The following is a 144,179-nucleotide window of genomic DNA, read 5'->3' on the forward strand; positions in this document are numbered from 1 at the left end:
TAGAAAGTATCCTGACTGGTTGCATCATGGCCTGGTTTGGCAGTTACAAGATACAGGAAAACACAACAAGCGGCCGCAGAGACTGGTGGACTCGGCTCAATCCAGCCACAAGAGGACAGCATGCATCATTACGGATCCCTACAATGCCCACTTTTACATGCTGCCATCGGGCAGGAGGTACTGAAGCCTGATGTCCCACACCAGCAGGTTCAGGATATCCTATCTACATCTATCCAACATCAATGAGGTTCTTCAACTGACTGCATATCCTTAATCCCACCTCATGCTGGCCCTTTAGACAATAGACAATAGACAACAGGTGCAGGAGTAGGCCACATTCGGCCCTTCGAGGCAGCACCGCCATTCAATGTGATCGTGGCTGATCATCCCCAACCAGTATCCCGTCCCTGCGTTCTCCCCGTATTCCCTGACTCCGCTATCTTTAAGAGCCCTATCTAGCTCTCTCCTGAAAGTATCCAGAGAACCGGCCTCCACCGCCCTCTGAGGCAGAGAATTCCACAGACTCACAACTCTCTGTGTGAAAAAGTGTCTCCTAATCTCCGTTCTAAATGGATTACCCCTCATTCTTAAACTGTGGCCCCTGGTTCTGGACTTCCCCCAACATCGGGAACATGTTTCCTGCCTCTAGTGTGTCCAAACCCTTAATAATCATATATGTTTCAATAAGATTCCCTCTCATCCTTCTAAATTCCAGAGTATACAACCCCAGCCGCTCCATTCTCTCAGCATATGACAGTCCCGCCATCCTGGCAATTAACCTTGTAAACCTACGCTGCATTCCTTCAATAGCAAGAATGTCGTTCCTCAAATTAGGGGACCAAAACTGCACACAATACTCCAGGTGTGGCCTCACTAGGGCCCTGTACAACTGCAGAAGGACCTCTTTGCTCCTATTCTCAACTCCTCTTGTTATGAAGGCCAACATGCCATTTGCTTTCTTCACTGCCTGCTGTACCTGCATGCTTACTTTCATTGACTGATGAACAAGGACCCCCATATCTCGTTGTACTTCCCCTTTTCCCAACTTGACACCATTTAGATAATAATCTGCCTTCCTGTTTTTGCTACCAAAATGGATAACCTCACATTTATCCACATTAAACTGCATCTGCTCACTCACCCAACCTGTCCAAGTCACCCTGCATTCTCATAGCATCCTCCTCACAGTTCACACTGCCACCCAGCTGCGTGTCATCTGCAAATTTGCTAATGTTACTTTGAATCCCTTCATCTAAATCATTGATGTATATTGTAAATACTTTCTAAAGCTGATTCCTATGTCACAGCATCGGGGTGAGTTGTCACTAATAACCATGACAATGTAGATAGCGCAGTAAATGTTTCTAATTACTTCATGTATGGATGTGTGGATTCACAGAACTCATCTAAGCTTATGAACGTTTAGGTATCAACTTTATTCAGCCTTCTTTTTGGATTTTCATTTTGCTCAAGAGAGTTAGTGTTGCCCAACAAGTATTGAGAGACGGGTGTTGGCTGCAGCCAAGTTACTGTTTGTTGAAATGCTTGGACGACATGATTCTATGTTAACTAATTAAAGTGGTGCAGAAAATGAGACATTGAATGTGTAGGTCAATACCTGATATGAATAAGTGTAATTGGCTAGCATTTAAAAATATGTCTTTCAAATCGGTTTCTGAAAGGTATGTTGTTCCAAATTAATGTGTGGACTGATTACATGATTGGGGGTAATTAAAAAAAAATGATACCAACATTTCAGTTGCATACACCAATCTATTGCTGTAAATGGATCTTTCTGTTAACAAGAGAAACCAAGTGGTATGCCATAGGGATTAGTGCTTGGGCCTGACCAATTTACAATTTACATTCATGATGGATGAAGGCAGTAAAGATAAGTTTGAAGAATTTGCTTTTATGAAAAGATAAGTAGAACAGTAACTTGTGAAAGGGACAAAAGTTTACCGGATAAGGATGTAGACAGCTTGATGAGGAAAAAATTGGAAATATAATACAGGTATAGGCAACAACTATCAAGTGTGTCACTTGAGAATATAGCCGGCGTAGGAGATTACTGAGGAAAGTTACTAGGACAGCAAAAAGAGGCTGTGAAATATACTTGCCAGGTAAGATTAGGAGATTCATAAATCATTCTATAAGTATGTTAGGAGTAAGAAGGTAACTAGGGAGAGACCGATCCCCTTAATCTATGTTAGGTGTCAGGGAATGTGGGCAAGGTTCCAAAATAATATTACATTTGTATTCACCAAGGAGAAGGACACGGAGGACCGTGAAGTCAGGGAGCGGCATGTTGAAAGTCTGGAACATGTAAGTATTAAGAAGTAGCAGGAAATCTTGGAAAACATAAAGGTGGATGAAATCTCAAGGACGGATGATATCTATTGTAGAATTCTCTGAAAACTAAAGGGAGAGAATGTCGGGGTCCTAAAAGATTTCTGCATCTGCATGGAAACAGGCCCTTTGGTCCATGCAAGCCAAGTGGGCATTTTGTGGGCTAGTTGTATTTAGTCCATATCCCTCAAAATCTTTCCTAACCATTGTCGGGGGTGGGGGATTTGATTGTGTGCGTGTGCGTGTGTGTGTGTGTGTGTGTGTGTGTGTGTGTGTGTGTGTGTGTGTGTGTGTGTGTGTGTGTGTGTGTGTGTGTGTGTGTGTGGGTGGGGGTCGTGGCTAATTTTCTTTTTTTTTGACGGGGAGAATCCCACACATTCTGTGGGATACAATTCTAACACTGGCCTCATCAACCACCTCTGATCCTACAAAATGGCAGAGGAAGGAAGTTATCTTTGATTTGACCCCAAGTGGCTGTCTGAGAAGATCATTCTTCACAATAGAATTAAAATCAGACATATTTTAGGTCAACAGTAAATCAGAGACTCAATTAACAATATTTTCACTAATACATGGTATTATTTAAAATGTTGATATTGCAGAGATATTGTGAATTTTACATTGGTATATTTTTCGCTACCTATGCATGTTTATGTTCTCAGGTCAAAACGTGAATTATTTAATTTTCATAATGTAGGTAGTGGCATATCGAGTGGGTTGAAACAAATACACAGTGGGTCAGACAGCATCTGTGGAGGAAATACACAATGCTTTGGGTCAAGATGCTTCTTCAGACAGGTACATGGATCGGAAAAGTTTAGAAGAATACGGTCTAGGTATGTACAAATGGAAAGAGCTTGGAGTGGGCATCTTGGTCGGCATGGACGAATTGAGCTGAAGCTCTGCTTCCTCGCAGTTTCACCCACTCAGTTCTATATTTTCATGTTTTACTAGCATGGAAGAAGCTGTTTCTGAATCTGGTGGTGCGGGCTTTCAAGCCTTTGTAACCTCTACCCTAATGGAGAAAAGAGAACAGAGAATGGACTGAGTTACAAGTGGTCTTTAATCATGTTGGCTGCTTTCCAGAGGCTGTGTAACGTGTAGATGGAATCAATTGGGGGTGTGGGGGGGAAGTTAGTTTGCTGTTGAACTGGCCTGTGTTCATAACTCTCTGCAATGTCTTGCGGCCTTGGACGAAATAGTCGCCAATTCAAACTGTCATGCATCCCAATCGGATGCTTCAATATCTGCAGTCATTGGTAAGAGTCATTGGAGACAAGCCAAATTTCCTGAGTCTTTTGACGAAGTAGAGGTGTCGTTGTGCTTTCTTGGCCATAGCATCAATGTGGTTGGACCAGGGCTAATTGTTGGTGATATATACACTTCACATCTTGAAGCTCTTGACTATCTCAAGGAAGCATGGTTGATCCCCTGCTCTATAATCTCTACATCATGGCTCCGTAGCCAAACACAGCTCCAAATGCGTCAATGTTACCAGCTTTGTTGGATGATTAGAAGCGGGTAATGTTAAATCAGAGTACATCAAAAATCAGGTTGAAGGTTGCCAGAACACCAATCTTGCAAAATTAAAGAGTTGATTGTTAACTTCAGGAAGGGAAGGTTGGGGATCCATGAATGTGTGTTCATTGGCAAGAATCAGTGGAGAGACTCAACAGCTTCAAGTTCCTGGGAGTGAACATCTCTGATGACCTGTCCTGGCCCCAGCACATTGATGCAGTCACAAAGAAAGGAAACTGCTCCAGTAGACCGAGTGTGCGGGCGGACCAGACTTTGGAAATGGCACCAAAACATGGCGGCGCCTGCATGTGTAAATATGCAAAAAGAATTTCACTGTGCAGGTACACATGTGAGAAATAAGCTCAATTTAACCATTGAAAGAAAGATCATCAATGCCTCTAATTCCTCAGACATTTGGGGAGAATCGGCAAGCCACTGAATGGTCTTCAAATTTCGACAGGTGGAAATGATAGTAACTGGTTGCATCATGGCCTGGTGTGGAAAATTAAATGCCCAACAACAAAAGGGAGTTGTAGAAAGAGATGGACATTGCCCGGTCCATCACAGGTACCGACTTCCTCACCAATTAAGGGATCTACAGGAAACACTGGCTCAAGAAGACTACTAAAAACATCAAAGATCCACACTGAAGAAGGGTTTCGGCCCGAAACGTCGCCTATTTCCTTCGCTCCATAGATGCTGCTGCACCCGCTGAGTTCCTCCAGCAATTTTGTGTACCTTCGATATTCCAGCATCTGCAGTTCCCTTTTGAACAAAGATCCACACTGCCTTGGCTATGCTGTAATTTAACTGCAATGATTGGGAAGCAGGTACAGGTCTCAAAACTGTTATCTCCAAGTTCAGGAACACCTCCTTCTCATCTACCATCAGGCTCTTGAAACACACTGCACAATCCTAACTACAACCCTATCTCAGTACCAAACTACTGTGACTTTAGAAAAGGTTGCACTAGGCACTTTGGCTTGCATTATCATAGCATGGTTATCTAATATAACTAATAATTTATTGCATTATTGTTTTATTGTATATTTATTTGTTGTGTTGCTGCGTTAATACATCAGTAAAGCTGCAGCAAGTAAGAATTGCACTGTTCCATTCATTGTGCATATGACAATTAAACACTCTTGACTCTCGAAGTTATTGTTTTGTTTCAGTTATTGACTTGTTTAAGCTAGTATTTAACTCATCGGGTTAATTCAGCATCTCTGGAAACACGGATAGGTGATATTTTGGGTTGGGACCCTTTAAAGGGTTATTAAGCATCTCTGGAGGACATGGATAGACAGGTTCAGACCCTGAAGAAGAGTCCAGACCTGAAACGTCGTCTATCCATGACCTCCAGAGATGCTGCCTGACTCTCCGAGTTACTCCAGCACTTTGTGTTTTTTTTGTAAACCGTCATCTGCAGCTCCTTGCATCTGTTATTGTTTAAGTGCCTGGATATTGTTGCTGGTTGATTATGAGAGTGCAGAGAAGATGTACGAAGATGATACCAGGACTTGAGGATCTGAGCTTTAGGAAGAAATTAGGCAAGCTAGGACTTTATTCCTTGGAGCCCAGGAGGCTAAGGGTAATCTTCTAAAGGTGTATAAAATCATGAGGGGAATTGAAAGGGTGAATGCGCAGTCTTTTACCCAGGGCAGGGGAATCAAGTACCGGAGGACATCGGTTTAAGGTGAGAGAGGAAAGATCTAATAGGAACCTGAGGGCAACTTTTTCACCCAGAGGGTGGTGGGTATGAAATGAGCTATCGGAGTGGTAGTTGAGACAGGTACAACAATAGCATTTCAAATTCGGTTTAACTTGCAGTTTCTTCGTACAGCATTTAAAAGAACACTTGGACAGGTACGTGAATGGGAAAGCTTTCGATGGATATGGGCCAAATGGGACTGGCTTGGTATGTTGCAAAACCTACCTTAAGTGTCGCTGCAGATCTGTCCAAGCCCGTGTGTGCGATTTTGGCGCCGTTGAGAAGTGGGCGGGTTTAAAACGCGATTTTCCCTAGGCTATTCAAATCGAGGCTGTTTCAAACTTAGTTGTTGACGAAAAATCGCTGCGAGATTCTTTCGCTGGAGCTATTTTAAAATTTAATTGGTTAATTTAATTGTTATAGTAGGTTAAAAATTATCCTCTAAACCCGCGACCGCCGACAACGGGACGGATCTCATACAGGGGACAACGGAAGGTAGGTTGTTTATTTTTACATTAAAAAGGGCTTCTTAAGATCCCTTTATACAAAGTTTTATGTTGCGAGTAGCCACATTAAATCCCGCAGTATTTTTCTGGGCATTTGGGGTACAAATTCACCGCAATGGGAACGTTCTAAACCAGTGCATTCCGCAGAGTTCCACAGGATCCCACTCGAAAGCTGATTTAAATGGCCAATTAATTTACAGCAATTGAACACTAAATTCCTTCCATTTGGCCTATAAATTAATGTAAATGAGAATTAAAAATCATGTTTTATTGTGAATTCTTTGTGAATGTTATTTGGACACTTAGGCTATTTAAAAATGTTAATCTTTTCTTAAGAAATGGATAGATGTTTAGATCTAGTAATCTACAATTGGGTAACTAACTAATTATATGCTTTAATTTCAGGTCATCCAAGTAAGATTGTTTCATATTTGTTTCAGAATGCTTCAATCTATAATAACTGAACATTTCTTTCAGTTCTCTTAATTTTTAAGAAAGTTATGGCCATTTCACTGTCCTCAATCACAGCTTTTGTGTTAATGGAAAATCAATAGGGAACAAGATGCTAATTTCCGAGTATGAAAATGGCCATAACTTTTTTAATACTGAAGATATGAAAGTGAATTAGGTGTCAAATTAAACTTATTTTTGTGCTTTATCTGATGGGATAAATTGCAGACTTGATTTTTAAAATCTCAAAATGTTGTAACATTGCTACCAAATGGGACTGACTTTGATGGGACATAGTGGTTGGCATGGACAAGTTGGGCCGAGAGGTCTGATTTCGTGCTACATGACTATAATTGTGCACATTACCTCCACAGTGTCCATGTAGCGAGGGTGACTTGCATCAAAAGCACATTGTTTTGGTGATAGCGCCACAAGCAGCTGGTGCTTGACATGGCAGCAAATCCCTGGCAGGGGCGCATGCTCAGGCCTCCGCACGTCATGGTGCGGGAGAGAAGGAATGCTCCGTTGCCTGGTAACAGACCCAGCCCTGACCTGTCGCCATGGTTACGGCCGCCCTTCGCGCGGTTGCCATCGTTGCCACCTCGCCTGACGCATGCGCCCTTTGAACCGAGCAAATCCTCGACCTCACCAAGATGGCGGCCGCCCGGTAACCAGGGAGCCGCGTTGGCGCCTTAGTAACGCGGGCCGCGGCTCGCACCATGAAGCCGAGCAAGGTAAGAGAAGCGTGAGGGAAGGAACTGCAGATGCTGGTTTACACCGAAGATAGACACAAAATGCTGAAGTCTCGATCCGTAACGTCACCCATTCTTTCTCTCCAGAGATGCTGCATGACCCGCTGCGCTACTCCAGTATTTTGTGTCTATCTTCAAGGTAAGAAGAGGCAGATCTGAAAGTGGGAAAGTCCGCTGGCCAATCTGAACGGTGGCAGCGAAGGTCGGGATTGAGGAAGAGGTTGTGGCGGGAGGCAGACCGGAGCGATCCTCGGCTGGCGGCCTGACTTTTTATAAACCAGCATCTGGCGTTTCTTGCATCTGAATCTGACTCTAATCTCCCTTCCTAAATAAATGTCCGGCAGCAACCATCATGAGGCCAGGCTCGTTCCCTCTCTCTCTCTCTCTCTGCAAGACTGGTCTCGATCAACCCAATCGATCCAATTTGTGATCTCAGCTACAAAGACAGATGTATACAGCAAATCGTTCTTCCCCCGCACAATTAATGCATGGATAATCTCCACCCTACTATAGTTACCCAACCAGATGCAACTAAATTTAAAGTAGCTTTTTCTTCCCAATAACCCTTTCTGGCTTAAGCCCTCCCTTAACCACCTCCAGTTTAAATTCCATTTGGAATATTTTGGAGGACCAAGAAACCAAGAACCCAACGACATAATGAGTTACAGAAACATAGAAAATAGGTGCAGGAGTAGGCCATTCAGCCCTTCGAGCCTGCACTGCCATTCAATATGATCATGGCTGATCATCCAAATCAATATCCCATCCCTGCCTTCTCTCCATACCCCCTGGTCCCTTTAGCCACAAGGGCCACATTTAACTCCCTCTTAAATATAGCCAATGAACTGGCCTCAACTACCTTCTGTGGCAGAGAGTTCCACAGATTCATCACTCTGTGTAAAAAATGATTTTCTCATCTCGGTCCTAAAAGACTTCCCTCTTATCCTTAAACTGTGTCCCCTTGTTCTGGACTTCCCCAACATCGGGAATAATCTTCCTGTATCTAGCCTGTCCAACCCCTTAAGAATTTTGTAAGTTTCTATAAGATCCCCCCTCAATCTTCTACATTCTAGCGTGTACAAGCCGAGTCTATCCAGTCTTTCTTCATATGAAAGTCCTGCCATCCCAGGAATCAGTCTGGTGAACCTTCTCTGTATTCCCTCTATGGCAAGAATGTCTTTCCTCAGATTAGGAGACCAAAACTGTACGCAATACTCCAGGTGTGGTCTCACCAAGACCCTGTACAACTGCAGTAGAACCTCCATGCTCTTATACTCAAATCCTTTTGCTATGAATGCTAACATACCATTCGCTTTCTTCACTGCCTGCTGCACCTGCATGCCTACTTTCAATGACTGGTGTACCATGACACCCAGGTCTCGTTGCATCTCCCCTTTTCCTAATCGGCCACCATTCAGATAATAGTCTACTTTCCTGTTTTTGCCACCAAAGTGGATAACCTCACATTTATCCACATTATACTGCATCTGCCATACATTTGCCCACTCACCCAACCTATCCAAGTCACCTTGCAGCCTCCTAGCATCCTCCTCATAGCTAACACTGCCCCTCAGCTTCGTGTCATCCGCAAACTTGGAGATGTTGCACTCAATTCCCTCATCCAGATCATTAATATATATTGTAAATAGCTGGGGTCCCAGCACTGAGCCTTGCGGTACCCCACTAGTCACTGCCTGCCATTCTGAAAAGGACCTGTTTACTCCTACTCTTTGCTTCCTGTCTCTATCCACATCAATACTGAACCCCCAATACCGTGTGCTTTAAGTTTGCATACTAATCTCTTATGTGGGACCTTGTCGAAAGCCTTCTGAAAGTCCAGATATAACACATCCACTGGTTCTCCCTTATCCACTCTACTAGTTACATCCTCGAAAAATTCTATAAGATTCGTCAGACATGATTTACCTTTCATAAATCCATGCTGACTTTGTCCAATGAATTCACCACTTTCCAAATGTGCTGCTATCCCATCTTTAATAACTGACTCCAGCATTTTCCCCACTACCGATGTTAGACTAACTGGTCTGTAATTCCCCTTTTTCTCTCTCCCTCCCTTTTTAAAAAGTGGGGTTACATTAGCTACCCTCCATTCCTCAGGAACTACTCCAGAATCTAAAGAGTTTTGAAAAATTATCACTAATGCAGCCACTATTTCTGCGGCTACTTGCTTCAGTACTCTGGGATGCAGCTTATCTGGCCCTGGGGATTTATCGGCCTTTAATCCATTCAATTTACCTAACACCACTTCCCAGCTAACCTGGTTATTGCACAGCCCCGTCGAGTGAGTGCGTCTCGCAATGTCAACACCCACAAGGACCAGTCTCTTTAGAAACATAGAAAATAGGTGCAGTAGTAGGCCATTCGGCCCTTTGAGCTAGCACCGCCATTCAATATGATCATGGCTGATCATCTAAAATCAGTACCCCGTTCCTGCTTTTTCCTCATACCCCTTGATTCCTTTAGCCCTTAGAGCTAAATCTAACTCTCTCTTGAAACAATGCAATGAATTGGCCTCCACTGCCTTCCATGGCAAAGAATTCCACAGATTCACAACTCTCTGGGTGAAAAGGTTTTTTTCCACTTCTCAGTCCTAAAAGGCATACCCCTTATTCTTAAACTGTGACTCCTGATTCTGGACTCCTCCAACATTGGGAACAATTTTCCCTGCATCTAGCCAGTCCAATCCCTTAAGAATTGTATATGTTTCTATAAGATGCCCTCTCATCCTTCTAAATTCCAGTGAATATAAGTCCAGTTGATCCATTCTTTAATCAAATGTCAGTCCCGCCATCTTGGAAATTAACCTGGTGAACCTACGCTGCTCTCCCTCAATAGTAAGAATGTCCTTCCTCAAATTAGGAGACCAAAACTGCACACAATGCTCCAGGTGTGGTCTCACCAGGGCCTTGTACAACTGCAATAGGACCTCCTTGCTCCTATACTCAAATCCTCTCGCTATGAAGGCCAACATGCCAATTGCTTTCTTCACTGCCTGCTGTACCTGCATGCTTACTTTCAGTGACTGATGTACAAGGACACCCAGGTCTTGTTGCACCTCCCCTTTTCCTAATCTGTCACCATTCAGATAGACACAAAAAGCTGGCGCATCTCAGCGGGACAGGCAGCATCTCTGGAGAGAAGGAATGGGTGACATTTCAGGTCGAGACTCTTCTTTTTCAGAAGGGTCTCGACCTGAAATGTCACCATTCCTTCCCTCCAGAGATGCTGCTTGTCCCACTGAGTTACTCCAGCTTTTTGTGCCTATCTTCGGGTTAAACCAGCATCTGCAGTTTCTTCTTACACCATTCAGATAATAATCTGCCTTCTTGTTCTTGCCACCAAAGTGGATAACCTCACATTTTACCACATTATACTACATCTACCCACTCACCCAACCTATTCAAGTCACCCTGCAGCCTCATAGCATCCTCCTCACAGCTCACACTGCCACCCAGCTTTGTGTCATTCAAGTATAGATTACCGACCAAGGTGTCCCACCTGCCTATTTAGGCCATATTCAGTTGCCCAGCTGTTATCAGGCAAGTGAACCTTCCTATCATAACTAGAGAGCAGTCCTGAACTACGATCTACCTCACTGGTGACCCATGGACTATCTTTGATTGGACTTTACTGGTATTATCTTGCATTAAACGTTATTTCCTTATCATGTATCTGTAACTGTGAATGGCTCGATTGTAAACATGTTTTGTCTTTCCGCTGACTGGTTAGCATGCAACTAAAGCTTTTCACTATAACTCGGTGACAATAAACTAAACCGATATTCTTCTAAACCTTTCCTGTCCAAACTCTTTTAAATGTTGTTATAGTACCTGCCTATGGCAGCTCATTCCATATACCCATCAGCCACCCTTTGTGTGAAAAGGTTGCTCCTCAGATTCCTATTAAATCCTTCCCGTCTCACCATAGGTTTATGGCCTTTGGTTCTTGATTTCCATACTCTGGATAAAACGACTCTGTGCATCTACCATATCTCTTCCTCTCATTACCTTGTACACCTCTATAAGATCACCCCTCATCCTCCTGCACTCCAAGAAATAAAGTCCTAGTCTGCCAAACCTCTCCATGCTGCTCTGGTCCTCAAGTCCTGGCAACATCCTCCTAAATCGTCTCTGCACTCTTTTCAGGTTAACAACATCTTTTCCATAAGGTTGATAATGTTCCAGATGTGGATGCTGGTGTCCGAAATGAAATACTGGCAATGCTGGAATAATATAGAATTAACTACACAAGTAATTACTTTCATTAGAAATTGGGAATGCAGGTGGGTTGTTGGAATAAGTGCCAGTGACCATAATTCTTTTAGATTTAGCATGTTTGCAGAAATGGACAAAAATAACATTTCTAAATTAGCGGCAGGTCAACTTTACTGGACTGAGAAATCATAGTTATCTGGAAGTAGCTGGTTATAGCAATGGAACATATTCAATGGGTTCATTGTAACCCACAAAGGAAAAGAATAGGCCTGCCAAATCACAACTCCAGGTTGTCACGTGTATCTCCTCTGGATCGTCGATGATCGAAAAAAAACATCATGTTCAGCACAGGCATTGTGGGCTGAAGGACCTGTACTATATTCTAAAAGCTGCCCAAGCAGAATATGAAGTTCCGCTTCATAATAGCCACAATAAGCATAATTTCTGGAGCTTCTTTAATTATCTTGGTTAGATGGGAGCAATTTTCCACTTTCTTTTGCTTGCTTCATTGTTTAGGAAAACTACCAATTGGATTTTAAAAGATTCCAGTTTAAAAAAAAGGGATTAAAAATAAAACAGTCTTGCAGAGCGAGGGAAGTTTAGTGTACACCAAGGTGAGTTTTGGTATGTGGCAAGGAATGATTTGTCACAACTAAGACTGAATTGTTGCATTAAACATTAACCAAAAGCAGAGTGATATTTTTGTAGTAATTACCACATGCAGAGCAAAACATAATGATTGCCAAATCCATTCTGGTGGTTTGTTCCCCTGCTAAGTCTATACAACGTTTGGTTGTGTTGCCTTAGCAAAAATAATAAAACATCTATTTACTGTGAGTTGCCTGGAGTGCCATCCATTCTCTAATTTGAGAGAATATTTGAAGAATGTGGCAAAAAACAAATCTCTGAGTTGATGATCTGAAGAAAGGTGCTGACCCAAAACATTGTCTGTCCATTCCCTCCATAGACCCTGCCTTGCCCGCTGCTTACTATAGATTTTGATCTGATTTTCAAATTGGTCTGTTCTGCATTCAAATATCAGTAACACTCAACAGACATAAGTTAAGTGAAGTAATTTTCAAGAAATATCTAGATATAATGTAAAATTGAATAGAGAAATGCCTTAACAATACATATGCGTATACAGTGGGAGTTTGTGTAAATAATAAAATTAATTTGGTCAGTTTTTAGTTTTATGTTTTTGGAATCTTGAATGTTTTATTATCTCGTTACTTAAACATGTTCAATTTTATTTTCATTTTAGGGGAAAACCAAAGAAGATACCTGGAAAACAGAGGAATTGCTCAAGCATATTAAAGTAATTACTTTTATTTTCAATATAAAGTGAAAAAAAGTCTAGTAACAATAGCATAACTTACTGTACTTTAGCCAGTTTCACAAGGCAATCCAAACAAATAGATATACATATATATTGCGTCTCCTGGCTCAACACTAGATACGAATGGCGCATCAACTCAGTAGAATTGAGCTCGACTGCCACAGTGAGAGTTCAAGTGCTTTGGCATTTAACTTCCAGCAATTTCCTAACTTCTGCCTTACAGTAAGAATGTGTGTAAATTAGAATTGCTGTGACCAATACAGTGTAGTTAGCCAGCACATCTCTACTGAATGACTGTGGGTCATCAGCAAGATCTGGTCTATAAATCTCACACTGCGTTCAGTGGAAGCCCGTTGCATGCATATAAACCAGTAATTTTCCTCTACTACAATACCGACTACACTTCAAAAGTTTCTGAATTCTTGTAAAGAACTTTGGGATATTTTGAATGGAACGTGGAAGATGTTATATAAATGCAAGTTTTAAAATTCTTATTTCTAGCAGATATTTAATTTCTCAGTAAATTGTGCATCCAATACAGTACAGCCAGTTTGAATCTCGTGTTCTCGTGGTCATCCCGCTGTCTGCCTTTAAATATGGCGGCACAATGGCGCAGCTGGTACAGCTACTACTCACAGTGCCAGAGACCCGCGTTCAATCCTGACCTTGGGTGCCGTCTGTATGGCGTTTGCACATTCTCCCTGTGACCCATGGGTTCCTCCAGATGCTCCGGTTTCCTCCCAAATCCCGAAGATGTGTGGGGTTGTAGGTTAATTGGCCTCTCTGACTTTCCCCTAATGTTTAGGGATTCAAAAATGGGATGACAAAACGGGAGATCGATGGTTGGGAAATCGATGGTTGGTGTGGATTTGGTGTACTGAAGGGCCTGTTTCCAAGTTGTCTCTCTAAACTAAACTAAACTAAACTATACTACAGTCTATTTTTGAACAACATTCTGCGGGGCTTTACAAACACCCTTTTCATCAACAACTCCCATTTTTCATTTCTCGCTTTTCTTCAGGCTGCCCATGGAGATCATCCAGATGACAGTGAGAAAAAGAGCAAAGCAAAGAAAAAACATAAGGAGGAGGAAGAGTCTGAAGAGCGTTTACATAGGCAACGGGACCGAGATAGACAAAGGGATAGTGATAGACAAAGAGATCGAGATAATGACAAAGTGAGAAGCAAAGCAAAGGAGAGTGATGGAGACCGTAATAAAGACCTGGAACATGAAAAAGTGCACAAAAAAGTTAAGAATGAAGAAAGAGATAAAGACCGAGGAAAGAAAAAAGAAAAAGAAAGTGAGAAACGGAAAGTCAGGGATAGAGACAAAGAGTCAGGCCACAAAGTTCGTGATGAAGTTGGATGTGATTTTAACCTAGAGAGTTCTGCAAAGCGGGGACATGAATCTGAGAAGCACAGAGATAAAGAAAGAGATAGGAGAAAAGAACAAGAAAAACACCGAGAATTTGGGAAAGAAATTGATGGGATTGGTGACCAGCGACTGAGCCATCGGCAGAAGAAGGAGAAAGGTAGATGCATGTTTAATACTTTTCATTTAAAAAACAATCTGCATTTTTCACCTTGTTCCAACATGATAATATCCTGCCTCACTTTTGGTTCAACCAACTATTGATGGAGATCATTCTGATTTTCTCAGGTAGTTTGGCTGGAAGGATCCTCAGGTTGCCCATTGCTGCGTTATTTCAGTTCGTGACAGAGTTGTATCTTCCATCACTGTGCTAAACCAATCCAAGTGATCAATAATCTGGAAAAAGTCTGAAAAAGGGTCTCGACCCAAAACGTCGCCTATTTCCTTTGCTCCATAGATGCTGCCTCACCCGCTGAGTTTCTCCAGCGTTTTTGTCTACCTTCGATTTTCTAGCATCTGCAGTTCCTTTTTGAACAATAATCTGGAAAGACTATCTTCTCAATATTAGCCTGATGGTCATGTGATAAGAGTAGAATGAGGCCCATCAAGTCTACTCCAGCATTCAATCATAGCTGGTCTATCTCCCTCCTATCAGCATATCTGAAGAAAGGTGTCGATCCGAAATGTCACCTATCCATGTTCACCAGAGATGCAACTTGACCTGCTGAGTTTTCCAAGACTTTCTGTCCTTGAGCATACCCCTCCCTGATTTCACTACCATAAATGGATATTGTGCTTAACGATGTAAAATTTAGTTAAATCTCCTGATCAAATGAGCTTAAAAAAAATTACTGTGCTTATTTTTCGTGATAGCTGTTATATGCCATATGATTTTAGTCTATGCTATCTCACTCTCAGGATTTTTTAGTGCCATTTGCATCTTGAGGCATTGTTACTTCAGTGTTGAGGTAACTCTATCCCCTATTTAATGTATTAACTAAAATAATACTGTTCAGTTGCATGAAAAAGTTGGAATTATAGTGTCCATTTGTGTTTCAGGGAGTTTGGAATTGTCGAAAGATGAAGAAAAGGAAAGAAAACACCGTGAACGAAAAGAAAAGGAAGGGAAAAACACTGAAGTGAGCATGTGCTTTTTGTCTCATTTTTTAATAATTTATTTTTAACTTTGTTCTGTTATTCTCTCCGAGGAGTATTAGCCATTCCTTGATAACCAGATTATTTTTTAGATTAGATTAGATTCGTTTATTGTCATTCAGACCTTTCGGTCTGAACGAAATGTTGTTTCCCTGCAGTCATACATATAATTAAAAAAATGACAAAAACACACAATCAACACAAATTTAACATCCACCACAGTGAGTTCACCAAACACCTCCTCACTGTGGTGGAAGGCAAAATCTTAAAGTCTCTGTCTCTTCCCTCTTTGTTCTCCCTCTGCGCCGAGGCGACGGTTCAAACTCCACGGGTGGTCGCTGCAGCCGCCACAGCTCCGAGGCCGAGTCGGGTCTCCGCTGCCGCTGCCTCCGCCACAGCTCCGAGGCCGAGTCGGGTCTCCGCTGCCGCTACCTCCGCCACAGCTCCGAGGCCGAGTCGGGTCTCCGCTGCCGCTACCTCCGCCACAGCTTCGGGGCCGAGTCGGGTCTCCGCTACCGCTGCTGCCGCCACAGCTCCAGGGCCGAGTCGGGTCTCCGCTGCCGCTACCTCCGCCACAGCTTCGGGGCCGAGTCGGGTCTCCGCTACCGCTGCTGCTGCCGCTGCTGCCGCCACAGCTCCAGGGCCGAGTCGGGTCTCCGCTGCCGCTGCTGCTGCCGCCGCCGCCACAGCTTCGGGGCCGAGTCGGGTCTCCGCCGCTGCTGCCGCTGCTACAGCTCCAATGCCGCCAGCTCCGCCATTAGGCCTCGGCGCAGACGGAGACGGGGACGGGGAATACGACCGAAGAAAAAGTTGCATCCCCCAAAGGAAGAGACCAAAGCATGTTTCTCCCACCCCACCCACACACATACACAACTTAATAAAACAAAATTAACTAAAACATGACAAGGACCAAAAAGAAAGAAAAAAAAAACAGACGGACTGCAGCTGTTAAGCCAGCGCCGCCATCTTATTTTCAACCCTTGCTAAAGTTATCATGTTAGAGGGAAAAAAATGATAAAGCCTTGGTGGTGAAGATAAGATAGGTGCTACCTTGTGTGAGCTACCTTGTCTTCAGTTGGACTTGTGTGCCATGTCCCCCTTGTACAAGTTCACTGTTATTGCTCTTGCCTTTTGTAGCTGTTGTGTCATTGAGGCCTTGTGCAGTAAGGCCTCTTGAAGGCCTTCAAATTGCTTGTGCTGCACAAAGGCTTTTTCCACTGCCTTTAAATGTTTCTGATGATCAGTGACATTGAGACAATGAAGATACATTTAAAGGAATAAAAAAATGTTAGCCACATTAGGATACTAAGATAAATTAATTGAAATTATAGTTATTGTTAAATTTCTTTGAAATCTAAAGAAAAATTCATACGGATTTTCTTAGCTTTTTAATGGTTAGTGATCTTGTTGAAACAAACTGTGCCCTGATAGATGCATCAAATGTAAAACTGAAGGGTCAGATGCAATGTGTGACTGGTTCCTCAGCTTAGTAAAATGTTATGGACGCAATGCTAAAATAAGGGAAGAATAGCAGGTCATATCTGCCTGGATCTGATTGCTAGTACATTCCGTACGCAGTCACACAAGTCCAGAATGTGATGACCCATCCAATGCAAATAGGTGTTCAAAAGGGAACTGCAGATGCTGGAATATCGAAGGTACACAAAATTGCTGGAGGAACTCAGCGGGTGCAGCAGCATCTATGGAGCGAAGGAAATAGGCGACGTTTCGGGTCTGAAGAAGGGTTTCGGCCCGAAACGTCGCCTATTTCCTTCGCTCCATAGATGCTGCTGCACCCGCTGAGTTCCTCCAGCAATTTTGTGTACCAATGCAAATAGGTAATGTTCTGTCCGGAACCACGAGTTTTCCTTCAACAGAGTTTCAATAACTTTTCCACTACTGATGTAAGGCTTGCCCGACTGTGCTTCCTGGCTTATCCCTGCAACCCTTTTTAAATAAAGGCACAAGATTAACGATTCTCTGTAACTCACTTGTGGCTAACACATCTCTACCAGGATCCTATAAATCTCCTCCTTTGATTCCGATAACATTTGAGATACACCTGGCGAAGCTCTTGGAATTTATCCATCTAAATGCGTTTCGAGATCTCCCATCTCCTCCTTCTTCATCGTGTTGACATGCTCCAGGAACTTACTGAACTCACTCACTTTCATGTTCTTCCCCACAGTAAATACAGACCATAAGTATTCATGAAAGACCTCACCCCTTCCCATTCCTTCGCATATAGATTGACTCGTAAGGGAACCGACTTGTAAATGCAAGTTTTTGAATTCTTATTTCGAACAGACATTTAATTTCTCAGCAAATTGTACATCCAGTACAGTACAACCAGTTCGAATCTCATACTCTCGAGGTCACCCTGCTGTATGCCTTGAAAGAAGGTAGCACAATGGCGCAATTGGTACAGATACAACCCACAGTGCCAGAGATCCGTGTTCAATCCTGACCTTACTGACTCATAAGGGGACCTACTCTCCCTAGGAACCTTTTTATTTTTATACAAATGTAATCTTTTAGGATTTTTAAATATATTATGTGCCAGGGACATTGCAAGACTTCACCCTCCTAATTCCGTTCTTGCATACTCCTCCATTTCTTATATTCCTCAAGGGATTCATTTGATCCTGCTGCCCCTATAGACCTACTCTTTTTTCTTGACCAGATCCTCAGTGTCCCTGGTCAACTAAGCTTCCATAATGTTGTCAGGCTTCCCTTCATTCCAATATAAACGTGCTAGCCTCAACTCTTCCAATCTCATTTTTAAATGCCTCCCACTTGCCAGACATCCATTTACCTGCAGGTAGCCTCTCCTAATCAACTTTTAGGAGTTTCTGTCTGATATAATGAAATTTATCTTTCCCCAAATTTCAGACTTCAACGAGGACCAATCCTATCCTTTTCCATGACTGTCTCGAAATTAACAGAATTAAGATCACTGGCCCCAAACATCAACCACTTGCTCAGCCTCATTTTCTAAAAGGAGGTCGGGCATAGACCCTTCTCATATGCCATCTACATATTACTTCGAAAACTTTCCTGGATACACTTCACAAATTCTGCCCCATCGGAACCCTTAGAACTTTTGCAATCCTAGTCAATATTAGACAATTTAATATCTCCATTATCCTGTATACCTTCCTAACCATAGGTAGACACAAATCCTGGAGTAACTCAGTAGGTCAGGCAGCATCTCTGGAGAAAAGGAATAGGTGACGTTTCGGGTCAGAACCCTACGTCAGACTAAAATATAGAGATCCCATCAATCCCCTCCCTTGATTCCCAAAATATTTGAAGATACACCGGGCGATGCTCTCAGGATTTATCAACCTAAATCTCCACCTCCTTCAGGATCATTCATGGTTCTAGCCTCATATGTCCCCAAACTGCATCACCTCACATTTGTTTGGATTAAACTCCATCATCCATTAATCAGGCTATCTCACCAAATATATTGATATCTCTCTGCAACCTAAATCTACCTTCCACACTATCAACAACTCTGCCAATCTTCGTGCCTTCTGCAAACTAACTGAACATGCCTCCCACGACAATATCTAAGTCATTTGTGTATATTACAATTCGTCAGGTCATTCACATATATTGCAAATTATTGGGTCATTCACCTGTTTTACAAACCATCAAGTCATTCACATATTCCCATTCCTTCTCTCCAGAAATGCTGCCTGTCCCGCTGAGTTACTCCAGCATTTTGTGTCTACCTTCAAGTCATTCACATATATTACAAACCTATGACATGTATATCACAAACTATCAAATGATCTATCATATCATATATCATATAATATATAAAACTCTCGCCCCAGATTCCAAAACGGAACTCCGTCCGTCCGGCACCCTGGCCCACTCCCTTTGCTGGCGCGCTCCCTGTGATTCTCCGCAACTCCGAAACCGGACGCAGTACCGCCCGCGTCTTTTCGACTTCGGAAGAGATTTCGCTTTTCTTTCTAAGTATGCGCTTCTCATTCCATTCCGTCGTGTTTAAGCGCACGTTTTAAATCAAAACCTTACCCACCCCCCCCCCCCCCCCCCCCCCAAAAATCTCAAAACTAAACTGGCTTCTCACCAACACAAGCCTCGCCAGCACCAGCCCCTGCTGAACATTCCATCGTGTGATGTCACAATGCCCAATGCTCACAGATGCCCAATCGGAATGGAGCCATTTACATATGCCAAAACAGGAGCCCCAGCCAATGGTGAACGTTCCATCGTGTGATGTCACAATGCCCAGTGCTCATAGACATCGTTGCCATAGTGACAGTACAGAGAGTCAGATGAGGGCCGAGGAGCCTTCAAAACAACATGAGATGTTCCCATATTGTGTGTGTGAAAATATTTTCACCCCTGAACCTCGATAAGAACACCACCTGCACATCTTAATTAAATTAGAGAAAAACGGAAAAGATGTCGGGCATTTACACTTTTAAGGCTCTGTGTGTGTCGAAGCTTCGTGTGTGTGATGCCGCACCGCAAACCCCCCCACCACCCCCCCCACGCGTTGCCGAGACGGACCCGACTTCGACGACTTCAAGATACACTATTTTAAGACGGCAGGGACCAGACTTCAACGACCAAATCTCCCCTGGGGGCTACAGGTAGGGAACGGTCTTTATGCACTTTTCCAACTCTGTGTGTGGGGGTGGTTAGTGTGTGTGAGGCCCCCCCCCCCCCCCCATTGGGGGCTATTGGGGGCCGCAGGACCGCCCACGTCTTTTCCACTTCGTCAGAGATTTCGCTTTTCTTTCTAAGTATGCGCTTCTCATTTCATTCCGTCGTGTTTAAGCGCACGTTTTTAATGGATAACATACCCCCCCCCCCCCCCAATACTTCAAAACTAAACTGGCTTATCACCCACACAAGCCCCGATGCTCAAAGACATCGTTGCCATAGTTACCGTACAGAGAATAGCCTGTGAGCCGAGGAGCTTTCAAAACAACATGATATGTTCACATATTGTGTAAAAATATTAACGTGTTTCAAACCCCTAAAACTCGATATGAACAACACATGCACAACTTAATTAAATTAGAGAAGAACGAACAATATGTCGAGATTTTAATATTCCAATCAATGCACGTTTGACATTGAGTTGTCTGCCAGTTGGCCAATCACGCGCTTTGTTTCAGGCCAGCACACAAAATGGCTGAGAGGGCTTCACAGATGCCTGTTTTACTGGAGATTCAAATGTGTTGTTCTGTGGAATAAATGTAATGGAAACTTGCAGCAGCTTCATTGTATTTAGTGCAAAAAACATTAAAAAAGACAGAAGAAAGTGCTGCGAAGTGGATAAAAATGCAAGAGAACAAGGTCCATGCTGATGTGCTGGAACACAAATGAACCCATGAATCACCTACCTGAAAGGAAAGACTAAAGGCCGGAATTTATGAACATCAAACTGTATGGACTTTAATTAATCTAATTGCACCCTTTATAACGTTAATAGATTCATTCATTCATTCATTCATTCCTTATTCATTCACTCACTCACTCACTTACTCAGACGTTCATTCATGAAATTGAGGGCCTGAACTATAACGCGGTGAATTGAACATTGTCACTAATGCCAGCCTGTTGTACAGTTATTAGTCTATAACAGATAATCTCGGAGCTTCATGCGAAAACATGCAGGGACAAAATGCTCCGATCGCGTAACTTACGAACTCGCGGCAAATAGCAATCAATTTCACTCCCTTTTTCTCCCGTTATCATGGTCCGAAAACGAGCAAACTAAAAATACTGACGACCACCCCCCCCCCCCCCCCCCCCCCCTGCCCGGCCACAGATATGATCCTCGCCTCCACGATCGCCAATCGGCCGCTTATTAATTGAGACCGCTTCTTCACTTTACCGCGAGTACCGGTAGGTTTTCACAGGAAGGACCGAGCTTATTTCTTAACGACTAATTACTCTACAACACGCTGGCATTAGTGACACTGTTTACTTTACTGCAATAGCTTAGACCCCCACACCCCTCTCCACCTCCGATCCAACACCACCCCTCCCTCCACACTCTTCCCCCTCTCCCTCCTCATCTTTGTGTGTGACGACAAACGCACCACCCCTCCCCCTCTCCCGCCTCATCGTTGTGTGTGACGACAAACGCACCACCCCCCCCCCCCCCCCCCTTTGGTGCAGGAGGCGCGCGCACAGCATCTTGAACGCTCAGCAAATGTTTGAATTCTTCACTAACCGTCATTCTGACTTTGCTTGTGAAGACAGGAGTCGTGGATTGCATTTGTCTGACAATAATAATCAGCTTTATTTTTATTGGATAGAATTTATTTGTTTCACATCAACCTGATCATTATATAAATCTTAAAAAGTCAATTTAATTTACAGGCTTATTTTAAAAAAAAAAAGATTTTATTGCATTTCATTGTTATTTTCTTAATTTTTATCAATTTGAATTTACTAATTTAACTGTTCATTATAAATCTTCAGGAGTGCATTTCATTTTTAACATTAACATTTTATTGTTAAATTCAATATTTGTATTTCATTGAATTGATTTATTTCTCACTTAACATTACTTTTAAAGACTAATAATTTCAACACCCCTCCCTCCCCCTCACCCCTCTCCACCTCCGATCCCACACCCCCCCTCCCTCCACACTTTTCCCCCTCTCCCTCCTCATCTTTGTGTGTGACGACAAACGCACCACCCCCCCCCCCCCCCCCCCCTTTGGTGCAGGAGGCGCGCACACATCATCTTGAACGCTCAGCGATTGTTTGAATTCTTCACTAACCGTCATTCTTACTTTGCTTGTGAAGACAGGAGTCGTGGATTGCATTTGTCTGACGATAAAAATCAGCTTTATTTTTATTGGATTGAATTTATTTGTATCACATCAACCTGCTCATTATATAAATCTTAAAAATTCCATTTAATTTACAAGCTTATTTTTTAAAGAATAACATTTTATTGCATTTCATTGTAATTTTCTTTATTTTTATCAATTTGAATTTACTAATTTAACTGTTCATTATAAATCTGTGTGTGGGGGTGGTTAGTGTGTGTGATGCCGCCCCCCCCCCCCCAGTGGGGGCTACGGGTAGGGTACGGCTGCGTTGGGGGATCAGACCCAACGGGTTTGCCATTGGTCGTCGTGTTTAAGTACACGTTTTTAATCAAATCCTTCACCCACCCCCCCAATATTTCAATAATAAACTGGCTTCTCACCCATAGAAGCATCACCAGCCCCAGCCCTTGGTGAACGTTCCATCGTGTGATGTCACAATGCCCGATGCTCACAGATGTCCAATCGGAATGGATTCATTTACATATGCCTTTGCAGGAGCACAAGCACTTGGTGAACGTTCCATTGTGTGATGTCACAATGCCCAATGTTCAAATACATTGTTGCCATAGAGGGAGTACAGAGAAGGTTCACCAGACTGATTTCTGGGATGTCAGGACTTTCATATGACGAAAGACTGGATAGACTCGGCTTGTACATGCAAGAATTTAGAAGATTGAGGGGGTATCTTATAGAAACTTACAAAATTCTTAAGGGGTTCAACAGGCTAGATGCAGGAAGATTGTTCCAGATGTTGGGGAAGTCCAGAACAAGGGGTCACAGTTTAAGGATAAGGGGTAAATCTTTTAGGCCCGAGATGATAAAAACATTTTTCACACAGAGAGTGGTGAATCTCTGGAATTCACTGGCACAGAAGGTAGTTGAGGCCTGTTCATTGGCTGTATTTAAGAGGGAGTTAGATGTGGTCCTTGTGACTAAAGGGATCAGGGGGTATGGAGAGAAGGCAGGTACAGGATACTGAGTTGGATGATCAGCCACGATCATATTGAATGGTGGTGCAGGCTCGAAGGGCCGAATGGCCTACTCCTGCACTTAATTTCAATGGTTCTATGTTTCCCTCTCCGCACCCCTCTCCCACCCATCCCTCTCTCCCCCACCCCCCTTCCCTCTCTACGCCACCCCCTTCCTCCTACCCCTCTGTCCCTCTTCCATCACTCCCCCTACCCCTCTCCACCTCCCTCCCCACTCTTCCACCTCTCCCCCTTCCCCCTCCACTCTCCCTCCCCACTCTTTCCCCTCTCTCCCCCACCCCTCTCCCCCTCCCTCCCTCCTCCCCTACCTCCACATCCTCCCCCTCCCCCACATATCTCTTCCCATCCCCCTCTCTCACCCCCTACCCCGCTCTCCTTTCCCTCCCAAATCTGTCCCATTTCCTCCACCTCCTCTCCCCTCCCTCCCCTCTTCACCTCCCCCCCCCCCCCCCCCCCCCACCTGTGTGTTTGGGGGTTGGTTAATATGAGTTTGATGCCGCAGCCCCCCCTCCCCCCCCCTGCAAAACGCCGTTGGGGAAACAGACCCAACGGGTCTGCACTTGGTCTAGTAATATATAAAACTCTCGCCCCAGATTCCAAAACGGAACTCCGTCCGTCCGGCACCCTGGCCCACTCCCTTTGCTGGCGCGCTCCCTGTGATTCTCCGCAACTCCGAAACCGGACGCAGGACCGCCCGCGTCTTTTCGACTTCGGAAGAGATTTCGCTTTTCTTTCTAAGTATGCGCTTCTCATTCCATTCCGTCGTGTTTAAGCGCACGTTTTAAATCAAAACCTTACCCACCCCCCCCCCCCCCCCCCCCCCAAAAATCTCAAAACTAAACTGGCTTCTCACCCACACAAGCCTCACCAGCACCAGCCCCTGCTGAACATTCCATCGTGTGATGTCACAATGCCCGATGCTCACAGATGACCAATCGGAATGGACCCATTTACATATGCCTATGCAGGAGCCCCAGCCAATGGTGAACGTTCCATCGTGTGATGTCACAATGCCCAGTGCTCATAGACATCGTTGCCATAGTGACAGTACAGAGAGTCAGATGAGGGCCGAGGAGCCTTCAAGACAACATGAGATGTTCCCATATTGTGTGAAAATATTTACGTCATTCACCCCTGAACCACGATAAGAACACCACCTGCACATCTTAATTAAATTAGAGAAAAACGGAAAAGAGGTCGGGCATTTACACTTTTAAGGCTCTGTGTGTGTCGAAGCTTCGTGTGTGTGATGCCGCACCGCAAACCCCCCCACCCCCCCCCCCACGCGTTGCCGAGACGGACCCGACTTCGACGACTTCAAGATACGCTATTTTAAGACGGCAGGGACCCGACTTCGACGACCAAATCTCCCCTGGGGGCTACAGGTAGGGAACGGTCTTTATGCACTTTTCCAACTCTGTGTGTGGGGGTGGTTAGTGTGTGTGAGGCCCCCCCCCCCCCCATTGGGGGCTATTGGGGGCCGCAGGACCGCCCACGTCTTTTCCACTTCGTCAGAGATTTCGCTTTTCTTTCTAAGTATGCGCTTCTCATTTCATTCCGTCGTGTTTAAGCGCACGTTTTTAATGGATAACATACCCCCCCCCCCCCCCAATACTTCAAAACTAAACTGTCTTCACACCCACAGAAGCTTCACCAGCCCCAGCCCCTGCTGAACGTTCCAACGTGTGATGTCACAATGCCCAATGCACACATACGCAAAAGTGTAATGCCTTCTCCCCCCCCCCCCAGTTTTTCAAATACAAACTGGCTTCTCCCCCATACAAGCAGACATTTCGGAAGACATTTCACTTTCCCTTCCAGCTATCCACTCCTCATTACATTTCGTTATGTTTATGTCCATTTTTTTCATTAAAACCATCTCCTCCCCCCCCCCCCCCTCACTCATTTTGTCGCCTCCTGCTGGCCAGCGACCATAACGGCTGCTGGCGCCCGTAGCACAACCTCAAGCGACGCCATTTAAAAACGGCCTTTCGGGGACGGCACTACTTCGAGGACCACGTCTCCCGTGAGGGCTGCGGGTAGGCAACTGCTGCGTTGGGGCATTACACTTTTAAGGCTCTGTGTGTGGGCATGCTTCGTGTGTGTGATGCCGCCCCGCCACACCCCCCCCCCCCCCCCCCCCCGCGTTGCCGAGACGGACCCGACTTCGACGACTTCAAGATACGCCATTTTAAGACGGCCGGAACCCGACTTCGACGACCACGTCTCCCCTGGGGGCTACAGGTATAGAACGGTCTTTATACACTTTTCCAACTCTGTGTGTGGGGGTGGTTAGTGTGTGTGATGCCGCCCCCCACCCCCCCCCAGTGGGGGCTACGGGTAGGGAACGGCTGCGTTGGGGGATCAGACCCAACGGGTTTGCCATTGGTCGTCGTGTTTAAGTGCACGTTTTTAATCAAATCCTAACCCACCCCCCCCCCAATATTTCAAAAATAAACTGGCTTCTCACCCATAGAAGCAGCACCAGCCCCAGCCCATGGTGAACGTTCCATCGTGTTATGTCACAATGCCCAATGTTCAAATACATCGTTGCCATAGAGGGAGTACAGAGAATTTACAAGCTTATTTTTAAAAAAAAAACATTTTATTGCATTTCATTGTTATTTTCTTTATTTTTATCAATTTGAATTTACTAATTTAACTGTTCATTATAAATCTTCAGGAGTGCATTTCATTTTTAACATTAACATTTTATTGTTAAATTCAATATTTGTATTTCATTGAATTGATTTATTTCTCACTTAACATTACTTTTAAAGACTAATAATTTCAACACCGCTCCCTCCCCCTCACCCCTCTCCACCTCCGATCCCACACCACCCCTCCCTCCACACTTTTCCCCCTCTCCCTCCTCATCTTTGTGTGTGACGACAAACGCACCACCCCCCCCCCCCCTTTGGTGCAGGAGGCGCGCACACATCATCTTGAACGCTCAGCGATTGTTTGAATTCTTCACTAACCGTCATTCTTACTTTGCTTGTGAAGACAGGAGTCGTGGATTGCATTTGTCTGACGATAAAAATCAGCTTTATTTTTATTGGATTGAATTTATTTGTATCACATCAACCTGCTCATTATATAAATCTTAAAAATTCCATTTAATTTACAAGCTTATTTTTTAAAGAATAACATTTTATTGCATTTCATTGTAATTTTCTTTATTTTTATCAATTTGAATTTACTAATTTAACTGTTCATTATAAATCTGTGTGTGGGGGTGGTTAGTGTGTGTGATGCCGCCCCCCCCCCCCCCAGTGGGGGCTACGGGTAGGGTACGGCTGCGTTGGGGGATCAGACCCAACGGGTTTGCCATTGGTCGTCGTGTTTAAGTACACGTTTTTAATCAAATCCTTCACCCCCCCCCCCAATATTTCAATAATAAACTGGCTTCTCACCCATAGAAGCATCACCAGCCCCAGCCCCTGGTGAACGTTCCATCGTGTGATGTCACAATGCCCGATGCTCACAGATGTCCAATCGGAATGGATTCATTTACATATGCCTTTGCAGGAGCACAAGCACTTGGTGAACGTTCCATTGTGTGATGTCACAATGCCCAATGTTCAAATACATTGTTGCCATAGAGGGAGTACAGAGAAGGTTCACCAGACTGATTTCTGGGATGTCAGGACTTTCATATGACGAAAGACTGGATAGACTCGGCTTGTACATGCAAGAATTTAGAAGATTGAGGGGGTATCTTATAGAAACTTACAAAATTCTTAAGGGGTTCAACAGGCTAGATGCAGGAAGATTGTTCCAGATGTTGGGGAAGTCCAGAACAAGGGGTCACAGTTTAAGGATAAGGGGTAAATCTTTTAGGCCCGAGATGAGAAAAACATTTTTCACACAGAGAGTGGTGAATCTCTGGAATTCACTGGCACAGAAGGTGGTTGAGGCCTGTTCATTGGCTGTATTGTGGTCCTTGTGGCTAAAGGGATCAGGGGGTATGGAGAGAAGGCAGGTACAGGATACTGAGTTGGATGATCAGCCACGATCATATTGAATGGTGGTGCAGGCTCGAAGGGCCGAATGGCCTACTCCTGCACTTAATTTCAATGGTTCTATGTTTCCCTCTCCGCACCCCTCTCCCACCCATCCCTCTCTCCCCCACCCCCCTTCCCTCTCTACGCCACCCCCGTCCTCCTCCCCCTCTGTCCCTCTTCCATCCCTCCCCCTACCCCTCTCCACCTCCCTCCCCACTCTTTCCCCTCTCTCCCCCACCCCTCTCCCCCTCCCTCCCTCCTTCCCTACCTCCCCATCCTCCCCCTCCACCACATCTATCTCCCCATCCCCCTCTCTCACCCCCTACCCCGCTCTCCTTTCCCTCCCAAATCTGTCCCATTTCCTCCACCTCCTCTCCCCTCCCTCCCCTCTTCACATCCCCCCTCCCTCCCCCCACCTGTGTGTTTGGGGGTTGGTTAATATGAGTTTGATGCAGCAGCCCCCCCTCCCCCCCCCCCCCCTGCAAAACGCCGTTGGGTAAACAGACCCAACGGGTCTGCACTTGGTCTAGTATATTATTAAAACTCTCATCTTGTGTGTTTGTTTGTATGGATGCGTGTGTGTGATATTTCAAAACCCCGCCAAAACGATACACGGTAGCATTACAATTTTTGGCCCACATTACTCACCATTGTCCTGGGATGTAAAAGAAACACGTTTCGTTCGGATTGATGTTATCTTTTACATTATTGACATTTTAATCTTTACAAAAATCACTTTGCAAACCACTTTTCCACTTGCTCTGCCCGCCAGCCGCATTCGACGTCACAATGGGATCCCGAATCTCATTTACATTAAAAAACACGATTTAAAAACAAAATCCATTTAAATCAAATTCTTCAGTTTTCATTCACAATTACGTCACAATGCGATCTCATTTTCATTAAAAAACTGCAATTTTCAAAAAAACTCAGTTTTAATCAAATTCTTCTGTTTTCATTAACAGCTAACATTGTGTTTAGGTTAGTTTTAAGAAAAATTGTGATTTTCATTGTGGGGGGGTGGGATTGGGGGGAGGTTACATTAAAAAAAACATCGCAATTTTCATTGTGGTGGTGTGGGATAGGGGGGAGGTGAAGAGTGGGAGAGCAGGGGGATAGAGGGAGAGGAGGGGGTAGGGTGAGGAGAGGGAGGAGAAAGTGGGGAGGTGAGGAGGGGGGAGTGGGGGAGGTAGGGAATGGGCGATAGAGGGAGAGGAGAGCAGTGTTGGGAGATGAGGAGGGAGAGTGGGGGAATGGGATGTGGGGGGGTGAGGAGTGGGGGAGCAGGGAGAGAGGGAGAATAGGGAGGGGAGAGGGGTTATGGAGGGAGGGAGGGAGTGACTGAGGGTAGAGGAAAGGAGAGGGAGGGAGAGGTAAGGGAGGGAGGAGGAGGCAAGGGGAGGAGGAGAGGGGAAAGAATATCGAGGGTGAAGAGGAGGGTGAAGAGGAGTGCTGGGGGATGAGGGGGAACGGAGGAGGATGATGAGGTGCAATTGGGGGAGGGTTGCCGTAGGACTCGCATCACAACGGGGATCTCTTGCGTCACAACGGGAACCACTCAGCCACGCCTGCGCATTTGGGGGCAATGGGTCAGTGGTGGAATATTTTTTTGGGGGACGGGGCCCAGCGGGTCCACACTTGGTCTAGTTCACATATATTACAGACTGTTGGGTCATTCATGCATTTTACAAACAATCGAGTCATTCACGTATATTACAAACTGTCAAGACATTCATGTATATTACAAACCGACCTTTGTTTAATAGCAGATCTTTATTATATTAAAGATTGATCTTTCTACTGACAGTAAATATTGTTCTGCAAATTTCTTTGTTTTGTAATTAGTTTTTAATGAAGTTTGCAGTAAATTTTAAATTATCTGTTTACTCCATTTGATTATTATCAAAGATCTATTGTAACAATGTTGCTGACCGGGGTAACAGTCATTGCACCAAAACAAGAGATGAAAGTGCAATGAAAAACACTGTGTATTAACTAAAATTTGTGTAGCAACTTTAATACTCCCTTGGGTTTGCAAAAGTGATGAATGTTTATTTTAATAAATGGAAACAGTTGTTCAGTTTTCAGACTAATTAAAGTGAACAGTGCGCTATTAAAAACATGCTTATATACTGACAGAGTAATGAAGAAGGCAAAGAGAAGAAAAGAAGATCTTCTGATTTAAAAGATGATGATTCCGAGTGCCGACACAAGGAGCGTAAGGAGCATGGACTTCGTGATATACATCGTGAAAAGAAGCATAGGGACAAACATGAGTCTGGTCTGGAGGCCAAGGGTGAGGACGTGGAAAGGAAACAGAGAGAGAGAAAAGTCAAAGAATCCAAAGAAGATAAGAGAAAGCATCAAAATAAAGATTTTAAAGATCCTGTTAGGGAGCGGGAACACAAGGAGAAAGAAAAAAAAGATTTGGAAAGAAGGGAAGATCGAGAGCGAAAATACAAACATAAGAAGGGGAGGGAAGAGCACGGAAAACAAGGAGAAACTAATAAGGTTAGTCTTTTTTTAATTATTCATATTCTTTTCTAAAATTAATTATTTGAATTATAGAATTAGGGTTGTCTGAATTTGTGGTATTTTACATAGAATTACTAAATACATCAAACTTATGATTTATGCAGATGGCAATATTTGGAAATCTCATTTGGATGGAGACCAAACGTAAATTGAGCACATTTCCATTTTATCATTCTTAATTTAATTGTCTTTTTAAATTAGGTTTTCAATAAGGGCCATATCCAAATTTTTACTTTAGGGTCAACTCGGAAGTTAAGAAAGAAAGAGTGAGCCCTCATGAAAGTATCAAATATTGTGAGCAACATTTGTAAGCTCAGGCCTTATCTAACTAATTGAATTTTTGGAGAGGCCTATGGGTGATAATAATAATAATAATAATAACAATAATAAACTTTATTACGGACTCAAGGTCCAGACAAGGGGCAACATTACATTAAAAATGCATTGCATATCAAATATCATAAATATATATAAAATCATGGTATATCACATAAAAACATCATAATTTATATATTTTTTAAACCCACAATACTTAAGTTAAAAATCCAGATTAAAAGATGATCAATGTCCTACAACGAGACAACGATACCAGTGTCTCCACCACTGGGATTCGTAGCGTGTAGTGCTAACCCTTATGTTTGTCAAGGCCACAATAAGCACATTTTTAGAGTCATTTATCCTGCAAATGAATTTATACATGTGGTGTCTTAGGATAGCTTCTAAATTACTGACTCCTGCAGCCACAAACATATTACTGGCACTACACCATCTAGGTTGCCTTAGCAGTGTTCTCATGGCATCGTTATATGCCACCTTTAGTCTCTGCATACTTGTCTTCAAATAGTTCGACCACAGGTGTAGAGGGGTGTGCAGTATGCTCTAAATAGCGACATCTTCACCACATCTGCACACGCACCAAATTTACGCAAGAGGATATTTGCCTGTACATACAGCATGCGTCGTTGCCTATAAATATCCTCATCATCTGTCATTTGTTCTGTAATAATATGCCCTAGATATTTTATCTTATTACAGACACTAAGATTGTTGTCAGACAATTTAAAAACAGGATATTTTAGGCATTTATCATCTTTGGTTCTACAGACCATAACAGCACTCTTACTAGCATTATATTTAATGTCATGTTCCACACCATACACGGAACATATAGTAAGGAGCTGCTGGAGACCAGCGCTAGATGGACTAAAGACCACAAGATCATCTGCATACATAATATGGTTCACTAAAATATTACCAATCATGCACCCAGTGTTACAGGCTTTCAATTGTTTAGACAGATCATCAATATATAGATAATTAGGGATGTGATCAGAATGCATTTGTTGATTTATCTCGCGAGATTATTCTAACATTGAATGGGCATGACACTGGAGGTGACCTTTAGACATGGATGTAATTCAGTCAGGAGATAGAAAATGGAGTAGTTAAATAGAGATTTATCCGATTGTTGAATATTACAAGTAATGCAAAGATTTGTAGCTTTGTGGCGCCTTCATGCCCACGTTGTTTATGCACACAGCCAGTCACCGCTGGCGACTCACCAGCATGGTAGAAGAGGATGGTTTATTTTGTGTCACGAATGGTGCATCTTCCAATTTTAGGGCTGTATGCGTAATGGATAAGTTCAGGGTCAGTATGCTGCGCGCGAGCCATGGCATAAAAATCGATGAGTGTGGCCGCATTCAGAACATCCACCTCCAGTCTTGATAGGGTGTCGGCAACCGGATTTGCTTTTCCATGGCTGGTCTGCTTACATATCTGATCACTTGTGAAGACCGGTTCACAAGATGGCAAGATGCTATCCCAGTCATCGACATTTCAGCGGAAACAATAGCCCGTGCTTTTGTTGACCGATGGATTTCGATCTTTGGGGTCCCAAGTACGATCACAACAGACCGAGAACCGCAATTCGAGTCTGCACTGTTTTAAACACTAACCGACCTCTTGGGCACGAACCGGATTCGAACGACTGCGCATCATCCACAAGTGACCAGCCTGATTGAACGGTTCCATCGCCAGTTGAAAGCCGTTCTGGCACCAGGAGGAGACGCGTCAAACTGGAGTGAACGGTTGCCTCTGGTTCTGCTTGGCATTCGTACGGCGGTGAAAGCAGACCTAGGATGTTCGTCGGCGGAAATGGTTTACGGCACAACTCTGAAGCTGCTGGCGAGTCGCCAACGGTGACAGGCTGTATGCAAAACCAACGTGGGCGTGAAGGCGCCACAGCATTTTAACCAAATATATTAATGACCTGGATGAAGGTTTGGAGAGTTGTCTGCAAATTTCTAGGTGACATCATTAGATGACAGTTGAACAGGCAATCAGATGGACAGGGCAGAGAAGGATATGGAGTGGATGCAAATGGGATTAGAGGGATTAGAGTAGATGGGCCAAATGGTCAACATGGACATAGTGGGTCAAATGGCCTGTTTCTGTGAAGTCAATTAATGACTATAATAGGAATCCCATCCTTAAGACATCTAGGGCCCCATACCTGACAATTTTTAGGCTCCAATCCCAAGCCATTGATCTGGCCGATGCTAGGTGGTAAAGTTCTCAAAACTCCCTGGCATTATGTGTAGGAAAGAACTGCAAATGCTGGTTTAAATCAAAGTTTGACACAAAATGCTGGAGTAACTCAGCGGGACAGAGGGCATCTCTGGAGAGAATGAATGAGTGACGTTTTGGGTCGAGACGTCTTCCTGGCATTATGTTCAGCAGGCTAAACTGTGTTACCAGCATTTTGGTGTTTCCCAGCTGCTAACCACACGTTCTTTTCCCACCGTCACATAAATGTTTGCACCCAGGGTGCTTCTTGATTTCTTCCATGCAAGGTTTTAATTTTAGTTTTTTAGTTTGGAGAAACAGCGTGGAAACAGGCCCTTTGGCCTGCCGAGTCTACACTGACCATAGATCACCTATTGACACTAGTTTATGTTATCCCATTACTGACAAACTCAGGGAATTTACAGATGCCAATTAACCTACAAACATGCATGTCTTTGGGATGTGAGAAAGTGCAAACACCACACAGGCAGAACCCGATGTCAGGATTAAACCTGGGTCTTCAACGGTTGTTGGTTGCAGATGTCATTCTTTGCCTCTTGGCTAATTATATTATTGACTGAGACTCATGGTTATTTTCATTTACAGGAACAGTCTGGCAGGAAGAAAAGGGAACAGAGGCATCTGCCTGAATTTACAGATGAAAGCAAATTAAAAGGGTAAATTTCCACAGTTTTAATCCTGTCAATAACGTGACTTCTTTTTCTTCAATTTTGTGACAAGGCTTATGTTTATTGCTTTCCCTAACTGTCCTTGAGTAAGTGATGGTGAGACTTCTTGAAATGCTGTCACTGATCGTATGAAGGGACACCCGTAATGCTGTTGTTTAAAGAATTCCGGGATTCGGACTAATGTAAGAATAATGATGTATTTCCAAGTCAGATGGTATGCCACATGGAGAGGGCCTGCAGGTGATGGTGTTCCCACGAACCTACTCCCCTTGTCCTTCTCATCTTCCTTGATGATAGAGGTCACAGGTTTGATTATCAAATGGAAACTATATTGGTTCTATGTCAACTCTGTGATTGGGAACATCAGTTCTGTTAGTGTTCCAGTTTGGACTTTCATGGTGTAAAGTGCTGTATGTCCATTTGAGTAATCCTTGAAATGATTGAGAAAACTAGCAGAAATGCTTTTCAGCAAAATGTTTTTGATAAACATGAAGAAATGAATAAAACATACGTTAAACATGTGTAACAAATGCAGGTCTGGTTAAAACAAAATTAATGCTTCAGATGATTTATCTTCCATTGGAAGGAAAATTCAAGGGCAGGAGGAAGATAGGTAAGAAGCAACCTAAGAGGAGCAAATAAAAAGAATAGTCCTGTGGAATGAAATAGTCAATTTCTGAGTTTTATCTTAGAGATGCAGTGTGGTAACAGGCCCTTCGGCCCACAGACTCCACACTGGCCAGCAATCACCCATACATTAGTTCTATCCGACACACTAGAAACAATTTACAGAAGCCAATTAACCTACATCTTTGGAATGTGGTTCGAAACCGGAGCACCCGGAGAAAACCCAGATGGTCACAGAGGGAATGTACAAACTCCTTACAGACAGCACCCGCAGTCAGAATCGAACCTAGATCTCTGACGCTGTAAGGCAGCAAATGTACTGCTGCATCACTGTGCCGCCCCTTTAGCTACAAAAGTGTTTGAGCCAGTGCCCTGACCCAGAGCTATTTGAACATTTTATATTTCTTCGTTTGTAATAGGACAATTACATAGTTTTAGCTATCTAGAGACTCTTCACATTGTGAATTTCATATTTTACAAAATTTGTACCATGAAATGTCATCTTCTTGAAGTTCGAAAAAACTTTGTGTTTGCTGTGGAATTATGCTGACTGAAGAATTATTGCAGAATCAGGTTTAAAGGATCAAGTCCGAAGAGTTGTGATTACTCAGTTTGCGGATTAGTTGGTTAATACATTATGCAGCTGAGTCAACCAGATCAGCGTGGATCCATACTCGGTGGTAAATTAGCTCACGTCTGAAGCAATGTAAAAATAACTCAGTGGCTGTTGGGTTAGGAAGGAAACATTTGGGTTTTTCTATCCAATGACCACTGTTGGAATTGTGAAAAGAATATTGAGCTCAAGAGTTATGCTAAATTTCCATTCCTATATGGACAAAGAATGATGATTCGAGCCAGTACAATTTGCGTACTGTCACAACAGGTCAATGTAGGATACAATCTCACTGGCTCTCCACTCTGCACTGGACCACTTGGACATTAAATCACATACGTCAAGCTGTTGTTTATAGACTACAGCTCGGCATTCAATACAATCATCCCCACTAAGCTGATTACAAAGCTCACAGAACTGGGTCTCTGCACATCCCTCTGTAACTGGATCCTCAACTTTCACATCAACAGACCACAATCTGTACGAATTGGCAGCAACACTTCTTCCTCGATAACCATCAGTACGGGAGCACCTCAAGGCTGTGTACTCAGACCCCTGCTCTACTCATTGTGTAGAAACATAGAAAATAGGTACAGGAGTAGGCCATTCGGCCCTTCGAGCCTGCACCGCCATTCAATATGATCATGGCTGATCATCCAACTCAGTATCCTGTACCTGCTTTCTCTCTATACCCCCTGATCCCTTTAGCCACAAGGGCCACATCTAACTCCCTCTCTAATATAGCCAATGAACTGGCCTCAACTCCATTCTGTGGCAGAGAATTCCAGAGATTCACCACTCTCTGTGTAAAAAATGTTTTTCTCATCTCAGTCCTAAAAGATTTCCCCTTTATCCTTAAACTGTGACCCGTTGTTCTGGACTTCCCCAACATCGGGAACGATCTTCCTGCAACTAGCCTGTCCAACCCCTTAAGAATGTTGTAAGTTTCTATAAGATCCCCCCTCAATCTTCTAAATTATAGCGAGTACAAGCCGAGTCTATCCAGTTTTTCTTCATATGAAAGTCCTGACATCCCAGGAATCAGTCTGGTGAACCTTCTCTGTACTCCCTCTATGGCAAGAATGTCCTTACTCAGATTAGGAGATCAAAACTGTACGCAATACAGGGTCTCACCAAGACCCTGTACAACTGCAGTAGAACCTCCCTGCTCTTATACTCAAATCCTTTTGCTATGAATCCTAACATACCATTCGCTTTGTTCACTGCCTGCTGCACCTGCATGCCTACTTTCAATGACTGGTGTACCATGACACCAGCTATCTTGTTGCATCTCCGCTTTTCCTAATTGGCCACCATTCAGATAGTAATCTACTTTCCTGTTTTTGCAACCAAAGTGGATAACCTCACATTTATCCACTCACGACTATATACCTGGACACAGTGCGAACATCTTCAAGTTCGCCGACGACATCACCGTTGTTGGATGAATTACAGATGATGATAAGTCAGAGTATAGAAGGAAGATTGACCGATTGACCAGTTAAAGATGAGTATGATTGCCCTCCGGGTGGGCCGTTCCCTCCATATGCATGGCATGGGATGGCGGGACTCATATGCTGAGAGAATGGAGCGCCTGGGCTTGTACACCCTGGAATTTAGAAGGATGAGAGGGAATCTTATTGAAACATATAAGATCCTTAAGGGTTTGGACACGCTAGCGGCAGGACTTGTGTTCCCGATGTTGGGGGAGTCCAGAACCAGGGGCCACAGTTTAAGAATGGGACGACAGATGGCACAATGGGCTAAGTGTTCGGCTGGCAACCGGAAGGTAGCCGGTTCGAATCCCGCTTGGAATGCATACTGTCGTTGTGTCCTTGGGCAAGACACTTCACCCACCTTTGCCTGTGTGTGAATGTGTGTGAATGTGTGTGAGTGATTGGTGGTGGTCGGAGGGGCCGTAGGCGCAGAATGGCAGCCACGCTTCCGTCAGTCTGCCCCAGGGCAGCTGTGGCTACAGAAGTAGCTTACCACCACCGAGTGTGACTGAGGAGTGAATGAATAATGCGATGTAAAGCGCCTTGAGTATTAGTGTATTAGAAAGGCGCTATATAAATCCCATCCATTATTATTATTATAAGAATAAGAGGTAAGCCATTTAGAACGGAGACGAGGAAACACTTTTTCTCACAGAGAGTTGTGAGTCTGTGGAATTCTCTGCCTCAGAGGGCGGTGGAGGCTGGTTCTCTGGATACTTTCAAAAGAGAGCTAGATAAGGCTCTTAAAGATAGCTGAGTCAGGGGATATGGGGAGAAGGCAGGAACGGGGTACTCATTGGGGATGATCAGCCATGATCACATTGAATGGCGGTGCTGGCTCGAAGGGCCGAATGACCTACTCCTGCACCTATTGTCTATTGTCTATCTTTTGAAGTGGGCTGACTGCTGCACGGACCACCACTATATTGTCCTTGACAGAGACAGATGTGGGTACAATGGCATGAACATGACGGTAGGGAGTCTCTCCTTGTTGCAGCCTTCTTCTGCCTTTTCAGCCGTAGTGGTGCTCCACTTGCTGACCAGTCGCTATCCTCCGCCTATTTCATCACAGGTCTTTTACTTGGGCCATGCTTTGTACCTCTCCTTCAACCTACCCACCGTGGGTGACCCAGTAGCATAGCTTGAGACAGTTTAGCCCTCAGGATCTTATGCACACGCAAGCTTCTTCCCACCACAACAAGGTGGTGACCTTCGGAGAAGTTTGGAAAATAAATCCATCCCCAAACAGGATTAGAGAAAATGGCAGCAGCATCAGGAAAATAAATACTGCAATCTGGTTTGTTGTGCCTATTTTATTATTCTTACCACAATCAATGTTGATGCTTTTAATGTAATGGAGCTACGTGTAACTTATCCAGGTTTACAAACAGTATATGGTGAGAGGGAAGAGAGTTGCAAGGACAATATGACGAGTCTGCAAAGGGTTCCAGAAAGGATACAGTAAATGACAAAGTGGCAAATGGAGCATAATGTGGCGAGATTGCAAGATTATTCATTTTGGTAGTAAGAATAGAAACACTGAATATTTTATAAATGGTATGTGTAAATCTAGTAAATGTTCAAGTTCAAAGATTTCTTGGGATTTTCGTTCATGAAACTCATGAAATTGACGTGCAGCAAAAGTAATTAGGAAGGCTGATTGTATGGGCCCTATAGTCTCTGACATCACTTCATCATGCATGTGATGGAAGCTGCTGTCTCCGTCTCTCTTGGTTTGGTTGCACATTTCTCCACATTGGGGAAGTTTCCCTCCTGAAAGAGTGGCAGTCTTCAGCAAAAGGAGATTATAAAAGAAACATAGGACCTGGGCTGTCAGAATCAGTCAACGTGAGAGTTGTGCAGCACAGAAACAAGGCCTTCTGCCCAACTCGTCCTTTCTGACCAAAATGCCAACCCAAACTAGTCCCATTTTCCTGCATCTGGTCCATAATCCTCTGAACCATTCCTATCCATGTGCTTGTTCAGATGCCTTTTAATCTTTGTAATGTCTGTCAGCACAAGGGGCAGCCACAGTCATTTGTTAGCAATACCCTTGCTCATTATGCCAGCCAGGATGCAACCCTGAGCTGCATATTTTGTAACTGATTGACTGCATTATTTGCCTCAGCTTCCTCCCAACATCTGCTCTCACTGCGTAATGCCTCAGTTTGTCATTCTACACAAAGTTTTGGGGCATTGAGAACATCATCTTATTGGTACTTGAGCTCCGCTGGGCAGGGGCGGGCATTGGGTTCCCAGCACAGCAGCATGCAGCCCAGGTGGGTGTTTTTGGGGTGTATATAGCTTAGAGTGTTTGTACTGTAGGACAAAAACATCGGTACTATACAGAGTGTTCAAGAAGGAACTGCAGATGCTGGAAGATCGAAGGTACACAAAATTGCTGGAGAAACTCAGCGGGTGCAGCAGCATCTATGGAGCGAAGGAAATAGGCGACGTTTCGGGCCGAAACCCTTCTTCAGACTGATGGGGGGTGGGGGGGAGAAGGAAGGAAAAGGGGAGGAGGAGGAGCCCGAGGGCGGGCGGATGGGAGGGTGGGAGGAGACAGCTAGAGGGTTAAGGAAGGGGAGGAGACAGCAAGGGCTAGCAAAATTGGGCGTACAGTTGGAGGGCAGGGGGAATCACAGAGGGTGTGCAGTTAGAGAGGAGGTTGTGAAACTGTCTCCGGAGAGAGGAGGAGACCTTCTTCAAAGTAGGCATACCTTGAGGAGATATCGCAGTGGAGTAGACAAAGTGTATGGCCAAGCAGAGGACTAGTGAACAGGGATGAGCATTTTTCCTTTGAGCAGATATTAAGAAACATTTGTCCTTACTGAAGTTTAGAAGTAAGAGAGATGACCTTGCTGAAGCAAAAGGAATTCTGAAAGTGATTCACAGGACAATTGCTTCGAGGTTACTTTGTTTTGCTGTGGAATAGCATGCAAAGACATAGTCCCAAAATAGGAGTTGCCCAAGTTCAAGTTCAAGTTCACATTTTTTGCCACATGCACCGATTATGGTACAGTGGAATTTGACTTACCATACAGCCATACAAATAAAAGAGCACAATACACAATAGAATATAACATTAAGATCCACCACAGTGGAATCAACATTCTTCACTGTGGTGGAAGGCAATAACTTTGTCAGTCCTCCTCCTTTGTTCATCCGTGGTCGGGGCCATGAACCATCCGCAGTCGCTGCTACGGATGGCCCGATGTGCAGACACTCTCGTTGGGAAGCTCGAAACTCCGACATCGGGACGGACGGACACTCCGCAGCTTGGAGGTCCCGAATATGCCGCTTCCTACCGGAGACCGGGGCTTCAGTATGTTATAAGCCGCAGGCCGGTGGTCGGAGCACTTCTTCTAGCGACCCCCAGCAAGGGCTCGCCCGCTCTGCGATGGAAGGTCCACGCCGCACCCCCGGCTTGAAGCTCCGCTGACCGCGGCTTCAGGAAGTCATAGTCCGCGGGCCAGCGATCGGAACACTTCTTCTAACTATCCCCGGCAAGGGATCGCCCGTCTCCACGATGGAAAGTCCGCACTGCGCCCGCTGCTGAAGCTCTGGACCCGACTCCGGGAAAGACCACACCAATCCAAGTTTTTAGGCCGCGAGGGAGGGCGAAATGCAACTAGGAGAAAAGTCGCATTCCACCGAGGTAAGTGACTATAAAACAGTTTCCCCCAATTCCCGCCTCCACCCCCCCACCCCCCCCCACACTAAAACACACTTTTAAACATACTAAAAACAAACAAAAAAGTGGAACGGACGAACAGCTGCTGGCGAGGCTGCCAGCTCGCGGCGCCACCCATCGGACCTGAGATGAGAATTATTTTTGCTCACAGTTTTGCAGATCATTGGAATTTCTTTTTGCAGCATTATTTAGTTGTTCAGGAACTCTCTATATTCACGACTAAAGTTGATAAATGTGTAGGAAGGAACTGCAGATGCTCGTTTAAACCAAAGATAGACACAAAAGGCTGGAGAAACTCAGCGGGGCAGGCAGCATCTCTGGTGAGAAGGAATGGGTGACGTGGCCCTTCTTCAGTCAGGCTAGGGATACAGGAAACAAGAGAAAAAGATGATGATGTAGAGAGATAGAGACCAATGAATAAAAGATATGCAAAAAAGTAAGGATGATAAAGGAAACAGGCCACTGTTAGCTGTTTGTTGGGTGAAAACGAGAAGCTAGTGCAACTTTGGTGGGGGAGGGATAGAGATGCAGAGATGCTGCCTGCCCCGCTGAGTTACTCCAGCTGTTTGTGTTCATCTAAAGTTGATAAATTTTTGAATAGAATTAGAAAAATTAAGGTTATGTGGACATCAGGGTGGAAAGCCAAATTCCTTTTGAATGGCAGATCAGTCAGGAGGAGTTATGTCCAACTCTTCTGCTTATGTTTCTATTTTTACCATGACAACATCCATTAGAATCTGGTTTGAGACCTGTCATAGTTGTTAGGTTGGTTGGCCACAATGAATCCCCAACGTATGGATGGGCAATTGAAGAAGGGGGTGTTAAAGGGCATCTATCTTTATACATAAAACTCTGATCTTGGATGTGTGTGTATTTGTGTGTGTGTGTGTGATCTTTATATTTATAAAACTATGATCTTGGATATGTGTGTATTTGTGTGTGTGTGTGTGATGTTCGTGTGCGTTTCACATCGCCTCGAAAACACGACGCGCTAACTGTGAAATTTTTACATATTCCGATAGAGATTTACACCATGATGTAAAAAATCGGCGTATCTGAAAATGTCATGCATTATTTCTCGAGTTATTTGTGAAAATGTTCAAAAAATTCAAATAACTTGGAAAATAAACTAGATGGTCTCACTGATGACTGATGACAATGGCTCTGCTCCTTGCGGCCTGCTGTGCTATGTTCCACGCACAGCGAGTGACTTCAACATCTTTAAAGATAAGAGTCCGATTGAACTTCATTTTTTCTGAGGCCTCCATCATCCCCCCACCTCTCCCCCCCCCCCCCTCTTTCTTCCCCTCGACTTGGCCCGGGCCTCCAACCCCCCCCCGCTCTCTCTCCCCACTCGGCTCGGCACGGGCCTCCCCCCCTCTCCCTCTCCCCCTCGGCCTGGACCTCCCCCCCCCCTCGGCTCAAGCCCGGGCCTTCCCCCCTCTCTCTCTCCCCCTTGGCTCGGCCCGGGCCTCTCCCCCCTTCTCTCTCCCCCTCGGCTCGGCCTGGGCCTCCCCCCCTCTCTCTCCCCCCCCTCCCACCTCTTCCTCCTCCCCCCTCTTCCTCCTCTCCCCCCTCTCCCCCTCTCCCCCACCTCTCCCCCCTCTCCACTTCTCTCCCCATCTCCCCCTCTCCCCCACCTCTCTCTCCCCTTCCCTCCCCCCTCTCCCCTCCCTCCCCCTTCCCCTCTTCTCTTGCTCCTCTCTCCCTCCCTCTCTCTCTCTCTGTCTCTGCCCCTCTCTCACTGTCTCTGCCCCTCCCTCTCTCTGTCTCTGCCCCATCTCTCTCTGCCCTCACTCTCTATCCCCCCCTCCCTTTTTGGCTAATAATAAAATGTCCTGATTTTGTCAAATGAACAGCTGACAATTATACCATTCCTTAGCTTGCATCTGAGTAAAATTTATTTCAAGACGCATTTATGATTCACGGATATTTAAATGGTAAATGTAGCTTCATTTATACGTGTTCATTTTGCATGTTAAAACCCACCCGAGAACCATGGGCGATTTTGCAATTTTACTGAAGGATTTCTAACTTTTAATACTTTCATCTAACAAATGAATAAAGATAACAAAGCCAATAATGCCTTACTTTTGATGAAATGCAGCGAGCAAACGCGATAATTCCTGATATTTTGGACCTTTAAATCTCCACGAAAAATGTCCGCTAACAACTTCCGCTTATTTTGCCCCTTCAGCTCCCTCTTGTATTTACCTTAGTTTCTATCTTTTTTTTTTACTGTAAATTTAGGTAGCTGTGCCTCACGGTCACCCCGACTGGTACAGTAAATTGCAGCTCAAAACCTGGCCGTTTTCGATGTTTTTAACGGGTGTGAAAGTGCAGTGTTTTCCCATTCACTAACATGTACCGGAAGTGACGCATGTCCCCCAGTTAAAATTTTCGGTCACGTGGGTGCGGATCTACGCTCCAGTGACCTTTCGTGAAATCACCCTATACTTATAAAACTCTGATCTTGGATGTGTATGTATTTCTGTGTGTGTCTGTGTGTGTGTGATGTTCATGTGCATTTCACATCTCCTCGAAAACACGACGTCCTAATGGTTAAATTTCTACATATTCCGATAGAGATTTATGCCGTGGTCAAAAATCGCCTTATCTGAAAATTTCATCCATTATTTCTTGAGTTATTTATGAAAATGTTCACAAATGTGCAGAAACTTGGAAAAAATAACTGCTTTTTCCCTGTGCTTACAGCTGTGACGTCACAATGGGATTGTAGCCCTGCTCGCAACATTGTTGCTATCCAAGTACACTGAGTTCTGCTCGCCCTAGCAAGTGCAAATGCATTTTTTTAAAGTCACAGTACACTGAGTTCTGCTAGCGAGCAAGTGCAAATGCATTTTTTAAATGTCACAGTACACTGAGTTCTGCTAGCGAGCAAGTGCAAATGCATTTTTTAAATGTCACAGTACACTGAGTTCTGCTAGCTAGCAAGTGCAAATGCATTTTTTTAATGTCACAATACACTGAGTTCTGCTAGCTAGCAAGTGCAAATGCATTTTTTTAAAAATGTAAAAATGAGGGAGGGTACAAAAGCCGAATTGAGCAGTTGTCGGCTATGGGTGAGTGGTGGAAAATTGCGTTGGGGAATGGGTTGCGTTGGGGGACCAGGCCCCCCGTGTGACAGGGACCCAATGGGTCCCACTTGGTCTAGTGTATAATGAAATTGTTTGGGGTAAATATATAGGGGAATATGATTAATTTAATTGATCTGGGAGCCAATATCGACTTGATGGGCCAAATGGCTGCCTTCTTATTCATACGAAAATGAGACATTTGCTTCCTGAATGTGTCAAGAATGGTGCAGGTGAGGAAATTATAATTCCAATCAATATGAGTTTAGTTCCGGTACTCATCTCCAAGTTATTAAAATCATGGTGTTATGTTAAAATATAGAATAGAAATAAGGAAAAAGGATGGTCTATAATTATAACTATTTAAACCTATCTTTTATTTAAAAAGACACTTTAGGCTGTGATAATCCTTTGTTAATATGTATGATATTTTCTCAACATTAATTTTGAACTCAATTTTTAGGATTTCAGTGGATCAAGAAAAACTTGCAGGAACTCTCTCAGAAGAGGTAATTTTCATAATATGTTAAATTTCCAGAGTAATTCATTTTTATGGGTTTTGATATAATTGAATAATATTACTTAAAAGGTTATTGCCATTCCTAATATACACAAATCATTTTGGTTTTCCACTGGAAGAATGAGGTAGTAAAATTCTTCGATGTAGTAAAATGTTTTAACATTTCTCATAAAACTGCTACTATGAATTCATTGGTTTACCTAACCTGCTCCTTATCTCGACTTCCATTCAGTATGTACCCCCTATCTATCTATCTCCCTATCTCCACCATCCATCGTGTTAGTGTGCGGGATTCGCTGGTTGACACGGACACGGTGGGACAAAGTGCCTGTTTCCGCGCTGTACCTCTGAACTAAACTAAACTAAACTAAACTAAATTAAACTGGTTTTATTTAGCAAGATTATCTGTCTGACTAAAGCCATGAATGTGATGCACTCTTCTGCAGATGGACATTGTGGAGATTGAAAATTATTTTTACTTGCTTCCTAAAATCTGCTCTCTTGCTCTTGGTTTCTGTCTCTTACTCACTATTACCATGGACAATGCCAGATCATTTAAAACCTTAATGTACAATTCAAAGAAGAGTGGAAGTACAAACTCCATTACAGTGTTTGACAAAAAACATTTATTTACATCTCCAAAATACTGCCCACTTCCACTCTTACTTTAGTCCTTGCTAACACTGCACAATTTCTTGTTCTACTTCTTTCAGTTCCAATTCGTCCAAAATATAATCACATGTATCTGCAATAAAAGCAAAGTATGCTCAGGATACTCATCAAGTCAGGCAGTATTTTGGAGGAAAAAGCAACAATGGTTCTTCTGGGCATTGGCTGTGGTATTCTTGGATATTCTTGATTAGTAAGAGTGTCAAAGGTTACGGGGATAAGATAGGAGAATGGGGTTGAGAGGGAAAAACAGCTTAGCCATGATCAAATGGCTGCGCAAACTCAATGGGCCGAATGGCCTAATTCTGCTCTTGCGTCTTATGAACTTATGAGCCTCTCTTCGGAATGCATGTTTGTTTCTGTGCAAATTATAGGCCACCACCGTCAAATTACCTTCAGGTGCAAAAATCATTTAAAGCTGCCTCATCCTGTTTTCAGAACTCTCGCCGTTTCCTCTTTCTTGGAGAGAGGTATAGATAATAAATGTCCTATGAATTAATAAATTAACAAAATGAAAATTGTTGTTATATTGTTGCAGTAGGGATGAAACCAATTTGCTTCCAGCTTCCTATTTCTCTTGTCTATCTCTTCAAGGTTCTGACAGTTCTCATTTGTATGTTTGTTACTCCACAACAGAAGTAATATGTGTACCAAGTCACATATTGCACCACCTATTTTCCACTGCCAGTCATTCATTGTGATCGGATACAAATAACAAAATTCTTTGCATGTAGGGTTGTGAAAGGACTCATTTGCCTATTGTTCATCAGCATGAGGAGTACCTGATAATCAATTCAGTCGTGTAGGGAACTGCTTTGTGATGAAGTTGACAGGATCTCTTCCATTCACATCCCTTGGATTGCCTCTCTTTGATCTGCTTCATTGTGCTGACACACACTAACGTGGTTCTTGATTCAGTGTGTTTACCCACCCATCAGTCAATGCAGGGCATCCTGATCAAGAAAGTGAAAGGTTTGCATGTTTAGGAGTGTTTGGTTTTCAGTAGAATTTCATTTGTGGGCTCACTGCTGGGAAATTCATGGGGGAGGGACCTGTGTGAGTACATCACATAAAGGGGACACATCTAATACAAGTTCTCACTACTATTTCTGAATGGGTGGCCCATGGACCATAAGACCATAGACATATGAGGAGAATGAGGCCATTTGGCCCATCTAGTCTACTATGCCATTTGATCATGGCTGATCTATTTTTCCCTCTCAACTGTATTCTCCGGCCTTCTCTCCATAACCCTTGACACCCTTACTAATCAAAAACTATCTATCTCCGTTTTAAAAATACCGAATGACTTGGCCTCCACAGCATCTGTGGCATTGAATTCTACAGATTCACCACCATCTGGCTAAAGAAATTCCTACTCACCTTTCTAAAGGTACGTCCTTTTATTCTGAGTGTGCCATAGACATGAACTGGATGCCATAGTATGTGATGGAGAGTTACATAATTGCATGACATACTTGGAGGACCCAGAAGGAAAGCCAAAAACCTTGCGAGGATTTTCTACTTTTTATTTACATTGAGTTTGAATCTTAGAATGCTGAAAAACATGACACTACATAATCCAGTTCATGAAATGAATTGATAATCTTGGCCATCTGGCTCAACCTGCACATCTGTAATATTTCTGGAACCAATTTTAAAAATCATTAATGGAGGCACTTTTCAGATCCGTTTTATTTTCCCCTTCAAATCACAATGTCAGGAAAACATTAATCTTTGTAATTACATTCATGAGCTTTCTGCAGTCTATTAAGTTTTTACGTCCATGTGTCAGATCCCTAATGACGAGTGGTGAGATTCACTAATTTTTCTGTTTATGATAGTTTATTAATGATTTTAAAATTGTTTAGCATCAATATGTATTCCTGCTTTATTGAAATTATGTTACTGAGCATGAGCTGGATCAATTGAGTTCTTACTTGTCTTGCAATTGATAAGCCTTTTCTACCTGTTTATACGAACAGATAAAATATTGCTATATTTTTCATGTTTATCACTTTGTATAAAACTGCCTGAACTGCTCTTGACTTCTGCAATAAATTATCAGCGAAGCCAATTATAAAACATTAATAGGCAAGAGAGAATTAGATGTCAAGATTGAATTTAATTGAATTGAATTGAATCCTTTATTTGTCATTCAGACCTTTCGGTCTGAACGAAATGTCGTTGCCTGCAGCCATACATGTAATAATAAACAACACACAATAAACACAAATTAACATCCACCACAGTGAGTTCACCAAGCACCTCCTCACTGTGATGGAGGCAAAAGTCCTAGGGTTGCTGTCTCTTCCCTCCTCTTCTCCCTCTGCGCTGAGGCGATACCCCACCGGGCGATGGTAAGTCAGTCCCGCGGTTCAAGCTCCGCGGCCCGGGGGTGGTCGAAGCTGCCGCCCTCCAGCAGTTGTTGCCACAGGAGCTCCGGAAAACAGGCATCAACCTGTGACCCGCGAGCTCCCGACGATGTCATCCACTGGCCCGCGGCCGAGCCCCGGATTCAGGTCGCCGCCACCAGAACGCTGCCTCAGCCACCGGAGCACCGTCTCCGCCCCGCACCCTGGGCCGCCCACACAGGAGCGTCTCAGCCCCGCACCGGGCTGCCCACACGGGAGCGCCTTCCAGCCGGGAGCTGGGCCGCCCACACGGGAGCGCCTTCCAGCCGGGAGCCGGGCCGCCCACACGGGAGCGCCTTCCAGCCCCGCACCGGGTCGCCCACACGGGAGCGCCTTCCAGCCGGGAGCCGGGCTGTCCACACGGGAGCGTCTCAGCCCCGCTCCGGGCCGCCCCCACGGGAGCGCCTTCCAGCCGGGAGCCGGGCCGCCCTCACAGGAGTGTCTCAGCCCCGCGCCGTCCACCCTCACCGGAGCTGCCCGAACGCCGCCGCAGCTCGAAGACGGCCAGCCTCGCGTTGGTAAGTCCTGGCTGGCTCTACCTCCGGATCCTCGAGGTCGGTCGCAGGTTGGAGGCCGCCAGCTCCGCCATTAGGCCTCAGCTCAGACGGGGGAAGAGAAGGGGGATACGACAAGAAAGTCGCATTCCCCCAAAGGGAGAGACAGAAAGCCCTGTTTCACCCCCCCCCCGCCCCCCCCACACATAACACAACCTAATAACCAAACGTTTAACTGAACAAGACAAAAAAAACAACACAAAAAAGTAAAAACAGACAGACTGCAGGCGAGCCGCAGCCGTTTCACAGCGCCGCCACTTCCGGATTTTGAGGAATATGTTGAAAGTATAGGTAAAACAAAATAAATCAATAAGGGATGAATTTTATGGACCTACTTGCTTCTCTCTTTTTTCTAATATTCATGTATATATAAGTAAGCATGTTTGACTTTTTCATTTCTTGGAAATAGATCTATTGGTATGGTCTAATTTAACCAGAAACAAGTAATACATTAATAGGATTTTAGTTTGATCATAAAAAATAAAGTAGGAGCAGAATTAGGCCATTTGGCCCATCAAGTCTACTCCGCCATTCGATCATGGCCAATCTATTTTTCCCTCTCAACCTCATTCTCCTGCCTTCTCCCCGTAATCTTTGACACCCTTACTAATCAAGAACCTATCAATCTCAGCTCTAAAAATAACCAATGTCTGGCCTTCACAGCCTTCTGTAGCAATGAATTTGTCAGATTCATTATCCTCTTGCGAAAGAAATTCCTTCTCATCTCTATTTAGTTGACTATTTATTCTTTGCAATCCAGGTGACACCTCATTCAATATAAAATTATTGATCATAAACAAGTTACAGATGGGAACTTTGATATTTTTAGGAGCCAGATGTAAAATCTTTCAAATTGGAGCACCACGATGTGCACCCAATGGATGCCTCAAGAGCTGCAATTTGCAAGGAGTTCAGCTGTCCTGTAGTGGAAGGAACAGGGAATTGAATCTCATTGTATTTTTCAGATTTTACTCTAAACCGCTGGGATTGCTCAGCATAATAGCCTGTAGGTTTTGGGAATGGAAATGCCCCTGGCTTGCTAGCCAAGCTCAGTCGCCAGTTTTCAGCTCCATCCCACTGTTAGTAATGCAGTCGTGCTGTAATTTGCTGATATTCCCCTAATTTGAAAATCAGCTCGTAGATCCCACACTAGGTTAGATCTGTGTGCACGTTGCTTACAATAAGCATTTTGAGGACTGGGAAAGAAATAATACTTAATATCTATTGATGATTAAATTATATTTTATTATTTTTGAAGTGTTTTTGGTTGTTTCCTTTAAACCTATTGAAAATTCTTTTTTTAATATTAGTCTTTTCCCCATTTTTGTTGTTTGTCGTGTATGTATAATGTGTGATTATGAAACTTATCTGTCTGCTCAACACTATCTCTGGCATGATCTTAGAGTACAGGTAGACTTCAATCAACATGGCGGTCCAGTCAGGTCGCAATGAGTGATGATGATGTAAGAATTTGACCCTTCATAAAGCTGTTCAATTAAGTTAGTGTTTAGATTATTTTTGTTATTAGAATAAGGACATGGTAAATAGAAGCAAGCATAGTCCTAATAGCCCCTATAGCCTGCTTTGCCATTCTGTATCATAGCTGACCTTTGACTCAATTCCACTATCTTGTTTAAGTCCTCTAGGTCCTTCATTCCCTGGAGTCCAAACACCTTTTGATATCAGCTTTCAAATTACTTAAACATCGAAGTTCTGTAGTCCACTGGGATACAGATTGCTAGATACTTAACAGGAAACTGTTAGAAGAAAAAGGATAGTTTGTTTCAAGTTATACAAAAATATGTTATTATCCGAGTTGAATCCTCTTACTTTCTTTCCTTTTATTAAGCTGATTTTGAAATAAAATAAATCTTGGTAATTCCTTTCGAAATTAATAAAAATATGAGAGTTGACTGCAAATATCATCAATGTTATTAGAACAGAAAATAGATGCAGGGATAGGCAATCAGGCCTCTCTGACATGCTCAGCCATGAATTAGGTTATGGGTGATCTTCAGCACCACCTTTCTGTGTTGAAGTCATATCCCTTGATTCTCTTTATACAATATCTGAATAAAGATCTTGAATTTTTATTCATATTAGGGTTTTTTGTAGGCCCTAATATCTACAAAAAATAACGTTCATAATCTTGAATAAATTGAACATCTGAGCCTCTATAGTTCTTTTGACTCCAAAGATTCACTGCAATTTGCATGAAGAAATTTATTTTAATCTCTCTTCTGAATGGCTGACTCCTTATTTTGAGACTCAAAAACTGCAGATGCTGGAATTTTGAGAAAATAAAAGCAAAGTGGTTGCGGATCTCAGTGGGTCAGGCAGTAACTGTGAAAGGAATGGACCGATGATGTTCTGGGTCAGGGACCTTCTACAGACTGTTTGGAGTGGGGAGATTAAGCTGGAAAAGAGAGATGGGGTGGGGTAATGCCTGGCGAGTGATAGGTGGATACTGGTGACGGAGGTGGTGTGATTGGCAGATGGGTGCAGTAAGTCACGAAGGCTAGAGGTGAAAAGGAGACAAAGGGTATCAGATAAGGAAAGAATAAGAGGAGTGAAATGTCGGAGGGCGGGATATGGGTGGAAGGTGACGGGTAGAAGATAGTACGGGGATAAAAGGACATATGGGACTCTGGGATGGGAGATGAATGTATGGAATAGGGGAAACAAGCTGGGTGAATGGGATGGTGGGAGAAACGTGTCACATCAGGGTTTGGGGGGGGGGGGTGGAGGCAGGAGAAAGAGAGGGGGTTATTACTTGAAATTGTAAAATTCAATTTTCATATCATTGGGTTGTAAGCTCCCCAAGTGGAATATGAGCTGTAGTTCTTTCAGTTAGCTTGTGGTCTCACTCTAGCAATGAATGAGACCAAGAACAGAAAGGTCAGTATGGGACTGTGAAGGAGAGTTAAAATGGATTGCAACCAGGAGTCTTTTGAGAACCTGATTTCTAGACCGGGAGATATCACACAAGGAAACATCAACACTGCAGGATCATCTCTCGTTCTTGTAAGATCATGAGAGTTATGGTACAATTTGCTTAATTTCTCCTCATACAAAAAAAATCATCCATCCGAGGAATCAACCTGAAGAACCTTGTCTAACTTCCTCGATTGTAAGCATATCCTTTTGCAGTTAGAGGAAACAAATCTAAGTACAACTAGACTAAGTGGGACCCGTTGGGGGGCTTTCTGGAGCGCTAGTATGGGTGTTGTGGGCCGAATGGATTCTTGGGCTGGCAGCTCAGTCACTCCGGCCTGGTGGGCTGGCAGCTCAGTCACTCAGGCCTGGTAGGCTGGCAGCTCAGTCACTCACGGCTGGTGGGCTGGCAGTTGAGTCCCACACGGTTGGTGGGCTGGCACTTGACTGACTCACGGCTGGTGGGCTGGCACTTGACTGACTGGTGGGCTGGCGGCTCACTCAGGGCTGGTGGGCTGGCAGTTCAGTCACTCAGGGCTGGTGAGCTGGCAGTTCACTCACTCACGGCTGGTGGGCTGGCTCTTGACTGACTCATGTCCGGCCTCTGGGGCTTTATACTCCTGGCCCCCCGGAAGGGGTGATACCTTCATCATGGTGATTGACAGGCGAGAGGACCAATCAGCTGATCTCAAGATTTTTAAAACATTCATAACTTTTTTATTTTTCATCGATCGGAAAAATCCTCGGGTCAGCCTCAGCGGAGGAGGTCTGTGAGTAAGATGGCCAAAAATTATAGCGATATATGGTAGCGATTTTTCTAAAATCAATATACAGCGCAGACAGGAAGTGGTCAAGATGAGACTTTTAGTTATATAGATATTTTAGATCAAGTATCATCTGCATCTTAGTTTGTTGGAGCAAGACTTCACTACTCCTTTACTTATGTTCTCTTGCAATAAAGGTCATGGCACTGCTTGCCTTCCCAATTGCTTGCTGACTTTCAATGGTTTGTGTACAAAGAGATGCAGGTCTCTTTAAACACCAACACCTTTCAATCACTCGCATTTGAAAAGTAGTTTTCTATTTTTCTACCAAAGTGGATAACTTCACATTTTTCCATATTATATTCTGTCTGCCATGTCCTGGCCCGTTTACTTAACTTGTATGTATTCCATTGAAGGCTCAATGCAGTAACCTCATGTTCTACGTGAGCACCTGGCTTTGTGCCGGCTGCAAGCTTACATATTGGTCTTGAGCTCCTAATCCAAATCATTTATGTACACTGAAAACATCTGGGGCCCAGCACCCACAGAATTAGAGTCTGACAATGCAAAAATGACCCGTGTATGCCTATTCTCTGTTTTCTAACTGTTAACCAGTTCACAGTTCACATGCCAGCATAATGCCCCTAATATCATGTGCTACAATTCTGCTTAATAATCACCCATTTTGCACTTTATCGACAGCCTGATTATCCAACATCCATTGTTTCTACTTTATCTAGTCTACTAGTTACCACCTCAAAGAACCAAACCAATATGTCAGTCACCATGTTTCTACCATACTTCTGATTCTACTTAATCCTGTCATTGCTTTCTAACCTCCCTGTTCCCATTTCCTTTAATTCTATATTATAACATGTCCCTATCAAGCTAGCTGTTCCGTTTTCTTTCCCTCCATTCTTAAATAGCGAGTCTATATTTGCCATTGTTAAATCTGTGGGAACTCTTTAAGAATCTATGGAATTTTGAAAGATCCAGATGCACCTACTATCTCTATAATTAGTTCCTTCAGAATTCTAACATGCAGGTTGGTGGTTCTGAGGATAGTGAAGAAGGTTGACTAAGGCAGTAACAGGATATAGAAATGATAGAAAATTGAGCAGAATGTTGGGGGATGCAATTTAATCCTAATGTACACGATGATGTATTTTTTAGATAAATAGTTTATAGGAACATATTCAGTAAATGGTAGGGCATGAGAGAATGTTGATGAATACAGGGATTTTTGGGTTCAAATCCATAGTTACCTGAAAGAGGCAACACAAGTAAAAAGGTAGTGAAGACGGCATATGGCATGGTCATCTTCATAGGTTGGGACATAGAATATAACACTTGGAGTGTTATTTTGCAATATTACAAAACACTGCTAGTATTGCATGGAGTATTGTGATCAGCTCTGTTCACCACACTATAGGAAGGATGTTATTGTGCTAGAGAGAGTGCAGAAGAGATTCACCGTTCTCAGTTTTACCCTATGTTCAAGACACCTCACATGCTCTTCGTCTCCTCCATGACTTCCGTTTTCTAGGCCCCCACTCCCTCATCTTCACCATGGATGCCCAGTCACTCTACACCTCCATCCCCCACCAGGAGGGTCGTAAAGCCCTCTATTTCTTCCTCGACCGCAGAACCAACCAATCCCTGTCTACTGATACCCTCCTCTGCCTAGCGGAGCTGGTCCTTAGCTTTTACAACTTTTTGTTTGACTCCTCCCATTTCCTCCAAATCCAAGGCGTAACTATGGGCACGTGCATGGGCCCAAGCTATGCCTGCCTCTTTGTAGGGTACGTCGAACAATCCTTGTTCGAGGCATACCATAGCCCTTTTCCCGAACTCTACCTCCGCTACATCGACAACTGGATTAGTGCGACCTCCTGTACCCATACAGAACTCACTGACTTCATCCAGTTCACCACTAACTTCCATCCGGCACTCAAATATGTCTGGACCATTTCCGACCTCCCTACCATTTCTAGACCTCACTATCAGCTGCTCTAGATCGGTGAGACCAAGCGCAGGCTTGGCGATCGCTTCGCCCAACACCTCCGCTCGGTTCGCAATAACCAACCTGATCTCCCGGTGGCTCAGCTCTTCAACTCCCCCTCCCATTCTGAATCCGACCTTTCTGTCCTGGGCCTCCTCCATGTCCAGAGTGAGGACGACCCTAAATTGGAGGAGCAGCCCCTCATATTTCGCTTGGGTAGTTTACACCCCAGCGGTATGAACATTAACATCTCCAATTTCAGGTAGTCCCTGCTTTCTCCTTCTTTCCCCTCCCCTTCCCAGCTCTCCCACAGCCCACTGTCACCGCCTCTTCCTTTCTTCTTCCCCCACTCCCCCATCCCCACATCAGTCTGAAGAAGGGTCTCGACTGGAAACATTGCCTGTTTCCTTCGCCCCATAGATGTTGCCTCACCCGCTGAGTTTCTCCAGCTTATTTGGTACCATCACATTGTGGTCAGTTTGCTTATCTGTGCTGTAGTGTTTGTCTTATCACGTGTTAAACAGGTGCAAGGGCTGGGGCTTCTACAACTTACTTTCTAGATTCCTATATCTGCTGCACCAATTGTCTTTCCTTCCTGTTGCCCTTGATTAACTAGCTTTGCAGTAGTTGTGCCTTTGCAGATCTAAGTGAAGGTATTGCTTCTTCTTAATGTTGCATTCAATACTTTTTGAAAGGAATTAATCCATAATTGTTTTGTGAAGGAAATTTGATTTGGTTATACAACTACTTTCTCAACTTAAAATATGATTCAGATATTTTGCCAAACTAATTATGGGGTTAATAAAGCTTGCAGTTATTTAGTTATATATTATAGCATCTGCACATAGGAAATAATGGGTGTTTATCTAAAGATTCCACTCCAAAACCAGGGCACTTGTTTTTTGTGGAAAAAAAGCATTTGGTATCTGTATCATCTTTGAAACATCGAGAATTGTTTTATTTTCATGACAGATGCCAATGAAAGTGTTGTCATTACAAGCATAAATGCTCTTTCAGTTGTAAATCCTGTTAATCCTGAAAATTAACTGTTGTAAATGTGGGATTTTATGCACTCAGATGTTAACTCGCTAATTAATATTTTAAAACATTGTTAAATTTAAAATGTAATAGTCTACTTGCTTTTATTTATTAATTCAGTCTTCCTTTTGTTCTTGTTCTCTTAATTCAATATTCTTTCCATTTATTTCTCTGCACCTGATTTGACATTGGATCCATCCTCCGTTTTTCAGTCTATTCACTGATTTGACCATGGTAGCAGAGGGAAGGAAATCTTCTGTCTTTAACCTAGTCCAGCCTATATGTTACTGCAGAGCTACCTTAACTGTTCTTTGAAGTGGCCTGGCAAGCCTGGCAAGCTTCAACATGTTGAAAATTCAGTGGCGACCAGAAAGACGCTACGACTCTTTGCACCATAGGAGAACTCTCATGACCATGGGTCACCCGCGACATGTCACCAGGGGTCACTTGTATAGTTGTGAGAGGTCTCCTATGGTCATGAGAGGTCTCCAAAGAGTCGTGGCGACCTTTGACGGGTGCCGGCAGTCGCCTGTAAAGGTCGCATGTGGGACAGGCCCTTTACTCGCACACTGTGAACTTTGTTGACTCTTTGAGCAACTGATACATATGGCTAAGAGACCAGTTTCTCTTTTGGTAGAATTTCAGTAACTTCCTCACAATTTATATTAAACCGATAAATCTGTGGTTACCTATTTTTCTCCCACTCTCAAATAAGGGTATGACACTTAGTAATTAGTCTGACACTTAGACATAAAAGTGATTTTTTTTTTTTTGTACTATTGGTTAAATGTCATACTACTAAGGGTGACAGTACTGTCTTACTTCTAAGTGACTTTGAATTTCTTACAGCTGGTTGAAGGAGAGGAAATTGTAATGGAAAACAAACCCACTTTTGAATCATCAAACTACGAAGATGACTTTGAGGTATCATTCCTTAAGCTATAGCTATAAATTCCTGTAGCATAAATATAGTATGCATGTCTGATTTGAACACTCAAAATAAGATTTTGGAATTATTTTAGTACCTAGAATACCATGTTTCAAATAGAATTATAATTAGCAAAGTCATGTGCAATTAATATTCATGTTAGTATAGGAAAGAACTGCAGATGCTGGTTAAATCAAAGGTAGGCACAAAATGCTGGAGTAACTCAGCGGGACAGGCAGCATCTCTCTCTCTCTCTCTCTCTCTCTCTCTCTCAACGTTTCGGGCCGAGACCCTTCTTCAGACTGAAGGAGGGTCTCGACCCAAACAAATATTCCTGTTAGTTCACTTTAAAGAAAGCAGAATCACAAATAGTTTATTCCAGTCAATTATGTCAACAGAATTACACGTAGAGCTGCTGCCGCGGAGCACGAGAGACCCGGGTTTGATCCTGACTTTGGGTGCTATCTGTGTGGAGTTTGCACGTTCTTCCTGTGACTGCCTGGATTTCCACCGGGTGCTCCAGTTTCCTCCCACATCCCAAAGATGTGTGGGTTTGCAAGTTAATTGGCCTCTGTAAAATTGTCCCTAATGTGCAGGGTTGTGGTCGACGGTCGACGTGAACTCGGTGGGCCGAAGGGCCTGTTTCTATGCTGTATTTCTAAACCTAAAACTAAACTAAATAAATTGCGAATCTGTCCAAAATGGTGGTAATTTCACCCTGAAATTCTTTTTATTTTTATTTTTTAATTTTTTTAATTTTATTTTTATTAGAAGTACAGTAAATTACAATACTACACAACACATATGTCCTAATACATTTTTTGTACCGCTTCATTTTTTGAGCTTTAAGAAAAAGATAGAAGTAAAGAAAGTAAAGAAAGTGTGCAAGAGTCGTGAAGGTGCAGGAGAGTGTTGAGAAAAGAAAGCCCCTTAGAAAAGAAGTTAGAGAAGGAAGTAAAGAAAGAAAGTAGACCCTAGAAAAGAAGGAAAAAGAAAGGAGAAACAATCGCTCTATTATAACATTAAACTCCGCAGAAAGGGGACTACCAACCAAGTCTGTTTTTGTTTTGTTTTTTTTTACCCCCTGTTGCCAGATCCTGGCACCTTTTATCTATTTATTTATTTATTTATTTTAAAAATTACTATTGCACCTTATGCTTGTAATAGTTCCAAAAACGTAGACCACGTCTTTTGGAAGTGATCTGCTTTGCCTGCTAAGAGGAACCTCATCTCTTCCAGATGTAGTGTTTCAAACATATTTGATATCCACATTTTTATTGTTGGTGTAGGCGCATTTTTCCAGAATTTAAGTATGAGCTTTTTTCCCATTATTAGCCCGTAATTGAGTAAATTCTTCTGAAACACGTTTAGTTCAGGGTTACCTTCCGATATTCCAAAAATAATCCATTCTGGTTTTGGTACCAGTTTTATTTTAATTAATTTTGTAAAGATGTCAAATATTTCATTCCAGAATGTTTGTATTTTTGTACAAAAAACAAAAGAATGCGCTATGGTAGCTTCTTGACACAGACATTTATCACAGATGGGTGAGACATTAGGGAAGAGTTTATTTATTTTAGTTTTTGAATAATATAGTCTATGTAATGTTTTGAATTGGATGAGAGTATGTCGTACGTTGATCGAACATTTATGCACCTGTAGTTAGTGATTATCCCAGCTCTCTTTTGAAATTTTTATAGCTAGTTCTTGTTCCCAGTCTCTTCTAATTCCATCAGTTGTGGGTATTTCTATGTTTAAGATGATGTTATATAAGTACGTTATTAGATTCGCTGATTCCGCCTTTGTCTTCATTGCTTCATCCAGTAAGTCTGTAGGCATATTATGATAGTCTTTTGTGTATTTTTTCAGATAATCACGAATTTGAAGATATTTAAAATATTGATTATTTTTCAAATTATATTTCAGTTGTAGTTGTTGAAATGATAGTAATTTTCCCAATTCATACAGATCTCCGAGCGTTTTGATTCCCATTCTTTCCCATTGTATAAATGATTTGTCTATAATTGATGGTTTAAACGATGGATTATTAACTATTGGTATTAAAAGAGATAGGATTCTTAATTTTAGATTCTGTTTTATTTGTTTCCATGTTCTAATTGTGCTATGTATAATTGGATTTTTATTATAATTTTTGTTATTCAAATGTATTGGTGAGAGGAGAGTCGCTCCTATATTACACGTAGAGCAGTCCTCTCTTTCTATTACAATCCAGTCCACCTGCTGGGCAGAATTGTCCAGCAGGTGAATCATATTTTTAATATTTACTGCCCAATTATAATACATAAAGTTAGGGAGCACTAGACCACCCAACTCTTTTCGTTTATTAAGGTGTGCTCTTTGTATTCTATGGGATTTATAATCCCATATAAAATTTGTAATGTCTGAGTCCAATTTTTTGAAAACTTTTTTGGGAGATATATAGGTATTGATTGAAATAGGTATAGGATTTGTGGTAAAAAGATCATTTTTATAGCGTTTATTCTGCCTATTAGGGACATCGGAAGTGTTTTCCAGAATTTAATCAAATTATTTAGTTTCTTCAGTAAGGGATTATAATTGGCTTTAAACATATCATGGTAGTTTCTAGTTATTTCAATTCCCAAATATTTGAATTTTTCTGTGGCTATTTTAAAGGGGAATTTCCGGAGGTGTGTTGAGTCTTTTGGTTTTATCGACATAATTTCACTTTTGTTCCAGTTTATTCTATATCCTGAGAAGGATCCAAAGTCCTCAATTAAATTTAATATGTTTGGTATACTAATTTGTGGTTTTGTGATGTACAATAGTACATCATCGGCGTATAAAGATATTATGTTATTTGAGTGTTTTGTATTATAACCATAAATATCCGGGTGTGTTCTTATTTTTTCAGCAAGGGGTTCAATTACCAAAGCAAATAACAGCGGTGATAGTGAACATCCTTGTCTATTGTCCCTTGATAATTCAAATTTCGTGGATAGTATATTATTAGTTAGTATTCTAGCCGTGGGTTTGTTATATAATAATTTTATCCATGCGATGAAGTTCTCTCCCATTTGGATTTTTTGCAATACTTTAATCATATAATCCCATTCTACTTGATCAAACGCTTTTTCTGCGTCCAGTGAAATGATAGATAACTCTTGGTCATGAGATTTATGTGAGTGCATTATGTTAAGCAAGCGTCTCAAATTATTGAATGAGTGTCTCTTAGGTATAAATCCTGTTTGATCCTCATTTATTAATCTACTAACATACCTGCTTAGTCTTCTGGCTAGTGTTTTCGCTATTATTTTTTGATCCATATTTAACAAAGCAATAGCTCTATATGATCCTGGTTCTTCTATATTTTTATCTTTTTTAAGTATTAATGTGATCGTTGATTCTGCTAATGTTTCAGGTAAGCTTTGCTCTTTAAAAGCATATGTATACATTTTCTGTAAGCGTGTAAAAGGATTTATAGAATTCATTACTGAATCCGTCTGGTCCTGGTGTTTTTCCGTTCTTAAGTGTGTTTATTGTGTCTTCTATCTCCTTAGAAGTAATTTGTGCTCCCAGTTCCCTCAATTCTAATTGAGGGAGGTTACAATTATCCAGAAATTCTGAAACTTTATTATTGTCTATTGACGTTTTAGATGTGTATAGATTCTGGTAAAATTGAGCAAATCTTTTATTGATATCCTTGGGTAGTGTTAATAATTCCCCTCTATCTGATTTAATCTTTAGTATTGCATTCTCTTTTTCCCGTTTTTTCAATTGGCGTGCTAGAAGTTTGTGGGGTTTGTCCCCGAATTCGAAATGTTCTTGTTTTGTAATTTGAAATAGTGTTATAACTTTCTCTGACAATAATTTGTTTAGCTTGAATTTCAATACCTGTAGTAGAATTTTATTATGTTTATCCATAGTTGGATCTTTAGCATTATCTGTATCTAATTGTTTTATTTGTTCTTCTAAATGTCTTTGTTCATTTTTATTCATTTTATTTTGAAAAGCTTGAAATGAAATAATGACTCCTCTAATAAATGCTTTGAAGGATTCCCATAATAGCGTGGGGGATATATCTGGTGTATCATTTATCTCAAAAAATAGGTCCATCTGTTTTTTTAGATATATACTCCCTTGTGGGTCTTTTAAAATTTGCGAGTTAAACCTCCAGAACGATTTATTCATAGACATTCCTTCTAATTTTAAAACAAAAGTTAACGGAGAGTGGTCTGAGATCGCATTGATGTGGTATTTAGGGTTCATAGTATGCGGAATTAATTTTGTATCCACTAGGAAATAGTCTATACGTGAGTATATTTTGTGTACCGTTGAATAAAACGAATAATCCCTTCCCGTCGGGTTTGCAATCCTCCAAACGTCTGCTATATTTGTGTTTTTTATATATGTATGTAAGAGTTCACTGGTTTTAGATTTCATATTACCTCTTTGTTTTTGCATCGATTTATCTAGATAAGGGTCTAAAACACAGTTGAAGTCTCCTCCAATTATAACATTTTGATAATTAAATTCTGCAATTATATTCAAAATTTTATAGAAAAATTGAGGGTTATCAAAATTGGGCGCATAAATGTTTACCAGCGTAATTGGCGTAGTATTGATTTCTCCTGTTACTATAAGGTATCTCCCATCCTTATCTGATATAATATTCTTTAATTTAAATGGCATTCCTTTACGAATAATGATTGCAGTGCCTCTAGATTTGGAAGTAAATGAAGAGTGAAATGTTTGGCCTATCCAGTTCGCCCTCAGTCTCGTCTGATCTTGATGTTTAAGATGCGTTTCTTGTAGAAACGAAATGTCCGTGTTGTATGATTTCAACTGAGCTAGTATCTTGCCCCTTTTAATAGGCTCATTAATACCCCTTATATTCCAACTACATAGTGTGATTCCTCCCATTTTCTTTTGATTGTCGTCATGCATTTTTACCAATTTTAATGACCTTATTTATTGCGGTGCATCCATACCTCAGGACTCTGGTTATTTGGGGGGCGTTTATATTATAGACTTCTTTGGTAGCTCCCTTCTGCGATTGTCCTTGAAAAAAAAACACATAGATGTGACATATTGTGATTAAAAAAAAAAATAGAACAAGTAAATTTACAGTGTCTGAGTATTCGACACTGTAGTGAATGTCCCACTCGTCTGTGGGATTCGACATCAATACAGCTTCCGGTGTAGATGTTATGAAGTTAGCCCCGCTGCCTTTATTACCCTAAACCTAGGGGGTCGGTACCATTTCCAAATTAGTTCTATTTCACCCAGTTGCACTATATATATATGTTTCATTCCGACTTATCAAATCTAATCATATATTCAATTACATATATTCCTCACTCTTTATCTATTAACTATTTATAATTGGTTTTAGCTTTGTTAATAGTGAGTTGTTCGCTGAAAGGGTTAACCAGAGTCAGGCTCCTGGAATTATGCCAGGTGCCTGAGTCTCCTCCCCTCCCCACTCGGGCTGCGAAACACATGAGATTACAGTGTTGTCTGCGTTATATAGCAGGCAACGCATTTTTACAATTTTTACCATTATATACCTCAAGTCAGTTTCCATTACTATTTCTATATTAGTATTGTTAGTTATTAATTATTATTAATTCTCTATATTTTGTGAAACTATGTAAGATCGTAAAGCGCCACTTGTCCTTGTAATGTTTTCCACTTTCAGCTCAGCAGATCGTCACTCCCATGTTTATCAGTCTTTCCTCGTTTGAACACAAAGTGTCCTTGAGTTGGATTCCACAATGTCCGAGGGGAGATAATAATGTCTAGACACCTCTCGTGGAAAAGCTGTTGCGCTTAATAATTTTTAAAGATTGGTGTTATTTCCCTTTTCTTCTAATATTCTCGTTGGGGGAATAAGCAAGTTAGTTTGTTCATAACGTCCTGGTGCCGTGATTAATCTTCTGTTCCTACGCTGTGAGTTCTGCCACGATTTCTTGAGCATATTTAAGAGATGCTACCGAATTAGTGAATGTTTTTGAAACTCCCTTGAAAGTAATACGCATCCTGGCCGGATAATACACTCCGCATATGACATCCTTGACACCGTAAAGAGCTTCTCTTGTCTGTGAGAACTTTCTTCTCTTTTGCACAATCTCGTAAGGGTAGTCCCGTAGGAGTTTGATAGAATCATTTCTGTACATCATCTTCTCTCCGTGTTTAATTTTTTTCATCAGCTCTTCCACTGTTGAGTTATCCCGAAGTTTGACTATGATCTGTCGTGGATAGGCTTGGTCTCCTTGTGATCTTGGTTTAAATCTGGGTAGTCGATGTGCTACTTCAATTACAGGTGCCTCAGGTAGCTTGAGTACGTGTTTGATTAGATTGGCAGTGAACTCACAGGCATTGTCCCCCTCAGCTCCCTCTGTTACTCCACGTATTCGTATATTTTGGCGTCCACCCTGAAATTCAAGTGCTGTGTTATATAAAATAAAATAAATTAAATATTTTTTATGGTTTTGTTAAGACACAACGTTTTGATAAAGGATCACTACAGTATTGAGAATAGGTAAAAGAAGAAAACCAAGGATTATTCACAGCTTAATACATGCATCTGTCTGTATTTGTTTATTATGTGTGTGAAATCAAAATGAAAACGGCTACTCGCAGATGAGAAATGGAGATCGGAATAGGGAACATTAAACTGATGCTAAATGTATTCCAATGGATCACTGTTCTTTCCTGCATTATCGATAAACTATCGATAAAGGCATGGATATATTATTTCCACATTCATGTACAAAGGGAATGTAGGAACAAACTCGCAGTAGGTGTTGAGAAAGTGAGATTGTTTTATAGCTGACGAGGTTCATTCATTTATAATTCATGTAAAGCTGATGTTACAGTATACATTTGCATTTATTGTCTTTTTTTAGTTTTAACTGTGCATGCAATTTCTTTTTTTCATTTCAATTGCTTTTCTTTGATGAACAACTGTGACATGCAGGAAAAGGTAATTTCAAGCAGTTCTTGAATAATGTGGATCAATATGCTATACATTTTAAATGATTGGCAATTGAACAGTAAGGTAATATCAGAGCTCCCACTAGGCAGAGATTTTCTTGCGCATCCTCGGCAAGTGAATAAAGCACCAAAATCTGGAGAATAAAAATCTAATTTCCTGCAAATTACTTTCCCCTTAATGACAACATTAGTTTTCTTTAATTACACTGAGCACTAAATTCTTGGGAAGGACAACAAAAAAATGCTCCTGACCATTTATTTTCTTAATGGTCAATGCTTAAGGGAAACTTAAAGCATTGAACTGTTAAACAGGAATTGAATATATATTTAATTATTTTGTAGTATTTATCAGATCTCTATATGACCATGTCCTTTATTTGTATTGTATTGCTTTGTATTATAACAGTTTAAACGCAAGGCAGGATATCAAGTTCTATAAATAGGAAAAATGAGATAAATGCTCCAAGTGGAAAAAATAACACTTGAAAGCTACATTATAAAAGACAAACCTTTTATGCTCCTCTACCTAAAGGACTATGATGATGACTTTGAGTCAGGTGAATGCGAAGTGGAGGAGGAAAGGGAAGATGAGGAAAAAAAACAAGAAAAAGAGGAAATGCCACCACGGCAGCGAGCTGAGATTGAAGCAATTCAAAAAGCCATTACTGCAGAAAATGAAAAGATCAGCGCAACATGGGTTAGAAGCAATCAAAAAACATACAAGGAAGAACCCAAAAAAGGTATCACCAATGTTTATGTGGATGATCATACCCTAAGAATACCAGCAGATTCATTAGCTGAGGAGTTGCAGATGCAACTAAACGTTGTCAATCATCAATGAACATTCCCACTTATGACAGAAAAAGGTGTCAGAAAGGGCACAAAGTACTGAAGTAAGTCAGCGGGTCGGGCAGCATCTCTGGAGAACATGCATAATTGATGTTTTGGGTCAGGACCCGACTTCAGAGATGTTGCCGGACCCACTGGGTTACTCCAGCACTTTGTGTCCTTGTGTAAACCAGCTGCAGTTCCCTGTTTCTACAAGGTTATTGGTGAAGCTGTTGAAGATGATTGTGTGTAGGGCAGTGCCAAGAGGAACTCTGGAATGATGTCTTGGGGATAGGGATGATTAATCGCCAACAGCTGCAACCATCTTCCATTGTACTTAGTATAACTAACAATTGGAATTGTTTTATCCTGATGTCCATCAGCTTTAGTTTCACCATGGCGCCTTAATACTACACTTGGTCAAATGCTGTCCGTTGTCCATGCCAGTCACTGATACTTTATGCATGGCACTCAACTCATTGGTCTCTGTTTGGACTAAGGCTATAAACCTTATTGTAAACCAGTATCTGCAGTTCTATGTTTGGGAAAGAACTGCCGATGCTGGTTTAAATCGAAGGTAGACAGACACAAAATACGGGAGTAAACTCAGCGGAACAGGCAGTCTCTGTATCTCTGTATCTTTATCTCTGTACTGTCCACTCCCCTGACATCTGTCTGAAGAAGGGTCTCGACCCGAAACGTCACCCATTCCTTCTCTGCAGTTCCAAGTGTCTCTAAGGCTATAACAATTGTAGATCCAGGTATTCTTGCAGAAACCCAATCTGGTATTGGTGTGCTGTTTATTAGAGTCAAGGTGCTGCTTGATGGTGCCGTTGTTTTGCTAATTATTGAAAGGGTAACAAATTGAATTTCCCTCTATTTTATGGAAAAGACCCAGTCTTTACACAATATATTTATTTTCCTTTTAAATATTCTTGCTTTTACAATACTGATATAATATTTGCATAAACCCAATTGTTGCTGATTTTAGATTTAGAAGCATCACAATCTAGAGGACCTGTACGTGGAACATACATTGATTTTGTGGCAGCAAAGCAGAGGGAGATCAACTCGAAGGTGGCCTGTAAACAAAAGTAGGTCGCTGAAAATATGTTCATCGTTTACATTCAAAATAGTGCATTTTTTAAGAGTAATTACCCTGATGCCTCATTAACGATGAAAGCATAGGTGTTTGAGTGTGGTTGTGGATATTTAAATACAATACGATACGACACGATAAACCTTATTCATCCCCGGAGGGAAATTGGTCAAATAAGATTGTGCAAGAATTTTTAGAATGATTATAGAGATACAATGGCATTGAAATAATTACAAATTAAATAGTTGAATAGCAGTAGATAAATGATAGTGTGTCAAAATGGTGATGATTTTAGTTTTTAGTTTTAGAGATACAGCGCGGAAACAGGTCCTTCAACCCACCGAGTCCACGCCGACCAGCGATCCCCGTACATTAACACTATCTTACACATACTATGGACAATTTACAATTATACCAAGCCAATTAACCTACAAACCTGTAGTTCTTTGGAGTGTGGGAGGAAACTGGTGATCTCGAAAAAAACCCCGCACGAGGAGAAACCCACATGGAGAATGTACAAACTCCATACAGACAGCGCCCATAGTCAGGATTGAACCCGGGTCTCTGGAGGTGTAAGGCAGCAACTCTACCGCTGCGCCACGATGCCACCCCTGAACAAGAATGATTCTTGTACATACTACATGAGAGGTGAAATTATTTTGGGCTTTATGTTTAGATGAGTCCGGGTTTTCGCTTTGAGTGGTGTACAGTGAAAATAAATTGCCCCTGTCCAGTTCTTTCCTTCTCCAGTTGTTGCTTGAACCTCTTCACGACTTCCACTTCAATGATTTTCACTTTTAATTCTAAGTTGGTATAGAACTTGTCACCAACTATTATCTTGATAGCTGGTGATAAGTAGATAGACACAAAAAGCTGTAGTGACTCAGGGGGACAGGCAGCATCTCTGGAGAGAAGGAATGGGTAATTTTTCGGGTCGAGACCCTTCTTCAGACTAGTTAGCGAAAAGGGAAACGAGAGATATGGACGATGATGTAGAGAGATAAAGAACAATGAATGAAAGATATGCAAAAAGGTAAAGATGATAAAAGAGATAGGCCGTTGTTACCTGTTTGTTGAGTGAAAATGTGAAGCTGGTGCAACTTGGGTGGGTGAGGGATAGAGAGAGAGAGGAAGAATGCCAGGATTACTTGAAGTGAGAGAAATCAATATTCATACCACTGGGCTGTAAGCTGCCCAAGCAAAATATGAGATGCTATTCCTCCAATTTGCATTTAGCCTCACTCTGATAATGGAGACCTAGGACCGTATGGGAATGGGAAGGAGAATTGAAGTGTTTGGCAACCGGGAGATCAGGTAGGTTCAGGCAGACTGAGTGAAGGTGTTCAGCGAATCGATCGCCCAGTCTACGTTTGGTCTCGCCGATGTATAAGAGTTCACATCTTGAACAACGGATACAGTAGATGAGGTTGGAGGAGGTGCAAGTGAACCTCTGTCTAATCTGAAAGGCCTGTCTGGGTCCCTGGACAGAGTCGAAGGAGGAGGTATACGGACAAGTGTTGCATCTCCTGCGGTTGCAGAGGAAGGTACCTGGGGAGGGGGTGATTTAGGTGAGAAGGGATGAGTTAACCAGGGAGTTGCAGAGGGAACGGTTTCTGCGGATGGCGAAAGCAGTGGAGATGGGAAAATGTTACTAGTGTTGGAATCCCGTTGGAGGTGGCAAAAATGTCAGAGGATTATGTGTTGTATGCGACAGCTGATGGGGTGAAAGGTAAGGACTAAGGGGACTCTGTCTCTGTAGCGACTAATGGGGAATGGGAGCAAGGGCAGAGCTGCGGGGTACCAAGGAGACATGAGTGAGGGCTTCATCTATGATGGGAAATTGGAACCTCGTTCCCTAAAGAATAAGGACATCTCGGATGTCCTGGTATGTTCCATTTAATTTCATTTATTGCAGCAAAAGTTACTTAATTGTGGCATTTTTCTAGGTCTCCTTTCATAATTAATGTTTTAGAATTAGATTTGCTTTCTTTTGTTAAAGCACTAATTAAACAATGTGATTTACATGTGTGGGAAGGAACTGTAGATGCTGGATTAAACCAAAGATAGACACAAAATGCTGGAGTAACTCAGTGGGACAGGCAGCATCTCTGGAGAGGAATGAGTTATGGTTCGGGTCGAGACCCTGCTTCAGACTAGTCCGGGGAAAGGGAAACGAGAGATATAGACAGTGATGTAGAGAGATATCGAACAAATTAATGAAAGATATGTAAAAAAATGGAGAATAAAGGAACCAGTCCATTGATTTACATCCTATTTTTTGCAGAAAGCGCAGTGTTGAGCTGCTCAGACTGATTGACTTGGATTTCTCAGTTAGCTTTTCAATGCTTGATATGCCTCCATTGAATGAGTATGATGTGTACATCAAAAGCTTTGGGCGAAGAAACACTAAGCAGGTTTGTCTATTTGCAATGTTTTTAAATGTTTAAAATAAGATTTTTATGCTAAAAGTTAATTACTACATCTTTTATGGTGTATGGAAAGATTGTCAATTAACTTCCGAGTAGTGCTCCTAGAATGTGTGATTCCATAAGGTAAATGTGATATGATTGTTGAATTAGGCAACACTATTTCTTTTATGCAAACCAAACTGATAAGATAATTTCTATTGGAAACTAGAAGCTCAAGATTCCAGTGTCTGGAGTTGTTGTGACTCCTAGTTAATCTCTTCTGCACTCTTTTTAATGCTACCGCATTCTTCCTATAATGTGATGAGTAGAACAGTACACAGCACGCCAAGTATCACCTCACCAAAGGTTCTGTGCATCTACAACTTGACATCCCATCTCTTAGACTTGGTGCCTCAGTATACGAAAGCAAGCATGCTGAAACCCTTCTTCACTATCCTATCTAACTGAGTCACTATTTTGGGGGGCGATATGAACTTGTACCTTAAAGTTATTTTGTACAACTACACTCTTGAGGTCATTGTCATTTACTGTTCATGTCTTGTTGGTATTTCATATCCCAAACACCAACAAGACTTGTCTGTGTCCATGCAACTTTCCAACTGATCTGTGTCCCTCTGTAAACTTTAACAATCATCTTCACTATCCTCACCTCCCCAATTCTTCTGTTGTAAGCACACTTCCTAATCAATCCACCTATAACTAGGCCAAGTGGGACTGTTGGGGCCCTGTCACATGGGAGGCCTGGTCCCCCAACGCAATATTCCACAACTCACCCACAGCCCCCACGGGAGGCCTGGTCCCCCAACACAACCCGTTCCCCAACACATTATTCCACCACTCACCCGTTCCCCCAACGCAACCCGTTCCCCCAATGCAATATTCCACCACCCACCCATAGCCCCCAACTGCGCAGGCACGGTTCATTTCCTCTCATCCCCCTGCACTCCCTCCCCCTCCTCTTCACTCTCCCTCTTCATCCCCTCTCCTCCTCCCCTCCCCCAATCCCCCATCACCTCTCACTCCCTCTCCTTTCCCCTACCTTCAGTCACTCCCTCCCTCCCTCCATAACTCCTCTCCCCTCCCTACCCTCCTCTTATCCCTCTATCCCCCCAACTCCCCCACTCCTCATCTCCCCTATCCCCCCCCGCTATCCCTCCTCACCTCTGCCACTGCCCTCCTCTCCCTCTATTCCCCACTCCCTATCTATCCCACTCCCCCACTCCTCTCTCTCTATCCCCCCCTCTTCCTCCACTCTCCCTCCTCATCTCCCCCATTTCCCCCCCTCTCCCTCCCTACCCCCTCCTCTCTCTCAAACTTCCCCACTCTCCCTCTTCACCTCACCTCCCCAGGATCTTGAGGGTGCCGCTCCTTTCCCTCCTTGCGTGCCCTGAAAACACGTGTGCCTGAATAGCGTAAGTTTCACCATGTCTGTGCAATTGAAGAATGTTGTAGTCAAGTACTTTTTGATGTCTCTGATCCTCGGCGCGGCCTCTCCCCGCCCCCGGAGCCCGTCGTGCGTTCATTAGTGATTTCTTATTTTTGAAGGAAATGTTCTTACACTTTATGCATGCATTTGATATTATCACAATAAAGTTTTGGTTTATTATTGTCACGGTTACCGAGGTCCAGTTTTTATTTGCATGCTACCCAATCAAGTCAGATACTACTATGCATGAATACAACCAAGCCAAACTCAAGTACAAAAGGTAGAGCAAAGTGAAAGATACAGAGTTTTTAAGAAGGAAATGCAGATGTTGGAAAATCGAAGGTAGACAAAAGTGCTGGAGAAACTCAGCGGGTGCAGCAGCATCTATGGAGCGAAGGAAATAGGCAACGTTTCCGGCCGAAACCCTTCTTCAGACCTTCTTCAGTGAAAGATACAGAGTTTAGAATATAGCTCTCACCATTGTATCATTTCCAGTAAAAAAGCATAATGTTTGCCAAGAAGTAAGCTGGAGAATCAGGATTGTATCCCATTTTATTGAAAAAACATTCAAAAGTATGGTAACAGAGGAGATTAAGCTGTTCATAAGCCTGTTGGTGCACATTTTCAAGCTTGTATATCTTGTGCCTGAATAGCGTAAGTTTCACCATGTCTGTGCAATTGAAGAATGTTGTAGTCAAGTACAGTTTTCAGTGAGGTTGAATTCACTGGAAATTGTCAGTGACGTTTCATTGCATTAAGGAACTAATTAATAGATTAAGGCTCAAGAGAGACTGCTCATGTTGTAATCTAGAACAAAAAAGAAGTTACTGGTGAGACTCATCAGGTCAAGCAGCATCTGTGGAGGCATGGGGGTGTCGACATTTCAGGTGTTGATCCTGCATCCAGAACACCCCTCAGCCCCCTAGATTCCAGTGGAGATTCTTGCAGGGTCACAGTCTGCAATGCTTACTATCCCTTTACCACCGCAGATGCCAACTGACCCATTGAGTTCCTCCAAAAAAATTGATTTTTAGAAGGATCTAATCTGTTTTATGAAACACACTACTTATCTTTTGAGTATATAAACTCTCCCAAATTTTGTAAATTTGTTTAAGAACTCCAGTTTTTCATCTAAGAAAGCAATGCCTTATTTTTGTAGTTTTGTTTGCTTGTAGGCCTTTGTGCAGAGCAATGAAGATGATGTGGACAGAGACATTCAAACAGATGAGATTGAAACAGTTGACAAATGGACACAACATCCTGGAGAGGGTATCCTGGTGTGTGGCGGTGAGCAGTTTTTATAAATTCCGGACGTTGTTAGTTCTAAAATCTAACTTTAGAAAGGAGCTTGCTTTTGTCTGTTTAACCGCATAAGAGTTCTGGCATCTTGACAAAGATTAGTGTGTTTGGTATTCGTATCTTGACCTTGTTATATAATATCTTATATTTTACTAACTGCTTTGCACTTTTATATGATTGATCAAAAACGCAGATTGAAATCTGCGCCATAAAAAAATGTGCATTTGTCGCTTATTTATGAATCCAGTGCACCACTTCATGGTTTATTCTGCTCTGTTCTTAGTTGAAGTGGCATTGATTTTCCTTTACTTTGAAATAAAATTATGCTTATTCATTGGAAAATAGGAGGGAGCAGAAGCTATTTTACATTTTGCAGGATTTATTCGACAAAATAGAATAATGCCTGACCCACTGATTACTCCAGCATTTTCTGTCTATCTTTGAATAATCAACCTTAATTAAGCATAAAGTACTTTTTGATGTCTTGAGCAATCAAAAACTAATTATATAAATAAAAAGACTGTATCTTTATGTTGCAACAACATTCAATAAGGAAAGTAAATTATTATTTGTTACTTTCATGCTTCTTCTTCTTCAGGACTTCCCAAACCCGGTTGGTATATTCATTTCCTTTATTCATTGATCTTCTACTCTTATTGATTGCACAAAATTAAGTTAAATCCACCCAAACACTAACTTATTTTTTTATGACATATTAATGCAGTTTTCTTTCTTCGAACAGGAGAAAATATTGATACCTTTTCCTCGGAAACATTGATTAAGAATATTGACTCTCGAAGGCTGACCAACTTCCTAAGATCTGCTTGCCAGGTGTTGTATTTCACTTGTCTAACACCATGCAAAATAAAGTTTTGTATTGTAATTATTTTTACAGAGACGTCTGCCTGTCTATTTCTTTTTAAGTCAAAGTATCTTGTATGTGTAGATTTTAATTAACAGCAGTTGATTAAAACATGCAAAGTAGATCTTCAGTATAACATGTATACAGTGTTTTACACAAGTACGTGGAATAGTTTAAATATAACATTGGAAATTGGAAAAGAAGCTGTCTCACAAGCTTTCACTCACTGAAATACTAGTTCTTGGCCAATTATTTAAACTAACAACTGATCTTTATTTATGTAAGAATTTTCCTTGTGCAGGACAGCATTTTAGTCTTTGTCTCCTATTTCTTGATCCCTTTTCTCTTTTTATCCATTAAACATATCTTTTTCTGATTTCCATTACCTATCAGATTTCATGAGGTCTCTAGTTCCAGGGAGAACTGCAGGTTCTCCAATCTATCCACATAATTAGAATTTGGCATCTTTGAAATAGTCTGGTATATTTTTTCAGCACCTTTTACTAAAGCCTTCACCTCTTTTCTAAAATGTCAGGAAATGGACAAGATATTCCAGTTGTAGCTAAATCAAACATAAAACAGAAGAGAGCACAAGAACTGGCCTGTTGGCCCATAATGTCTATGTCAAACACAAAGCCAAGTTAAACTAATCTCATCTACTTGCACATGATCCATATCCTTCCATTCCCTGTATATCCATGTGCCTATCAGAAAGCCTCTTAAAAGCAAATATTGCATCTGCCTCCACCACCTGCCCTGACTGCATTCCAGGCACCCTCAGTGTTAAAAAAAAAACTTGTCTCACACATCTCTTTTAAACTTTGCCCCTCTTTCCTTGAAGCTATGCCCTCTAGTCTTTCACATCACCACCCTGTGAGAAAGGTTCTGATTGTGCACGCTATGTCTCTCTTAATTTGATATACTTTTATCAGAATCAGTGTGTTATTAAGACTTGTTATGTTTCCTTACATGTGATATTACAATATTATGTGCAAATGGTGCTGAAATGAATTGTTTGGTTAAAATATTATTGTACAGACCTTCAAATGAGAAAGTTATATTTTTGCTGTAAATCTCTAATCACTCTAATATCATGTCAGGTAATTGCTGTGTTGCTTGAAGAAGATCAAGCAGAGGACCAAGCCAGCAAGAATATTCAGTCAAAAGCAACCAGTTTTTCTGTCAGTGATGGATGCTCTCAGTTGAACACAACGTTGCCTTTTTTACATGGTAATAAATGGTCTGAGTGGGGTTCAGTTTAATGCTATTACAGTCTGCATTGACCTTTCTACACATTCTGTTTTTCTTCTAACAATGTTGTTTTTAAGAAATATTGTTTTGCTGCTTATTTTTCAAAACTTCCACTTTGAAATGCATACCGATATATATTTTATTCTTCGTTCAAGTCTTGTTTTGACATACTTGCTTCAATATAAGTTCTTGCAAATTTAATGCCAGATTCTCAGTTATCTTGTCCAGTAACAATGCCCATCTTACGTGGCCTTCCCTGAGTTACATGGACAATTATTTCCCCCTCAAACGTGATCTTACTTTACGTGAAACATTCAATTAGGCCGTGTCTCTTGATAGCTCTTACAGGGAATGAAGGACTATGAATAATGTGTGGGTACAGGAGATTAGTTTAACCTGGCATCATGTTCGATGCAGGCATTGTGTGCCAAAGGGCCTGTTTCTATGCTTCTATGTACTAGTTAAAGCATTACATCACTAATATTTAGATACATTACATATATTATTCATTCTACAAGTAATTCCAAAATAATATGTTTAAGATTATATTTCAGTAATCCTCCAAATAATAATCCAGTATCTTTGTTTTTTTGTAGGTCGTGAAGTGTTATACTTACATTTCTCACGAGTGCAAAGACAAATACTGCTTTCAGTGCACAGCCTTCCTAAAGAGCCTGGCTTGGTCCAGGTTGCCAGCTATTACATAATATGTGTTTGGAATATCTGGGAGGCATCGTTTCCTCAGAAAGTCCTCATCTGTGAATCCGAGGTCTGTGAAACCGTAATTGCTTATGTTTGTGGCGAATCTCTCTGTAAATAATGCATTGATATTCCACACAGTCAATGAGGCGAGCTGAAACTCACATTCCTACCAGTGTGTATTCCTGATCTGGATTCTCATTCCTTAAAGCAGTGGATAATGAGAAATATTACAAAGTACAATTTTTCTTAATCTGTCTCTTTCTCTCGCTCTCTTTGTAATGTATTTCTTTGTTCTTTTCTTATGACTTAAATAACTTGATTTGCCATTGAATTCACTACAATGAATCACTATATTTGTACACCATATCCATATACCATGCCCTATTATTCTAACTGCTCTTTTATTCAAATTAAACTTCTTGAAATTTACAGGGTCAAAGATTTCTGAGGTAAAAGGTTTAGGAAAAATAACTAATTCAATGGATATGAAAAAACCCTCTCCAGCAAATTCTGGCCTATGGACGGAGACAAATATATTCCTTGTCAGATCGCTTCATGGTTTATCCTGATGAGTCATGAAAATTGATCAAACTAATGTTATTCCCAGACTAACCAGTGCAAATGCTTATCATGCAAACACTGGAATAAATTTCTCTAACATTTTCAATTTTCGAATTCAAAAATTGAATTAAGACAATTCGATGCTATTTCTTCAATCTGTTTCTTTTGAGCTAAGGCCATTCAGCGATGATGTTAAAACTTCATGAAAGATGATGTTTAGGATTTTCCAATAGTACAATATGAAGAAAAGCCACTCATCTGAACTCTCAGCGATTCAGATGTGGATTTTCTCCATATTGTACTATTGTTCATGGAAAATCCTAAACATCACCTTTTATGAAGTTTTAACATCATAATCTGAGCAAATTCATTAAAATCCATAATTTCACCTTACATTTTCCCCTGTTCCAAAACTGGAGCCAACTCCACACCTTTCTATTTTCTCCCAAACTGTTAATAATGTTTTCCAAAGCCAGCTAACTGCTCCCTTCCTCTGAGGATTATAAAGCACAGAACACAATAATAGAATAAATAGAGGTGTCGCCATTCATGCTGCTGGATCAATCTGTTTACATTCATAAAGGACGTTGGCTTAAGAAATCTCTCAATTTATGGCTCGATAGAATAAGTGAAGTAGAATTCAGTAAATTGTACAGATTAGTTTCTCTAAGCATGGTTTGCTTTGCTGTCAGGAAAACAAGAATGAATCACGCATTTGTGATGGTGCCTGTTTATACTTGTGACTTCACAAAGTTCACTCCAAGTTACCCACTATTTCAACTTGGAAATGTGTTGTTGGAACTTCAGTGTTGCTGGATTTAAATAATGGAATTCCCTATGTTGGTCATGTAACACAGAAACAGGTTATTTGCCTACTACGCTGACCATCAAGTACCCATCTATATTAATCCCTCTTTTTTAACCAGTATTTGGTTGCAGATCTCTTTGCTTCAACACTTGAATTGCCAAGGTGTAGAAGACTGTGGCCAATATGCTGGTAAATGGGATTATTATAGATGTATACTCAATGGATGGCTGAAGATTCCATGATTCTTAAGGGGCTGTCCCACTTGGGTGACCTAATTTGCAAGTTTAGAAGAGTTTAGGAGAGTTTGAAAATATGTCATGTTGAAGACCTCCTTCGACTATATAGAAGACCTCCTTCGACCTCCTTCGACTATGTTGAAGACTCGCTACGACTAGCTAAGACTAATTTCGGGGAAATTGGACATAGTGGAGAGTGATGACGACCTCATTCGATCTCCTTCGACCTCCCTTCGACTATGATGAAGACTATCTACGACTACCTTCGACTATCTTCGAATACATTCGACTATCCTCGATTACCTATGACTAATATTCCGACCTACTACGATCTACTACGACTAAACCTACGAGTAAAAAAAGCATCGATTTTTTTCCATGGCGACCTTTTTTTACTTGCGGGCATTTTTCAACATGTTGAAAAATACGCCGCGACCTAGCTGAGGCCTCGAGTACACGGGGACTACTCTTGAGCATGAAGGAGAGTTACAAACGACCTTGTGTCGACCATGCTGCGAGTATGAGTCGAGGGCAAAGTGGGATGGCCCCTTAACTGTTCCTTTATTTAACCCCGACATCAATAAAGCTCCATCAATACATTTGGAAGTCAGAATAGTATGTAACTTGAAGGGGACGTTAATGAAGTCACAAGTATTTTAGGTCAGAGGAATAAGCTTAATCACCTGGACTGCAGGATTTAAGAAAGACAGTTCGTCAACTTGAAAGATAATTGAGAATGGGTCAGCACTACCCACGTCCTGCAAATTTATTTAAAAAAAACATGGACTTTATTTACTTTTAACAAGCTTAGTTTGATAAAATTTACACAATTATCCAGCATTGACGGAATGTTACATTTTGCCAGTCTTCAGTTGCTTCAGTTAAAAGAATACTTTCTGCTTTCCGATGCCAAATCTGTTTTAAATCCAAGTGACAACATTAATAGCTTAGTAAGTAAAGAAAATGCTGATATTTTATGCCATCCCACTACAGGTGCAATGTTGTTGCTTTGGCCCAGGTAACGTATCATCTGTGTTTGCTGGAACGATGGATGGTTCAATACTGGCTTGGGATCTACATGAATGCTCCATTATACACCAAAATCTTCAGATTGGAGGGCAGGAATGGACACTTAGGTTACCAACATACACTACTGGTGAGTCAATGATCCAACAGTGATTACAATAGACTTCTAATGGAAGGCTACAAAATAATAGATAAGTGTTTGTAAATGATCCATGACAACATACATGGTAAAACATAGGTTTTTATTCCATTCAGAAATACAGAGCATTTAAGTTGCACAGCCGTGCTCATGAAGCTCAGCATACGTTCTGCTAGCTGGCTGTCAGCGTTAGTGTAGTACCGTAATACCGTGTAATGGGTGGTATGCATTATATGTGTAGTGGAGATTATAAATGGCATGGATTAATAAAGGTTAATCTACAACAAGGTAATGCCTGCAGGTATAGTTTACATAAACCTAGAATATATCTGAGAAGCAAGAGTGCTTTATTGTCAGGAAGGAACTGCAGATGCTGGTATAAACTGAAGATAAACACAAAATGCTGGAGTACTTCAGCGGGAGAGGCAGCATCTCTGGAGAGAAGGAATGGGTGATGTTACGGGTCGAGATTGCAGGAGTCTTGTAACATCACCCATTCCTTCTCTCCAGAGATGCTGCCTGTCCTGCTCAGGACAGGATTTTCTGTCTATCGTGTTTTATTGTCATATTTTCCACAACGGAACAATGAAATTCTAACTTGCAGCAGCACGATAGGTTTGTAAACATAGTGACCAATAGAAAATATAATAACCAAACAGAAAAAAAGTTAATTAAATTTAAAAAAACCAATATAGTACAAAAAATAAATCAAAGCCCAAAGTCCCTAGTGCAACCCAGGCACTTCATAGTTTTGAGTTTAGTTGGAGTTTGCAGTCTACGATTGCCTGATGGATGTTGGAAAGAAGCTGTTCCTGAACCTAGGCATTATAGTTTTCAGACTTCTATACCTTCTTCCCGATGGCAGGAGTGAATTACCAGGGTGGTGTGGATCTTTGATGATGCTGGATGCTTTTTTGAGTCAGCATCTCTTATAGATCCCTTTGATGGTGGGGAGGTCAGTACCCGTGATGGACCAGGGTGTGGTGAGGTTCCACATAAAAGACGGCTAACTCGAGTTAATGCTCATGGATCTGAAGTCAAATGACTGATTTGTAAAGGGAGTGGAAGGCAAGAGAATTAGTGTGATAGATCTATGCTCAAATTGGAACGATCTAACCACTGATGTCTTGCAAGGATTTGTGCATGGATTTCAACTGTTTTTTAAAGAAATTAGCACATTCAGAACCCAACCAAGCTTGCTATAGATTGAATAATAGGGCAGACGGGAATTTTTTTTTTACAGGGAAACATTCATTTTGTTAAGTGAATACACACAATTAAATGTTTAAGAAGGAACTGCAGATGCTGGAAAATCGAAGGGAGACAAAAATGCTGGAGAAACTCAGCGGGTGATGCAGCATCTATGGAGCGAAGGAAATAGGCAACGTTTAGGGTCGAAACCCTTCTTCAGACTACACAAAATTAAATAGCTGCTTGATGGTCAGCACTGCCTCAGTGGCTGAAGCACCTGTTTCCAGCTATATGACTCCAAGACTATGAAAACTGGCAGATGGATTTTAAAGAAGACATGTAGGATTTTAATCAAAATATAGATATTACTCGAGAGAGAGAAACAGCCGATGCTGGAATTTGAAGCAACATCGATGTCCTCCGTCCCCTGCATCCCTACTGACAGATGCTGCTCAACCTGCTGCTCTTCCATCAGATTGCTTGTGTCTTGTACATATCATCAACATATCACCATATCATCATGTAAAGCAGATGTACTATATGTAATCAAAAATATATGTTCAATGGTGTTCTTGGAATCAAAATGAAAGTGGTGGGATATACACACACCTCTAGTTACATTGCAAAATGGTTTCAAATTTTTAGTGTAAATCTGGTCTCATGAAAAACAATTTTTTTAGTTAACCAAATACAGTGCTGTATAAAAAAACTTGTGTGTGTGTGTGGCTCATCTGCAATTAATTTAAGTCTAGTTATTTTTTTTAAAAGCTGCTGGCAGCACTGTTTGTAATTTCTTTAGAATTTTAGACATTAGACTTACAGCGTGGAAACAGGCCCTTCGGCCCAGCGAGTCCCCGCCGACCAGCGATCACCCCGTACTCTAACACTATCCTACACACTGGGGACATTTTACAATGTATAGAAGCCAATTAACCTACAAACTTGTATGTCTTTGGAGTGTGGGAGGAAACCGGAGCACCCAGAGAAAACCCATGTGGACACAGGGAGAACATTCAAACTACGTACAGACAGCACCTGGGTAGTCAGGATCTCTGGCGCTGCAAGGCAGCAACTCTACCGCTGCACCACTCTGCCGCCATTTTTAATTTAGCAGATTTGTGATGAATGTTGATTGTTCCTGAGTTTCTTTTCTCATAATTAGAAATTTGGGAGGAGGCTCATGTGGAGGATGATCAATGGCATAAAACAGTTAGCTAAAAGCCTTGGTGCAGTGCATAGTTCCTGATGATAAATGCATTTGAAGCAGAATAGCCAACATGATGCCTCTTAATTAAATACTCCTGAAATAACTTTAGTTTCAATAAAACATAGATTGGTAGCTATGTAAAGTAAAGATGAGAACAGAGATTAGGTGTTAAAAGTGTATATTGCTAAGTTCACATAAGGAGATACAGTATAACATTGAGGATGATTTTGCATGCAGCATTGACAAAAATCCTTCAGATGGTATAGCGGGCAAGAGCAGCTATATAAAGCAGCTAGATGCTGTAGATAAAATTTCTGTGAAGGCAGGCTTTTATTTAAGTGAACTTTCCTTTCAGATGGGATTCTGACAGCAGTAAATCACTCGTCTGCAGTGAAGGCTATTGATCCAGTGTCATCTGCTTCCTATGATAATTGTATTGGGCTTTCACTCTTGACATCCCAACAAGGTAAGCTTTCACTCAGCACTGTAGTCCTTTCATAATTTTTCTGTTAAGAACCTTAATTTGTTTTGCTTGACAAACATAATTTATTTTATCTTCCATTGAGCATAATTTAATGTTATTGAATATTTTTTAAAGTTCATGTGATAGGAGCAAAATTAGGCCATTCGGCCCCAAAGTCTACTCCGCCATTCAAACATGGCTGATCAAAGTATTCAAAGGTTTTTATTAATCACATTCACATACACCGAGGTGTAATGAAGTGAAATGCTTTTTGCCATTTTGCAGTACACAAAAGAATACAGACATAACACCAATGAGAGTTTTAAACACAAAGAACATCCCCCCACAATGGCTCCCACCATGAGGGAAGGCACAAAGTCCAGTCCCCAACCCCAGTTCACCCATAGTTGGGCCTATTGAGGCCTCCACAGTTGCCTCTACGGAGGCCCGATGTTCCTGGCCGTTCTCGCCGGGTGGTGGTGCTCCGGCGTCGGGAGAGTCCTCACAGCGGCTTGGGACACCTGGAACGGCCACCTCCGTACTGGAGGCCGCGGCTTCCGAAGCCGACAAGGCCGCTCCACAACTGGCGATCTCGTCGCGAGATCCCAGGCTCCCGGTGTAAAGTCAGCGCCGCCGCCCGCAGCTGGCCGCTCCACAGTCCCGCAGCTCCGCGATGTTGTTCCCAGCGGTCTCAGCTCACCGGAGCTCCAGCGCGGCGACCCAGGCAAGGCATCGCCCGCTCCACGATAGCGCTCCAGCGCTGTGCCGCCGCCGAAGCCGAGGTTCTGGCGGTCCGCGACAGGAAACGCCGCTCCAGGCCCGCTGGTAGGCCGCGAGGACGGGTCGAAGCTGCAGCCCGGAGAAAAGCTGCCTCTCCGACCAGGTAGGGACCCTGAAAGGCAGTTTCCCCCTTCCCCCACCCCCCACACAAAAAAGTCTAGACCTCCAAACAAAACACTTTAACTAACTAAAAATAAAAATAAAACGGTGAAAAGACAGACAACTGTTAGCAGGGCAGCCGCGCACAGGACAGCGCCCCCTCCTGATCTATCTCACTCTTAACCCCATTCTGCCTTATCCCCATAACCCCTGACACCTATACTAATCAAGAATCTATCTATCTCTGCCTTAAAAATATCCATTGACTTTGCCTCCACAGCCTTCTGTGGCAATGAATTCCACAGATTCATCACCCTCTGATGAAAAAGATTCCTTCTCATCTCCTTCCCAAAGGAACACCTTTTAATTCTGAGGTGATGACCTCTGGTCCTAGCCTTCCACTAGTGGAAACATCCTCTCCACATCCACTCTATCCAGGCCCTTCACTATTCTGTAAGTTTCAATGAGGTTCCCCCTCTTCCTTCTAAACTCCAGCGAGTAGAGGCCCAGTGCCGACTTTCTGATGATTTGCATGTAATTTTCAGTTAAATATGTTTTATACTTGTTCCAAATCTTTATGGCAGCTGAACAAAATAATGTCAGACTGATATTAGCTATTAATGTTGAAATGAGAACTGCAGGTACTGGTTTACAAAAGAAGACACAATGTACTGGAGTAACTTAGTGGGTCAGGCAGCATTTGAGGAGAACATGAATAGGTGACATTTTGGATCAGGACCTTTCTTTAGACCGATTATAGGGGGAGGGGGAAGACCGCTGGAAGTGAGGAGGGCTAGGCCAAACCCTTCAGGTAATAGTCTGATATTGATGAGGAAAGATTTTTCATGACAGATGGTTGGATAAAGGCCAGAGATGAAAAAACTTGTGCAACAAAAGGATTGAGGAGATGTGAATTGTGAAGCTAGATGAATGAATGTAGGTGGGAGGGGCAAGAGGAGAGGGATACTTAATAATTAGCTATTTAATAATAGCCCTCACCATTGGCAATGATGTAACTAGATTTTCCTATTCCAATTTAGATGAGGGCTGCTAAAAATGGTTCCATTTCCATGGCAGTTCATCTATGTATTGGAATGTATACTGTAGTTACCTGCTATGAGCTACAGATGGATAATGCAAATTGACCACTCTTACATGGTTGTGCTTTAAAAAAAAATTAGGCACTCTCCTTTGATAATTTGATTGAGTCCAAACTTGGTATCATGGACATGTGTAGTATAAACAACATGCTCATCTTTTTGTGCCAAGGAAAACATAGAGAAATGTTTTAGTTTATCTTAATTTATCTGAAAGGTTTCCTAGTTGCATGATTTTAATGCCTTGCTGGTGCTGAATTAACACAGCCTTGGTTTGTGGTATAGGTTTCATAATTAAGTAGAACCTCTATGTTGGAAAATTACTAAAACTAGCTGATTACTACCCAGCAATCACCAGTATCATTTTCATCATGGACCCGATGGTGATCTCAATATCTGTGATTTGCAAACTATTTTTTCCAAAATCACTTGATTTGTGCATTGAAATAAGATTGATTTGGCAACAAGACTTTACAATAAAACAACAATGAAGCTCATTCAAAGTGTGATTACCATGATCCCATTCTAAGGACAAAGCTGTCTAAATAATAGAATCAAGGAACTACAGATGGTGGCTTACACAAAAGGACACAAAATGCTGGTGTAACTCAGCAGGTCAAACATCATTACTGGAGAAAAATGGATAAGTGACGCTTCTGAAGAAGGGCCTTGATCCGAAACGTCACCTTTCCATGTTCTCCAGAGATGCTGCTTGACCTGCTGAGTTACTCCAGTACTTTGTGTCCTTCCGTCAAAATGATACCCGTTTCCATGAAAATACAAGTCTTGTCTCATATGGACACCAGCAGTGGTGTTGCATATGGAAAGTCTGCAGTGGTACAGCCTGAGTGAAGACCAGAGTTAGGAATTTCTGTGACAATCCTGTGCTTGAATTATTTTCATCTCTCGGAGCTGAGGCCTAATGGGGCGAGGAACTGGACAGTCCTCTAGCATGTAATGATATTTTGCTTGGGAGAGAAATAAATTAGTTGATAAACTAATGAAAGTCTTTTTTAAATTCTATCAGTTAAAATTATTCTGTGTTTTTTTTTAATTATATTCAGGAAATAATAAACTCAATATATTAACAGATTTTCCTGGATAGTTTTTTTGCTCTTTCTAATTAATAAAGATTTTTTTGTATCTATCTCAGGAAGTTCTGGACTATCATTTCAGCTGGCATCACTTGATGAAAGTGGTTTGCTTAACCTGTGGGTAAGCATAAGACTCCTCGTTAAGTTTTGAATGTTTATATTTCAAATTCGAATAGTTATCAGACATAAACACACACGTTTATTCATAGTATCAGCCAGTGAGGTTGCAGTAATTTTATGATTCGGTGTCAAGCACAAAATAATTTGTTGAGACATCTTTTATTCATATCTGAATGTTTATGGAATGACATGCAGAGGAAATTAACATTCTGTGTTTTGAGCATTTGGAAATTAATGCAAATCTTAAATTCAGTAGAGAAAAATGTTCTATGTCTCAGCAAATAAAATATACATCTTATCCCTGTAGAATGCATCGCTATCATTCAGAAGGATGATTTATAGTCTTTACAAAGTTGTACAACTCACATTTGAGTTATACTTGTTAGTAATTTATTTTAACATATTATACCGAGCAATATAGCAAGCCACGTGTTGTGAATCAGAGTAATCTTTATTGGTACAATACAGAGAACAGCACACATGAGACTGGGGATGGTTCTCCCAGAGTTCTATATACATACCAGGGCACACCGCTAAACCACGTGACGACTTCTTCCCACCAAACACAGTCACGTGACCCTGCCAGTCCTAGTGCCAAGGATTCGCTCAGTAAGTGGGCTAACCATCAGGTGGCGCCACAATATAATTAATTCTGTTCTTTCTGTACAATAGTCCAATTTTTTTCCAATTCTTCAAACCACTGTTGATTTATTGGAACCTATAAAGACATCAAATTTGTAAATGGATTTTCCATGTCCTTCCCCCCAAAATAAATTGTCCTTTATGACTTTGATCCTTTGCTGTTGAAGGCACACACTATAAATAATATATAATGGTTATAACTTTTTAATGATTTGTTTTACTTATGCCTTTGCATGTATATTGATGAAAACCAGGTATTGTTTAGATAGGTATTTAGAATTTGATCATGGTAATCACACTCTGGGTGAACTTCATTCGTATTTATATTTTGGTAAGTTTTTACACCAATCTTATGTAATCTTAGTTCAGAAAGCAGACCATTTTAGAAATCAAGTTTGCTGTTCACAGAACACGAGGCAGCATAGCGATACAGCAAGCAGTACTGCTGCCTTAATGCTCTAGTGACATCGGTTCAATTCTGACTTTCAGTGAAATCTGTGAAGACTTTGCTCCTTCTCATTGTGACCATATGGTCTATTCCCAGGTGCTGCTCCAGTTTCCTCCCACATCCCAAAGACACACTGGTTAGTGTTACATAGAAATAAATAAGGAGAAGAAATTGAGGAGATTGCTTTGAGAGCCAGCATTTAGATGGGATTTGAGAAAGATTATTTTCACTAAGAGTTTGCGAAAACCTTTTGTAATGGAAGAGGCTGGTACTCTCATAACACAGAAGTATATAAGTGGCATAGAAGATTTGGGCTGAGTGCTGGGAAATGGGATTAGTACAGAAAAGCACTTAGTGGCTGGCATGAACACTATGGTCTAAAGCACCTGTTTCTGTGCACTATGACTATCGCTGTGGACTCAGTTGGCCAAACAACCACATCTCTATTAAAAGGAATTATGAAAAAATAGAAATATGAATCATTGACAAAATAGAACTCATGCATGAAAAATGTATTACTGCATTAAATATGTAAAAGGGATTAGATAATTGCTTGAAATAACTTTGGTAAGTTTTACCAGAATTGTAGAAAATTGGCAAAGTTGCAGACAGTGAAGGTAGTGAAGGATACCGCAAGATATAGTTCTATTACATATATGAAAGGAGGTGCAGCTTAATTGGGGCAAGTGTGAGGCGTTGCACTTTGGGAGGTTAAATGTGAGGAGAAAATATACAGTTATTGACAGGACCCTTAACAACATTGATGTACAGAGTGCAAGTTCCCTGAAAATAGCAACACAAGTAGATAGAATGATAAAGAAGGTGTATGGTGTACGTACCTTCAACTGCCAAGCAATGGAGTAGACAATATCCAGGGAATTATGTTGCAACCTCATAGAAGTTTTGTTCATCTGGATTTGAAATATTCTGGTCACCTCATTGCTGGAGGTTGTGCAGACTTTGGATAAGGCACAGAAGATGTTTACTAAGATGCTGCCTGGATTAGAGGGTGTTAACTATAAGGAGAGATTAGACAAACATGGATTGTTTTCTCTGTAAACTGAGTGGAGACCTAATAGAAGTTTAGAAAATGATTGGAGGCATAGTTGGGGTAGGCAGTCAGATACTTTTTCCATATGGCAAATACTAAAGGTCATAGCTACAAGGTCAGAGTGAGAAAGTTGGAAGAAAATGTGCAGGACAGGTTTTTTACACAGAGAGTGGTGGGTTCATGGATGGCACTACCAATAGTGCGAGTGGAAGCAGATACAAGTGTGGCGTTTAAGAAGCATTTAGTATGAATATGCAGGAGGTGGAGGGATACGAATCATGTACAAGCGGAAGGGAATAGTTTTAAGTCTTCAGCATGTCTGGCACAGACAATGTGGGGAAAACGGCCTGTTCTTTCATATTCTATGAAATAGCAGATTATAAAATGGTACACAGGTAATGAGACTATCTTGGTGAGATCATCTTACTGTGCCATCAACAAAGAAGATTAACACCATTCAGGACAAATGTTATTGGCACATTCTAGCAGCAATGTCTATCATTTCTATAACTGTACTGACACTCGCCAAAGTTATTTCAACAGCAGCTGTCAGTCTTGCAGCCTTGATTAGGTTTTCTACCTTCGGCCCACCGAGTCTGTACCAACCAGCGATCCCTGCACATTAATGCTATCCTACACACACTAGGGACAATTTACACTTATACCAAGCTAATAAACTTACAAACCTGTACGTCTTTGGAGTGTGGGAGAAAACCGAAGATCTCAGGAAAAACCCACGTAGTCACGGGGAGAATGGACAAACTCGTTACAAACTGCACCCTTAGTCAGGATCGAACCCGGGTCTCCGGCACTACAAGCGCTTTAAGGCAGCAATTCTACCGCTGCGCCACCGTGCCGCCTCGCATTTTGACATTAAAATAAGCAGATTCCTTACCTAGCGTCTTTGAAGAACATTCTCAGCCAAGATCATTCAAAAATTGAAAGAAATCTCATCAGTACTGAAATCAACGTTTTGGCAATGGACAATAATTACAGATTTGTGAGTGTCCCCATCCTGACCAGCAATGGCAAAATTTACCTGAGATATGTTGGCTGTATCGGGTGTATATTTCAGGAATTCCTGAACTTTCCTGGGTTTATAATGATGATTTGATGACTGAGTTCTCCATGGAGTTCAGATGTCCAGTACCAATTTCTTGCAGTTAAGCTAGAAAATTTGTTTGCACAATATTTGAGCAGCTCCATTCATTTTAATGGAGTGAAACAGCTATAATGAAAGGGAGGCGATTTGTAGGAGCTTGCTTTTTTTTAAAGAATTGATTGAATATGTGATATGGGTGTTAAGGTTAGGCTGTTGTGGCATTGAAATGTGCAATGTAAATGCAAATTCTTTCTTTCAGGTTGTGGTTGAACTCCAAAAGGCAGACCTTGCTGGTTCTCTGACTGATTTAGGTATGTATGAAGGATAATACAGTAGGGAAACTAATTGAACAGAAAATTGTATTGAACTGTCACCTTTTGAGCTGGTAGATTTCTTGTCATTGAGTTAAGAAGTCATGGGTTCAAGAACAAATTATGGATGTGAGTACAATGTTTAGGCTTGCGATGTTGAATTAAAAATGCAATATTTTATGTAAGATGTCAATACCTAACCCCATCTGTCATTAAAAGGAAAAGATTCCTTGGCAACTATCAAAAAAAGAGCAAAGCCAATATTCAAGGCCAATATTTATCCTTGAAGTGATATAATCAAAAAACATTAAATCTTTTGGTTGCACCTTACTAAGTAATAATTGCTTGCTATATATTTGGTACCTGGTATTGGTTTAGTGTTGTCACATGTACTGAGAAATCCTTTGCTATTAAGTAATTAGTGGTTAAGTGATTTGTGGCATCCTGAAAAATGTGATTTAAATATGTTCATGCTTGTCTTAAGGACATTGAACGTTGAATTACTGAGTGAGGGAGCAAAACGGAAAAAAGGTGGAGGGTTGGGGAAAGATAGACGCAAAAAGCTGGAGTAACTCAGTGGGTCAGACAGCATCTCTGGAGAAAAGGAATAGGTGATGCTTTGGCTCGAGACCCTTCTCTTGACCCGAAACGTCACCTATTCCTTTTTTCCAGAGATGCTGTCTGACCCGCTGTGTTACTCCAGCTTTTTGTGTCTATGGTTTAAACCAGAATCTGCGGTTCCTTCCTACACACAGGGTTTGGGAAATATTGTCTAAAAAGGGGATTTCAGGATCATGTTTTGGAGAATGAGGAAATGAGGCTTATGGGGTTGGTAATGAAAAGTAGAACACTGACTGAACACTTAGTGGAGTAGAGAACAAAGACTCTAAAGTTGGAGAAATGAAGAGTAAATTCAGGAATGTAAGATAGTATGGGGAGGGAATGGAAGAACTTAATATAAAGGTTAAAAATCTTCAGCTCAATCTAGAAAGTAGGTGGGAGAGATGGAAAATGAAAGATTACATCTGTTTCCTTCATCCAGTAAGGCGGAGAAATCAGAAGAATTTAAGGGATTCACTGATGATGAAGAAAATAAATTGGGGTTTCATCGAAGTTCTCATGGAAAATCTTGAGCTATTGGCTGGTTATGGCTTCATTATAATTGTACTAAAATTAGAGATGTGTGTTAAATTCATATATTCTATTTCATTTCAGGACTGATTCCTGGTGGAAAGATGAAGTTGATCCACAGCTCTTCTATTGATGTAACCAGGTAAAACTGTGCAGTACAATGTTAAGGTGTTCTAATTGTGCAAATGCTAGTGATTTATTTTGTGTGTTCTACCATGATGTGGGCCAAAGACCCATTGAGGGGTGCTGAGGTCAAATGTAGACCACTCAGAAGCTTCTGTGATTGCAGAAAGCTGTAGACGAAACAGATTTGGAGATCTTATTGCACGATAAACAAAATCTATTGCAGAAGTGTAGAAGATAGTTAGAACATGGAACCTTACAGGAACAAGCCCTCTGGCTGATTATGTCTGTACCGAACCTAATGGCAAGTTAAACTAATCTCCTCTGCCTGCATGTGATGTACAATATATCCCTTCATTCCCTCCATATCCATGTGCCTTCCTGAAAGCCTCTTAAACACTGTCATTGTATCTGCTTTTACCACCACCCCTGGCAGCACATTCAAGGCATCCGCCATCTCTGTGATATAAAACCTTGTAAGGAACTTGATATAACAAATAAGGAAACCTCATTATTTGGCCCTTATTTCAAGGGGATTGGATAGAAAAATAGGAAAGTGTTACTGCTCTTGTATAAGACACAAGTACATTTTTTTTCTCTATTTTAGAGAAAGGTATTATTTTGTGTAGGAAGAAACTGCAGTTGCTGATTTAAACCAAAGAATGACACAAATAGCTGGAGTAACTCAGCAGGTCTGACAGCATTTCTTGAGAAAAGGAATAGGTGACGTTTCCGGTCGAGACCCTTCTTCAAACTATTTAGTTGCATACAGTTCAGAGAATCATGGAGTGTTTTTCCTAAAAAGACAGGTTGGGAATCTTTCATTAAAGTAGATGGATGACCTCGAGGAAAGGGAGTAGGCAGAGAGTACAGGGGACCCTCTGTGGCCATTCCCTTTCAAAACACCTATGCCCTTTTGGATACTGTTGATAGGGGTGACCCGTCAGGGGTGAGCATCATTAACAGTGGCTGCAGATGAGGGTGGTTTGATGGGTGGATGGTTAGTCAAAGGCCTGGAGATGAAGAACCAAAAGGTTGTGAGATAAGGAGGGAAGAGGTGTGAAATGTGAAGCCAGAGGAAGGGAGAAAGGTGGAAAGGGTCAGGGGGAAGAGGAAAGTCGGGCAGAATTGTGGGAAGAATGGGTGCATATCCAGATGGGGCAGAGGGAAGAGGGGACAGGAAAGGAGGTGATGTTTTTTGTAAACCAGCAACTGCAGTCCTCTGCGTCTACATATGTGAGCTTACTTGTTTACTTGCTGTACCTGAATCAAGCACTCAGACTCTGGGAGCCCTCTGCATCTCTGTCATTTCCCAACCATTTAGTTAAAATGCCGTTTTTATTTTTGCATTGCAACCATAATATGGAATGCTAAATTGGACTGATTTAAATATTACTCTAATATAGAGCTGGCATAGATGACTTGCTGATTCAAATTACTCCTGTGACATAAGTTTTTTATTATCCTTAACTTGAAGTTTTTTAATTACAAATACTTTGCCTTTTAAGCAAATTGTCTGAGGTAACAGACTTTATTTAAGATCCTGGGTCCTTTTTGCCAATATTTCCTTTGTTATGTTAATAGTGTCTTATTCCTACATCATTTCTAAAGCAGGTTTTAGTTTGCTGAGCAAAGACAGATGGAAGATAATTATCTAGTAACACATTATTCTATGCTATTGGCTTCTTGAAATAACTTTTAATTGAACCAATCAATACATTTCACCAACTGCTTACTACATGTACAGATGAATAATCTTTTGCTGTTCTTAACATTTTGTTTGGTGTTTCTACTAGTGATTTATCATCTGCTTAATTTCAATGGTTATCCAGTCTTCGTATCTGCTGAATTCCCCTTATCTATTGAAAGCTTCTTGCTTATCCATTGTAGGTTGTTTTAATATATTTTTCTTAACCACATTGTCATCTAGTCCTGCATCCATTTTTTATTGATTATTTGTTTCCCATTTTGATGTGGAAAGTAGACAAAATAAGGTACTTTTACTTGCTTAGATTGAAAAGAAATGAAGCTGATCATTGCAACAGATTGTGCGAGAGAAGTATTGGCATTTTGTGAATGCCAGTTTGAGAATTTGTGTCTCAAGTGCATTGATTTAAAAATGATTACATACCCACACTTTTAGCTGTTTGGATTTAGATCATTTAGTTATTTAGCGTCATATTATGGCATTTTGATGACAGTCTTTGTACCATTTGGTTAATAAGGAACCTAACTGGCACAAAATGTAATGTTTCTGTTGTTTCACACACACCACAATTTTCACTTGCCAATTTTATTGGTCTTTCTATTTTTTCTTTTGGTTTCGATCAGCTTTTTCCCAAAAAATCTGATGCAGCTGGGATGTCCTCGGACCCTGAGTATCAAGTTTCTGCCATCAGATCGTAATCATTTCTTTATTGGAACAGATATTGTGAGTAATGCTTTGTTTTGCAAAACCAATAAAAACCCATGGAATCGCAGGTATAGTTATCATGCTCCATTCGGTATCCATCAAGTTAAAATTAAAACAGATTAAAATATGCCCCAGCAATGTCAGGCAAAGTGAGGTGCTAACCTGATGAATCTACAGTACAAAATTATAATCTTGTTGAATAGTAGAAGCAGCATGCTATGAACAGAAACTGCACAACAGGCTGGCAGCATCTGTGAAGAAAAACAACTTTTCATCAATTTGACTTTAACTTGCCTCACCCTGCCATGAATGGTGGTGAATATATAAACAATTTATGGAAGGCTGGTGCAGGAAACAAACTTTTTCCACTTTGTCTTGGCACACCTGACACTAACTACCTAGTAAGTATATTCTCTTATTAAACATCGCAGAAATCAGTACAAGTGGCAAAGATGAGGCAACCACCTTTTGCAACTACCTTTAGCCGAATGTGGATGACCCATTTTGGCCTCCTCCTAATGTCCTTAACAATGCAGATCACAGATATCAGTCATTTGACTCACTTCATGCCTTGTAAAGAAGGAATTGAAAGCACTAGAAACGAAGGCTACTAGCCTAAGAAACACTATGCCTATATTGCCTGAGACCTGTGCTCCAAATCTAGCTGAATAGACAAGCAGTACAAGCTACAGTGTTAATACCTACCCTGTAAGATGGGAAGTTATCCAATGTATTCTGATACCAAAAATCAGAACTAATTAAATCTGGCCAATATCCAATTTATTAGTCACTGGGAAAGTGTTGGAAGGCATTAGTGATGCCCCTGTCCCACTTAGGAAACCTGAACGGAAACCTCTGGAGACTGGAGGTAGTGGAAGGTAAGACCTACCTGGTGGAATAAAACTGGGTGAAAAAAAGGTCTTACCTTCCACTACCTGCAACCTCCGGTAACCACCTTCAACTAGCATCGCAACCGGCTTCGACTAAAAAATTACCGATTTTTAAAACGGAAACCTATTTTTAGTTGAGGCCGGTTTTGAATTTTTTGAAATAATCATAGAAGAAGCTCGACTACTCGGAAACCACTTTCGACCATTAGGAAGAGTGACAAAAACCTCCGGGAATTTCACAGAAACCTTGGGTGGGGCGCAAGGTCTCCAGAGGTTTCCGTTCAGGTTTCCTAAGTGGGACAGGGGCTTGACTCTGCTTTCAAATAGAGCTTTCTTTTCAATTCATTGATGCTTGTTTTGGCTATTGCTAGAACCACCTGTTCCCATCACATTTTTACACTGGCAGCAAGAAGCCCGATTGAAACTAATGTCAATGGAAATTAAGGATACAACTCTCCAATATTTGCAGTCAGGTCTATTATAAAGGAATGGCTTTTGTTGTTGGAGATCATAGATTGGAGCTGGAATACTTTTTTCGTTTGTATGGATGCTGGTTTAGATTTCACATTTGCTGTTTCAAATCTCTGATATTATATGGTTTTATTCTTTCTCCTCAAATGCAGCAGCTCAATTTATTTTATACAGCCCTAATCTGCCATCCAAACAGAGGATTACAGTTTAGGAACAGGTCCGACAGCCCATGATGTTTATGCCAAACATGCCACCAAGTTAAACTAATCTTATCTGCCTGCACATGATCCATATCACTCTATTTCCTACATATCCATGTACCTGACTAAAAGCCTCTTAAATAACATTTATTGTACATGCTTCCACCACCAACACTGGCAGCACATTCCAGGCACCTACCACTCTCTGTGTAAAAAGAAAATCTTCTTCAAACTTTCCCCTTCTGACCTTAAAGCTATTCCCTCTTGTCTTTGACATTTCCATCCTGGGGAAAAAAGTTCTGTCTATGCCTCTCATACTTTTATATCCCTGTATAAGGTCTCCTCTCAACCTCTGGCACTCCAGAGAAAATAATCCAAGTTTGTCCAATCTGTCATGATAGCTAATACTCTCTAATCAAGGCAGCATACGGGCAAACTTCTGTTAAACTCAAATCTCTAATATATCTGGTAAACTCTCCAAAGCCTCGACTTGTTTCATCTTTTGCCAGATCCACGACCATAAAAGATGGAAAGGGTCATAACCTTTGATAATTGGATGTCTCTTTTACCTTTCTGGTTTCAACTTCTTCCTTCAATTTTGGCTCTAGTCCACTTTCCTTATGCTGTCCTTGGGAATAATCATCGCTTCACCTATATCCCCTTTCGCAAAGAAGTTTGGATTTTAATCCCTGCCATAATTCCACTTTAGACAGTAACGTTGAGCATCCTTCTCGAACCACTAAAGTGCTTTGGATGAAGTTGTGTGAAATGACGCTTCTCAGTTTTACTTGTGTTATTGTGAAGCATTGGTGTAGACCCCACATGAATCATGGATGGGCCTCCCTTTTTGTAGAGTGAGTAATGTAATCTTTGCTCCACGCTCACCCTGTCCCCTCCCTGACCTTTTCTCCCGGAAATGTTTTCAGTTCTATTTTGGCATTCCATGGAAGGGAGATTTTGTTCTACCAAATAAAATTGTTTAAATAAAGTTCAAATCACTCCTGATTATAACAGTCAATGTAATCATTTATATTCTTTTAACAGGGTCTTGTGAGCCACGGTACACGTCATGGCTTGCAAGCAACTCCTAGACTGTACAGACCTCAGTCAAGTGATGCCAGACCTATTCAAGTCACTTGTATTGACTTCTGTAATTTTGAAAAAACATTGTTCTTGGTAAGAACACCATCAGTCTTGGTTTCATATCTATCAAATGCATTATTCGTCTTTGACTTTACAGCCAAGGATTGTTTTTATTTTCCCCTCTCCTCGATGGAACCAGATGCGGAGGGGATGATGGGCAGATGGAACCAGTTGGGGGAAGGAGGATGGGACAGAGGCTAGTAGGTAATGTGTGGAACCGGACGGGGAGGGAATGATAGGAAGATGGTCACGGGTGGGGAGAAGGAGAGGTAAACAAAGGAAGAAGAAAACTCGGTGGACAGGTGAGTGCGTGTGTGGAGAGGATAACACCGGGGGCGTGGGTTACATGAAATTGGAAAATTGAAATGTCTGCTTGCCTGAAAGGGCTGCTTATGTCTCTGGGTGGTGGTAAAGTGATAGCTGTTAAACTTCGTCCTTGGATGGAAAGGTGCGAGGGGATGGGAGGAGTGGATGAGGAGGATTGAGCAGACCAGAGAGTGGTCCCCAGGGACATGGAGTCATAGCGCTGCATGGCAGGGAAACGGGCCCTTTGGCCCATCTTGTTCATTCCCACCAAGTTGGCATATTGTGGTAGACCTATTTCCAGCATTTGGCCATAGCTCCTTAAACCCTTCCTAACCATATAGCTGTCCAAATGTTTATTAAAAGTCATAATTGTACGTACCTCTATAGTTTCTTCTGGCAGCTCATTCTAGATATGGACTACCGTCTCATTAGGAAGGTTTCCCCGGACATCCCTTTTTAAACATCTCCCTTCTCACCTGAAGCTTATGCCCACGTGTTTTAGAATCCTCTATCTGGGAAGAAGATTGTGAGCATTCACTTTATCCATAACAACTCAATAAGGTCACTCCTCAGCCTCCTACGCTGCAAATAAAAATGGCCGAGCCTATCCAACCTCTCCTTATAACTCAATCCCACAAGCCCAGGCAACATCCTGGTGAATTTCCACCTTAATGACATCTACTCTTTCCACCTTAATGACATATTTTCTCCAGCTGGTCGACTAGAACTGCACACCCTACTCCACGTGGTCTCATCAATGACTTGTAATTTAGACTTTAGACTATCGAGACACAGCGCAGAATCAGGTCCTTCGGCCAACCGAGTCAGTGCCAACCAGCGGTCACCCTGTACGCTAACCTACACACAATAGGGACCATTTTACAACTTGCTGAAGCCAATGAACCTACAAACCTTTACGTCTTTGGCGTGTGTGAGGAAACCGGAGCAGCCAGAGAAAACTTGCACGGTCACAGGGAGAACATACAAACTTTATACAGAAAGCACCAGTAGTCAGAATTAAACACTGGTCTCTAGCGCTGTAAGGCAGCAACTCTACCGAAGCGCCACCCTTCTGCCCTAGAGAAAGAAGAGTACAGTTGATGTTCTAGATGTTCAAATACACATCTTCCAACCTGGTCTACGGCATTTTGTGCTCATGAAGTGACCTCCCCTACATTGGCAAGTCAGTGCAGACTAGGCTATCACTTTGTGGAGCACCTGTCCACTGTGGGCATTTTCAGTCTTAGGATATAAGGACAGCACAGTCATGCAGCTGGCATAATCTCGGGCATAGATATGGTGGGGTGAAGAGCCTGTTCCTGCATTCTACTGTTCTACTGTTCTAGGTTCTACATGTCCTATCCCTTCTTCATCTGGTTTCCAGCAGTGCCTACACCTCTGCATCTATTGCTGTATCTTTCTTCTTCTCATTCAATCCCGACATAGTGTCTCCTCCCGAAACATCAACGCGTCTTTTGCCTCCACAGACACTGCTTGACCCACTGAGCTCTTCCAGTGTTCTGCTTTTTATTCCAGTTTACAGCATCTGTGGTCCCTCTTGTCGTTAAGCTAAGGATAATTCTTTGCAAGCTGGGAAAGCTAATATTGATTTTAATGGTTGTTAAATATCTCTGACATTCAGAAACTAATCGACATTCAAATAACAATGCTTGTCATTTAGACCAGATTCACTGACAAAACTTGGTGAAGTCTGACGCTTTAACTCTTTGAAAAGCATGGAGTCATGTGGCAAAAAGTATAACCCCCCCAGTAAGGGACAATACATTTTTTTTTTAGATTTTTATTTAAAGTTTTAGTTGTTTAAAAGCTTGTGTCTGTCATGTTGTCTTGCAGGTTGGGTGTTCAGATGGAACGATTAGACTGCACTCGGTGACAAATGAGTGGCCCATTTTACAGTGGAATGAAAGTACAAAGGGCAGTCCAATCCGGAGCGTGCTGTGGGCATTAACACGGCCTGGCATGTTTTTTGTCCTCGACGCGGAATCGCATGTATATGTGTGGGACTTAATGCAAGATGTTTCCAAACCGGTTGTAGAGGAGAGTCTTCAGTCCGATAGGTGAGTAGAACGATTCTAATAAGGAGAAGCCATTGCTGTGATTTTTTTAGTAAACATTGCACTGTAAATATTCTGTTGTTGCATAAAGTTTGCCTTGCCTTTCAATAAGATAAAGGGTGATTTGGTCATTGGCCTCAACTTTGTTTTCTGCCTGGTTGGTGCAAGCCTCCACTCCCTGAAGTTTGCAACCCAGTCTTTTATAAGCAGATTGAATGGAGTTGGCAAAACATTCCCAAGATGACGCGAGCCTGTGGCGACATTTTGCCAGCAGCTCAACAGAAGAGGATTATTTACAGCTACAATCAACTCACCTGGATCAGAAAAACGGCAGAAATCAACGCCATAACGGAAAGCTGCTAGTGCACTTGAAGGCACTAGCGATATCGCGATCTGCCGCAGCTGCGGTAGCCCCCGACTGCAAGCGTTCCCTCGATCGCTGGAGAACACACGACCTGACTGAGGATCACAGGTAGTGTACCTGGAAACACCAGGAAGACCTCCGGAGCCGAGGGGCAGGATCTCACAGCAGCAACGGAGCTGGAACTGCCGACTGTGAGGGAATCCCCGATTGCAACGGAGCTGAAGCTGCCGTCTGCAAGGGAATCCCCGTTCCAGCGCAGGTTCTCAGAAACAGTAGGTGCAGTAAGTACAGTGCTTGGAAACAGCGGAGAGGCCTCCATTGTGTCCGGAAACGTGGCTGACAGGCAGGACTTCAGGTCAGACTGAAGCGTAGGGGATTTCGACCCCCTCTCCTTACCATCCTACTGGTCAATGTACAGTCCTTTGAAAATAAAGTGGACTTAAGGGCAAGGCTGCTTTATCAAAGGAAGCTGAGGGAATGCTCTGTGTTCTGTTTCACAGAGACATGGCTCACCCCAGCTCCCCAGACTCTGCGGTCCAGCCTGAAGGTTTCTCCATCCATCGCATGGACCGTACACTGGCATCTGGGAAAGGGAGAGGAGGGGGCATCTGCCTCATGGTCAACTCTGCGTGCTGCTCAGACGTGGCAGTCCTATCCAACTCCTGCTCTCCACACCTCGAACATCTGGCTGATGTCCATCTGGCACAGGAGGAGCTGCACGCGTTGGTCAACAAGCACCAGAAGTCTTACCCCGAGGCATTTACCACCATTGCTGGGGACTTCATCAAAGGCAACCGTCGCCCCCATTTTGGTAAATCCGACCATACCGCGGTGCTGCTTCTTCCTGCCTACAGGCAGCAATTGAAGAGTGCACACCCAGAGGTGAGGACTGTACAGAGCTGGTCGAGGGGGGGGGGGGGGGGGGGGGGGGGGCAGAGGGCAGAGGGCAGAGGAACAACTCCAGGACTGCTTGGAGTCTGTAGACTGGGCAATGTTCAGTGACTCGGCAACGGACCTGAATGAATACGGCACAGTCGTCACAGACTTCATTAAGAAATGTGTGGAGGACTGCATCACAACAAAAACCTTCCAAGTGTTTCCTAACCAGAAGCCTTGAAAGAACCATGGGATCCGCATTCTTCTGGTCCAGATCCTGGGCATTCAGGTCTGGAGATACAGTCTACAAGAAGTCCAGATACGGCCTTGGTAAGGCCATCATAAAGGCCAAAAGGGACTTCTACTCCAAGCTGGAGGATGAAACGGATGTTCGGCAACTGTGGCAGGACTTGAACGCAATCACCTCCTACAAGGCGAAATCAGGAGGCAGCTTGAATGTCGCCAAAGCATCACTCCCTGACGAGCTCAATGCGTTTTACGCCCGCTTTGATAGGAAGAACACTGATTTGTCTTCCCGAGCCCCCATTCGCCGTGATGGTATTTCAGTCACAGTCACAGAGGACGACGTCAGAAGATCCTTCGGGGGGTGAACCCTCGGAAAGTGCCTGGACCTGACGGTACACCTGGTCGTGTTCTAAAAACCTGTGCGGACCAAGTTTTTATGGACATTTTCAACCTCTCACTTCTGAGGTCTGAGGTTCCCACCTGCTTTAAAAGGGCATCAATAATACAAGAAGAGTAAGGTGACGTGCCTCAATGACTATCGACCAGTGGCACTAACGTCTGTGGTGATGAAGTGCTTTGAGAGGTTGATTATGGCGCATATCAACTCCTACCTCGACAAGAATCTCGACCCACTGCAGTTCGCTTAACGCCATAACAGATCAACGGTGGATGCAATCTCACTGGCTCTCCGCTCTGCTCTGGACCACTTGGACAACAAAAACTCTATGTCAGGCTGTTATTCATTGACTACAGCTCGGCATTTAATACAATGATCCCCTCCAAGCTGGTTACCAAGCTCTCAGATCTGGGTCTCTGCGCATCCCTCTGCAATTGGATCCTCGACCTCCTCATCCAGAGATCACAGTCTGTACGTATTGGTGGAAATGTATCATCCTCGATAACAATCAGCATGGGAGCACCTCAAGGCTGCGTGCTCAGCCCTCTGCTCTACTCACTCTATACTCATGACTGCGCAGCCGGACATAGTACGTACTCCATCATCAAGTTCGCCGACGACACCACTGTTGTGGGACGAATCACTGATGGGGACGAGTCAGAGTATAGAAGAGATATCGACCGATTGACCAAATTGTGCCAGCACAATAACCTGGCCCTCAACACCAGCAAAACCAAGGAACTGATTGTGGACTTTGGAAGGGGTAGGATAGGGACCCACAATCCCGTTTATATCAACGGTGGAAAGGATCAAGAATTTCAAATTCCTGGGCGTGCACATTTCTGAAGATCTTTCCTGGTCCCAGCACACTGATGCAATTATAAAGAAAGCACATCAGCGCCTCTACTTTCTGAGAAGATTACGTGAGTTGGTATGTCAAAGAGAACTCTCTCAAACTTCTACAGGTGCACAGTAGAGAGCATGCTGACTGGTTGCATCGTGGCTTGGTTTGGTAACTCGAGCATCCAGGAGCGGAAAAGAATGCAGAAAGTTGCGACCACTGTCCAGTCCATCATCGGCTCTGACCTCCTCACCATCGAAGGGATCTATCGCAGTCGCTGCCTCAAAAAGGCTACCAACATCATCAAGGACCCACACCATCTTGGCCACGCACTCATCTCTCCGCAACCATCGGGTAGAAGGTACAGGAGCCTGAATACTGGTGCATCCAGGTTCAGGAACAGCTTCTTCCCCACAGCCATCGGGCTATTAAACTCGCCAACAAACAGACTCTGAACTGTAACGGCCTTTGCACTTTATCTGTTTATTTATGTGTATATTGAATTGAACTGAACTGTTCTGTATTTATGCTTACAATATTCTGTTGTGCTGAAGCAAAGCAAGAATTTCATTGTCCTATCTAGGACACATGACACATGACAATAAACTCTTGACTTGACTCAAAGAAAATCTCAAAAGATAATAAATTTGTTGCAGACTGATGGCCCTCCTCTAATTTATGATGTTGGTCATAAGGTTATACGCGATAGGATTAGAATTAGGCCATTCGGCCCATCAAGTCTACTCCATCATTCAACCATGGCTGATCGATCTCTCCCTCCTAACCCTATTCTCCTGCCTTCTCCCCATAACCTTTGACAATGTTGGGAGGGCTTGAGGAATATGAGAAAGAGATTGATGCTTTCGTAAAAAGTTCGTTACAACGGAAACTGCTGGAAATCTGAACAAAGAATGGAAAATTGTGAAGAACTATGTGTGCCAGGCAACATCTTTGCAGAGAGAAACAGAGTAAATGTTTCAGGCCGACAACCTTCCATCAGACTGATAGAAGTCTGAAGAAGGGTCCCGATCCAATGCATCGCCTGTTCATTCGCTCCACAGATGCTGCGTGATGCACTGAGTTCCTTCAACACTTTGTGTTTTCCTCGTGATTCCAGCATCTGCAGTTTCTTGTGTCTCCAACCTTCCAGCAGAACAAGTTTAAGATAACGTGTAAAATGCAGGGAGAGGGAAAAAGACGGAAGATGTCAGTGCTTGGATGGAAAGCAGGAAGGATGAAAAGACAGAAGTAATGGTGACTCAGAGTTCCAGTGGGCCAGTTTGATCCTAACTTTGACTGCTGCCCATATGGGATTTGTATGTTCTCCCTGTCATCCTGTATGGCACCCATATCCAACACTGGCTGGTTAATTGGCTGCCGTAAATTGCCTCTGCTGTTAGTGAATGGCAGGGGAAACAGGGAAGAGTTGATGGGCAATTAAATGAGCAAAGATAACAGACAAGGGTGGCACAGTGATAAGGTTGCTGCCTTAAGGCGCCAGAAACCTGAGTTCAACCCTGACCATGGGTGCTGTCTGTAGGGTGTTTGTACGTTCTCCTTGTGACCGCGTGGGTTTTCTCCTAGTGCTCCGGTTTCCTCCCACATTACAAAGTTGAGCAAGTTTATAGGTTAATTGACTTCTTTAAATTGTCCCCAGTGTGTAGGATGGAACGAATGTACGGGTGATTGTTGGTTGTCGCGATCTCGGTGGGCTGAAGGGCTGTATCTCTAAACTAAACCAAACTAAGATCATGGCTCATCTCCCATCTTAGTACCGTTTTTCTGTATTAACTCTTAACTTCATAATTCCTTGATTCCTTTAATATATAAAAATGTAAACTAAACAAGGCTAAACTAAACTAAAATGAATAAGAGGGGGATTGAGAATGATGGAATTGTTCTGGGATCTGGCCTAGATTTGATGGTGGGTAACTGGAAGCTTGGGGCCAGGCATGTGGAGTCGACGAGTGCTGTACAAGGAGAAGACCAAATCTGTGTTTATCTCCTTTCAAGGCAGGGGTCAAATTGAAACAAAAACTACTGAACTTCTCAGGTGAAACACAGACAATACTTTCCACAGATGCTGCATGACCTGCTGAGTGTTTCCAGCATTTCCTGCTCTTATTTCAGATGGAACACTGTTTCTTCTGGAGAGGGTGATGTTGACGCCCTGCGTATTGAGAAGTGTAGGGCGGCTGCTGCACCTTCTGTAAATGCTCTGGAAGGTGCTGTGAATGGAGAGAGCGAATGTTGGTGGTAATTGACATGTGAACCAATGTGTCATAGAAACATAGAAACATAGAAATTAGGTGCAGGAGTAGGCCATTCGGCCCTTCGAGCCTGCACCGCCATTCAATATGATCATGGCTGATCATCCAACTCAGTATCCCGTACCTGCCTTCTCTCCATACCCTCTGATCCCCTTAGCCACAAGGGCCACATCTAACTCCCTCTTAAATATAGCCAATGAACTGGCCTCGACTACCCTCTGTGGCAGAGAGTTCCAGAGATTCACCACTCTCTGTGTGAAAAAAGTTCTTCTCATCTCGGTTTTAAAGGATTTCCCCCTTATCCTTAAGCTGTGACCCCTTGTCCTGGACTTCCCCAACATCGGGAGCAATCTTCCTGCATCTAGCCTGTCCAACCCCTTAAGAATTTTGTAAGTTTCTATAAGATCCCCTCTCAATCTCCTAAATTCTAGAGAGTATAAACAAAGTCTATCCAGTCTTTCTTCATAAGACAGTCCTGACATCCCAGGAATCAGTCTGGTGAACCTTCTCTGCACTCCCTCTAGGGCAATAATGTCCTTCCTCAGATTTGGAGACCAAAACTGTACGCAATACTCCAGGTGTGGTCTCACCAAGACCCTGTACAACTGCAGTAGAACCTCCCTGCTCCTATACTCAAATCCTTTTGCTATGAAAGCTAACATACCATTCGCTTTCTTCACTGCCTGCTGCACCTGCATGCCTACTTTCAATGACTGGTGTACCATGACACCCAGGTCTCGTTGCATCTCCCCTTTTCCTAGTCGGCCACCATTTAGATAATAGAATGGGGTCATTCCATGAGATCAAATCTATGGGAATTTCTGAAAGTTGTGTTTATTGACTGTTCAAGTTCGAGGATAAAACACAGATTTGTGAATACTAGGAAGCGTTGGTTTATGGGGAATGAGCAGGAAAGTGGAATTGATGCATTGAGTGCCAGTTACAAGGGAACAGGTTCAAGGATCTGACTAGTAGAGCAGAAAAATGCTCACTCGTCTGTTTAGTTACAAATCAGATTTATTGGTAAGAGAGAGAACAAAAACGATACTTGTTTTGGTATGAGCGGGGTCCGTTTTACAGCAGCACACCTCTTTCTCTCCCTGCCTCCGTCCGCGGTGCTGATCGCGACTCAGCCCGTCGGTGAACCGCTCTGGTACATGAACTACCTCATGGCTTATCGGCGCCTGCCTTTATACAGGCAGGAATCAGCCGTTGAAATAACCGCCGGTAAGTCCTGGCCAATAGTGCTGCTCCCATATTCAAACTGCACCAAATGGCAGGGGACTGCATCCTAGCAAGGGCCGGCCGCAGACTGCCGTGTAAAGCGATACACACATGCTACATATTTGGCACGCAAAGGAAATCCACACACGCTACAGACTTGGCAAGCATAAGTTTAAACAGAGCGTTGTCGGCTGCAGCCCTATGGGTTCCAAATATAGCGCTACTGGCCACAGCGCTATGGGCTTTAAACATAGTTCTATGGGCTTTAAACTATGGCCACATGTTATGGTTCACAGACTGTTCGGGCAACATTCTTGTATAACAGTGCCCAGTAGATGAAGTTCATGGGCCCCAAAGAGGACGCCTTCCATTTTTCTTGTTGAAGCTACGCTTGCACCATATAAAATGCAAATTGTGTTGACCTTTATACTTTGCTCTAAAAAACAAATAGCTAAGGGACAAATGTTATGTTTTTGAATCTGAAATGTACTATTTGAATTGATAATGCAGTGAAATATAAATTAACTGCATGCTGGACAGAATGTTTAGATGTCCAGTGTATTTTGCTGCATATATTTTGGAAAGTTTTGTTGGTACTTGTATACTTTATACTTAAAATTAGCCATAGCCATTACATATTCAAATTTTCCTCTTCTTATCTCGTCCCACTCGTACTCCCCACTCAAACAGGATTACAACCATGGCCATTCTAGGTGATCCAGAGAAACCAAATCTGTCTTCAGGCCTGATGTTGGCAAAGCAATCTGGAGCAATTGAGATGCAGTACCTACAGAAGAGGTGGTCAGAACCTCATCTCAATGAACTAGAGACTTTGCAATATATTTTGCAAAAAAATGTGTAGAATTGTGTACAGACCATATCATTGAACTGTAAGAATGTCCACAGACGGTTTGTAAATGTGCAAATTATTATAGATTTTTGTAAAAGTTATTTATAAATTTTCATTATAGCAAATATTGAACAAGTCTATAAAGAACTTATAACACAACTTGGTTTGTATGATATTTTTTCATTCTAATTCAAATAGTATTTTATTTTATAGTTCATTGTATATGCCAGATTGTTTTTGGAGTCAGTATTCTGAGTTCTGAATCAACATTTGGGGATGAAAGGAATTAAAATGTAATATGGATTTTCAAATGGTGATCTGCAAGGTACCATACAAAAGCTTACTTCACAGGATAATAGCTTGTGGATTTGAGGAAATCTATTCATATGGAGCAAAACACAAAGTGCTGGAGGAACTCAGCAGTTCAGGCAGTATCTGTGAAGGGAATGGACAGGCAACGTTTCGGGTCAGGACCCTTCTTCAGACTGAGTTAAATTACACTGAATTGACAATTCAGGAATGCTTTTCTGGCTCCTATTGAATTGTAACCTATCCATTTTTTTTTGTGTTGTCCGTTTTTAACTCCTGAACTAAAATTATCATCCACAATATTTCAAAATCTCCATATAAAACTTGACCAAAACTCTTATCAGGCAACAATTCCATGCACCCTTAAGGGCCTGTTCATATGCTATTATGTTCTATGTTCTCTAAATAAGATTTTTTTTTTCTGGAATTAACCCAACAAAGTTACGCCTACAGTTAATGAGGCCCTACCCCTGGCTTAGTAGAATGTGAAGACAAACTTCTGTGTTAATGCTGAGATCTTTGTGGTTCTGGGCTCAAATAAACTATTTAATAATAATCACACCTGTAATTTTGCCCACAAATGCAACATTTTTTTTCACCACATTCTCTCTGCCTTGCTGATGCACATCATTAAAAACAAAAGATGTATTGTAACAAGGTTAATCCTGAGCCAGTAACGTGAAGAAAAGCTGAAAGCACAAATGGGAACCGACATGTAACATTGAAGAGCTGTTTGACAATGCGTTTACAGCTGAAGAGTAAATGTCAGTAATGTCTGTTAATCACGGTTAATGGCATTGTGTGACCCTTGAAATCTGTACAGCTGCTTAATAAACTCCACATTTCTGTCAGCCTTTGGAATAAACAATATTGAGGGATCTCAGAGGTCAGGCTCCAAACTTACGGAATTCAACATGAGAACAAGTTAAATGGGAGTTGAGATTACGCTTTTTGCCAACGACTGTTTTTCAAAGTCACCTAATTCTAGCTGATGGGAATTGCATAGTATAGTCTAGACTACAGGATAAGTATTCAGAATCTTGGAAACCCTTCTATTTATATATCATTCTATTGTGTCCCACACAGCTGCCTCAAACTGTTTCACAAACCATTTAGTTATACTTTAACAAGGTATAGCTTATGCAAATAGATTTTGGACCTGCTTGGAATGAGTTTAGTTTAGTTTAGAGACACAGCATGGAAAGAGACCCTTCGGCCCACTGCTTCCACAGTGACCATTCAACACCCATTCACACTAGTACTATGTTATCCCACTTTCTCATCCACGAGGGGCAATCTACAGAGATCAAACAACCTACAAACCTGTATGTATTTGGGATGTGGGAGTAAAGCACCTGGAGGAAGCCCATGCCAGCACAGGAAGAACAGAGTTCATGCAGGAATTTAGGTCTCGACACCAAATCTTGTTATTTAACATCCAGCCAAAGAAGTACAATCTTCCCTGAATGATGGGATTTCTGACAATTTGCTAGTCTTTAAATAGATCAGAATTTGATACCAATGGCAGAGGTGCTCACCTACATGATAATCTACAGGGCGGCACAGCGGCGCAGTGGTAGAATTGCTGCCTTACAGCGTCAGAGATCCAGATTTGATTTTAAATATGGGTGCTGTCTGTACAGAATTTGTATGTTCTCCCTGTGACTGCATGGGTTTTCTCCAGGTGCTCCGGATTCCTCCCACACTCCAAAGACCCTCAGGTTTGCAGGTTAATTGGCTTCGGTAAAAATTGTAAATTGTCCCTAGTGTGTAGAATAGTTCTAGTGTACGGGGATCGCTGGTCAGCGTGGACTGGGTGGGCCAAAGGGCCTGTTTGCACGTTGCATCTCTAAACTAAACAAAGCATGGACTTGCATCTTCTGTGCCCACTGCTGTCAGCTTGTTGCTGAAAGTTATCCTGATCCTAAATGGTGTGCTGCATGATGGCAGGTCATTGTGCGACACATTGCAGCCATGTGGGTGGGCAGGACAATACTTCCTCATGTAAAAAAAAGCATATGACAGCAAGATTTCACACTACAGTGCAATGCCCCAGGCTTTGGTGGTCATCAAACCAGTTGAGGATTTTGAATGGAAACACAAGGAACTGCAGATGCTGGGCCATTGTGCAGAACTCAAAGCACTGGAGGAACTCAACGAGTCGAGCAGCATCTGGAAGGAATGGGTGGGAGACGGCTCCTTCTTCAGACTGCATGGGGATATTCATGACATTCTGATTGTGCAAATTTATCCAAAGACTGTTAAAAGTCAGTAAAACAAAAATATTTTAAAACGGGAAGATTATTTAAAGACACGTAAAACATGTGAACAATAAGCAAAGTAAACTCTTAATTAAGTTCTGATACCCATCTCTCACATAGGCCGACGAGGATTTCAATAGCAGGGAACAGTTGGCAAAATATCAGTGAAGACCTAGCAGTAAATTTAGGATCTCTGCATTTGCAAACCTATGGGGAGAAATGCCCAAACGTCCAAGTGGAATTAGCAGCACTTGCTAACAAGCCTTGGCTCATAATAATGAAACATAGAAACATAGAAATTAGGTGCAGGAGTAGGCCATTCGGCCCTTCGAGCCTGCACCGCCATTCAATATGATCATGGCTGATCATCCAACTCAGTATCCCGTACCTGCCTTCTCTCCATACTCTCTGATCCCCTTAGCCACAAGGGCCACATCTAACTCCCTCTTAAATATAGCCAATGAACTGGCCTCGACTACCCTCTGTGGCAGGGAGTTCCAGAGATTCACCACTCTCTGTGTGAAAAAAGTTCTTCTCATCTCGGTTTTAAAGGATTTCCCCCTTATCCTTAAGCTGTGACCCCTTGTCCTGGACTTCCCCAACATCGGGAGCAATCTTCCTGCATCTAGCCTGTCCAACCCCTTAAGAATTTTGTAAGTTTCTATAAGATCCCCTCTCAATCTCCTAAATTCTAGAGAGTATAAACCAAGTCTATCCAGTCTTTCTTCATAAGACAGTCCTGACATCCCAGGAATCAGTCTGGTGAACCTTCTCTGCACTCCCTCTATGGCAATAATGTCCTTCCTCAGATTTGGAGACCAAAACTGTATGCAATACCCCAGGTGTGGTCTCACCAAGACCCTGTACAACTGCAGTAGAACCTCCCTGCTCCTATACTCAAATCCTTTTGCTATGAAAGCTAACATACCATTCGCTTTCTTCACTGCCTGCTGCACCTGCATGCCCACTTTCAATGACTGGTGTACCATGACACCCAGGTCTCGCTGCATCTCCCCTTTTCCTAGTCGGCCACCATTTAGATAATAGTCTGCTTTCCTGTTTTTGCCGATGAAGGAGCATCGACTCAATTTTTGTGGCAAAATGTCCATGGTCTGAAAGAACGAGTGTTCCAAGTTGAACCAAACTGAAACCAAAAGAGATTTTAGGGAGGTTTTGCAACAAAAACTTCATCTGTTTTTGAGACCAAATAAGTCAATTAAATCGAGTTGTAAGACAGCATCAAAAAAGGTTGGTCAAGTCGGTTGTGGTAAATCAAGAGTAGTTGACTCTAAAGATAGACCCAAAGTGTTGGAGTAACTCAGCGGGCCAGGCAGAATCTCTGAAGAAAAAGGATGGGTGACTTTTCGGGTCAGGACCCTTCTTCAGACTCATTTTTCAGACTGAAGAAGGGTCCCGATCCGAAACGTTACCCATCCTTTTGCTCCAGAGATGCTACCTGGCCCGTTGAGTTACTCCAGCACTTTGTATCTATCTTTGGTATAAACCAGGATCTGCACTTCTCTGTTTATGGTATCAGTTGACTCGCATGGATTTTCGATCTTGTTCCTAAATAAATCATATCTTCTGCATATGTTAGAATAAATTTTGTGGAAACTACACCACTGTTGAAATCTAATTTTCTGCCATTTTTTAAGTCAGTTTTCCAAGTTTATACAGATTCATGCCAGATTTAACATTCTGTTCATGTTACCTCACTTGTGACTGCTGTTTGTTATAGCCACTGTTGCCAGCAGAGGGCACCTTTGCTCCACGACGCATTCCTGACTTAGCACTTGCAATGATTAATTCACTTAAATAATTCAATGTTTGCTTCGACTTTTACACCAAAGACTTTCCTTGTTTAAATTTTTGGTAATGTCCCTTGTGTGATCTCCCGACGGTGTCCAATTCCCACAGTCGCAACTTGCCGCGGAGCCCCACTTGTCCAGTTGTGCTCGAGTCCTTCCTGCTGTGAAAACAGAGTGACTCACAAGCAGCTTCTTGGCCATGGGTGATGGATCTTAGAGGCCCCATTCCCAGCCCACACTGATAGCCATTTCACAGTACATTACTGTCACAGCTCTTTGAACATTTGTTTAAATGTCCGTGATGGATAGGGACATTTAAAAATAGATCAAAAGAATTTTAAATAATTAAACAAAAACAAAAAAATCATAAATTTAGTTAAATAATTTTTAAGTGCTGTAGAGTGCCATCACAATTTAAGTTACAGAAAAATAGCAGTGCGATGGTTCAACTAGTGGATCTGCCTCACAGCTCCACTGAATTGGATTTATTCCTGGCCTTGTGTGCGGAGTTTACACGTCCCCCTAGTGATTGTGTGGTTTCCCCCCCACGTCCCAAAGGTCTGCTGGTTAGTAAGCTAATTGGCTAATGTCAATTGCCCTTAACTGCAGGCGAGTTGTATGATCCGCAGGGAGTTGATAGGAATGAAAGAAGAGTGTGCGAGGAGAACGAGAATTGCTTTGGCTTTGTGGTGGAGATTTAACACTTTTGAATGATTTAGCACAATAGAATCTTACAGCTTGGAATCAGGCCCTTTGGCCCAAATTGTCCATGCTGACCCTTCTGTATTTATCCCGTCACCCATTACATGATCCATTGCCTTCTATGCTGAAGTATTCATCCAGAAACCTCTTTAAGTGCTTTTATCAACCAGCTTTTAGCCACTCTTTCAGGCAGTGCATTTTATGTACTTATCACTGTCTGTATGTAGGTCCCATAAGGTCATAAGTGATAGGAGCAGAATTAGGCCATTTAGCCTATCAATGGCCCATTTACTCTGCCATTCAACCATGGCTGATCTATTTTAAGAATGAGGTGTAAGCCATTTAGAACGGAGGTGATTAAAAACTTTTTCGCACAGAGAGTTGTGAGTCTGGAATTCTCTGCCTCAGAGGGCGGTGGAGGCCGGTTCTCTGAATGCTTACAAGAGAGAGCTGGACAGAGCTCTTAAAGATAGCGGAGTCAAGGGATGTGGTGAGATCGCAGGAACGTAGTACTGATTGGGGATGATCAGCCATGATCACATTGAATGGCGTTGCTGGCTCGAAGGGCCGAATGGCCTACTCCTGCACCTATTGTCTATTGTCTATTATCTCTCCCTCCTAACCCCATCCTCATGCCTTTTCCACATAACCCCTGACACCCGTATTCGTCCCCCTCATATCCCCTCTGAATCTATTTTCCTTTACCCTATGATGTGGGGGAATGTTTCCTGCAGTCTTCCCGATACACTTCAATCATGCACCCCTCCCCCCACCACCTTTAAAATCCACCTCACCAGCTTCTCCAGTCTCTACTTATAACTAAACTGCTCCATTCTGATCAATCTCCTCTGCACCAGAGAGATTAGAAAAACAATGCGGAAACAGGCTCTGGTCCACCAAGTCCGCACCGACCAGCGATCCCCACACATTAACACAATCCTACACACACTAGGGACAATTTTACATTTACACCAAGCCAATTAACCTACAAACCTGTAAGTCTTTGGATTGCGGGAGGAAACCGAAGATCTCAGAGTAAATGCATGCAGGTTATGGGGAGAACGCACACACTCCGTACAGACAAGCACCCGTAGTCAGGATCAAACCCGGGACTCCCTCCATAATCTTCTCTGCCATTGTGATTTTAATGCATATCAGGATGCTTCTTAAATGTTGTGAGAATATCTGTCTTCACCACCTTTTCAAGTAGCATGTTTCAGATACCAACACTCTCTGCGTGAAAAGTGTTCCTTCTCAGAGCCTTCTAAACCTCTTACCTTAAACCTATGCTCTCTTGCCTCAGATACCCTCACTATGGGAGAGAGATCTTTACCATCTTCTCTATCCATCTCTCTCATAATTTTGTACACCTCTATTAGGTCACTCCTCAGCTCCGTGGAAAACAAAGCCTATCTTTATCAATCTCTCCTTAGAACTTAAATGCTCCAATCCAGGCAACATCCCAGTGCATCTCCTCTATGCTTTCCCCAGCTTGGTCACAGGAAGTGGATTTTATAATAACAGTTTATACAGAAAAACGGTACTAAAACAGGAGATGAGCCATGATGTTAGAAACATAGAAAATAGGTGCAGGAGTAGGCCATTCCGCCCTTCGAGCCTGCACCGCCATTCAATATGATCATGGCTGATCATCCAACTCAGTATCCTGTGCCTGCCTTCTCTCCCTACCCCCTGATCCCTTTATCCACAAGTGCCATATCTAACTCCCTCTTAAATATAGCCAATGAACTGGCCTCAACTACCTTCTGTGGCAGAGAATTCCGGAAATTCACCACTCTGTGTAAAAAAATGTGTTATCTTACTTTAGTTTAGTTTAGAGATACAGCTTGAAAACAGATCCTTTGTCCCACCGAGTCCATGCCGACCAATCATCACCTGTACACTAGTTCTATGTTATCCCATTTTCGCACATCACACTCGGGGTGATTTACAGAAGCCAATCAACCTACAAACCTGCATGTCTTTGGAATATGGGAGGAAACCCACGCAGTCACGGGGAGAACGTAACATTTCCATAAAGACAGCACCCGAAGACAGGATCGAACCAGAGTCTCTGGCGCTATAAGGCACCAGCAACTTTACCACTGCACCGCTGTGCCGCCCTTGACCTGAAACGTCCACTGTTTCTCTTTATGCAGATGCTGCCTGACCTGCTGAGTTTTACCAGCATTTTCTGTTTTTCTTTTGGATTTTCAGCATCTGCATATTTTGTTTTTTATCTCCACTCAGATTTCATGGTGCGTGCATTGAAATACATCACCTACCTTGAACTCGCCTTCTCCCTTTGTAGCTCTGTCAAAAATGTTCCAGCTCTCCAAGTGCACGTGACAATTTATCAGTTGAAACAGGTTATTTCAGCAAAAAATAATGAAGATTGCAGAAATTAATGTTGATTGAATATGATTTAACCTATCACAGCATTCCTTCCCTGACCACTTGCCTTTCATTTTTTAGCCAATTATACATTTAAAACTGCCTACAGTTTATTTTAACTTATGAACAAAGTATGTTATCCATCACAATATGACTAAATATTTAAATCATGGCTGATCTATCCTTCCCATCTAACCCCATTCTCCTACCTTCTCCCTATAACCCCTGAAACCCGTATTAATCAAGAATTGACTTGACCTCCACAGCCTTCTGTGGCAATGAATTCCACAAATTCAGCACCCTCTGACTAAAATTCCTCCTCATCTCCTTCCTAAAGGAACATCCTTTAATTCTGAGGTTATGACCACTGGTCCTAGACTCTCCCAATAGTGGAAACATCCTCTCCACATCCACTTTGACTATTCGGTAAGTTTCAATGTGGTACCCCCTCATCCTTCCAAACTCCAGCGAGTACAGGCCCAGTGCCGTCAAACGCTCATCGTATGTTACCCACTACTTCAATCACTTGATCATTGGATTGTGGTTTAAGGTGACATGGGTGTTCTAGCTTCACACTGCCATTCCATTTTACTCTTGGGTTTTACAGCGGTCTTGTAGAATTTAGTACTGCCATGTGTAGTACTGCATGGTACTGCCATGTGTAGTACTGCATGGTACTGCAACACTGGACATTGTGCTCCATTTACAGGACTGATGTTACCTGTTGGTTCAGATCAGAGAACAGTGGCAAATTATTTTCCCTGTACATCAAAGATCAAAGTGTTAAGATTTTATGACAATGCAGAGGGCTCTAATAATCATTAGCTTACCACTGGACATAGTGGACGGCTCGATTGAAATCAGGTGTAGTCTTTCCGCTGACTGGTTAGCACGCAACAAGAAAGCTTTTCATTGTACGTCGGTGAGTGACAATGTACTAAACTAAACTAGCTCAAGGTTATTTAATCTCATCATTCCCCACAAATGGCAGGTTCATCTGTATTTTTTCACAGGGGTGCTATCACACGAGACTGCTTTATTTAATAATATAAATAGACAATAGATAATAGGTGCAGGAGTAGGCCATTCGGCCCTTCGAGCCAGCACCGCCATTCAATGTGATCATGGCTGACCAATGTGTAAATGCACAACCTGACAAGATTTAAAGTCTATAAGTAGAAACAAAGGACTATAAATGCTGGTTCACAAATAGGACAAAGTGCAGGAGTAACTTAGCGGGTCAGGCAGCATCTCTGGAGAACAGAAATTCTGGGTTGGGACTTCTTCAGACTGATTGTCTGAATTCAGACTTTTAAGTCCCCTTCCACAAATTCCCTATTTCTTTTTTTCTCCAATATTTCCCCTTCCCCCATTATCTCTTTCTATCCACACAACTGCTACCTTTCACTCCTCTTCTCCTCTCCTAATCTGTCACTCTTTTGTCTTCTCCTCACCTAGCCTTTACTCCACCCATCAGATGATCACCCCTCCCATCCTCACTTATAATCACCTATCACTTGCCAGGTTTTGTCCAGCTCTCACCTCTTCCCCCCCCCGGGTTTGACAGCTGGAGAACAATCCAAGGTGCAGTAAGGGCAAGGCTATCTTGTGGACAACTGCAGCTGGGCTTGTGTGCTTAGACTTGCACAACCATCAGTGTTTACCAATGAAGCATCAATACAGCCGGAAGCTTTTCATCTCTCCCTCTCCATTTTGTGGACAGTTTCTAACTCCAGCAAAGTCTACATAGTTTCCGTTGGCTGTCAGAGACAATACGCACACTACATTCATTGAGTTTTAAATTACAGTCAAGCAGTTCAAATTTACTCTTAGCTAGACACAAAAAGCTGGAGTAACTCAGCGGGTCAGACTGTCTGAAGTCTGAAGAATGATCTTGACCCGAAACATCACCCATTCCTTTTCTCCAGAGATGCTGCCTGTCCCGCTGAGGTACTCCAGCTTTTTGTGTCTATCTTTGGTTTAAATCAGCATCTGCAGATCCTTCCTACCTAAATTACTCTTGGTGTTTTGTGGCACATTGCCAACAGTAGGAATGCAACCAAAACCCCATAATAAAAAATATTAAAATGTGGTAACGATGACATAAATTAAAATGCACATAGTCCCGAATAGCTAGAAGAAAAAAAAAATACATTGTAATCTTTTCAAACCCACTTGTGAGCATTTGCTTCAGATAAGGGGTAAGGTTAGCCACAAAAGATGAGAGGGAGAAATTATTGCATAAAATCAAGATTGGAAATAAGCAGGTGGAATTATCATCAACCCATTACGAGGCACTCACACAGAGTAATCCAGGTAATAGAATCAATTGAGGAGATCCATTCACATTTAGATTACCTCATTAAAGGGAGCACGAAGTAAAGAATGGGAATGAACTCCCATAATATCTTCACTTTAATGTTATAAGCATATGAATGCAGATATTTTCAAGACTATTGTGATGTTATGTGAAGGCAAGACAAAGGATTATTTATTCCAGTCCTTATCAAATAATTTATTCCACAACTTAGCACACATGTTAAAAGGCAAAGTTGTTTTTAGCCGCTTGCAAATGCAATTTGATGCCCTACGCCCAGCAAAACTGGCGCCATTTGGTGAAAATATGACAAAATTCATGCATTTTATTGACCCATGCAATCATTTTACATCTCAACACCTATAACTAAGACTTGAAAAAGGCCCCAAATCTGGCAAATCTGTATAATGTCTCAGTGTGCTATTACTGTACACTTGTACGGTATCGGAGATGCTTATCTAAGATTTATCTAAGTGTTCATGTACAGAGATACCTGTACTGAACTGAACTGTATACAAAAATGAATTTCACTGTGCAAAGTCCCATTGACCATTTCATTAATCTTTGTAGATATGAGAAACTGAAGATGCTGGAATCTTGAGCAAATCACATAGTGTTGGTCTCCACCTGTCTGAAGAAGGATCTCGACCCGAAATGTTGTCTGTCCATTCCCTCCCCAGATGCTGCCCGACTCGCTGAGTTCCCCCAGCACTGTATGTTTTGTTCTTGCTCTGCTACTCTTGAACCTGGTGGTTTTCAGATTCCTATACCATCTCCCCGATGGTAGGAGTGAGATGAGAGCAAGGCCAGGGTGGTGTGGGTCATTGATAATGCTGGCTGCCATTCTGAGGCAGCGACTTCTAGAAATCGTCAATGGTGGAATGGGAAAAGGAAAGGGGTGACACAGAGACGTTTGATGTTTGTGATAAACTTAAACGACTTGGATGAGAACATGGAAGACATGATTATTGTGTCTGCAAATGATGCAAACATTGGTACTGAGCAGGATAGTCAAGGATGCATCATGGCAGATTGAATTTAATCCTTCGAATGTAAGGCGCGTGTTTTAAGAGTGAAAACAAGGCTTGGATATGTACATTTAGTGGTCAGGCCCGAGGGAGTGTTGATGAACAAAGGGAACATCTGGTACAAGCACATAAACTACAGAAAGTGAAAAGGAAATAAAAAAACAAATAAAACTGCAGATGCTGGAATTGGGGATGTTTTCTTCCTCAACTCTGGGTCAACTCTGGAGTTCCCTGCTTAAAACTGAGGGGGGATCAGCGTAAAGTCATAGTCACATTGCAGGCCCTTCGGCCCAACTCATCCATGCCGACCAAGATGCCCCATCTAAGCTGGTCACTTTTGCTTGCATTTGGCTCATATCCCTCAACACCTTTCCTATCCATGTACCCGTCCAAATGTTGTTTAAATGTTGTTATTGTACCTGCCTCAGCTATCTCCTCTAGCAGCTTGTTCCATATACGCACTACCAAGTGGATCGCAGATCGTGGAGAAGATCTGCTAGTTACTCAGAGTATCTGGCGTTGGACAGCAAATTCAGCCCTGACAACTGTTTCCACATCTTAGTTTAGTTTAGAGATGCAACATGGAAACAGCCCCTTCGGCCAGGATCACGTTGACCGTCGATTACACATTCGCACATAGATCTGTTATTCCACTTTCTCATCCCCTCCCTACTCATTCGGGGAAAATTCGCACAGGCCAACTAACCTCTGGAAGCCAGAGCACCTGACGGAAACCCCCGCAGTCACAGGGTGAAGGTATAGACTCCACACAGACAGCACCCGAGGGCGGAATCGAACCCATGTCTTTGATGCTGTGAGGCAGAAGCTCGACCAGCTGTGCCACTGTTGGTGCAAACTTGAGAATGATTTTAAGCAGAGTATCAGGTAACCATAACTTGATTTGACAGCTGAACAAGTTGAGCTGAGGTAGCGTGTTGGATCTGGTTAAGAATCAAACTATCACCGTTGCTCTCCTGGCTTTGTGTCTTTGGTATTAATTAAACTTCCCAGCTTTTCCTGTGGACAACCTGTTGGAATAGGTTTGAATGATTGCTTTCAACGTCCCTTTAAGAATTTCAATATCTCAGCCGCCAACTTCACGATAATTGTATTTTGTAGTCAAATGAGAATTTGCGTTAGTTTGCAGGGTGTTTTCTGAATGGCCGCCATCTTGGCAGAAAGAATATTTTCTGCGTAGGATAGTTTTTTTAATACAATCACCTCATGTGCTGTCATAGATCCTAAAAATAGTTTCCACTTGAAGCAGAAATGAAAGAATGAATTTACATTCTTCTTGCTGCTCAAAGGCTTTCATCAAAATGAAAGTTTTTTTTTAGTTACTTTTTTTTCCACATTTATCATGAAATCTGGGATAATGCTATAACAGCGGGAGTAAGAAAATAACTGCAATCCATCTGGAAATGTTATTCCAACATCACCACCACATTAAACAGAAGGAGCAATTCCAAAACTAAAAAATGCAAGCAGAGAGCCAAGATTGAAATAGTCAGATGCGCCAACACACTTCTATGCCTTGGAGTTAGCGAAGTGTAATCTGAGAGTCCCACAGGAAACTATAATGGAGATCACACTTTCCAATAGAAATCTTTAAATGGAGGATCTGGCCTGTGCTTTGATGTTTGGGTCAGTGAGGCTCCTTAAATGAAGACCCATTGAAAGTATCTATCCAGAAAAATACTGACTTTCGATCAAAGTTGAGAGTGATTGGAGAATGATTCCAGTGACTTGTGGTGGAATGTCTTCCATGGGTTGGCGGGTTGCCCTGCTGGGAGTGAAGAATTTCAAGCATAAACTTAATACAGAGCTTAACACAAATTAAGTGGCGGGTTACCAACTGGCTCTTCAAAGCAATCACAACCAAAGCATCAGAGGAATTTCAACCTTTACTTTACTTTAGTCTTTGGAGAAACAGCGCTGAAACATTCTGCACCAACCAGCGATCACCCCGTACACTAACCCACACACACTAGGGGCACTTTTTACAACTTACCAAAACAAATTAACCTACACACCTGTACGTCTTTGGAGTGTGGAAGGAAACCGGAGCACCCGGAGAAAACCAACATGCTCACTGGGAGAACGTACAAACTCTGTACAGGCAGCACCCGGAGTCAGGATCGAACCTGGGTCCCTGGTGCTGTAAGGCAGCAACTCTATGCCACCGTGCCTTTGGGGGGAGAGGAGGGAAGTCACCATATATTCCTTTGGGGGGAGAGGAGGGAAGTCACCAATCCAATTATAGAAAATTACCAGTGGAGAAGTTGACTGCCCATTGTGCCTGTGCTTGTGCCAGTGAGAAGGAATGGTCATGAAATGCAGTAGATCAGAAGGTTCAGTGAAGGGATTAAAGGAGGACCTTGCCCTAGATTGCTTGCAGTAAATGTACGTGGACTGTGGCAGCTGGTCTTGTGTCCTATTATTTAAATCTGGTTCCACTGACATTACGGGAGCTGAATTTCCCAAGCAGAGTAGGTTTGCATGGGGTTGTGTAATCCAAGGCTGATTTAGAGTAAATGACTTGGGTGGTACATTGGCTGGATCTGAGTTCAATCCTGACTATAGGTGCCTCAGCACCAGTGACCGGAATTCAATCTTGACGTCAGGTGACATCTATGTGGAGTTTGCACGTCCTCCCTGTGACCACGTGTATTTCCTCAAGGTGCTCCGGTTTCCACCCACATCCCAAAGACGTGCGGGTCTGTAGGTTAATTAGCTTCTGTAAAATTGTCCATAGTTTGTAGGGAATGGATGCAAAAGTGGGATAACATGGAACTAGTGTGAAAGAGTGATCGATGGTCGGTGTGGAATTGGAGGGCTGAAGGTCTTGTTTCCATGCAGTATTTCTAAACAAAACGAGGCTAAACATCAAATTTGTGCCATTTCTGATATAAGAATGGACACCTTCGCCACAAGGGTGAGGAGGTTATTTTGTTGTTCCTCATATGAAATATCACCATGGGAACCTTTACATTGACCTGCAACAGGAGCCTTGGTTTAGTGTTTCATTTGAAAGATGGCACATCTGCATTACAAGTTTTCCTTAACCATGTGCTCACTGCTCTGGAGTGGAAGATAAACTCAGAGCCATTGAACTCGGAAGCAATGGTGCTACCCATTGGTAGGTAATATCACAGCTGATATTAATTGAAAATAACCCTGTCCTCCCTCCCCTTGTTGAAAAAGGGAGGTAGGAATGATCCTGGAAACTGTTGGCATTGAGTAGGTAATCGTTGGTATATTTGTGGTAGGACAGTTGTCAGAGAAGAATCTGAGGGATAAGATTTATGTTCATTTGGGAACGGCAGGGATTGATGAGAAGAGTTGGGCACGGTTTTGTGCAGGGGAGTGTGGGGCGGCACAGTGGCACAGTGATAGAGTTGCTGCCTTGCAGCGCCAGAGATCCGGGTGTTGTCTATACAGAATTGGTACGTTCTCCCTGTGACCGCGTGGGTTTTCTCCAGGTGCTCCAGTTTCCTCCCACATCCCAAAGACATACAGATTTGTAGATTATAAACTGTCCCTAGTGTGTAGGATAGTGCTAGTGTACGGGGTGATTGCTGGTTGGCACGGAGGGCCTGTTTCTGCGCTGAATCTCTAAAGTCTGGTTTAAAGGGAGATGATAATGCCCATATCTGATTGCGACTTTTGAGGAGGTAAGTAAGAAAATGTATGAAGCCAGGAACTGATGTGACTTATCCTCTCACTTTAAACCTTATGCCCTTTAGTATTTGATTTTTCCATCCTGGGAAAAAGGTTTTGACTGTCTACCATATCTATGCATCTCAGAATTTTATATACTTCTGTCGAGTCTCCCCTCAGCCTCTGCTGTTCCAGAGAAAACAACCCAAGCCTGTCCAACATCTCCCTGTTGCTAAATCTCCCTATTCCAGGCAACATTCCGGTTCCAGGCTCTTGGCTCCGACAATGACACCCACCTACTGAGCTACTTTAGTTTGGTTTACAGATACAGCACGGAAGGAGGCCCTTTGGCCCACCGAGTTCGAGCCGACCAGTGATCCCCGCACACTAACACTATCCTACACCCACTAGGGACAATTTATAATTTTACCAAGCCCATTATCCTACAAACCTGTACATTTTTGGAGTGTGGGAGGAAACCGGAGCACCCGGAAAAAAACCCACACTGTCACAGGGAGAATGTACAAACTTTGTACAGACAGCCCCTGTAGTCAGGTGCGAACCAGTGTCTCTGGTGCTGTAAGGCAGCAACTCTACCACTGAACTACCATGCCGCATTGGTCTCAGGACAAAAAAACAATTCATTCTTGTGTATTTTTTCCTTTTTTAAAAAAACCAAATAGGTAATTACCAGATCAGGAAAAGTATGCAGCTTCTGAAGTTGTTATTGCTCTGGGATCAGTCTGCAAAGCTGACTCATCCGAAGCACGCCACGCAGTTCTCCAGAACCCTCGTGCTGAGCAGTAGAGAGGATCAAAAAAACTCTGTGGGTGTCCTGCCTCTCCAGATGTTCCCACAGCTGTCTGATCCTCTTGGCAGTTCAGGCCTCTGCCGTGACATGGATTGTCCAGGTCACTGTCACTTACATAGAATAGCTCGCCTCATTCCCTTGTACATGGGAATGGGTTAGAAATGGTGCATGTGGATGTTAATGTGATGATCTGCCACTAGTGTACACTGAAACCAAGCTAAACACATCAAACAAGCAGGACAATAGTAATGGCCAAGAAAGTACACCAACCCCTCTACTTCCTTAGAAGGCTTAGGAAGTTTGGCATGTCCCCAACGACCCTCACCAACTTCTACACAAGCGACATAGAAAGCATTTTATCGGGATACATCACAACATGGTTTAGGAACAGCCCCATCCAAGACCACAAGAAATTGCAGCGAATTGTGGACGCAGCCCAGACCATCACACAAAATACTTTCCCTTCCATTGACTCAATTTGCACTTCATGCTGCCTCGACAAGGCCAGCACATAATCAAAGATGAGTCTCACCCTGGACACTCCCTATTCTCCCATCAGGCGAGAGGTACAGAAGTGTGATAATGCACACCTCCAGTTTCTTCCCAGCTGTCACCACGCAACTGAACCATCCTCTCACCAACTTGAGAGCGTTCCTGACCTCCCATCCTACTTCTTCTTTCGTGTGGCGTGCACAGCCTAAAGTTGTTGGACAACTTGTTCTATTTGATCTTCCGTTTTTTGTGCACGTTGAGTTGATTGCATTAGTCGAAACAGGGTGGACCAGGTGAAGGTTGCAATCTTCCACCCCAACTCCCATCCTGACCCCATTGGAGAGTTTAATCGAACGTTACTGGATAATATCGTGCACTAGCTTTATTGGTATCATGTATACTCTTTTCCCAGACAGCAAAAAAGCTTTTCACTCTACCTCGGTACACGCGGTAATAATAATAAACTAAACTAAAACATATGTTAGGAGCAGCAATTGAACAGGGTGAATTTCCAGATGCCAGTGTAAATTACATTAGCCAGGAAGACTGGGGTTAAGTTTAGTTTAGAGATACAGCACAGAAACAGGCCCTTCGGCCCACTGAGTCCGTGCCGACCATTGATCACCCGCTCATATTGTTCCTGTTATCCCACTTTTCACATCCATGGAATTTTTAGAGTGGCCACAATTAAGTTACAAACTTGCACGTCTTTAGATTGTTGGAGGAAACTGGAGCACCCGGAGGAAAGCCATGCAGTGACAGGGGAGAACGTGCAAACTCCACACAGATAGCACCCGCGGTCAGAATCTTCAGTCTGAAGAAGGGTTTCGACCCAAAACGTTGCCTATTTCCTTGGCTCTATAGATGCTGCCTCACCCGTTTCTCCAGCATTTTTGTCTACCTTTCCCTGCAAGTTATTGTTTAATCTCCTGCTGTGAGATTTGTGAATTGTTGAAAGCAGGTGTGGAAGTGAAGTATCTCCGAGGTTGAGGGATGTGTTGAAAACACAATTCCTGTGACTGGAGGTGAAGCCGGCTGCACTTTCTGAGGCCAGCAGAGGGCGCATCGTACCCAGAGGACAGTCCAATGGTACTTTAGTGTCACCTGGGCCTAGGTACAGTAAAATTCTGTTTGTTTTGCATACAGTTCAGGGACAATCCTATTATACATGAGGCACAATCATACTAAGTACAAGAGTGTAAGACAATAGGCCACACTGAATCAATATGCTAAATCTTCAGGCACCACCTTGTACCCTTCAGGTCCAGAATATTAAAAAAAATATTAGAGTGTTAACTTGGCCACAAAGGCCTGTTGCCCCAGCGGCGACAATGGGTTGGAATTGCTGGGTCCTTTGGAGTTGCAGAGTTGCTGTGTATCCTCCCTGGAACCAGCTTAGTGCACCTTTGCTGCACCCCTCATGGTACATAGAAGTGTACCCCACCTTGGAGAAAGCTTCAGCTTGGTGGAATTAGCCAGGGTACTGAGGTAAATACTCTGAGCTGATTTACCCTGCCTTGTTTCTGCCAAACCGTGCAAGTGATTTCCCTAGCCCGACATCTTCCAAGGAAGTCCAGGGGGTAGGAGGAACCTGCAGATGCTGGTTTACACTGAAGGTAGACACAAAAAGCTGGAGTAACTCAGCAGGTCAGGCAGCATCTCTGGAGAAAAGGAATAGGTGACGTTTCAGGTGGAGACCCTTCTTCAGATTGTCAGGGGAGAGGGAGACACAGAGATAGGGGAGGGCAAGGTGCGAAAACGAGACATCAAAGAGCACGAAGCTCAAGGAAAATGTAGAATAGATCATCGTTAGCTGAGAAAGGTGAGCCAGAACTAAATTGATTCATTATTTCTAGGTGAGCAGTTTGCATGGTGTCCCTTTGACTGTGTGGGTTTCGTCCAGGGGTCCCGGTTTTTGCCCACATCCCAAAGACTGGAGTTTGGAGGATAATTGGCCTCTGTAAAGTTGCCCACTATGTGAGGGAGTGGATGAAAAAAAATCCACGTGGAAGTAGTATGAGCAGGTGATCGATGGTCGATGAGGACTCGGTGGGTCGAAGGGCCTCTCTTTCATGCTGTTCATGCACCTTGCTTTATACGTGGTGGTTACATACTTGAAAACTGGGGTACCAACATTGGTTGAGAGTTGAGAGTGAGAAATTGCGAGGGAGCATAGTGACCGAGGAGGGGAGGGTGTGGGAGAGGGGTGTCCCCCCTCCCACAGTAGGGAACTTTCGTATTTTTCAGCTTGAAATTGTGCAATCTGGTGCATACTGAAGCGAGTCTTTTAACTTACACTTGAATGCAACATTTATGCTTTAAATTGGATTAGGTATGAATAAGGTTATGCTAAATTATATTCCTAATTACATTCCACAGTAGAGCCAGGTTCTGATCAACAGGTGCAGCACATGAATTACCTTAGTATATTCATGTATGGAAATCAGATTATAATTCATGCTGTTATGCATATATATAGAGAAAAAAACAGAGAAACAAGGCAAGAGTCGGACTTCCATCACTGCTCTGCACAAATAAATCAATCAACCTTACCCTTTGACTATAGAAACAAGACGAAAATAATGCCACATATTAAATCGTATATCGTTCAATGAAATTAAGATATATATGTAAAACATATATATGGAAACAGGCCCTTCAGCCCACCAAGTCCACACCGCCCAGCAATCTATCATACACCATCCTGCACACCAGGGACAATTTACAGAAGCCAATTAACCTACAAATCTGCACTTCTTTCGGATGTGGGAGAAACCGGAATATCCAGAGAAAACCCTTGTGGTAGTAAGGCAGCAACTCTACCGTTGCGCCACCGTGCCACCCCATTAAATTATTTGTTCTGCCCTTAGTTGGATAACACACATCTCCAGTCATTGTGTTTTATGGCTGGTTTTCAACCTCTTCAGTATAAAGGTCTCGACCTGAAACATCACCCATCCTTTCTCTCCAGAGATGCTGCCTGTCCTGCTGAGTTTTTCTAGTTTTTAGTGTCTATCTTCAGTTTAAACCAGCATCTGCAGTTCCTTCCTACACTCTTTGTTCAGCGAAACTGCAGTTGTACAGGGTCTTGGTGAGACCACACCTGGAGTATTGTGTACAGTTTTGGTCCCCTAATCTGAGGAAAGACATTCTTGCCATAGAGGGAGTACAGAGAAGGTTCACCAGACTGATTCCTGGGATGTCAGGACTTTCATATGAAGAAAGACTGGATAGACTCGGCTTGTACTCGCTAGAATTTAGAAGATTGAGGGGGGATCTTATAGAAACTTACAAAATTCTTAAGGGGTTGGACAGGCTAGATGCAGGAAGATTGTTCCCGATGTTGGGGAAGTCCAGAACAAGGGGTCACAGTTTAAGGATAAGGGGGAAATCGTTTAGGACCGAGATGAGGAAAACATTTTTCACACAGAGAGTGGTGAATCTCTGGAATTCTCTGCCGCAGAAAGTAGTTGAGGCCAGTTCATTGGCTATATTTAAGAGGGAGTTAGATGTGGCCCTTGTGGCTAAAGGGATCAGGGGGTATGGAGATGAGGCAGGTACAGGATACTGAGTTGGATGATCTGCCATGATCATATTGAATGGCGGTGCAGGCTCGAAGGGCTGAATGGCCTAGTCCTGCACCTATGTTTCTATGTTTCTATGTTTATATTCTCATAATATTATTCACCTCATGTCTGGGACCACCGCCGTGCCTCGCCTATCACACCATCTGCACGGGAGAAACGAAACTACTTTTTTTTCCGCCAAATCATTCCGCGAGCCGGTAGTTTGACAGCCCTGCTTTAAACCAATGCCCTCTAGTTCTTGAATCGCATATCCTGGGAAAAAAGACTATGCATTCACCTTATATATTCCCCTCGTGGGTTTTACTCACTTCTAAAACAATTGTTGCTTTATTTTGAACTTCCAGTACCTACAGATTTTTGAGCGTGAGAAATTTGTGATCAGCCTGAGAGCGTGAGAATTTTGTGAGAGTTGGCAGCCCTGTTGAAAAGCAGAATGTAAATCAAAATCACATACATGCCAGACACTGCAAGCAATGACTGTATACTGTCATCCAGTGCCAAACATAAATATCAGCATGTTATTCCAAAATTAGGAGCTTGTAAATTAAACTCTGGCAATAATTAATTTAGTTTAGTTTAGATTAGAGATACAGCGTGGAAACAGGCCCTTTGGTCTACTGAGTCCATGCCGACCAACACTAGATCCATCCTGCACTTTTGGGACAATTTACGGAATCCAATTAACCTACAAACCTGCACATCCTTGGAATGTGGGAGGAAACCGGAGCATCCAGAAAAAACCCACGCGGTCACGGGGAGAACGTACAAACTCGGTACAAACAGCACTCGTACTCAGGATTGAGCCTGGGTTTCTGGTGCTGCAAGGCAGCAACTCAACTACTGCGCCATTCTGTCACCCAATTAGACAAGCGGGTTATTCTAACAATGCGTAAATCAAGCAGGCGTAAGATGTTAGATATGACAAGCAATGCGGACGTCACATAGATCAGGCAACAACTCGGGAGAGTGAAACAGAATGACAAGCTGGGAACAGGGCTGAGCACTGGTGAATGGTCATTGCCCTGAAACATTGGCTGTTACTTACTCTTCTTCTTCTTTCGTGTGGCATGCACAGCTTAAAGTTGTAGGACAACTTGTTCTATTTGATCTTCTGTTTGTGCACGTCTAGTTGATTGCATTAGTCGAAACAGGGCGGACCACGTGAAGGTTGCAATCTTCCACCCCTGTTACTTACTGGGGTACATGGATAGGAGAGATTTAGAGATTTAGTTACCTCTACTCACACGGCATGGATCCTTCTGAGTCAGAGACAAAATGCTTACCACCAAAATGCGAAACTAATTTTCTCACATTGAGGTAGCGGTAGAGTTGCTGCCTTACAGCGCTTACAGTGCCAGGGACCCAGGTTCGATCCCGACTACGGGTGTTGTCTGTACGGAGTTTGTACGTTCTCCCCGTGAGTTATCCCCGAGATATTCGGTTTTCTCCCACACTCCAAAGACGTACAGGTTTGTAGGTTAATTGACTTGGTATAAATGCAAATTGTCTCTAGTGTGTGTAGTAGGAGAGTGTTAATTAGATTAGATTAGATTAAACTTTATTAATCCCCTTATTCAGGGGAAATTCTGATGTCCTTGCAGCACACTAATAAAAATACAACATAGATTCAAAAAGAAGTTCAACACAAAAACATCCCCCCACAATGGTTCCCACTGTGGGGGAAGGCACAAAGTCCAGTCCCCATCCTCTTGTCCACCCAAAGTCGGGCCTATTGAGGCCTCCACAGTCGCCGCCACGGCGCCCGATGTTCTCGCCGGGTGATGGTGCTCCGACGTCGGGAGAACCCCCAGCGGCTTGGGGTGCCAGGAACGGCCGCCTTCACACCGGAGACCGCGGCTTCCAAGCCAACAGACCGCGCCGGACGGAGCTCCGCACACTGGCGATCTCAGCAAGAGATCCCAGGCTCCGGGATGTAACGTTCAGCGTCGCAGCTGGCCGCTCCGCAGAACCGCGGCTCCACGATGTTCTTATCGGCGGTCCCAGCATACTGGAGTTCCAGCGCGGCGACCCAGGAAAGGCATCGCCCGCTCCGCAACAGCGCTCCAGCGCTGCGCCGCCGCCAGAGCCGATGTTCTGCGCCGCCGCCAAAGCCGATGTTCTGGCCAGGTCCCCTCAGGGAAACGTCGCTCCAGGACCCGCTGGTAGGCCGCGAGGACAGGTCGAAGTCGCTGCTCGGAGGAAGGCAGCCTCTCCGACCAGGTAGGGACTCGAAAAGCAGTTTCCCCCTTCCCCCCCACCACTCCCCACACATAAAAAGATTAGGCCCCCTGACTGTACACTCAACGTACTAAAAATAATAAAAAAGAAGGGAAAAAAACGGACAGCTGCAGGACAGGCAGCCGTTCAGGACAGCGCCTCCTCCTCCTGTGCGGGGATCGCTGGTCGGTGCGGACTCGGGCCTGTCTCCGCGCTGTATCTCTAAACTGAATTTAAGTATACTTAACTAAACTAAACTAAATTGCCACCACTGCTCTCTCCCATGGTCAGTCTGACCAAAAGTCACAGTAGCCTGGCAAAGAAATGGCGGCAGGGGCTTTGAAAAGTTTATGGATTGTTATCTATGAGGTAAATATTCGGACACTTCATCAAGCCGATCATGAGTGGCCGTGCTTCATTAACCACAGAATCACACACTGGGAGAGACTTTACATGCAGCAATTTACGGTGAACTTTACAAAAGAATCAAGGATCACAAGAGCCGCCTCGTTTCTGGTGCCATCTGTATTAATAATGGAACCTAATAATACAGTACTTCATCTTGATGGAATGGAGTTGAAAACCAGAGAAGCGTTTCTTTTCAATTCACACCCAAGAAGCACTCTAACAAACGATAAACATTCATGTCTTTTTTTTTTTTTTTAATTAATGAAAATATCAAAAGAAATGAGAAGAATTAAATTTTCCATTTATTTCACAGTACGTATATAATAGGTGGTTGTCACCTATTCAGACCAATGACCAGGGAACAACACAATAGTAAGAGGACTATGTTTGACAGGCTATTTCATAATGATCAGCCTGTACTTATAAAATGAACCTACTAAATGTCATGATGTCGAACTTCCACCAGGAAGGTTAAATGAGTGGAGAAAGTCCGGGTAAAATCTGGCAGCATGTGAATTGCATGAAGGTAATATAAAACTGAAACCTACCAGGTTGATGTATATGTGTAGGAAGGAACTGCAGATGCTGGTTTAAACTGAAGATACACACAAAAAAACTGGAGTAATTCAGCGGGACAGGCAGCAACTCTGAAGAGAAGGAATGGGTGATGTTTCCGGTCGAGATAAAACATCTCCAAAAGCGCCTCTTTAAGGATATATCTTTAAGGTATATGAACCGGCCATGTGGCAATGCGCAGAGTGAGTAAGGGAGTATGTGTGCAGTTTGGCCGCCCCACCACAAGGACATGGATGTTTTGGATCGGGTGCAGAAAAGGTTTAACAGGATGCTGCTTGAATTCGAGGGCAATAGCCAATCATAATGAGAGTTTAGTTCAGTTTAGAGATACAGCGCGGAATCAGGCCCTAATACCGACTGGGTCCGCAGCGACCAGCGATCCCCGCACATTAATACAACCCTACACACACTAGGGATGATTTTTACATATATCAAGCCAATTTTCCTACATACCTGTATGACTTTAGAGTGTGGGAGGAAACCGAAGATCTTGGAGAAAACCCACGCAGGTATCGGTTAGAACATTCAAACTCCATTCTGAGAGCACCCGTAGTCGGGATCGAACCCGGGCCTCCGGCGCTGCAAGCGCTGTAATGCAGCACCTCTACCGTCGCGCCACAGTGCCGCCCACAAGACATTGGACAAACTTGGATTGTTTTCTCTGGAGCATTGGCGGGAACAGCTGATGGAAAGTTTATAAAATGATGAGCGGCTCAGACAGGGGAGAGAGGCAGAATCTTTCCCCCAGGAGGGAAGTGTTAAAGACTAGAGGGGTTAGTTTTAAGTACAGAAGGGGAAAGTTGAAAGGAGATGTGTGGGGCAAGTGTTGGAACACGCTGCCAGAGGTGGTGGTGGAAACAGATCCGATAGTGATGTTTAAGAGGCTTTTAGATAAGCACATTGATAAGCAGGGAATAGAGGTATATGGAACACTTGGAAGCGGAAGGGATTAGTTTAATTTTGCATGATATTTGACACTGTTCCTGTGCTATACTGTTTTATGTTCAATGTTCAATGATCTATGATTTGAGGTTATTTCTCAACCTTGTTTCTCCACCAATCTTTGTTTATTTCCCTCTCCTCCTCCACTTCCCGATACGCGGTGTATCCAGAAATACCTTCAAGGATACATAACCATATAACCATATAACAATTACAGCACGGAAAACAGGCATTCTTGGCCCTTCAAGTCCGTGCCGAACACTTATTCTCCCCTAGTCCCATCTACCTGCACTCAGACCATAACCTTCCATTCCTTTCCCGTCCATATAACTATCCAATTTATTTTTAAATCATAAAATCGAACCTGCCTCCACCACCTCCACTGGAAGCTCATTCCACACAGCCACCACTCTCTGAGTAAAGAAGTTCCCCCTCATGTTACCCCTAAACATCTGTCCCTTAATTCTCAAGTCATATCCTCTTGTTTGAATCTTCCCTACTCTCAATGGGAAAAGCTTATCCACGTCAACTCTGTTTATCCCTCTCATCATTTTAAAGACCTCGTCCATACGATACATAGTCCAACTCTCCGTCATCTCACACTTACGATTCCCATGGTTCCTTTTCCCCACTCTCTGCCTCTCACCAACTACTCTCCCCCCACCCCCACCCACCACCCCACCCCATCCTACCCCTAGAATTAGGCCATTCGGACCATTGAGTCTACTCCGTCATTCAATCATGGCTGATCTCTGCCTCCTAATCCCATTTTCCTGCCTTCTCCCCATAACCCTTGACACCCGTTCTAATCAAGAATCTATCTATCTCTGCCACTGACTAGGCCTCCACAGCCCTATGAGTTCCACACATTAACTACCCTCTGACTACCCACTCTCCCCCTCACCTCCTTTCTAAAAGAGCGCCCATTAATTCTGAGGCTATGTCCTCTGATCCTAGACTCTCCCACCTGTGGAAACATCCTTTCCACAACTACTCCATCTGTAAGCTTCTATGAGGTCCCCCCTCAACCTTCTAAACTCCAGTGAGTACAGGCCCTGTGCTGTCAAATGCTAACCCATTCGTTCCTGGAATTATTCTTGTCAACCTCCTCTGAGCCCTCTCCAGAGCCAGCACATCCTTCCTCAGATACGGGGCCCAAATTTACTCAACGTACTCCAAATGCGGCCTGATCAGCGCCTTACAGACCCTCAGCATAACATCTCTGTTCTTGTATTCCAGTCCTCTTGATATAAATGCTAGCATTGAATTTGTCTTCCTCAGATGGCACCTTCCAAACCTATGATCTCTGTCAGCTAGAAGGACAAGGGCAGCAAGAGTTCAGGAACACCACCGCCAGGACTCTGCGTCCAAGCCAAGCACCATCCTGACTTGGAAACGTTTCACTCTTCCATCACCGTTGCTGGGTCAAAATCCTGGCACGCGTTCCCGGACAGCATTGTATACAAAAACCTGAAGGTCTGCATCAGTTCACGAACAACATGCAGTGGAAGCATGTGAAGCCAGCATCACTCGAATTAAACTTTAAGAAAAATGAAAGCAGGGGTGCAAAGTTATCGACAATATACTCATCTTGGAATCTTCAACGCGGAACAGCAATGTTAACAATATCTTTCAAGAGCATCATTGGATAGAAAACCCACGGTGGCTAAGAAACAGGAACAAAGCCAAACAGGAACAAAACAAAATCTTGGTCAGAAAAGTTGGACACCAGAACATTCAGAGTTCTTGAGCGTGAGAGAGGGAGAGAGAGAGAGAGAGCAGAGAGAGAGCGAGAGGAGGAGAGAGGAGAGAGAGAGTAAGAGAGAGAGAGAGAGAGAGAGAGAGAAGAGCGAGAGAGGAGAGGAGGAGAGAGCAGAGAGAGAGAGGGAGAGGCAGAGAGAGAGAGACGAGAGATTAGACCGAGTTGCGATTCTTCGAGATGAGCGCGAGGTGAGTTCCCCGGTCTCTAGAGAGCAAGGGGCTCCCGCCCGAGCCACCCCCCCCCTGAGCGCCCGAAACCCTCTCGGCTTAGGCCCCAAGGTGTATGGATGAGAGGCCATAAAGCTATTTGACCTTTGATCGTACAGCTGCTTGTGACAAGACTATTCTGAACCTTTTGCGTTGGTAATTTATTTACCAGAAAACAAATGAATTATAAAGAAAATGGTTCCAATGTCACATTGGGATTTGTACAATTGAGTCAAGCTCAAAGGTAGAAAAGGAAATTGTATATTTGCCTAGGTTACATATCTAGGAATGTCATTTCCTGAATGAGAACAACCACGTTGGTTGGATTGGAATGACGACTGTGGAAACACGGAAACTGTTGTCTTTCATTTTTCCTGCTTCCTTCTCATCTAGTTTCAGTTTAGTTTATTGTCACGTGTACAGTGAAAGGCTTTTGTTGCATGCTATCTAGTCAGCAGAAAGACTATACATGATTCCAATCGATCGATTTACAGTGTATAGATACATGATAAGGGAATAACGTTTAGTGCAAGGTAAAGCCAGCAAAGTCCGATCAAGGATAATCCGAAGGTCATCAATGAGGTAGATAGTAGTTCAGCGCTGCTCTCTGGTTGTGGTAGGATGATTCAGTTGCCTGATAACAGCTGGGAAGAAACTGTCCCTGAATCTGGAGGTGTGCGTTTTCACACTTCTATACCTTTTCCCTGATGGGAGAAGGGAGAAGAAGGAGTGGCCAGGGTGTGACTCATCCTTGATTATGCTGCTAGCCTTGCCGAGGCAGCGTGAGGTATAAATGGAGTCAATATGGAAGCCATCATTCAAAATCACCTGCTACTTCAAAGACTTCTGTGCGAATAACTGCTCCACTTCGCCAGGTAGAGCCCATATCGATGTTGGGGAATTAACGACACAAACTATCTTTGAATTCAATGCAGACTGATGCGACGTAGCTTCATCTGAAGTTGTGACCTATGGTTTGTGGTGTCTTTTGACAGCTGTGGCATAGATGCCAGAATTAAGCTGCCCAAAACTGGCAACACAAGATGGACAAATTGGCCATATCATTCATTCCAGAGGTATGTTTGTTGTCGGAAATGTAAATAAAAATCCACTGGAACTAATAATAAAAAGGCTTGTAGAAATTATAGCCTCTGCTGTTAACTGTGCCTTGGGTGGCCACACGCAACATAGAAAAATGGGGCAGCACGGTGGTGCCACGGTAGAGATGCTGCCTTACTGCAAGAGGCCCAGGTTCGATCCTGACTACGAGTGCTTGTCTGTACGGAGTTTGTACATTCTCCCCGTGATCGCGTGGTTTTTTTCTGAGATCTTCAGTTTCCCCCCCACACTCCAAAGATGTAAAGGTTTCATAGGTTAATTGGCTTAGTATAAATGTAACTTGTCCCTGGTGTGTGTAGGGTAGAGTTAGTGTGCGGGGATCGCTGGTCAGTGCAGACTCGGTGGGCCGAAGGGCCTGTTTCCGCGCTGTATCTCTAAACTAAACTAAACATAGAACAGTGCAGCACAGGAACAAGCCCTTCGGCCCACATTGTCCATGCTGGACATGATGCCAAGTTCAACTAATCTTCTCTGCCTGCACATCATCCATTTCCCCTCCACTCCCTGCACATCCAGGTGTCTATCTAAAATACCCCTATCATATCTGCCTCCATCACCACCCCTGGTACCAACCAATCCCTCTGTGACTCTTAACTTTGCCCCTCTCACCTTAAAGCTATGCCCTCGCATCGTTGACTCGCTCAAGAAAAGGTTCTCTCTGTCCATCCTATCAAGCCTCTCGTAATTTGAATTACCTGTAGCAGGTTCCCCCTCAGCCTCCGACGTTCCAGAGAAAATAATCTGCGTTTGTCCAACGTGGATTCAACACTGCATCTGATAAGACAGCAAAATGACATGCCAGAGATACAGTCACTTCCTTATCTCAGTCACAGCGACAGGCTTTGGGTACACTGTTGATTGGGGCCTGTGATGAATTATACCTGTTATCTCTGGTTTAATCAGCGTTGTTGGGAAGGATCTCAACGATTAAACGCAGGACGATCCACGTAATGACGAACGTTGGTGTATCCAAACAGCACATTCAACGTCATTTAAGTAGTTAAATAAAGCATGAATTTAAATTGAAAAAGTTAATTACAATATGAATAAATGTCAAGCAAATACCGCCAGACGTATTTGTAGATGCCTCCTCCATTGTCAGAGTGAGGCAAAACACAAATTGGAGGAACAGCATCTCATATTTTGCTTGGGCAGCTTACAGCCCAGCGGTGTGAATATTGATTTCTCCAACTTCAAGTAATCCCTGCACTCCCTCTTTCTCCATCCTATATTTAAGAGGGAGTTAGATGTGGCCCTTGTGGCTAAAGGGATCAGGGGGTATGGAGAGAAGGCAGGTACAGGATACTGAGTTGGATGATCAGCTATGATCATATTGAATGGCGGTGCAGGCTCGAAGGGCCGAATGGCCTACTCCTGCACCTATTTTCTATGTTTCTATGTTTCTATCCCTCCCCCACCCAAATCTTTCGTTCTCACCTAGCTAAGCTACCAATGACCTGTTTCCTTTATCATTGGTACTTTATTGCATATCTTTCATTAATTTGTTTTATATCCCTCTACATTATCGTCTATATCTTCCGTTCCCCTTTGCCGTGACTTTCAGTCTGAAGAAGGATCTCGACCCGAAACGTCACCCATTCCTTCTCTCCAGAGGTGTTGCCTGTCCCATTGAGTGACCCCGGTATTTTGTGTCTATCTTCGGTTTAAACCAACATCTGCAGTTCCTTCCTATCTTTCCTGTAGATTTACACTTGTTCGACCCTGACTCAAAGAACACGAACAGGCCCTTCGGACAACAATGTCTGTGCTACACATGATGCCAACTCTAATCTACCAGCGGATAACCCATATCCCGCCATTCCTCGCTTATCCATGTGCCCATCCAACTCTTAAATGCCACTATCGTATCTGCCTCAACCACAAATCTTGCAGCACGTTCCAGGCACTCACCACCCAATGCATAAAAACAGTTGCCTCGCACATCTCCTTTAAACTTTGCTCCCCCCCCCCCCCCTCAGATCTGACTGTCTATTCTAACTAAGCCTCTATTTCATGACCCATTTTATTCTCCCCACTTCCATCTGGATCAGTTGATGTAATTGACAGTGGTGTTCACTTTTCAAAATATTGGTGCTCAAGGATGAAAACTAAATATGGAATATTAGGGAGGACATTTGGCCCATCAATTCCATGCCAGCCCCTTCCAAGATCTCAGGTACAGCCTTATAGAGAGGAGCACTCATGGAGTCATAGAGTCATAGAAACATAGAAACATGGAAAATAGGTGCAGGAAGTGCCAGCGCCACATTCAACATGATCATAGCTGATGATCCAAATCAGTACCCCGTTCCTGCTTTCTCCCCATATCCCTTGATTCCATTAGCCCAAAGAGCTATATCTAACTCTCTCTTGAATACATCAATAGAGTGATACAGTGTGGAAACAGGCCTTTCGGCCCAACTTGCCCACACCAGGCAACATGTCCCAGCTACACTAGTCCCACCTGCCAGCATTGAGTCCATATCCCTCCAAACCTGTCCCATCCATGTACCTGTCCAACTGCGTCTTAAATGTTGGGATAGTTCCTGCCTCAACTACCCCCTCTGGCAGCTTGACTCCACTCCAGATTCTCTTTAATGATGATTTTGGGCTCCACAACCCTCTCAGAGAGCCAGTTCCGTACCACACATCCTACGTGCAATAAATATCTGGCGCCTTGAAGTGGTCTGGATGGGTACCAGACAGCCATAAAACTTGAACCCAACCAGACAGAGAACTTAAATTTTTAAAGAATGGCCTCTTCATTCATGTTGGTGCGTGTGAGCTAACTTTAAAAGTGTCAGTCATCTGAAGAACCTATTTACAATAGAAACACATGCAGCATAATCTTTATGTGCTCCATATTTTTTCTTTCCTCTCAGTTTCTATAAACAGTCTGATGGGGTAGACAACACTGGGCTAAAAAGTCAATTGGTTCTTACAAACACATCGTTCCCTGTGGATTACCGATTGGCAAGAAAAACTGCGGGAGATTTATCTATCTCTGTTTGAATTTCCTGTCAGTAATCAAAGTTTCCTCTCTTGAATGTACTAACTCATGATTCATTGGCTGGAGGTGAAATTCTGCTCAATGCCACTTGTTTGCCTCCCATATCTTTCCACAGCTCTCTCTGCAGACACCCCATGAAGCTTGTTAGTTTGTAACTTCACTGGGCAGTGCGTTTATCCCCCTGCATAACAGTCTGCAAGTCATATCGCAACTTTATCGGACTTAAACTAGGCCGCATTCGGAGTATTGCGTGCGTTTCTGGCTGCAGGAAGGATGTGCAGGCTTTGAAGAAGGTGCAGATGAGGTTTACCAGAATGATGCCTGGATTAGAAGGTATTAGCGGGAAGGAGAGGTTGGACAAACTTGGATTGGTTTCTCTGGAGCGTCGGAGATTGAGGGGAAACCTGATAGAGGTACTGTATATAACATATAGGAGAGGCATAGATAAGATAGACAATCAGAACCTTTCTACCAGGATGAAAATGTCAGAGACTTACATTAAGGTCAAGGGGAAAAGATTTAATAGGAATCTGAGGGGTAACTTTTTCACACGAAGGGTGGTGGGTGTATGGAACAAGCTGCCAGAGGAGGTAGTTGAGGCTGGGACTATCCCAGCGTTTAAGAAACAGTTAGACAGGTACATGTATAGGACAGGTTTGGAGGGATATGGACCAATGCTGGTAGGTGGGACTAGGGTAGCTGGGACATGTTGGCCGGTGTGGGCAAGTTGGGCCGAACGGCCTGTTTCCACACTGTGTGAATCTATAACAATGAATGAGAGGGGAGGAAAGAGAATGCAGGAGTAATTTGAACTTGGAGAGATCAATGTTCATATCGCTGGGTTGTAAGCTGCCCAAGCGAAATATGAGGCGCTTTTCATTCAATTTGCGTGTGGCCTCATCTGTGCCCAGGACAGAAAGTCAGTATGGGAATGGGAGGGGTTCAAATGTTTGGCAACCGGGTGATCTGGCCTGTTATAAGTCATGCGTTTGGACCTTGAAATACATGAACAGCATTTCTGCCCCAACCTAAGGCTAAATGTCTGTCCAGATTATTTGGCAGATGGTTCTCTGATGGAGACGGAATCTTATCATTATCCTTGAATGACTTCGCTTGGCGAGCGAGCATGTATAAAGTAGTGGCTAGAAATGGAGAAGTCAATATTTTCAGAGACGTCTTTGTGCTCTGGAGGTAATGTGGTCACTGAAGCAGTTTGGAGATATGAACCCCCTTTCTGCTCAGAGGGTGGCACGGTGGCACAGCGATATCGTTACTGCCCTACAGCGCCAGAGACCCAGGTTTGATCCTGTCTACAGGTGCTATCTGTATGGAGTTTGCACGTTGTCCCAGTGAATTGTGTGGGTTTTCCCCGGGTGCTCTGGTTTCCTCTCACAATCCAAAGACCCGCAGATATGTAAGTTAATTGGCTTCAGTAACAGTGTAAATATTCTCCTGTGTGTAGGATCATGCTAGTGTATGATGTGATAACTGGTAGAGTTGCTGCCTTACAGCGCCAGAGACCCGGGTTCGATCCTGCTTTCTGTGCGGAGTTTGCACATTCGCCCTGTGACCGCATGGGTTTTCTCCGGGAGCTTCAGTTTCCGTCCACACTCGAAAGACAGATAGAAAATTGGTTGGCAGACAGGAAGCAAAGAGTAGGGATTAACGGATCCCTTTCAGAATGGCAGGCAGTGACTAGTGGGGTACCGCAAGGCTTGGTGCTGGGAACGCAGCTATTTGCAATATACATTAATGATTAATATGAAGGAATTAAAAGTAACATTAGCAAATTTGTAGATGACACAAAGCTGGGTGGAAGTGTGAACTGTGACGCGGATGCTATGAGGATGCAGGGTGACTTGGATAGGTTGGGTGAGTGGGCAGATGCATGGCAGTTGATAAATGTGAGGTTATCCACTTTGATGGCAAGAATGGGAAGGCAGATTATTTTATTTATTTATTTATTTTTTTATTTTATTAGAAGTACGGTAAATTACAATAACACACAACACATATATCTTAATACATTTTTTGTACCGCTTCATTTTTTTTTTTTTTAAAGCTTTAAGAAAAAGATAGAAGTAAGGAAAGTAAAGAAGGTGCGCAAGAGTTGTGAAGTGCAGGAGAGTGTTGGGAAAAGAAAGCCCCTTAGAAAAGAAGTTAGAGAAGGAAGTAAAGTAAGAAAGTAGACCCTAGAAAAGAAAGAAAAAGAAAGTAAGGACAATCGCTCTATTATAACATTAAACTCCGCAGAAAGACTACCAACCAAGTCTGTTTTTGTTGTTTTATCTCCCAATGCCAGGTCCTGATACCATTTATTTATTTATTTATTTTTAAAATTACTATTGCACCTCATGTTTGTAATAGGTCCATAAACGTAGACCACGTCTTTTGGAATTGGTTTGCTTTATCTGCTAAGAGGGAAGGCAGATTATTATCTGAATGGTGTCAGGTTAGGAAAAGGGGAAGTGCAATGAGATCTGGGTGTCCTTGTACATCAGTCACTGAAAGTAAGCATGCGGGTGTACAGGCAGTGAAGAAAGTTAATGGCATGTTGGCCTTCATAATGAGAGGAGTTGTGTATAGGAACAAAGAGGTCCTTCTGCAGTTGTATTGAGACCTGGTGAGACCACACCTGGAGTATTGCGTGCAGTTTTGGTCTCCTAATTTGAGAAAGGACATTCTTTCTATTGAGGGAGTGCAGCATAGGTTCACGAGGTTAATACCCAGGATGGCGGGACTGTCATATGATTAAAGAATGGAGCGACTGGGCTTGTATTCACTGGAATTTAGAAGGATGAGAGGATATCTTATAGAAACATATAAAATTATTAAGGGATTGGATATGCTAGATGCAGGAAACATGTTCCCGATGTTGGGGGAGTCCAGAACCAGGGGCCACAGTTTAAGAATAAGGGGTAGGCCATTTAGAACTGAGATGAGGAAAAATCTTTTCACCCAGAGAGTTTTGAATTTGTGGAATTATCTGCCTCAAAAGACAGTGAAGGCCAATTCACTGGGTGCATTCCAAAGAGAGTTAGATAGAGCTCTTACGGATAGCGGAATCAAGGGATATGGGGAGAAGGCAGGAACGGAATACTGATTGTGGATGATCAGCCATGATCACATTGAATGGCGGTGTTGGCTCGAAGGGCCGAATAGCCTACTCCTGCACCTATTGTCTAGGTATCTATGAAGTAAAGGTTTGTAGCAATTTGTTAAAGTTGTAAAATTGTCCCTAATGTGTAGGATAGTGTTACTGTACTGGGTGACCTGGACTCGCTGGGCCGAAGGACCTGTATCTCTAAAGTCTTATGTCTAAATGCTAAGCCAGGATCCTATACCCTGACAGCTGCTTTCTGGAAGTGAGTCATTTTATTCAGTGTTGGCCACACCAAATTCCATTACCATGTACTTAGCTTGGAAAATCCAACTTGTCATTGCTTGGTCTAATGCAAGTCCTTTTGCATTATATATATCTATGCCCTTAAGGCTTGCACAATGTTAATATATAATTGCCAAACATTTTAACATAGTGCTAACATCACTATCCTGGCCATTAATAAAAACAGGGAACAGTAGCAGGTTTAACACAGTAACTGCCTCCTGCTGATCACAGCTTGATTGCTATGTTTCACTGGTAGGTTAGAACCAATTGCTCTCAAACTCTCATTAATACCATCAGGTCCTTGTGAAGCAGATGTTAGGGGCTATGGGGAGAAAGCTGGAGAATCGAGTTGAGAGGGAAAGATAGATCAGCCGTGATTGAAAGTGGATCCCTGTACGTTCGGCTCCAGTCCAAAGAGCCTGTCCCACTTGGCGATTTTTTTCAGTGACTGCCGGCATCATTGACTGACGTATCAGGTCACCGAAAAAGTTGCGGAGTGATTCGGCGTGATGAGGTATTGACACGCGGTGTTTCCTCAAGTGTCGCAAGATTTCTTTTGTCGCTGCTGGATTTTGAAATGTTTCGGTGACCCCGATACGTCAGTCAATGACGCCGGTAGTCGCCGAAAACATCGCCGTCTGACAGGCCCGTAAGGGAGGAATTGTCAGTGCCTCTAGCCTGCTTTGGACATGTTTAGCCTATATACCACTAAATAGTAACATTAAACGAGAACTTACCAGTTTGAAGTTTGATCTGTATTTTATGAGGAGTTACGATGAGGGATTACGTGAAGAAGCCCGCCAGGACGCATGCGTGTCATTCTTCAAAGCAGCGGTGTGAAATCACAGATAACTGTAATGACTAAACATAGTAAGATTAGAGAAGAGATACCAGTTGAGTATATGATCAAGGGTGGGAGCGGAGGGCATGTAATCCCTCATCGTAACTCCTCATAAAATACAGATCAAACTTCAAACTGGTAAGTTCTCGTTTAATCTTACTATTTTACTTCGGAGTCACGTGAGTGACTACGTGAAGATTTTAAAGCTCTGTGATTTCATGCCGTGGAAACGAGTCCACGCATCACGTCTGCCTTGATGACTGTAGGAGGAATTGTGTTAACATAATTTGGACATGAATTCGACATTGAAATCATAAAATTTATGAACACAAAATTATAACCCCTTTTTATGGGTTTAAATTAATTTACAGAACTTAAAATTGTTTCTGCAAACGTTCCAGGTTTCATTACTGGTTTGTTGTAAAATAGTTGGAATGTTTTTTCCCCTGACCATCCTGTTGCCTTGAGGATTTGGTCCATTGGTACATCCAACTGTATCGCTGCCGATGTAGCTGCAGCCCTGGTGGAATGAGATTTTAAAATATTAGTATCCACCCCAGCCTGTGTTAGCACCTGTTTCAGCCATCTTGAGATGGTCTGGACCGTCACTCTTTTGTGTGGTTGCTTGTGGCTGACCAGAAGTGCCTTCTCATTGCCTCTTATGATTTTCGTTTTCTCCATGTATAACGACAAATGTCTTACTATACGGAGACGGTCATCTGTTGGGTATGACCTAAATTGTATATTGAGGCCTGCTGATCCCTGTCTGTTCTGCTTTACTAATTCATAGATATGAAACGTAATATTTTCAGTTGAGGAAGTCATGTTGTCCAGTCTTAGTTTATGCAGTGACTGTACCCTCTGTGCCGTGACCAATGCCATTAGCATGACTGTTTTTAATGTCAGTCTGTGTAGGGACAGAGCTGTTGCTGGAGACCAATTCCTGAGCATCTTCAGGACAATACTTACATCCCATATTTGGGAGTACCTGGTTCTTGGGGGATTAGTATTAAAAATTCCTCTCATAAGTTTTGTTACCAGTGGGTGAGTCCCAACAGAGTAACGCTCTGTCCCCTGCCATAGGTAAGTCGATAGGGCACTTCTGGCGCAGTTGATGGCACTGTAACTGAGCCCCTCATCATAGTGGAGGCCTGCCAGATATTCCAGAACAGACGGGATGTTCATGTCTCTGTGGGTGATGTTGTTTTTGTGACAATGCATCTCCCACTTCCTGATATAGACCAGATACTGTTTTTTGGTTGACTGTCTTTAGGCCGCCGAGATCATGTTCACTGTTCGGTCCGTCAGTCCCAGTTGTAGTAGAGGTGTTTTTAAACTCTACAAATTAATAAGTTCAAATGGTTATGGCATGGGTGGCTATCCCTTGTTACGGGATGTAGCAATAATCTGGTCTATGTGGGATGGTGATACATGGTTCTAATACCATGTTTAATACCACTGGGAACCATGGTTGAGTAGGCCAATCGGGTACTACCAAAATACCAGATGCAGAGTCTTGTTGTATTTTCCTTAATACCCGACTGATGAGGCAGAAAGGAGGGAATGCGTAAATAAACAATGCAGCGAAAATGCATCTGTCGCCGCTGCCCCAGGGTCTGGTTCCCATGAAACATAATTTGCTAACTGGTGGTTAAGTCTGGATGCAAATAGATCGATATCTGGTGTTCCATATCTTGCTGTAATATCAGCAAATACTTTTTTTTTAAAAATTCAACATCCATTCGGTGTTTTCATTAAATTTGCGTGACCTGGTGTCTGCCACTAAATTTAGTCTTCCTGGTAGGTAAGTGGCTGATATCCAAATATCTCTCTAGATTCACCATTGCCAAATTGTATTAGACAGATTGTCACATGATGTCGATTTGTTTCCACCCATGTGGTTAATGTATGCTACCACGGTGGTATTGTCTATCTGTAGTCTAACATGCTGGTGATATGACCCAGTACAATATGACTTTAGGCCATGGAATGCACCCAACATTTCCGGGTAGCTTATGCCCAGTGTGAGTAATAATGATGCCTCCTGAGCAGTCCATCTACCTCCACAGCTGGCGATGGTATTGGTGGCTCCCCACCCAAGTGCACTGGCATCAATTTGTAGTACCATGGAAGGGTTACTGACAATGATTAGATTGGAACAAAGCCAGATGTTATCTATCCACCATTTTAGTTCCATTTTAGCTTTGATTGGTAGTTTCACAGGTCTGTCAAAGTGACCTGCATTGATTTTGAGTGCTTGTATTTTTGCTCTCTGTAAGTTTTGGTAATGTAGAGGTCCAAATTGTGTGGCTGGAAAGGCAGCCACCATTTTGCCAATTACTTTTGCTACCAATCTGATGGATGGTTTGCTGATGTCAATGAGGTTATTGCAAGCATCTATTAAATCTCTAGCCTTTCCCTTAGGCAGAGTCACCGACATGTGAACTGAGTCAACGGTGAACCCCAAATAGTCCATAGTAGTGGAAGGCGTTAGTTTAGATTTAACTGGATGGATAATAAATCCCAGTTTTTCAAATAACTGTTTTGTGGCTGTTACGGTTTGTTTGGCCAATTCCAAAGTTTTGCCCACAATGAGTATGTCATCTAAATATGCCATGACCATGTGTTTTCGTTTCCGTAGAAACGCTAGGGCTGGTTTCAAAATTTTTGTGAACAGCCTGGGGACTGATGATAACCCATTTGGCAGTGCTTTATACTTTCAGAGTTGTCCCATCCAGTTGAATTTTAAGTAACATCTGTGGTCACCTCGTATAGGCACTGAATAGTAAGCATCTTTTAAATCGATGCTGGCCATGAAGTAACCTTTGGAAATTAATTGTTTAGCAGTAACAAAGGTTTCCATTTTGAAGTGAATATATTGTACAAATATATTCAATTTTGTCAGGTCTATGATGATGCGACAACCACCATCTTTTTTGTTTTTGGTAAATATATTGGACACGAATTCTAATGGTTCGTGTTGAGTTTGCTCAATTACACCTTTTACGTAAAGCCGCTCCAGTTCAGCTTGCGCTTCTGATTTTTCTTTATCAGAAAGCACGAACATTCGGTTCGGTATATGTTGAACGGGAGGGCTGTACTTGTGTATAAACTCTATTGTATATCCCTGGATACTGCTTAAGATGTAAGTATCGGTTGTTAACATGCTCCATGCATTCAGAAAAGAGTGTAATCTCCCACCAACCTCCATGCTCCCTGTATTTTGTAGGGAACCAGACCCACCTACCTCCATAGTTACCAGTGGCAGGTTTATTCTTTTTGTAGGTTCTTCGCTGCTGTTGTTGCGCTGGTGTCTGGATTTGTGGTTTGGTTGGCGTTGGAGGTCCCCGCATCTTCCAAGAAGGCCGGCCTGGGCCATGGCCTAAAAAAGACTCATGTTTTGAGTACCGGGCCTTCGAGCTTTCACCAGTCATTCTTGTTCTGCTGGTGGGTGCGTAGGGGTCCTGTCTTTGGCTGTAGTGGGTTTTTGATGGTGTCCCTTTCATCCACTGTGCGTGCAAATGCTGTTATCCCTGCTGTTAGGAGTTTCAATACTTTTTGTAATTTGATGTCCATACTTCTGACTCCTATTCCAATGTGTTTCCATATACAGGTGTTTACTATTGGAACATTCAGGGATATGCAGTTGCCCGGTACCAGGTGTCTTGATGTGGTGTCCAGTACAGCCTGTTCTTGTAACTGGTTTAGAGACAATTAGTCTATACTGGCAGCTAGCTTTGGCTCCAGATTTTTACCAGTCTGGTCTGGCTGTATGAAATTGGACACCATGTCTAGTAGGTTCTTTCGTTCCTGCACCCCTTGCACACTTGTCTTTCCTTCTGCGGACCCCTCTTCCAGGTCAGCCCAGAACTGACCCGCAGTGCTCCCCTCTGATGAGGTAGAAGCACTGTGCAGCCCTTCAAGAGGTACTGCTGTGGGTTTATCATAGGGCCCACTGTGACCCGACTCCATCTCCCGGAGTCTGTCACGTTGGAGCAAATGCTCCACACAGCGCTCCATCCGGCTCCAGCGCTCACGGTCGCTGGCCGCCCGCGGTTGTTCAAAGTCGGACTCCTCTGAGTCCACGACCTTGTTTGTTTTTGTGTCTAGCCTTTCCGCCCAGCCACGTGGATCTGGCCGGTGCGGAGGCGACATCGGGCACAGCTGATCCCACTATCGGTGATCCAAGTGCCGCTGGCCGCTGCTGGTTGCCCGCTGCTCCGCGGTCCTCCCTCACCAGCTTTGTCGCAGACCTTGTCTTCTTTGTTTTGTCCATGTTCCCACCTGTAGTTGGAAATGGAAACAAAAAAGACCGCAGAGTAAACTCTTACCTGCAAGTTGCGGCTGTTAAACTGCCGCTGCGGGGGAACGTCGTTCCACCGCGTCTGACGTTTCGCAATGTGTGTAGCGATATGACACGCATGCATCCTGGCGGGCTTCTTCACGTAGTCACTCACGTGACTCCGAAGTAAAATCTTTCCTATTCACACACCTGTCCAAATATCTTTTAAATGTTGTAATTGTACCTGCGTCAATTACTCATCCCACCCACTCACCATCCTCATGGGGAAAAATGTGAAAGCTTTCTACTCTCTCCTTGAACCTATACCCTTTGGTTCTTGATTCCACTGTTCTTGGATAAAGACTGTGCATTCATCCTATCTATTCCCCTCATGATTCCATACACTTTGCCCTCTGCCCTCTGTGCTCCAAGCCTACTCATCCTCTCCCTGTAGTTCATGCCCTCGAGTACTGGAAACATCCTCTTTGAATAGAATTCCAAAACGCAAGAAAGTATTATGCTCCCCTCTGTTTTGTTTCCCAGTGACTGTGCAGCAGTATCTCTGTCAAAGCCTTTGAAAGTAACCATCCTATGAGTTTGTGGTTAAAACTGAGTGAGTGGGGGCTTAGACACTGAAATTTGAAGGGCGTGTGAGATGTCTTTGAAGTTGGAAGGGTTTGGACAAGGGGCGGATAGGCTAGAATCAAGTGGTTCTGGGTCTGAAAAAGGATACTGAGCGGAAACGCCAACTATCCATTTTCTCCAGAGGTGCTGCCTGAAGCACTGAGTTGTTCCAACACTTTGTGTCTATCTTAGTAGTCAGTCTTTTTGTTTGAAACGTGAATTAGCTGAGACCGTCGTGTAAGGGACACCACCAAGGCAGGCAAGCAGTGGAGACACAAGGAACTGCAGATGTTGGAATCTTCAGCAAAAAAACAAAGTGCTGGAAGAACTCAGTGGGGCAGGCAACATCTCTGGAGGGAATTGTCAGACCCATTTCGGGTCAGGACCCTCCTTCTGGTGCAGATGTAAAACAAATGTAAGAGTAATGCCCCTGTCCCACTTCGGAAACCTGAACGGAAACCTCTGGAGACTTTGCGCCCCACCCAAGGTTTCCGTGTGGTTCCCGGAGGTTGCAGGTGGTTGCCTGAGGTTCCAAGTAGTGGAAGCAGGTAGGGAGACTGACAAAGACCTCCGGGAACCGCACGGAAACCTTGGGTGGGGCGCAAAGTCTCCAGAGGTTTCCGTTCCGTTTTCCTAAGTGGGACAGGGGCATTAGCTGCTAAACCAGCACAACTTTCCTAGAAAGGCTGGAAGAATTGCACACTGGCATCCAGGTTTGCTGGCGAATGTTCAAGGAATAATATCAGTGGGAGTGGATGTGAAGGAATACACATGGGGCCAGCAATGCAGTTGCGTCACTCTTTATTACAGTATCAACATTGACTTTACCAAGGTGAACATGAAATAAAAATCCTGCTGTAATTCTGGAAATTCAACCTGCCATTTTTCAGCCGGATGTGATTTCCGTGTGGGATTAGAAGGAGATTAGTGTTTTCAGTAATAATTAATTTGCCCTTAAAGCTTTTGGAAGTATTTTGGACAAGTGTGAGATAATGCAAGTCAAAGCAGGATAGGAATTGCACAGTAAATGTTAGGGCTCTGGAGAGTGTTACAGAGCAGAGAGACTTGGGGGTGCAGCTTCCTGTAAGAGGCAACGTAGGTAGACAGGGTGGTGAAGAAGGTTATTGCCCTGCTTACATTCATCAACAAGGGTGTTGCATACAAGAGGTGGCACGTCACGTAGCAGCTGAACACGATGTTAATGAGACCACATATGGAGCTTGCTGTCATTAGCCTTTTACTTCCGTCTAGCCACTCTACCATAAAGGCCTGATTGGTGGAGTGCTGCAGATATAGTTGTCCTTCTGGAAGTTTCTCCACAGAGGAATTCTGGAGCTCTGCCAAAGTGACCATCGGGTTCTTGGTCACCTCCCTGACCAAGGCCCTTCTTCCCCGATTGCTCAGTTTGGCCGGGCGGCCATTTTATGAAGTGGTTCCAAATTTCTTCCATTTAAGAATGACGGAGGCCACTGTTCTCTTCGGGACCTGCAATACTGAAGAAATTGTTTTATACCCTTCCCCAGATCTGTGTCTCAGCACAATCCTGTCTCGGAGGTCAACGGCCAATTCCTTCATCTTCATGGCTTGGTTTTTGCTCTGACATGCACTGTCAACTTGTGGACGTTATATAGACAGGTGTGTACCTTTCCAAATCATGTCCAATCAATTTAATTTACCACTGGTGGACTCCGATCACATTGTAGAAATAATCTCTAGGATAATCAATGGAAACAGGATTAAACTAAACTCAATTTTGAGTGTCAGCAAAGGGTGTGAATACTTATGTAAATGTGATATTTCAGTTATTTCTTTTTAATTACTTTGCAAAAATTTCAAAACACCTGTTTTTGCTTTTTCATTGCGTGGTATTGTGTGCAAATTTGATGATAAAAAACGTATTTAATCCATTTTAGAATAAGGCTGCAACGCAACAAAATGTGGAAAAAGTGAAGGGGTCTGAATACTTTCTGAATGCACTGTAGATCTGATGAACATCTACCCAGCATACAAGCGGCTAGGACAAGCTATACACCGTGGAAACAGGCCTTTTGGCCCGTGATCACCCGTACACTAGTTCTATCCTAGGGACAATTTGCAGAAGCTAATTAACCTACAGACCTGCATGTTTTTGGAATGTAGGAAGAAACCAGAGCGCCCGGAGAAAACCCATGCGGTTACAGGGAGAACGTACAACTTTCGTACAATCACCCTACGAATCACCATAGGTTTAAAGTGAGAGCGAAAAGATTTACAAAGGACATATAAAATTATTAAGGGATTGGACACGCCAGAGGCAGGGGGAGTCCAGAGCCAGGGGCCACAGTTTAAGAATAAGGGGTAGGCCATTTAGAACGGAGATGAGCAAAAACTTTTTCTCCAAGAGAGTTGCGAATCTGTGGAATTCTCTGCCTCAGAAGGCAGTGGAGGCCAATTCTCTGGATGCTTTCAAGAGAGAGTTAGATAGAGCTGTTAAAGATAGCGGAGTCAGGGGATATGGTGAGAAGGCAGGAACGGGGTACTGATTGTGGATGATCGGCCATGATCACAGTGAAAGGCGATGCTGGCTCGAAGAACCGGATGGCCTACTCCTGCACCTATTGTCTATTGTTTTACCTGCAAATATCTGTTCGCTATCTACTTATGCCAAGTCCTCCCTAGTATTGTGTTCCTTGTGCAATTGAGGAAATTCAGAGTGTCTCCGAGGATCCTCCAGTGCTTCTACTCAGCGGCTGTGGAAAGCATCTTGTCTGGAAATATTACCACCTGGTTTGGGAATTGCTCTGCCCAGGACAAGAAGGCTCTGCAGAGAGTAGTGCGTTCGGCCGAATGCACTATGGGAACTTCACTCGCCCCCCCTGCAGGAACTATACATCAGGAGGTGGAACTCCAGAGCCAATAAAATCATGGGAGACCCCTTCCACCCCTGCAACGGACTGTTCCAGCTGCTACGGTCAGGCAAACGCCTCCGTTGCCATGCTGTGAGAACAGAGAGGTTGAGAAGGAGTTTATTCCCAGAGGCCATTCGGACTGTAAACTCCTATCTCACCAGGGTCTAACTTTACTGAACCTTTTTCCTTCCGCCCACAATATTTAATATGTAAAAGAATATGTGATTCTGTTTGTAGTTTGTTTGGTTGTTTGTTTGTTTGTCTTTTTGCACAAAGTCCGCGAGCATTGCCACTTTTCATTTCACTGCACATCTCGTATGTGTATGTGATGAATAAACTTGACTTGACTTGACTTGACTTTATCTGAACAAAACATCCAAATTGAAAGGAATTGTATCTAGTGCAAATCAGTTTTATCTGTTTAATTATATTTCCCACGGCAGTCCAATAAAATGTTCCTAAAATTTAAATAAACTTTCAGTAAATGGATTTCTAGGAAACCGCCTTGATACATTTCTGTCACCTTTTTAGGAATGGATTGGCTGTCTGGAAATGATTCAAGAACTTCTAATTAAAACAAGATTATCATTTTAAATTCCACTTTCTTGCAGGGAAATCCTGGGAATGGAGTAGCAGAGGGAGCCATTTTGGATGAGTAATGGAGACTTTAGATTTATAATCATATAAAGAAAACACTTCAGTAGATCACCATTTACAGTGCCCACAAATTTGAGATTCGTATTAGAAAAAAAATAAATCACATGCGGTTAAAGTGCACATTGTCAGATTTTAATAAAGGCCATTTTTATATATTTTGGTTTCACCATGTGGAAATTACAGCAGTCCCCCCATTTCAGGGCACCATAATGTTTGGAACACAGCAATGTCATGTAATTGAAAGTAGTCATGTTTAGTATTTTGTTGCATATCCTTTGCATGCAATGACTGCTTGAAGTCTGCGATTCATGGACATCACCAGTTGCTGGGTGTCTTCTCTGGTGATGCTCTGCCAGGCCTGTATTGCAGCCATATTTAGCTTATGCTTGTTTTGGGGGCTAGTCCCTTTCTGTTTTCTCTTCAGCATATAAAAGGCATGCTCAATTGGGTTCAGATCGGGTGATTGACTTGGCCACTTAAGAATTGACCACTTTTTAGCTTTGAAAAACTCCTTTGTTGCTTTAGCAGTATGTTTGGGATCATCGTCTTGCTGTAGAATGAACTGCCGGCCAATGAGTTTTGAGGCATTTGTTTGAACTTGAGCAGATAGGAATGTGCCTATACACTTCAGAATTCATTATGGTCCTACCATCAGCAGTTGTGTCATCAATGAAGATAAGTGAGCCAATACCTTCAGCAGCCATACATGCCCAGGCCATAATACCCCCACCACCTGTTTCACAGATGAGGTGGTAGGTTTTGGATCTTGGGCAGTTCCTTCTCTCCTCCATACTTTGCTCTTACCATCACTCTGATATAAGTTAATCTTTGTCTCATCTGTCCACAAGACCTTTTTCCAGAACTGTGGGTGCTTTTTTAAGTACTTCTTGGCCATCCTATTTTTGCAGCTAACCAGTGGTTTGCATCTTGCAGTGTAGCCTCTGTATTTCTGTTCATTAAGTCTTCTGCGGACAGTGGTCATTGACAAATCCACACCTGACTCCTGAAGAGTGTTTCTGATCTGTCGGACAGATGTTTGGGGATTTGTCTTTATTACAGAGATAATTCTTCTGTCATCAACTGTGGAGGTCTTCCTTGGCCTGCCAGTCCCTTTGTGATTATAGGAAGCTCACCAGAGCTCTCTTTCTTCATAATGATGTTCCAAACAGTTGATTTTGGTAAGCCTAAGGTTTGCAGATGTCTCTAACAGTTTTATTCTTGTTTCTCAGTCTCATGATGGCTTCTTTGACTTTCATTGGCACAACTTTGGTCCTCATGTTGATAAACAGCAATACAAGTTTCCAAAGGTGATGGAAAGACTGGAGGAAAGACTAGGTGCTGAGAGCTCTCTTATACCTGCATTAAGGAGGCAATTAAACACACCTGAGCAATTACAAACACCTGTGAAGCCATGTGTCCCAAACATTATGGTGCCCTGAAATGGGGGGACTATGTATAAACACAGCTGTAATTTCTACATGGTGAAACCAAAATGTATAAAAATGGCCTTTAATAAAATCTGACAATGTGCACTTTAACCACATGTGATTTTTTTAATTACAAATCTCAAATTGTGGAGTACAGAGGCAAATAAATAAATGATGGGTGTGTCCCAAACATTATGGAGGGCACTGTAGCTCTTAAGCCAATAACTATGCTTCAGAAACAAAATGTTATCCATTCACAGGTACTCAGGACATAATTAGTTGGGATTTAATCTCCCCAGCTGCTGTGTTGAGATCACATAGAACAGCACCAGGACTGCCCTTCGGCCCACAATGTTTGTGCTGAATATGATGCCTAGCTGATCTAATTAGCCTGCATGTGATAAATATTCTTCCATTACCTGCATATCCATATTTATCAAAAAGCTTCTTAAACACCACTTATAAATTTGCTTCCACCACCATCCCTGGCAATGTCAGCCAGGCCGCCAATACCCTCTGTGTTAAAAAATAGCCCCGCACATCCCCGTTAAACTTTTCCCCTTGAACCTTATATCTGTGTCCTCTAGTGTTGGACAGTTCCACCCTGGGAGAAAGGTTCTGATTCCCCACCCTAACTATGGCTCTCACCATTTTATATACTTGTATCAAACCTCCCCTCAACCTCCGACGCTCCAGAGAAAACAAACCAAATCAAGTCAACTTCTCCCTGTAGCTGAAACTTCTAATACAGGTAGCATTTTGGTAAACCTCCTCTGCACCCTCTCCAAAAGTTCCACATCTTTCCTGTAATGGGGCGAGCAGAACTGCATGCCATGCTCCAAATGCGGCCTAACCTAAGTCCTATAAAGCTGCATCAAGACAAGAGACCGTACAAACTTCATACAGGCAGCACCTGTAGTCAGGATTGAACTCGGGTCTCTGGCACTGTAAGGCAGCAACCCAACCACTGTGCCACCCTTGTCTGTTGACTTTGCTAATTTAATTGCCCATCTACTCCGCCCTGATTCTCCT

General features: G+C 42.8%; 1 protein-coding gene across 3 annotated transcripts; it reads left to right on the top strand.

The window, feature by feature from the left end:
- The first annotated feature begins 7,144 nt into the window (after positions 1 to 7,144).
- dync2i1 (dynein 2 intermediate chain 1) lies at positions 7,145 to 99,590 on the top strand. Of its 3 annotated transcripts, XM_033044600.1 has the most exons (26): positions 7,145 to 7,268; positions 12,786 to 12,839; positions 13,882 to 14,392; positions 15,292 to 15,371; positions 29,362 to 29,733; positions 32,932 to 33,002; positions 43,003 to 43,048; positions 48,100 to 48,159; positions 54,284 to 54,358; positions 61,873 to 62,080; positions 63,160 to 63,262; positions 65,552 to 65,681; positions 68,298 to 68,409; positions 69,020 to 69,034; positions 69,164 to 69,252; positions 70,384 to 70,513; positions 71,131 to 71,303; positions 73,835 to 73,997; positions 76,760 to 76,870; positions 79,997 to 80,058; positions 83,560 to 83,611; positions 84,827 to 84,884; positions 87,197 to 87,296; positions 89,884 to 90,015; positions 92,143 to 92,366; positions 99,272 to 99,590. In XM_033044600.1, the coding sequence occupies exons 1-26, from the start codon at positions 7,254 to 7,256 to the stop codon at positions 99,441 to 99,443; spliced, it is 3,318 nt and encodes a 1,105-aa protein (XP_032900491.1). In that variant the 5' UTR covers positions 7,145 to 7,253; the 3' UTR covers positions 99,444 to 99,590. The 3 variants fall into 3 exon arrangements, with proteins under 3 accessions (XP_032900491.1, XP_032900496.1, XP_032900504.1); XM_033044605.1 differs by lacking the exon at positions 69,020 to 69,034; XM_033044613.1 differs by lacking the exon at positions 48,100 to 48,159.
- The last annotated feature ends 44,589 nt before the right edge of the window (positions 99,591 to 144,179 follow it).

The sequence above is a fragment of the Amblyraja radiata genome, chromosome 2 (genome assembly GCF_010909765.2).
Source record: "Amblyraja radiata isolate CabotCenter1 chromosome 2, sAmbRad1.1.pri, whole genome shotgun sequence".
Lineage (NCBI taxonomy): Eukaryota > Metazoa > Chordata > Chondrichthyes > Rajiformes > Rajidae > Amblyraja > Amblyraja radiata.

Bases quoted from the DNA above. Each gene is read 5' to 3' on its own strand.
- dync2i1 (XM_033044600.1), top strand. The intron at 54,359-61,872 runs GTATCATTCCTT...CTCTACCTAAAG, and splicing joins ACTACGAAGATGACTTTGAG to GACTATGATGATGACTTTGA. The intron at 71,304-73,834 runs GTCTGTGAAACC...ATCCCACTACAG, and splicing joins TCCTCATCTGTGAATCCGAG to GTGCAATGTTGTTGCTTTGG.